General features: G+C 38.6%; 6 protein-coding genes and 1 long non-coding RNA gene across 14 annotated transcripts in view; 4 read left to right on the top strand and 3 right to left on the bottom strand.

Moving 5' to 3' along the window:
- Nucleotides 1-7001, top strand: part of LOC126724565 (uncharacterized) — a 13266-nt gene extending 6265 nt beyond the window's left edge. Inside the window, exon 4 of the mRNA XM_050429050.1 lies at nucleotides 6887-7001. Coding sequence (XP_050285007.1) covers nucleotides 6887-7001 — 115 coding nt within the window. The remainder of the gene's footprint in view (nucleotides 1-6886) is intronic.
- Nucleotides 7002-17111: 10110 nt separating this feature from the next.
- LOC126724576 (uncharacterized) lies at nucleotides 17112-17852 on the bottom strand. The gene is made up of 2 exons (XM_050429057.1): nucleotides 17582-17852; nucleotides 17112-17470 (listed from the first exon to the last, which is right to left on the bottom strand). Exons 1-2 carry the CDS (start codon nucleotides 17850-17852, stop codon nucleotides 17112-17114), a joined length of 630 nt encoding a protein of 209 aa, XP_050285014.1.
- Nucleotides 17853-22519: 4667 nt separating this feature from the next.
- Nucleotides 22520-60701, top strand: LOC126720285 (vesicle-fusing ATPase-like). 3 transcript variants are annotated; one of them, XM_050422608.1, is made up of 24 exons: nucleotides 22520-22916; nucleotides 32023-32057; nucleotides 49736-49903; nucleotides 55732-55825; nucleotides 55908-55980; nucleotides 56083-56133; nucleotides 56298-56426; nucleotides 56504-56661; nucleotides 56743-56851; nucleotides 56921-57020; nucleotides 57108-57163; nucleotides 57247-57309; nucleotides 57454-57536; nucleotides 57598-57731; nucleotides 58018-58195; nucleotides 58481-58618; nucleotides 58703-58763; nucleotides 58862-58921; nucleotides 59100-59158; nucleotides 59254-59338; nucleotides 59425-59547; nucleotides 59687-59746; nucleotides 59843-59931; nucleotides 60053-60701. In XM_050422608.1, the coding sequence occupies exons 4-24, from the start codon at nucleotides 55815-55817 to the stop codon at nucleotides 60279-60281; spliced, it is 2049 nt and encodes a 682-aa protein (XP_050278565.1). In that variant the 5' UTR covers nucleotides 22520-22916; nucleotides 32023-32057; nucleotides 49736-49903; nucleotides 55732-55814; the 3' UTR covers nucleotides 60282-60701. The 3 variants fall into 3 exon arrangements, with proteins under 3 accessions (XP_050278565.1, XP_050278564.1, XP_050278566.1); XM_050422607.1 differs by having other exon boundaries at nucleotides 22522-22916; nucleotides 57988-58195; XM_050422609.1 differs by lacking the exons at nucleotides 56298-56426; nucleotides 56504-56661; nucleotides 56743-56851 and having other exon boundaries at nucleotides 22523-22916; nucleotides 57988-58195.
- Nucleotides 60702-69665: 8964 nt separating this feature from the next.
- Nucleotides 69666-71649, top strand: LOC126720286 (peroxidase 7-like). The gene is made up of 2 exons (XM_050422610.1): nucleotides 69666-69977; nucleotides 70728-71649. Exons 1-2 carry the CDS (start codon nucleotides 69717-69719, stop codon nucleotides 71472-71474), a joined length of 1008 nt encoding a protein of 335 aa, XP_050278567.1. The 5' UTR covers nucleotides 69666-69716; the 3' UTR covers nucleotides 71475-71649.
- A 2658-nt stretch (nucleotides 71650-74307) lies between these two features.
- On the top strand, nucleotides 74308-89297 carry LOC126720288 (metacaspase-5). 5 transcript variants are annotated; one of them, XM_050422614.1, is made up of 3 exons: nucleotides 74308-74543; nucleotides 87298-87582; nucleotides 88237-89297. In XM_050422614.1, the coding sequence occupies exons 1-3, from the start codon at nucleotides 74483-74485 to the stop codon at nucleotides 89148-89150; spliced, it is 1260 nt and encodes a 419-aa protein (XP_050278571.1). In that variant the 5' UTR covers nucleotides 74308-74482; the 3' UTR covers nucleotides 89151-89297. The 5 variants fall into 5 exon arrangements, with proteins under 5 accessions (XP_050278571.1, XP_050278575.1, XP_050278574.1 ...); XM_050422618.1 differs by lacking the exon at nucleotides 87298-87582 and adding an exon at nucleotides 75495-75801 and having other exon boundaries at nucleotides 74337-74828; nucleotides 88553-89297; XM_050422617.1 differs by lacking the exon at nucleotides 87298-87582 and adding an exon at nucleotides 75495-75977 and having other exon boundaries at nucleotides 74342-74828; nucleotides 88729-89297.
- Nucleotides 76666-115919, bottom strand: LOC126720287 (protein FORGETTER 1). 2 transcript variants are annotated; one of them, XM_050422613.1, is made up of 32 exons: nucleotides 115129-115919; nucleotides 111044-111109; nucleotides 110737-110910; nucleotides 110529-110659; nucleotides 110258-110334; nucleotides 109460-109641; nucleotides 109252-109329; nucleotides 109030-109162; nucleotides 102553-102613; nucleotides 102250-102331; nucleotides 101371-101496; nucleotides 101102-101245; nucleotides 100894-100993; nucleotides 100680-100811; nucleotides 100370-100440; nucleotides 100123-100295; nucleotides 99914-100007; nucleotides 98462-98559; nucleotides 98241-98376; nucleotides 97929-98035; nucleotides 96665-96760; nucleotides 96469-96556; nucleotides 96228-96348; nucleotides 95988-96099; nucleotides 95780-95903; nucleotides 95633-95710; nucleotides 95426-95544; nucleotides 93672-93725; nucleotides 93424-93526; nucleotides 92138-92266; nucleotides 89903-90014; nucleotides 76666-76843 (listed from the first exon to the last, which is right to left on the bottom strand). In XM_050422613.1, exons 1-32 carry the CDS (start codon nucleotides 115663-115665, stop codon nucleotides 76812-76814), a joined length of 3870 nt encoding a protein of 1289 aa, XP_050278570.1. In that variant the 5' UTR covers nucleotides 115666-115919; the 3' UTR covers nucleotides 76666-76811. The 2 variants fall into 2 exon arrangements, with proteins under 2 accessions (XP_050278570.1, XP_050278569.1); XM_050422612.1 differs by lacking the exon at nucleotides 76666-76843 and adding an exon at nucleotides 89273-89701.
- Nucleotides 115920-120758: 4839 nt separating this feature from the next.
- LOC126724334 (uncharacterized) lies at nucleotides 120759-121467 on the bottom strand. Its single transcript, XR_007654931.1, has 2 exons — nucleotides 121204-121467; nucleotides 120759-121126 (listed from the first exon to the last, which is right to left on the bottom strand). It is a non-coding gene; the product is annotated as an uncharacterized LOC126724334 (long non-coding RNA).
- Nucleotides 121468-129680: the final 8213 nt, after the last annotated feature.

The following is a 129680-nucleotide window of genomic DNA, read 5'->3' on the forward strand; positions in this document are numbered from 1 at the left end:
TTAGAGAACATGCATGAGATGAAGTATATATGTATGTTCTCTCCTCATTTTCCTCTCGTCCTAAACACTCATTTTTTGTTAAGCACCACTATAGATCCATTCGCTCTTTGTTTTTTTGAGGTAAGTATTCCACCAACCTCATTAAAATTTGATAACTCATGTATTTCCTAATGTATTGACTTTAGTATTTCTTAATTCCTATTATGTTTGAGTCAAAATTCTTAACCTCTAAAGTTTGGCATGAAAGCTGAATAGGAAAATAAAGAGCAATTTTTTTTTTTGGGTCACATTTGTACATATTATCTGGTGCGAAATAAAAGAGTGGTCTGACTACCAATTATACTTTAGTCATGTTCCAATCTTGCTGAGGATTTGCAGAAGCATGCAAGGCCTATATATGTAAAGCAAGGATATTCAACATGGATAATCACGAGGATTGTGTTGGCTTCTTCTTCAACCACCCCTTCAAATATTGCATTCTTCAAATGCACCGAATCACAACTCTCTAGATCGGATTATTTTACATCATCAAAACTTATTTTATCTATTTTACCTTCTTCCTTTTCAATTCACACACGTCTTAGTTTTTATTTTTATATTCAACCTCATAAGATAATATAAGCTACAAAACAAATAATATAAAAATTTATTAATTTCTCTCTCATCTATTCATCTTTGTCTCTCCTCAACATCCAAACTCACACCAGCACCACCGAACCAACCATCCAAAAATACCAAACAACCAAACACCACCCCCACCACCACCACCACCACTACCACCTCTAAAACACCAAACCAAACCCCCAAACTCACCATTGTAACACCAAACTGAAATCCCAAATCCAAACCCAGCCAAATCCCAACCCATAGAACAAATCACAGCCAAATACCCATCACCTACAACTACCAATAGCAACCCACAACCACCGAAATTTATACCCACCACCAAAACAACACCACACACCATCAAAACTTTGAAACCAACCCAAGAACCACAACCTATTCAGACCCACAACCCATTCAAACCCAAGCCTCAAACACCAATTCAACCTACGGCAGCAAATTCTGGCAATCAAAAGCAACAAACCATGGCTAGCAAGCAAAAACCACGACCCACGGCAACAAACCCAGGCGAGTAAAACGTCGCCTTTAAACTTTGTTATCATTGCTGTCGCCTCTAAGATCTACCATCGCTGCCATCACATTCAAGCTGTGCCATTGCTGCTGTCATCTTTAAGCTTTATTGTTGCCTTCAAGCTTCGCCACCAAGTGAGACAGCTGAGATGGGAGAGAGAGGCGAGATGACCATCTTTGGTCTGGTGAGAGAGAAACAGGGTGAAGAGTGAAGAGAAAAGAAAGGTAGAGGGGTAGAGACTGATTGAGCAACTTGGGAGAGAGAGGGAGAAAAGTGATTGAGGGGTGTTTGATAGAGTAGTTTGAGGATTATTGTTTGGAATTTTTTGAAATACGTGTGGGTGAAAAAGTATATGGAAATATGTGTAATATTGTTTAAAATGTGAAAATGTGAGTTTAAACTCAGTCACCAAACATGCCCTGAATGAGTGAGATGAGGAGTGCTATAATGTAAATGAGGAGAGAGAACATCAGATATTTTCAATTAAAATAATATTATTTATTTTACATCCAAGTGAGGTTCTATATATAAGAACCAATTGTCTACAGGTTGTAAAATATTATGGAAACCCAAACTTGAATGGAGCATGCCTTTTGAGGTTTTGGTTGTAAAATAGCCATTGAGGGACTAGTGCTCTAAATAAGAGTATGCAACGATTCGGTCTAGTGTTCAAGTATACTAAATGAGATACAAGATCAACATGTGGTCATTAGAAGATATGTATCGTGTTTATGTCACATCTAGTGCACTAGAGGATTGGATGCAAGCAAAATAGACTCCTAAGAGCACTAGCATTGGGGGTGTAAACACCCCCATTTGCTATTTTACAACCAAAATCACTAAAAACATGATCCATCCGAGTTGGCATATGTAAAAAATTATACAACCCGTGAACAGTAAGTTTCTACATTTACAAGCCATTGTTCACAGGTTGTAAACTTAAAATTTAGGTGAAACTACAATATTGGTTCCTTAAGTTTACCTTGTGTGCGCAATTTATCCCTTAAATTTGAAGCAGGCACAATTAGTCTCTTAAGTTTTAAAACTGAGTTGTATTAGTCCTTTTACTAACTGCTGTTAATGGTATTACTTACATGGCTAACGGAACAATGACTTAGCATTTTTTTAATGACGTGGCATGTATTTAACTAAAAAATTACAAACTAAATTTACATGTGGGAAAAAAATTCATCGGTACCAAATTAAAAAAAGGCGAAAAGCACATTTTAGTCTCTACATTTTCAGGCGATTCCCATTTTAGTCCCTACATTTTATTTTTATTGCTTTTAGTCCCTATCCTGAAAAACGCTTCCCATTTTAGTTCCTGCCGTTACATCAGAAACGGATATTGCAGACGTGGCAAATGGCAAAGTTAAATAATAATAAACTAATGTCCACGTGGCCTAAATTAATAATAAAAAATGTTTTTTAATGCCACGTCAGTATCTAAATTAAAAAAAAAATTAATTTATTAACTTTAACTAAATAAAAAAAATTAAAAACAGAATTAAAAACTAAAAATCTTATGAATTGAGATCTAAGTGTGCCTTGAACAATAACAACAAGAACACAAACCCGGATCCAAGAACACAAACCCAAAAATTATTAAAAAAAAAAAAAAGAACTAATCAAAGCCAGAAATTCCAATCTCAAAGCCAACCCACAACCACCAAAATAAAACCCTCAACAACCCAGGCCAAGAAAATCAACCCATAGCCACAAACCCACTAATCACTATTTCCAAACCCAGCTATAGTAAACCAAAATCTCATCACCCAAAAAGTAATTCTTTTAGACAAAAAAAAGAAAAAAGTGGAACAACAATGAAAACAACAACAACAACAACAATAATAATATCTGCACTATGACACTGTAAAATCAGATCGAAAATTATGACAAGCAAATACGAATTAAGAATTACTTCGACATATGCCAACATTTTTTTTTTTCCCGTGCTAAGATTTTTGGAAAGTGATCTTTCAGCAGAAACGATGCCAATTTCACATGTTCGCGAAATGTGAAGAAATTTTACAAAGAAAAATAGTATTTAAAATTTAAAAAAAGAAAAAGGAAAAACCTTGGGTCCGTACAGTGCTTCAAGGAAGAGGGTCCGTACAGTGCTTCAAGGAAGGGATGTTGAGATCGGCGCTGGGCAGGCAAGATCGACGAGGTGGGTAGGCGAGATCGGCGAGGTGGGCACTCGACTCCATAGCCTCCGATCCCATACCTCGCCGATCTCGCCTGCCCAGCGCCGATCTCTCTTCTCCCTTTCATTTTTTTCTTTCTTCCTCCACTCCTCACCGATCTCGCCTGAGTTTTTTCTTTCTTTTGCCGATCTCGCCTGAGTTTTTCTTTTGTGGCTGTGGGGTGATTTTCTTGGCCTGGGTTGTTGTGGGTTTTATTTTGGTGGTTGTGGGTTGGCTTTGAGATCGGAATTCCTGGCTTTGATTAGTTTTTATTTATTTATTTATTTATTAATTTCTGGGTTTGTGTTCTTGGATCTGGGTTTGTGTTCTTGTTGTTCTTGTTCAAGACACACTTAGATCTCAATTCATAAGATTTTTAGTTTTTAATTCTGTTTTTAATTTTTTTTATTTAGTTAAAATTAATAAATTAATTTTTTTTTAATTTAGATCATGACGTGGCATTAAAAAACATTTTTTATTATTAATTTAGGCCACGTGGACATTAGTTTATTATTATTTAACTTTGCCGTTTGCCACGTCTGCAATATCCGTTTCTGATGTAACGACAGGGACAAAAATGGAAAGCGTTTTTCAGGATAGGGACTAAAAGCGGTAAAAATAAAATGTAGGGACTAAAATGGGAATCGCCTAAAAATGTAAGGACTAAAATGTGTTTTTCGCCTTAAAAAAATTCACTTGTACCAAATTAAAAATTCACTGATTCCCTCTGCTACTTTAGCAGGTTCATCAGTTTTTTCAGAATTTTCAAATGCTTGGGCACCACCAAGTCCACCCTACAAATATGCAGAATGTAGTTATGCTAAACAATTTTTTATCGCCAATTAGAAGCTAAATTCCCCAACTTATTGGCAAGACTATTAGATTATATGAAAGATTATCTGCCACTAGTTTTACGTTATGAGAAGCAAGAATTTCTAGTTTATCCTCAACAGAGGCCACCACAACATTTGCTTTCGCTCGTCAAAGAATATCAATGATCATTACAACTTCCATTTCCTCAGTGCCATTAGCAATGGGTATAAGAATTTGAAAAAAAAGCAAATGCAGATGCTCGAAATTTGTCAAAAACATTTTTCCTAAACACGATTTTAAAAAGAAAGATGCAAGCAATAAATAGAAGCGCTCCTAAGCATTGAACACCCACCCAACATGACAACACACCGGTGAAGACAAAAAACAGCAATGCCTAAGAGGGTTTTCAATAAGGGGAGGAGGAGCGGCGAGGGCGAGGTATCGGTGGCTGTTCTAACATGAAGACACAAAAGTGGCCGAGAAGGAAGCGTTGCTAGAAGGCAAGAGGCCATTATCGCCAGCAGAGGGAGGCGGCAGCGATTCAGTGGTTATGCGAGTCAATATGATTTCAATTTCATCTAAGGTGGAAACTATTTTGTTAATTTTTTAATTAAAAATATGCCATATCATTAAAAAAAATGCCAAATCATTATTCCGTTAGCCACGTAAGCAACAATTTTAAAACTTAAGGGATTAATTATGCTCACTTCAAACTTAAAGGACCAATTGTACACACAAGACAAACTTTAAGGACCAATAGTATAGTTTCCCCTAAAATTTAATTTTTTATTCTCTCTCTCCCTTTTTTCTCTCTTCTCTGACTTTCCCCCACTCTTCTCTATCTTCCCTTCTCTCTCTTTTCTCTTCCTCACTTTTAGGCTCTCTTTTCCCTTTTCTCTTCTTTCTTTCTCATTATCTCGTTTTCCTTTCTCTTCTCTACGGATTGGCATTGGATTTGTGTAGTGGGTTTGTGTGGTGGTGGGTTTATGTGTTTTGTGGTGATGGTGGTGGTATGGGCTATAGATGGGTTTTGCGTGGGGGTTGTGGCTATGGCTGGGGTTGGTGTGGTGAAGGCTTAAAGGCGATAGCGGCCATGGGTCAAGAATCGTGGGTTATGGGTTTCAATTCCTGGGTTGTTTTAGTGGATCGTAGGTTTCAATTCTTGGGTCGTGGGTTGTTTTAGTGGATCGTGGGTTTCAATTCCTGAATTATGGGTCGTGGTTAGGTTGTTTCAGTGGCGATGAACAGAGGTGGTTTTGCTTTGATGGTGGTTGTTGGAATTTTATTTCCAAATAACATTAAATATTAAAAAATTTAGTTAGTTGACCTGTTTCAAAACAATGTTGAAAACTAGCATCTCGAGCGTTTAAAACTCGAGTTCCAAGATGAAAATCGAGTTTATAAGTCTCGATTTGTGGAAATCGAGTTTTCAACACTCGAGTTTCACTTCTTCTTCCTCAGTGTCAAATCGTTCTTCTTCTTCGTTCTTCTTCTTTGTTCTTCGACGGCAGATCTTCGTTCTTCCTCTTCAGATCAGATAGCCTCTTCAAATCACCTCTTCAGATCAGATCGTTCTTCCTTCGACGGTAGATCTTCGTTCTTCAGATCAGATCGTGTTTCCTCTTCAGATCGTGCCGCTTCAAATCGTTCTTTGTTCTTCAGATTAGATCATTCGTTCTTCGTTCTTCAAATCAGATCGATCGTTCGTTCTTCGTTCTTCAAATCAGATCGAGCTTCCTCTTCAGATCGTTCTTCCTCTAATTTGGTGCAAATCTCCAAGTATTTGAAACTCGAGTCTTTAAAACTCGAGATCTATAGTTTGATATAGACTCTGTAAAACTCGAGATGCTAGTTTCCAACTTACTTTTCGAAGCATCTTAACTTACGATATACTCCCTCCTCACTGTGCTATTCTGCACATTCCCTCGTGGTTGTTGGCTTGTTTCTTTCGGAGGTGGGTGTTAGGTACTTGGGTCGGGTTATGGGTGTTGGTTTAGTGGTGGGTTTGTGGTTTAGCGGTGACTGGTGTATCAATGGTGGCATTGGGTGGTTCAGTGGTGGTCGGTTGCATTTTGCATTTTGATTTGTTTGGGTGGTTGCATTTTGCTATGTTTTAGTTGTTGGCTTGTTGCGTTTTGCATTTTGTGTTTTGAATTTATGATTTGAGTTTTAACAAATAAACACAAGTGCTCCTAGAGTAATCATCTACAATAATCAAGAAATATCTATAGCCATTAACAGTAGCAATAGAAAAGGGACCCCCACAAATTACAATGCACAAGATCAAAAGGAAACTCAGAATCATGATTGCTGGAATTGAAAGATAATCTTTTCTGTTTTGCAATTGGAAATACATCACAATGTGCATAATTATTGCAATTGACAGAAAGATGAATTTTATTCAAATGAACAAGTTTATCACTTGAAGGGTGACCTAATCGAAAATGCCAAAGATTAGGTACATTATTGCTAATAGACCGACAAACAGATGCAGAAATAGAAGGCTTGAACTTGTTGTCTAGTAGATATAGGCCATTCTACTCTCTACCCAGACCAATCGTGCTCTAGTGAGCTAGGTCCTGAATAAAGAAAAATATGCCAAGAAAAATGAGACAAGTTACAGATTTGTTGAGATGACTGACAAAAATCAAGTTGAAAGTAAAAAAAGGAACAACCAAAACTTCAGTAAGAATAAGAGTTTCAGTGAGCTTAACAGTTCCAATGTGACTAACTAAGGCCTTTTCCCCATTAGGCAAATAGACATAAGAATTGGAAATACAGGTAATGGAAATGAGAATGGCTACAAAATGAACTATGTGATTAGTAGCACCTGTGTCTATGATCCAATTAGAGGAATTGAAAGCTGACCTATCTGCTATGTCAACAGAAAAAAATGGAATGTTTAAGGGATAAAATAGAAGAGCAAAAGGAATTACCTAAGTTGTTCATGAAATTAGTTGGAGAAGCATTCAGTGCTATAGACTGAGAGGTACTAGCCCCAGAAGCAGTCACAGAAGCTGCTTGATGGCTTGATGAAAACTAATTGCCATGGACAGGTTCACTTATGGAATGAGAACTCAAAAAGGCTAGCAGCTACTCATATTGTGCCTTAGAAATTGGACACTATGGAGTTGAACAAGCCAAATCTTCACCAGCAGATTGAATAAGGGCTGAATTTCCAAAATTCATGGCTTGATTTCCAGAAACATGATTTGCTACAGACTTCCCTTTGAACTTAAATCCAGGAGGAAAGCCATGAAGTCTATAGCACTTGTCTGCTACATGTCTAATTTTCCCACAGTGATTGTAAACAGGACCATCTTTCATGGAATTTCCCTTGCCACTATGATTCATCTTAGCATTAGAATTAGCATTGGAGTAAAGAGTTGTTGTCTCAATTGGATGTGCCATAACAGAGTTCATTGCACCTCCATTCTTTAAACTCCTTTGCTTTTCTTTTTGCAATACCAAAGAAAGAACTTTGTTGATGTTTGGCAAAGGCTCATAAAGCAAGATCTGACCCCTAACAGCAAATAAGAGTCATTCAATCCCATCAAAAACTTCATGACTTAAATCTTAATCTTGAATATCTGAAGAATTCCTTTGAGATCCACAAACACAAGAACAGTTGTAATCTGGAACAGATTGATAATTGGCTAGCTCATCAATCAAAGCCTTAAACTTTGTATAGTAAGTCTCAACAGAAAATTGGCCTTGTGTGAGAGAATTGAAGCAGTCTCTTTCTGCAGCTCAAAGATCCTTGGACCACTGCCTTGAGAGAACCTTTCATGCATGTTCAGCCAAATATCTCTTGCATTATCAGTGTACATCACACTTGATGCAATTTCTGGAGAAATTGTATTGATTACCCAGCCAAGAACAGTCATGTTGCATCTAATCCAAAGAACAAATATTTGAGATGAACACGAATCTGGAGCTGAAATTGTGCCATTGATAAACCCGATCTTGTTCTTGGCAGTCAATGAAATGATCATTGATCTGGACAAGGTTGAGTAATTCTGTGCTCCAATTAGTCGATGAGAGACCAATTGAACTCCAAGATTATCACCACTGCCAAGAAAGAAGGGATTAACAGAATCTTCAATCATTGGCGGAGAAGATGAATCATTTGAAGCATCATTAGCAAAAGGAGACACTGTTTCGGTGGACGCCATTGTTGAACTTTGAAGGAGAACAAAGAAAAAGAAAGGAAACTTTTGGAAGAAAAGGAAAAGAAATGGAAACGGAAGCGCTAAGAGCTTGAGAGCTCTGATACGATGATACCATGATAAAATCTTGAAGCAAAATATCTAAAAGTAGAGAAAGTTTTAGGCTGAATGGTTAGCTTCTGTATTGCTTAACCAAGAAAAATGAAAAGTTAAGTATAACCAATACATAACTCTGCTATAAATATACAGAGGAGCAGAGGTAGGAAAAGAAGCAAAAAAAAAAAAAAGAAGGAAAAACCGTTACAATTCCTAACAAACTAACAAAAAATTATTCTACAAATAACATTATTACACGTGTCCCTTGATTCCCTCATTCAGTTACAGCATCAGTATGATTAGCACATGCGTCACTTGACCTACTAAACATCGTCTAAGCATCATTCTCTTCTTTCTTCTTCACAACCCTAAACCTTTTTTTTTGGGTTGAAATTGGAGGTGTTTTATTCAAATGAATATTGAAAAAAAAGAAGAAGATAAATTTTAGGAAAAAAAAGATGAACGGAAAGAAAAAGAAGCTCAAATTTTAGGAATTCTTTTTTTAAATTAAAATTGATTAAGAGAAATAATTGTTTATTAATGACGGAATTTTTCAATCACATAAAAGTTTAGTTTAAGATTTGGAATTTTTTGAAGAATGATGTGACATTATTGATCCTAATTCTAAAACATTTATACGAGATCAGTCATTGCTTATTGGAAGAGATATTTTTTACCTTAAAAAAGTCTAGATCAAATATAAGAATCCTGTTATAAATAGAAATAGAAAATAAAAAAAAAAAAAAAAAAAAAAAAAAAAAAAAAAAAGAAGAAGAAGAAGAAGAAGAAGACTTTCCGGATGGAAAGTCTTCTTTGCTTCACGACAAACTGGGGGCCTTTTAGTCATGAAGGACCACAATATATATATATATATATATATATATATATATATATATATATATATATATATATATTGCCATAAAATAGAAATGAAGAAGAATAAAGAAGTTCGATACATTCTTTTGTAGCTAATAGTGTTGATGACTTTTATTCCCACTGATTAGACAAATTGATGAGATGCAATTATATTTATTCAAGTCTTCATTTTTTGTGACTAATGGTCCTTGTAATTATTGCATAGAGGTCTGACTTATTTTAGGAGTATTTTTAATAAAAAATTATGAAAATTCTTGATATTAGTACTTGGTATGAAATGTTTGGATTGAATTGTCCAAAAAACGAATTTATAGATACTTTTAGGATGTATTTCTCATCCTTTAGATCCTTTTGGGTTTGAGGCATGACACTTAAACCTTTAAATCCTAAACCCAAAAACTCTAAACCCTAAAACCTTAAACCCTTAACCCTAAACTTTTTATTTTTTATTTTTTATGTGAAAGGACTGTGAAAGTGGAAAAAAAAAAAAAAAAAGGAAAGTGGATTTTTTTTTTTTTGAAACTGGAGGTATTTTATTCGAATGAAAAAAGAAAAGAAAAGAAAAAAAAAGGAAGCTAAGTTGTAGGAAAAAAAATGAAGAAAAAGATGATTAAATTTTAGAAGTTCTCTTTTTGAATTAAAATTGATTAAGGCCTCGTTTTGGAAGAGGAAATTGAATGGAATGGAAAAGAATGAAAAAAATCATTTTAGAATATTCTTCTATTCCCTTGTTTGGGAGTTTTAATAGGGGGAATGGAAAACCCATTCCCTTGTTTGGGAGTTTAAGTGAGAGGGAATGGAATGGGTATTAGGGAATACTCATTCCTCTCTATTCCCTTAAAATCTCAAATTTTCATTCCCCTCAAAATTTGGAGGAATGGGAGGGAATGAAATTAGATTTAATGATTTTTTTACTAAAACTCCCAAAATACCCTTATATATTCAATTCTTTATTTTAAAATAGGGGTCTAATAGTAATATTGTCATAAAATGATTTCATTCCATTCCCTCCATGTTGCTCCTAAACAAGATTACTTACATTCCATTAATTTTCATTCCTTTATTTTAAAACATCCAATCAAGGTTACTTAATTTCATTTCATTTATTTCCATTACTTAAATACATTCTATTCCATTTCATTACTTAAATACATTCCATTTCATTCCCTTATGATCTTCCAAACGGAGCCTAAGAAAAATTATTATTTATTAATGACGGTATTTTTTAATCACATAAAGGTGTAGTGGGCCTTTTTGTGGTTAAAGTGGGCTGGGCTGCCTCTTACGGTATTGGGCCCGAGTGTTCAGAGTAAGGAAGTTGAGACCGGTCCAACTGCAACTCAACTTGGTCTGGCTTACGCACAAACTATGCCTCGTCTGTTAGGAGCACGCTTACGGTGGGTGGAACGTTTCAAATGGGTTGCGATAAGCAGATATGATAATAATAATAATATCAAAGACTTTGAAATCTTTATTTAGGTGAACAGATAAACCTTACTTAAGAAAAAGATAATCACAGTTTTAATCAACTCTTATTTTATAAGAGAAGTAAAGGGAACAAGTGAGTAGTATGTGAGCTGATTGAGAGAGTAAATAAATTAGATCAATTCTGATCCGCAGGACTGAAACCAGAGAGGGAAGAACACCCCTTCTCAAAGTGAATAATCTCTCAAGGAGATCCTGCCGTAGAAATTAATCACTTTGAGGGAAGTGGACCTGAATGGTTGGTATCCAAGAACACCTTTCATTTCCGGCAGAGAGCAGGATTTTGAGAGGGAGAGAGGGAATCAACCTATTGGTGCATGTCTGTCGTTCTCACTCTCTATCTTTTTTCTCTCCTTCTTTTCTAATATTCCCCTTTTTTCTTATCTTTTTTTCTTTTCTTAATCTTTGTTTCTATTTCTTGATTTTTAAGTTTTCAATACCGTAGTGCATACTGTTCTTGTCGTCATTGGTCCTGTACACGGCAAGGACCTCTTTATAATGCCTGTCGTGATAAGATTTTATTATTCTAGCCCTTAACCACCTTTGTCTGGTCTGGGTGTACCTGTCGTGGCACCGTTTCCTGCTACGGTGTGGGTGCCTTCTCTCTCCCTATTCCTCATGGCATGCACCTAGTGGTTCCAGCTCAGCTTTGCCTGTTTGGGTGGTATGTCATCCCAACAGGACACTTCCCCTAAAAGAGCTCTAGTAGGAACCTTAAAATAGGTTTTCCCTTCTCCCCACCACCAAACCATGCCCTCTTACCTCTGACCCATGACCTCACCATGTCCTGTATTGGCTGGGTACAGGCTGGTGAGGTCTGGACCTTGCGCGTGCCTCTTTTCCATGTATGTCCAAAATCTGCCTGCTGCTCATGCGTCTGCTGTGGTTGGTCTACACAGTCTGCCGTCCGTTCTTGACCATTTTCTGGTTTCCCTTTCCTTTATAGCTTGCCCTATTCGTGGTTGGGCCTTGCTTGATGGCGGGCTTTGCTTTTTCCTCAGCCCACCCTTCTTCCTACTACTATCTCTTGCCATACTACTTTATCATTCCTACTGCGAAATTGTTTTGTTTCAATCTGGCTGGGCCCGTTTGGGACTGCCGTTTATTCTTCCCTTAATGGCCCAGCAAGACCATTGGTTCTTGTGTTACATTACTAGCGGGGCTCTTGTGTCCCATTTGTTTTCCCTTGGGCATCCCGGGCCCGTTTGCTTTCCTTGGGCTTCCTCAGCCCTTTTCCTAATTTCGCATTACCATGGGCTTTTATTGAATTCTTTAGGCTTCCCCGGCCTAATTACATTATTTCTCATCCGTGGGGTTCATGGCCTTGCCATCAACCCCTTACTTTCTTTACTTTCATTACTTTGGGCTTGTCGCGACCCATTCTCACTTTTCCACATCATATACTGCCCATGATTTGTTTTTTTTTTTTTTCTTTCCGGGCTCCTTTAAGCCCATTTACCTCTTCAAGACCCATTTATTTATCTCATGGGCCTGTGATCCATTATTCCTATCGCTTGGACTTAATGGGTTTTCTATCCATTTGCCAACTCCTTTTTGTCCATATTGCTCGGTTTCTCCCTTCCACTTGGGCTTCCAAAATGGCCATCAACATTTGGCCTCCTGAATATATGAAGCGTTCCTGCGGTTCTTATGTGAATAAAAACTCCTCTACCTCTCCTGTCTTTCCATCTTCTTTTCTTTCGTGGGCTTTTTGAACGGTGGTCCCTACCTTATACATACACACACACACACACACACACACACACACACACACACACACACACATATATATATATATATATATATATTCCTACGGCGAACAGTTTTGTCTCTTCGGATTTCCTAACTTGGTAGTTATTTTGAAACAAAGTCGTTTTGTCATTAATTTCACCCTCTTTTTGATGGCTGACCTGTCGCCTCCTTTCGTGCCTGCATAAATGACCTGGGTATATAAGAAGGAGTCCCTCTGTAATCCAAACACACACTCCTTCCTTCTTTCCAGAACTTTCTTTTTGTTTTCTCTTTCTTCTCCGTTTTCTCTTCCTTAAACACCTCATTCATCTTCTTCGACCAAATTCCTTCATAATGACACCGGCGAAGAGCCAAAGCTCCTCCCACTATAAAGGAAAGGAAGTTATCTTCGATCCTCTTGCCGCACGTGGTGTAGATGAAGAGACGGTATACTCCGAGTCGGACCACTCCGACGAGGAAGAAACGGAGTGTGACCCAGACAGCAAGTGTGCTTCACTCATCGATCCCTGGTACGACGTTCATCCCCATTTCCCAAAGATTCCCAGCGATTATGTGTCACCACCTTAGAGCTGTGTGTGGCTCTCTCTTTGCCGGCAAAGTACGGACATTTCCTGGGCTCCGTTGGCCTTTTCGATCCACGATCTAATCATTCGCCAGGGTACTTCGCTCCCTATGCCCATCCATTTTGAGTTCGAATTTGGTACCGCCTTCGGTTGGAGAGAATGGGTGGATAGTGAGTTATCTGACACTGGCTTCATGGGGTTACTGCAACGAGTTGGTGTTTTGAAAGCTATAGTTTCATCTCGCTGCTTGTCTAACTTCCGGGACCTTTTTAACTTTCGTCACTTGGTCCGCCGGTGGTGTACCACCACCCATACCTTTTTCTTTTCCTGTGGTAAGGCCACCGTTACCCTAGAAGATGTGGCCAACTAGTTACTCCTACCTATCCTTGGAGACGTTGAACCTGCCACCTTAGAGCTTTCCCCAGAAAAAGAGGCTGTGGAAGTTGAGTTGAAGAGAAAGATGAGCGGGAACGCCAAGCTGTCTTACTGGGTTAGTTCTTTTTCTAAATTTTCTGAGTTTGCTCGCCGTGCGGCTTTTGTTGCATTTTGGCTTTGCAAGTTTGTTTTTGGGTCCCACCTTCATTACGCTGTGAAACCTTTATATTTCCGCTTGGCCATTAAGATTTTTGCTGGGGTTAGTCTGCCGTTGGCCCCTATGTTCATGGGGAATTTGTATGTTCAGCTGGACATCCTGCGGAGTGATGAGAGCCAGGCAGGCTCCTGTTATATAGTCACCTCCTCTGTTCATAGTACTATTTTGCAACACCTGCTATACAAGTGTTGTGCTAAGCATTTTTCAAAGTGTAGACCCTCTCGTTTTGCCAGAGACAAGTACCAGTCGTGTCCGTAGGCCATTACTGACTTTTGTGGCAGATTTGCGTCACACTTTCCATTAGCCTTTCGTTAGGTTGGCTTGAAATCGATTGGCCATTCTGCTGTTGAATCTTTTGATCAAGATGTAGGATTTTCTTGGAGAGCTTATAGGAAATTGGGTGCCGGTTATGCAAGTGTAGATTCTGCCATGGGTTTGTTTGTTCATACCGTTGGGACTACCACTCCCTTGACCGGTTTTGATGAGACTGGAATCACTTACTTGGCGACCACCAATGCTAGGTGGCTGCCTTATTTGGTCGACAAAGGGATTAGATTTGTTCATTATCCTGCCAACCGAGTGAGAAGGCAATTCGGATTAGATCAAGACATCCCTGATGACCTTTCTTTTCTTATGGAGTCCCCTACCTCTGTTCGACCCTTTCTGCGGTCCACTGCCTTTGAATTTTGGAGTCAGCGTTTTACTGCAGTCACCGTTCTGGGCTCACTGAGGGAAGGTCTTTGTACCCCTGCTATGCATGGATATTGGCAGGCCGTGATGACTTCGTTTGAAAAAGAGTTGATAGGTAGTCGTGGCTTCTCTCTTGTTCTTCTTGATGGGCTTAGCGCAATTATTTTGGTAAATTCTCGGTTGCTTTTGCTTTCCAAATCTGTATTAGCGTATGCTAGGAAGCAAAACCGGTTTGGTATCTTTGAGTGGGATGAGGAGAAAAGAGGGTGGTATTGGTACACCGATGATTATCCTCCGGGCTGGGAGAAGAAAGTTAAAGTGATAAATATTCCTGTGCTGAGTAAGAAAGCTCCTGCCAAGCCTAAGTTTAAGAGCAAGCCCAAACCTGCCGCTCCACGGCCATCTACAAATGCTCCCCCTTCTAGCAGAACATGAGGCAGCAAGAGAAAGACAGCCTCTCACCCTGCTTCTACTGTTGAGCGGAGAGTAAGTTACTTCTAATTCTGCCTTTTTTTTTATATTTTTTTTATACATTTAACTTTCCTGCCGTTACACATGTGCTGACTTTTCTTTTTAACTTTATCTTTTGTTTTCTTTCCCCTTTGCAGTCTAAGCATAAGGAGGATGCATCAGCCACCCGACCCATTTTACTTGATGAACTTGAGTTTGAGGTACATCTCCTTTTCTTTTCTTCTTCTCCCTCCCTTTTTTTGCACAAATTTCATCTGCCACATGCTCTTGTTTGACTCATCTGCTTAAAAGTTCCTTTGATCTTCTCATCTCTTTCCTTTCGTCTTCTAGGATGAGCCCGAGCCTCTTTCTATATACCACCCTACAGCGGAGGAACTTTCTGGCTCTATGGGTGCACCCATGGAAGGCTTTTTTTATGGGGCTGATATAGTATTTGCAACACCTGTCCCTTCTGCTGTTGTACCCAGAGTTCCTGCTGAGGCTTCTAGCCTTCCCACTGAGTCAGTACCCATAAACGAGGGTACTCATACTGGGAAGGTTAGTGAGGCCACTCCCGTTCTTGCCGAGACACACTCTTCCCAAGAGGTGGTCACTCCTCTTGCTACTATTCAAACAGAGGCTTCCTCTCTTGCCACACCCCTGGTCATCTCCACTAGTGACCCCTTTGCAGTTCTATCCCAGGCTGTGAAGGATGGTTCTTCATTGGTTGTTACTCCTTCTTCCATTCTCAGCTCTGCCACACATGGTCCTGATGTGGACTTGTCCTTTGAGGGGTCTGAGGATGTCTTTGAGGATCTGGACGATGAACCTGTTTTGAAGAAGAGGATTTCTGACTTTGATGACGAGGAGGATGCTCCCGCTGAGACTGAATTCATGAGTATGTTCCTTTTTCCCTTCTTTTTGATTTTTGACTAAGTCCATTCCTCCTTCTTTTTTGTCATCTCTTCCTTAGGCATAGGTATTTGCATCTCCTCTTTGCTGCACTTTCCTTTAGTATATATGTCTTTTTCCGTATCTTACAAAGACTTTTGAGGGGCCAGGGGTCGTAGTAGACGTTGATATGCCTCCAGCCACTGATCCTGCCACACCCATAGCACCTGTTTCTGCCACTCTCACAATGCCTGTTTCTATCGTACCTTCTGTACCTATTTCTGTCGTACCCATAACTTCCATTTTCATGGGTCCTGGTGAGTTTCTCGGCTCCTTCCTTATTTTCTTTCTTGCAAGTTTATTGCTCCTAACTTATGATTTCTCATCTCATACTCTTTGTTAGGTTCGTTGCCAACTGTCCCTTCTCAGTTTGAGGTGGGCAGTAGTTCTGCCATGGTTCCAAACCCCGTGGGTGAGGTCGTAGCCTTTTTTGTACATTTTGATCAGCTCGAGATTAACGACCTTGATCTTGCAAACTTCTGGACTTCCGGTTCTCCTTACATGGACTTCCATGGCTTCAAGGTTCCTTAGGACTGCGTTTCTCACTTAGAGGCAGTTTTTAGTAGCCGGGGAGATTTTATGCAGCGATTTCGTCTTGGTCGTTCTACCAAGGAGCATTTCTTGAAATTGCTGGGAAGCGTAATGAATGATATTGAATATAACTTTGTTGATACTGTCTCTTCAGAGAAGATCCTGCAGTGGAGGATTGTGGTTCAGGAGCTGATGAGTGTGGGTTTTGCTGTGGAGTTCATTCTAGATCATCTCCATGAGATTGCCCGATCCTTTTTCATGAGAAAGGTTCAGCCTGTTATAGACGCTATTGACACACGGATTGAGACTTTGAAGAAGGAGGTGGCAGATTTTGAAGGTTGTCACGAGCGTCTTCTTGCTAGCATTGGTGGGTCCAGTCGCTTTGAAGACCGACCTCTTATCTCTGGACTTCGTTGATGTAGTTTCCCCCTTCTTTTTTTTTGTTCTTTTCCTTCTTTTACTACCCCACCTTAGTACACTTTATCTACATACTTCCCTTTTACAACACTTATTTAGCTAACTTGGTATAGTTGCTACATTTTGGGTTTGTAACTCTTAAAATGCTGCACTTGTTTGCTATTTATGCTATTACTTTATGACATGGAATAACTTTTTATAATACTTCATGTCCTTTTCATTGTGTACTCATAAAAGTTTGTTACAAAACTTGTCTGTGACATGGTCACTTGAAGGAAAAAAAAAGAACAAAAGGTAAACCTTGAACTCATTGAATGAAAGGGACAACTACATAACCTTAACTTAGGCATAATAATGCTTCAGCCATTTCCCATTGATGAGATCCATTAAGTCCTTGTCATTCATCTAGGTTAGGCGATAATATCCACTCGGGTGTGTCTCTCTTATAACGAGGGGTCCCTCCCATTTGGGTGCAAACTTAGATGGTCTTGTCATACCTCGCCTAACATAGTCTGCCACTTTCAGCACAAGTTGTCCTTCCGCGAACACCCTCTCTTTAGTCATCCTGCCATAGGCGTTTGTCATATTTTGTCTGTATTTGTGGCTACGCTCTTGGACTTCCTCCCTTCTTTCATCAAGTCCTTCTAGATCTTCACACCTTTTTGCCGTAAAGGCTTCTCCCTCTTTTTCCTTCCCTTGCATCTGCATTACTCTCAAAGATGGAGTCATCACTTCTACGGGGTTTACTACCTCTGTCTCGTATACTAAGGAAAATGGTGAAAATCTTGTGGCAGACTTTGGTGATTTTTTGTAAGCCCAAAAGGCGTCTGGCAGGTGTGTTGCCCATCATCCTGTGTACTCTTGGTTTATTTTACTGATGATCTTTATGAGAACCTTGTTTGTTGCCTCTACTTGCCCATTTCCTTGAGGGTAATAAAGCGATGAACGATGGTATTTGACTTGGTAGAATTTCATCATTTTCCTTACATCACTGTTGACAAACGGTGTACCATTATCGCTAATAATCCTATGAGGCACTCCAAACCTCACAATTATGTTCTCCTTGATGAAGTTTGCCACTACTCCTCCTGTGGCCTTTTGGAATGACACTGTCTCTGCCCACTTAGTGAAGTACTCCGTAGCCATTAGTATCTATATGTATTTACGCGATGGTGGGTTAACTGGTCCTATCAAATCAAGCCCCCAAGTGTGGAAGGGTCATGGGGTGACCACACTATGTAAGTTATGGGGGTAAGTGTGAATCAAGTTGGCTTGCACTTGGCAACTGTGGCATTTCTTCACAAATTCTATCATATCCTTCTTCATAGTAGCCCAGTAGTAGCCCATCTGTATTGTTTTTTCTTCCCCTAGTGCTTCCCACACTCTCCCGAATGCACTTTTTTTATCGTTTCTCTTGCTTCTTTAGGACCTAAACATCTTAAAGGGTCACCATCATATCCTTTCTTGAAAAGGACCGAGTTATGCAAAAAGTAGCACATTGCCAGCCTTCTAAGCTTGTATCTTTCACCGTGCTTTTGTGGCAAGATACCTTCTGCCAAGTACTATACGAATGGGCTTCTCCAGTCTTTACTGATAAACACAGCGTAACTTTCTTCTTTGTCTGTTGCGAGCTGGCAGGTCCCATACTGAGTTTGGACTCGGTCTGCATCTTTACCCATGCTTGGCCAGTAGAAGCTTGCCCTTTGAAGTCTGCGGTAAAGGCTGCCCTTTGTCTAGTAGCACATCTAATTCTTTTGGAGTGCATGGTATTGGTGATGGAGTATCGTATTCCTTTCCGCCAGTCTTCCTTCCCCGCTCGCCAGTGGATACTGCCATAGCTTGCGGAGCGTTTCTTTTGTCCAAACTTGGTTTTACGGACTGAGTATTCTTTCTGGCCTTTTGCAACAACTGCGCAAACTAGGAGATTTCTAAGTTTTCCAAGACTGCCCTTTACTCCCTGAGCATGTTCGTCATACACATTTCCACCAATGTTCTTTCTTCACAATGATCATAGTAATTAAGTGCTATGTCCCTGAATCTTTTGATGTATTCCATTAAATTTTCGCCATTCCTTTACTTGATTGCTTGCAGGGTTGCAAGTGTTACTGTTTCTTCTCCGTGGAAGTACTTAGTGCAAAATACATCCACCATGTCATCCCAAGTTGGGATCGATCCTTGTTTTAGGCCGATGTATCAGGTGTACGCCCGGTCACATTGCGACTTGAAAAATTCTCAAAGACATAAGTCTTCGTTTGCAACATAAGGGCCAAGGGTATCAATAAACTTACTCACGTGCTCAACTGCACTTCCCTTCCTGCTATCGTATTGTGCAAAGGCCCTTGACTCATATCTCTCGGGGTATGGTTTGCTGAGTACCCTTAGTGGGTAAGGAGGCCTTCATGCGTAGAACCTCTCCTTAGGTGCTCTGGCTCTCTCTTATTTTAGGAGAGCCGCTACTTTGACTATAGTAATGAAACATTGTTTCACATTCTATGGGACACCTCCTGCTGGTGTCTCTTCTTTGTCTGCCGCATGTTCTGGGTCATGCTAGCTTCCTTTCTCCTTTGTTTTGTTTGTTTTCAGCTGATGGATTTCTTCCATCATTTATTGCTGTGAGTGTTGCAAGGACTGCAAAACTTCAATGAAGATGTTGGTATTGTCAGTAGGGATTCTTGGCTGTGGCTGAGGTCTAGCCCCCACTCCGTTGTCACCTTCTGCTTGCTGCTATTGGTGAGGCATCGTTGGCTTGGACTCTGTTTGTGAGGGCACAACACTCATATTTCGTGTTGTTCTGGACTTTGGAGGCATTTTTTTTCGAGGGGTTCTGTCCTTATCTGCTTCTCAACTCCCCAGTGAAGTTGCCAATTTAATGTAGTGGGCCTTTTTGTGGTTAAAGTGGGCCAAGCTGCCTCTTGTGGTATTGGGCTTGAGTGTTCTGAGTAAGGGAGTTGAAACCGGTCCAACTACAACTTAACTTGGTCTGGCTTATGCACAAACTATACCTCGTTTACCAGGAGTACGCTTATGGTGGGTGGAACTGTTTCAAATGGGTTGCGATAGGCAGATATGATAATAATAATAATATCAAAGATTTTGAGATCTTTATTAAGGTGAACAGATAAACCTTAGTTTTAATTAACAATTATTTTATAAGAGAAGTAAAGGGAACAAGTGGGTAGTATGTGAGCTGATTGAGAGAGTAAATAAATTAGATAAAGTCTGATCCGCAGGACCGAAACCAGAGAGGAAAGAACACCCTTTCTCAAAGTGAATAATCTCTCAGGGAGATTCTGCCATAGAAATTAATTATTTTGAGGGAAGTAGACCTGAATAGTTAGTACCCAAGAACACCTTTCGTTTCCGGCAGAGAGTAGGATTTTGAGAGGGAGAGAGGGAATCAACCTATTGGTGCATACCTGCTGTGGGGGTAAAATCCGTCAGCCAATGTTGGGCCATAGTACATGTATCAAGCCCAATCACGGCAAGAAGAAAAGGCATGGGCATAGGATATCCCATCCCAACCATGTTGGGTCGGGCCTGCTGAGGGGCGTCCGAGGAGGAGTACCTCCTCGGACTCGCCAAGTGGGTGTCCGATTCACACTCCATACATGGCGAAAAGTCACCCAATACGAAGGAATAGTGCATGACGTTCAGGAAGGGGGGCAACCACAACTGCCGCATTAAATGCCAAGAAACTACTTTTCCAGCCGCATTAATGTGGAAAGGACAGGAACGCAGAATTATCTTGGCCAGTGCAACTCACAGAAAAGAGGGAGGATGACCTATGGGACAGGCACTCAAGTAGAGGGCCAGATGGCTGACAAGTGTAGGGTCGTGATCTTAAGAAGGATGCTATATAAGAGAAGGAAATCCCCATGGCCAGGGGATCGCAAGCTGGAAGAAGAAAAAGAGAGAAAAAGAGAAAGGAGTTAGAGACAAGAAGTAGAAGATACAGCCCCAGGGACTATTATTCCAAAAGCTTGGAGGAATATCCTTACGTCCAACTGGTTGCATGGCTTGTTCATAACTACGTTTCCTCTGTCAAAGACCTAGTTCTTTAACCTACTCTCTACAAATTCATTGTTGAGGGACTTTTGGGCCAGAACCACCCGCCTGTTGGGCCTGAGCCTCAAAACCGCCCCCTTACACCTGCCATTCTCACTCTCTATCTTTTTTCTCTCCTTCTTTTCCAATATTCCCCTTTTTTCTTATTTTTTTTTCTTTTCTTAATCTTTGTTTCTATTTCTTGGTTTTCAAGTTTTCAATACCATAGTGTATTGTTCTTGTTGTTGTTGGTCCTGTACAGGCAAGGGCCTCTTTATAGTGTCTGCCGTGATCGAATTTTACTATTCTAGCCCTTAATTATCTTTGTCTAGTCTGGGTGTACCTACCGACCACCACTGGTCTGACTATGAGCCACTCCCCATCACCAAACAAAAGAAAACTATTTTGTTTGTTTGTCTGCCGTAACACCCTTTCCTGTTACGGTGTGGGTGCTTTCTCTTTCCCTATTTCTCATGGCATGCACCTAGTGGTTCCAGCTCAGTTTTGTCCGTTTGGATGGTATGTCATCCCAGTAGGACACTTCCCCCAAAAAAGCCCTAGTAGGAATCTCAAAATAGGTTTTCCCTTCTCTCCACTACCAAACCATGCCCTCTTACCTTTGACCTATGACCTCACCGTGTCCTGTATTGGTTGGGTATAGGCTGGTGAGGTCTAGGCCTTGTGCGTGCCTCTCTTCCATGTATGTCCAAAATCTACCTACTGCTTATGCGTCTGCCGTAGTTAGTCTGCACAATCTGCCGTCCGTTATTGACCATTTTCTGGTTTCCCTTTCCTTTATGGCTTGCCTTATTCATGGCTGGGCCTTGCTTGATGGTGGGCTTTGCTTTTTCCTTAGCCCACCCTTCTTCTTGCTACTATCTCTTGCCATACTACTTTATCATTCTTGCTGCGAAGTTGTTTTGTTTCGATCTGGCTGGGCCCCTTTGGGCCTGCCGTTTATTCTTCCCCTAATGGCCCAACAAGACCATTGGTTCTTGTGTTACATTACTAGCGAGGCTCCTGTGTCCCATTTGTTTTTCCTTGGACGTCTCGAGCCCGTTTGCTTTCCTTGAGTTTCCTTGGTCCTTTTTTCTAATTTTGCATTACCATGGACTTTTATTGAATTCTTTGGGTTTCTCCGACCCAATTACGTTATTTCTCATCCTTGGGGTTTATGAGCTTGCCATCAACCCCTTACTTTCTTTGCTTTCATTACTTTGGGCTTGCCGCGGCCCATTCTCACTTTTCCACATCATATACTGCCCTTGGTTTGTTTTTTCTTTCTTTTCGGGCTCCTTTAAGCCCATTTATCTCTTCAAGACCAATTTATTTATCTCATGGGCCTGTGATCCATTATTCCTGCCGCTTGGGCTTAATGGGTTTTCTATCCGTTTGCCAACTCCTTTCTGTCCGTGTTGCTGGACTTTTCCCTTCTACTTGGGCTTCCGAAATGGCCATCAACAAAAAATTTAGTTCAAGATTTGAATTTTTTGAGGAATGGTGTGACATTATTAACTCAAATTCTAATACATTTGTAGGAGATCAGTCATTGGTTATTGGAAGAGATATTTTTGACCTTCAAAAAGTATAGACCGACAATAAGAATCATGTTATCGGTAGAGATAGAAATAGAAATAAAGAACATTATCAAAAAAAGAAAAAGAAAAAAAAAACAAAGACTTTCGGATGGAGAGTCCTCTTTACTTCACGACAAAAGAACATTAAAAAAATAAAAATAAATAAAAAAAGACTTCCATTAAAATAGAAATAAAGAAAGACTTCCCAGATAGAGAGTCTTCTTTGTGATAAAGTACCACAGTTTCTCATTTGCAAATTTATTCTTTTTCTGTCTGTACAGTACAGTTCCAGAATGCGGTAATCGAAGCTTTGAACCATAGGATCGAGGACGCAGCGGTATTTGGATCTGTTTGGTGGTTCTCTGTGACTGTGACTTTGTTAGTGGAAGTGATTTCAGAGTTTCCGGGAAATCTAAAATTAGAATTCCAAGAAAATCAAAAATGGTGATACACGAAGAAATACCAATCCCAGTGCCCTCGTTGCTGGAGCCTGCGTACGGCGAGGGGTCTCAGTACGAAGAACCTCGATTCCACGATTTCCAGCCCATGCGAAATTTTCGCACTGATCCCACTTTCGATGGCTCCTCAGGTCCTTTCTCTCTCTTTCTTTGTGCGTTCATCAGTGTTAACCTGTTTGATTGTAATACCTATACAATTTTGGGAACGAAAAATAAATATTTACAGATGAACGAAGCACTTTGGTAAATAGCTGATGGCCACAATAATGAATTTTGGATCCAATTCGGATTAAAACGTAGCAACTTGTGGCCATCCTTAAAAAGAATAACATAAATTTTTTTTTTTAAATCTATGTTTTTGGTGTTTTTTTTTTTTTTTTTTGAAAGGTATGTTTTTGGTGTTTTATGCAACTGAAACCCTTTTGTAAATTCTTCTTAAAAAAATAATCGAAAAATAATAGAAAAAAAAAACCTTTTGTGAACAAAAACGAAATCATAATGGAGTAGAAAATTAAAGGCAAATCGATAAATTCCTTTATTTTTATTCTATAATTTCTATATGGCAATTTCTTATTTTTATAATTTCTATATGGCAATTTCTTATTTTTTATTATTATATATAAATATATAACTTATATGTTTTTGGAGCTTTTAGCCTTTATGTAGTTAAAATCCTTTTGAGAAAAAGGAAAAAAAAAATAGGACCTTTCTTAACGAGCTGGACCTCACCACAGGTCCACAACCCTTTTCGACCACAAACTTCAATTTTTTCTATTTATATTAATAAATAATTATTATGACGTCACCTTCCTCAATCTGATCTTGGTTAGACCAGAGAATCAGAAACTAATACTCTTTTTGGTTCCTCCACGGCTCCACTAAACTATTTTCGCTAAACCAACATACACAAACTCAACTACAATTGTATAGAATTGAAATAACAATAACAGATAAGAAATCCTTATATTAAAAATAAAAGACTCTTTTAACAACTTGAATAAAAACTCCTACCAAAATTCAAATTGGACAACATTCCCCACATTCGAACCTAGTACATGTTCCATACAGATGCACGTATCAGATTGCTGGATCTACGAAAAGTTTTTTTTTTTTTTTTTTTTTTTTTTTTTTTTTTTTGAGTACGAAAAGTTGATTATAAGGGAGTAAATGAATTGAGTGCATTTTCTATACTAATTGGATGTAAATTTAGGGATTTTACACCATCCAATCTTAGGGCGCCACATCATATTATAACAAACAAAGCAATAGAATTTGCCACAAATATTCATGTCTCAGCAATACCCGCCCCCCTCCCCCCCTCTCTCTCTGTGACTAAACCAGCCTCCATGGCCAACCACAATGGTTGACGCTAGCCATCACCATCATCCGCTGTGGCTCACCCCAAAAGCCCTTTTACATTTCATCTATATCGCTGCATTTATACGCTAGCAAACACACATATGCACAACTCACACACTAATTCATGCACAAAAACACAAAAAGCTCATGACACCCTTCAATCTATTCTCAACCTTGACCAAACTCAAGAAGCCACCACAAATTCCATATAACCTCCACAAGTGACCACCATTAAAGTTCAAACCACCCAAATCTTGTCGTGTATCCATCCTCACAGACCCAAATCTCTCAAGCTACCCAAACCCTTCACAGATAATAATAATAACCACCAAAGAAAACTTAAAAAAAAAAAAAAAAAAATCCAAAAGAAGGGTTACCCTAAAACTCATATACCCAATATGCACACAAGGACAATAGTAGTAGTATGGGTTGGAAAAGTAGGATGATCTAGAGAGAGTGTGATAAAAAGAAAGATAGGATTAAATTTGGGGATCGCCAGTGATGTTTGGGGCGAACGCTAGCTATTGGTTGGCCATGGAGGTTTTGTTGTTTCGATAAGAGGGCATTTGATACAGAGAGAAGGAGAAACTTAGGGTACGTTTGGTACATTGAATGTGGATTACAGCAGGAATGGTAATCTTTATTACCGGGAATAAAATGTGTTGTAATAGAATAACTAAACCTATTCATTAGTTTGATTGTGAGTTGTAACATTAGAATAAAACATATGATCTATTTTAGGAAATATCTCATTCATACAATTATATTTCTTAGAAAATAATATATTTTAAATTTTAGAGAGATGAGTTTTTTTTTTATGATTTTTTATTTCCATAATTGTTAGGTGGATATAGAAAGTTTATTTATTTGAAAATATATTAATGTTAGAAATTATTACATCTACTAAGGTATAACTATTACAACCCTTTTAAAGAGGAATGGTTATTCCTTATTTTAAAGAATAGCTATTCATAAGGAATGACTATTCCCTATAATAAAAACATAACCAAACTATTGAATAGCTAAATCATAGGAATAGCTGTTACATTACAGCATCTATTATAGTCTATCAAACATGAAAAAAGGGTTTGGCTTAACTCTAGTACTTTTCTAATTGTTAGTGTATAGCTTAGACTAGTTTAGCTCATTGGGCTTAGCTCAGTATACTGTACTTGTAGTTTACTCCTATTACTTGTACTGCACACATACCTAGCCTATATAAGACTCTCTATTGTACATTATTACATACACATCAATATACAGACTATTCAGTCTTTTTCGTTTACTTTATATTGTTAACATGGTATCAGAGTCATTCCTCTGACTTTCTGGTTCCTGTGGATATCTCCGGCGTTCTTCCGCTGCCCTCGCTTTCATCCAGTAGTCATTGTCAGAAGCGAGTCACTACCGTCATGCCCACAGTCCCTGCAACTCTCGGATCTCATCGTTCTGCTCATCCAACTGCCAAAGCAAAGGCATAAAGTGACAGAACAGCCAATCCTGAGAAAAACCCAACCAAGAACGGCCAGAAACCGTCTCACACGCGCCACCACGCGTCGTCTAAAGTTTCTGCCTCACGAGCACGCGCTCCACGCGCCACCACGAGCCCACTAGGTGCTCACACGTGCCTCACGCGCCAGTATCATCGCCGTCACGTGCCTCATGCGCGCCCACGCGCCTGCCCCGTATCGCGTCCTGCCACGTCAACCCTAGAGTGACTTCAGCACCCTGAGCTGTTGACTTTGACCAAACCGTTGACTTTGACCAAAGTCAAATTTTTTCAACAGGACCTGTCTTGCTCAGTTTTTCGCGTAGATTCTGATTTTGAGCTCCATTTCTGCATTTGAGGTCTCTAAATCTCACTTTTTGGTCATTTTCTTCATTATGACTCAACAAACTGAACGAGATATCATACGTTCTATCATTATTATGTTGAATGGTCCTATTAGCTATCATGCGTGGTCTCAGAATATGACTGTCTTTCTCAGGGGTCGTAAACTGTGGAGATATGTGACTGATTCAATTCCTAAGCCAGTACCAAACCCTAAGTCCAAAGCCACAGCTGCTAAAGATGCATCCAAGACTGCCGTTATAGTGGATGATTATGAAGAACGCCTAGAGAAATGGGAGAGTATTCAGAGTAAGATCTTGTCTTGGTTTATCAATACCTCTATTCCTTCCATTCATAATCTTCTTCCTCGTCTTGAGACTGCTGAGGCTGCTTGGAAATTTTTGGCCGATCGCTATAATTGCACTAATAATTCGAACTTGGAGTTCCACATTGAATCAAAACTTTATCAAATGTGCCAAGAGACAGGTCAGTATATTTTTGATTTTTATTCTTAGACTTATACTATGTGGGAACAACTCTCTGCTGCAGATCCTCCACTGGTGTGTTCTAAGGACATTGAGCTCTTTGTCAAATATCGGGATCGTCGTAAATTTATGCACTTCATGATGGGTTTATGTGAAGATTTTGAGCCTACTAGGGTTTCTCTGCTTAGCCAGTCTCCTATTCCTTCTCTTGATGCTGCAGTCAAGGAGCTCATTTCTGAGGAGAATCGTCGGCCTATTCATCACATGTCATCATCTGATCATGTATTGGCTACACCCTCTCCACAGCCTCTCATTGCTGCATTTACTGCTCCTCCACAAATAAACTCTGGGCGTTCCAACTCTCAGTCTTCCAAAGGTACTTGATGCGAGTTTTGCCGTGCCAAAGGCCATGACATCTCTGTTTGTCGCAAACTGCAGAAATTTGTGCAAGAGCAAAATAAGCTTCTATTCTTCGGGCAGCTACTGTATGTCCTTCTGATCCATCGGTTCCTACAGGTTCATTTTTGGCTTTCTCACTTACTACGGCTGATACTGAGGTAGTTGTTCAACAGGTTTTATCCCGCACTTCCACTGCCCTTTCTGTCACCTCAGGTAACCAACCTTGGTTTTTTAATACTGCATGTTGTAACCATATAACTCCTGATGAATCCTAATTTTCTGATAAGGCACCCTTAGAACATCCAATCACCATTTACACTGCTGATGGAACTCCTATGCCTGTTAGTCATAAAGGAACAATCTCTTCTCCTTATTTATCCCTTAGTGACACTTTTCATATTCCAAAGTTATCCCTCAATTTGCTTTCTATTGGTCAACTTTGTGAATTAGGCGTAGATCTTCTATTTACTAATCATGATGTGGATGTGCAGGATCCCCGGACGGGTTAAGTGCTTGGGACAAGCCGTAAGGTTGGTTGCATGTTTGAGGTTCATGACTTGAAGATTCCTTCACAAGTTGTTTTTGCAGCTGCTACCACTGCCACCTCCTCACCTGATCTATGGCATGCTCGTCTTGGTCATCCATCCTTATCTCGTCTTCAGTTGTTAGCTTCTCAAGGTCATTTAGGTTCAGTTTAGTTTCAAAAATTTAATTGTACTTCCTGTCATTTTGGCAAACAAACAAAATTGCCCTTTAATAAAAGTGACTCCTTTTCTTTTGCCCCTTTTTATTTTATCCATTCTGATATTTGGGGTCCTGCACCTGTTCCCACTGAGGGGGGATCTAAATATTTTGTCATATTTGTGGATGATTTTTCTTGATATACTTAGATTTATCTGCTTCACCATAGGTCTAAACTTTTGTCTATTTACCAAACATTTCATAAAATGATTGAAACACAATTCAATCGCATCGTTAAAGTCTTTCGATCAGATAATGCTTAAGAATATAATGATAAATCTTTCCTATCCTTTTTAAACAGTAATGGTACCCTTCCTCAGCGGTCTTGTCCTTACACCTCCTAACAAAATGGTCGTGCAGAACGAAAACATCGTCACATTCTTGATGTTGTCCGCACCCTTCTCATTTCTGTCTCTCTTCTTGAGCGCTTTTGGGTTGAGGCCGCACTCACTGCTGTGTACACTATTAATCGTATTCCTTCACCAACTACACACAACAAATCACCATTTGAACTTCTCTATGGTCAAACTCCTGACTACTCCTCTCTTCAGGTTTTTGGTTGTGCTTGTTTTGTCTCTCTTCCTCCTCATGAACGAACAAAACTCCAGCCTTGTACTCGTCTCTGTTGTTTCCTTGGTTATGGTGTATCTCAAAAGGGGTTTCCCTGCTATGATCCCATTTCTCATTGTCTTCGTGTCTCTCGTCATGTTGAGTTTTGGGAACATTGTCATTTCACGAGTCTTCAACAGTTTCTTGCATCCTCTTCCTCAGAGTCTCCCATTTTTACTGATCTTTTCCTCTCTCTCTATCCTGAACTTGTGGAGGATTCTTCAACATCGACTGCCTCTCCAGACGACTCATCTCCGGTTCCATCCCCGGCATATGACCCACCTGTCTTGGATCCTGTGGCACCACCCTCTCCTGAGTCTCATGTTGGTCCTGAATTTCGTCGTTCCATTCGGGTACGCATTCCTACCCCTTATCTCACTAATTATCACTGCTCTTTTGTTCTTGCCACCCTCTATGAACCTCACACCTATCGTGAGGCCCATACTGACACTCTTTGGCAGCAAGCTATGAACGAAGAACTAGATGCCCTTCATAAGAATCACACTTGGGATATGGTGGATTTGCCTTCTAGTCAGTTTGTAGTAGGTTGTAGGTGGGTTTACAAGATCAAGACCAAGGCTGATGGATCTATTGAACGATACAAGGCTCGCCTAGTTGCCAAGGGCTTTACTCAGGAGTATGGTATTGACTATGAGGAAACATTTGCTCCTGTTGCTCGCCTTACATCTGTCAGATGTCTCATTGCTGTGGCTGCTGTTCGCCGTTGGCCTCTTTATCAAATGGATGTGAAAAATGCTTTCCTTAATGGAGACTTCCATGAAGAAGTGTACATGCAACCACCCCCTGGTTATTCACACTCAGGCAGTCAAGTTTGCCGCCTTAGCCGTGCTCTTTATGGCCTCAAGCAAGCTCCTCGAGCTTGGTTTGAAAAGTTTAGCTCAGTTGTTGCTCAGCAGGGTTTCACTTCGAGTCCTCATGACATTGCTCTTTTTGTTCGAAGATCCTCTGCTGGTATCACTCTTATTCTTCTTTATGTTGATTATATGATTATTACTAGAGATGATTCTGCAGGTATCCGCTCTCTTCAGCACTTCCTTAGTCAGCATTTTGAGATGAAAGATCTGGGCACTCTCAGCTATTTTCTTGGGCTTGAGGGTACCTCATCCTCTGATGGATACTATTTTTCCCAGACTAAATATGCTTCTAATCTTCTCTTCAAAGCTGTTATCACCAACAACAAGACTGTTTCCACTCCTTTAGAATACAATGCAAAGCTCACACCCTTGGATGGTGAACCTATATCCAATGTTACTCGCTATCGTCAATTGGTTGGCAGTTTGATCTATCTCACTGTTACTCGTCCGGATATTTCACATGCCGTGGGTATGGTTAGTAAGTTCATGGATGCCCTTCGTTTTGTCCATTATACTGCTGTTCTTCGGATTCTCCGATATGTCAAAGGCACACTTTATCATGGTCTACATTACTCCTCTTGATCTTCTCTCGAGCTTCATGCTTTTTCAGATGCTGACTGGGCAGGTGATCCGACTGATCGATGCTCTATCACAGGTTTCTGTTTCCTGTTAGGTACTTCTCTTGTCTCGTGGCGTAGTAAGAAGCAGGATGTGGTTTCCCATTCCAGTACTGAGGTTGAGTATTGTGCCCTTGTCAACACCACTTGCGAGCTTGTCTGGCTTCGCTGGCTCTTGGCTGACCTGGATGCTCCACAGTCCACTGCCACTCCTCTTTATTGTGACAATCGTAGTGCTATCTACATTGCTCATAATGATGTCTTCCATGAACGCATCAAGCACATTGAGATGGACTGCCACATCACTCGCCAGCATCTCAAGAAAGGAAATCTCAAGTTGTTCTCCATCTCCTCTACTGACCAGCCTGCTGATATCTTCACCAAAACTCACCCGCCTGGTCGTCTTCGAGATCTTATATCCAAACTCCAGTTGGCTTCCTCCTTGCCACCTCGAGTTTGAGGGGGGATGTTAGTGTATAGTTTAGACTAGTTTAGCCCAGTATACTGTACTTGTAGTTTACTCCTATTACTTGTATTGCACACATACTTAGCGTATATAAGGCTCTCTATTGTATATTATTACACACACATTAATATACAGACTATTCAGTCTTTTTCGCTTACTTTATATTGTTAACACTAATTACATATCTCTTGTTATTTTAAATATACAATGGCAAATGGTAGTGAGTTTTAATCTCTACTTTTTATTTAGTTAGTGAGTAATGTGACAGTTTCTCATTAAAAAAAAAAAGAGATTCCTGTTAAAAAAGTACTGGAAGTAAGCCAAACTCGAGAAAAAAAAAAAGGGTGTTGACAATAAATGATTGTATGTAGCACTCTCTATTCAATCATTTGTGAAATGCTAATATGACATGCTTGGATTGGAGGGTGTAAAATATGGGTATTATACCAGATCCTTATTAAATTTAAATCTGTTTAGTTAGCAAGAGAATATAGGAAACTGGAAATATTTTTGAAAAAGAAAGAAAAAAAAAAAACACTTTCCCTCCTTTTACCTATGCGCTAGCTAGTTCACAATTTCTTCCTAAACTATAAAATTGAGCAATGTTCTCCCTTAACTAATGAAAATGAGCAAATACCCCTACTCTATTAACAGATGACAAAATCATCTAATTATTGGAATATTAAATATTTCATGACTAAATTACTAAAATGCCACTAAAGAGAAATTGCAACTGATGCAATAGTTAGAGGGGGAATTACAAATGAATATTAATATTCGTAATTCAAAATTTAAAATTTCACAATTTTAAACTAAAAACTTTTTTATTAAAAATGACTTTTAACTTTCCTAATGTAGTCGGGGAAAACAAAATCTGAACATGATATGTTATAACTTCAACTTCAACATCCTACCCAATTCTTTTAAAATATTATATACTTTTTAAGGTCATTGACAATCAACTAACCCTTTGATAGTTTGACATGAAATCTAAGATTAAAAAGAATAATACTAATAACAAACATTAATATTTTTAGTTAATTTGAAATAAAAACGTACAACATCTTAGAAATATCAAGGCATTTATAAAATATTTAAAAACTTGCGAGTATATGATCATATTCTTAGTACTTTTAAGTTAATTTAAATTTAAAATTTTCTTTTAAGTATTCAATAGCCTTTTTGGAATATCTTATAATTTGATTAATCTTTAACTTCATATATTAATGACTAATTTATTTATTTCCCTATTTATTATTTTAATTTATTGTTTTAACTTATTTGAAACATATATGTATGCTCAACTTAATTTATAAGGAACCTTAGATGTAACAATGATTATACTAACTCTACTAAGGGCTTCAAAATTAAATTAAAACTAATTAAGCACCAGAAAAACAAAAAACAAAAACAAATTATAACTTACATTTACATTATATATTTTTTACGTTAATCAAATATTTTGTAAATAAATTAAGTAAATTTTTTCTTCTATTAATAAAAATGTTTGAATTAATTTTGTCATTTGCACTTTCTCTCTCAAATGTATTTTAGTAATTTTGTTGTGAAATGTTACAGGAATAAATTTGTCTTGTCATGTGTTAATAGAGTAGGAGATATTTGTTCATTTTTTATAGTTAAGGAGGGACATTACTCTATTTTATAGTTTAAATGAGAATTATGAACTACCCTATAGATAAAAGGGAGAAAGTGCTTCTTAGTTCTTTCCCTTTAAAATAATTAAAGAGTTGGAAATAGCCCTAAATAACGGGACCAAGAAGGTTTTTTTTTTCCTTCTTTGTAATTATACTAGCTTATATTCAATTTGACCATGATTCTTTTCGTTTTTTGACAGGTGCACCAATTGATTCATCGGCGATATCTGTAAAGGTAAGATTTTTTTTTTTCATGATAGTATAATAAGTTAGAGAAGAGGGAGGGTAGGGAAGGTTTCCAATAGGTTGAGAAAAGTTTAATACAGTAAGCAAGCAGTAATATTTAGCTTTTAGTGACAAATATAAATATTTATAGGATAATTACACTCCCTTCACTTGAGGTTTGGGGGAATGACACTCCACCTCAAATCTTAAGAAAAAAAAACACTTTCCTTCCTTAAGGTTTGAAGAAATTAACACTCTCCCCCTTTTTGTTTATACTAGATAATTTCCTACGCAATGTGCGGACACTTTGCAAATTCATTTAAAATAATTTTTATATTTTTAAGACCTATTTATAATACTCATTTTGCTGTATAATATTTATGTTTCATCAAAATATTGTTGAATGGTTCGAAACTCAATTTTCTTTATTCATATTTTATAAATATAAAAAAAATATCATAGAATTAGTTTCCAAATATTGAGTGGAATTGCTCTACTAATCTAAATTTTTGAGGTTGGAACAATCAAGTTTTTTGACATTTGTAGAAGACTAACATATTATATTATTTGTAGACTTTATTTTTTAAATTGGTTAAATGATTTTGAAATTTGGTATTTATAAATTTAAATTCAAAGCATAAAATACTTTCATATCCTAAAATTAAAAAATTCAAGAAACGTCCAAAACACTTTCTCAACTACTCAATTTTCACAACCAAACACTGAGCCCCAAATCTCAAACACTCATTTCATTATTTCAACAAAAGGAAATTATTTGTAAGTATTGGCATATATATAGAGAATGTGATCAAATAAAGAAAAAATGGTTAAAAACAATTCCATTTATCAGGATTTAATGCCTTTAGGAAGACTTCCACATTAAAAAAAAATTTAATTAAAAAAAAAATATAGCACAAAACACTCTAAAATCGTCATTGACTTTTACTTTTATTATCATGGCTTATATCGATATTGCACTAAATAGCAGTAAAAACTACAAAGGAACTTATACAATTATAAGTTTTAAAACATAATAAAAAAAAACAACTAATATCATCATAATCAATTAGAAGGTTTTTTTTTTTTTTTTAATTATTTTTCTTTTATAAAAAAATAATACAGTTATGGCTTTCTCACACTAAACACCCAAAGACCCAAAACAATCATAGTTTTTACAGAATCCCATGCTCTCTTACATGAGGTTTTCTCTTATATATATATATATATATATATGTGGGGCCCAGCCCAAAAATGATGGGCTATTCCAAGCTCAGGCCCGTCCGAGGAGCGTCCTGTCCAACGAAAAGCCTCATATGAAGCGCTATTCAACCCCAATAGCGTCAAGGAAACCTGTCCGAGGAGTAACTCCTCCTCGGACATCACGAAGCCCAGACGAGAAACTCTGCTCAGCCATTTCAGCTCACCTTCCCCAACATATAAAACGAATTAAATTCAAAATATCTCACGGAAGGCTACCACCACATTAATTGCGCCCCAACCACCCTCTTGGCCGCATTAATGAGGAAAAGACTCCTGAACAGTACCGCCTTGGCCTCTGCAACTCACAAAGGGTCTGATGAGGGCGTCTGATGGGACAGGTGCTCGAGTGGATGCTGGGATGACTAACAGGTGTAAGGCTGGGATGAAAAGGAGAGAAATATATAATGTAGTGAAATCCCTCAAAGAAGGGACGGGAGAATTGTAAGGGGAACAAGAGAAATAAAATCAGACTTGAGGAATCCTTCTTTACGTTCTTATTTACTTCTGCAAATAGCACATTACATGCATTAGACTTGTTAGTTTCACTGAGGCCAAGTTCTTTAACCCATTCTCTACAAGTATTTATTGTGGGTTGTGCTTTGCGCCAAGGCCTGATCAACAGCCGTTGGGCCAGGAAAATCGTGCAACCACAATTGGCGCCGTCTGTGGGAAGAGCTAGGGCATCAGCTAGTGCAACAGTCGAGCATGGAAGAACTAGATCCACACCAGGAGGATCCTCACCAAGCTAACTCCCACCGGACACAACCCGCCGAGTCCCAGAGGCAAAATAACCCAACCCACCAGACCGGCAGGGGGAATCGTGAGGGGAGTGCACATACCACCCGGACGAGTGAGAGTCACACTCAGACAGGAAGTCATGTGTCACAGAGGCGGAATAGTCACTAGGCCATGCAGCGAGAAATAGATGACTTAAAGAGGAAGTTGCGACGTGTACAGCGAAGACGATCTCCCTCTGACTCAGGCGAGTCTTCTAAGGCGGAGGACATGAGTTACAGGCGAAGGTCAAGGACCCCCCCAAGCGAGACCTTCTCTTACGTAAAGGAACCACGTCCAGTACGGAAGTATGAGAGCCCATCCAACAAAGGTTTGGGGAGCGACGCCATGAAGAAGGCGTTGGATCAGGTCTCAAGGTCACCCTTCACGAGCAAAATCGAAGGGGCTAAGCTGCCAAGACGCTTCAACCAACCGGTGTTCGTCATCTATACCGGCAGAACAGACCCGGTAGAGCACGTGAGTCAGTTCAACCAGAAAATGGCGATCTATTCGCAAAATGAAGCCCTAATGTGCAAGATCTTCCCATCCAGCTTGGGATCGACGGCAATGAGGTGGTTCAATAGCCTGAGGACAAACTCCGTAGGCTCCTACAAGCAGCTCACTCAAGCTTTTTGCTCCCGTTTTATTACAAATACCAGAGTCCCTCGACCGCTCAGTTCGCTGCTGTCCCTGTCCATGCATGAAGGTGAAACTCTGAAAGCATACTCGGATAGGTATTGGGAAGTGTATAACGATTTAGACGACGACCATGATAATGTTGCTATCAGCACGTTCAAAAGCGGCCTCCCTACCTGGCACGGCTTGAGGAAGTCCCTCACCGAAAAACCAGTTACTGACGTCCAACAGTTAATGGATAGGATCGACAAGTACAAAAGGGTGGAGGAGGATCAGCTGCAAGGGAAGGGGAAGGAGAAGGTTGTCCCCTTTAAAGCAAATGATTTCAGGATGGAACGTCACAATCCTGGTCAGCCGAGGAGAGATTTTCCGCGACAAGCTGGGCAGAGCAACCCGCAAACAGTGAATGCCGTATTCAGAGAGCCAGTGCAACAAGTACTGGAGAAAGTAAGGGATGAACCCTATTTCAGATGGCCGGGAAAGATGACTGGAAACCCTGCCAACCGTAATCAGAACCTGTACTGCCAATATCATCAGGACCACGGGCATACTACTGAGGACTGCAGGAGTCTGTGGAATCATCTAGATCAATTGGTCCGAGAAGGAAAGTTACGTCACCTGCTGCACCCATCAAGCGGCCATCCCGGTCAAGCAGCACAAGAGCCTCGAAGGGACGTGTCTTTAAGACCCCCCACCGGGACGATACATGTCATCCTCGCTGCACCAGGAAGAACTGGGCCGCCCATCCCCAGGGTATTAGCCGTGGATCATTTCCCCTACATGGGCAGGCAAGGAGAGCCCAAGAGGTTAAAAAAGGGAAGCTCTTTGATACTGGGATTCTCGGATGAGGATAAAGAAGGAACGATTCAACCTCACGATGATGCTTTGGTGGTCACCTTGCGGATTGGGGGTTTTGATGTTAAAAGGGTGTTAGTAGATTCGGGAAGTGCGGTGGAGATAATGTACCCCGACCTATACAAGGGGCTAAACTTGACGCCAGAAGATTTAACAGCTTATGATTCCCCCCTCCTCAGCTTTGAGGGGAAGCTTGTCACGCCGAAGGGGCTAATCCGACTGCCCGTACAGACTGGGGCGGAGGTGGTGGAGGTGAATTTCATCGTGGTCGACGCTTATTCACCCTACACCGCGATAGTCGCAAGGCCATGGATCCACAGCCTAGAGGCCGTGACCTCCACACTTCACCAGAAAGTGAAATACCCATCCCAAGGACGAGTAGAGGAGATCCGAGGAGATCAGGCCGTGGCCAGGAAGTGTGTGGTGGCCGCCATTTTACATCGGCCCATGGTCGGGGCCTCGGCCCCAAAGAGCTCATAGCAACCAGCCTCCTCGGCAAAGCAGGACGAAGGGCTGGCCGAGGAGATAAGGTGTGAAGGGTTAGATAAGGTTATTGTCAGCAATGACCCGGAGAAGTTCTTTCAGGTCGGCTCTGAATTGCCCTCTCAGGAAAAGGAGGAACTGGTCAGATTTCTCAGAGAAAATGTCGACGTATTCGCTTGGGACGCCTACGATGCCCCTGGAGTTGATCCCAGCCTCATCTGCCACCACCTGAACGTCAACCCCTCTTCCACTCCGAGGAAGCAGCCACCCCGACGCCCTTCAAAGGAGCACGCTAGTGCCGTGAGAGACGAGGTGGCAAAATTAAAAAAGGCAGGGGCTATCAAAGAGGTCTTTTATCCCGAGTGGTTGGCAAACACAGTGGTGGTAAGGAAGAAGACGGGGAAGTGGAGGGTCTGCGTAGACTTCACGGACCTGAACAAGGCGTGCCCCAAGGACCCATTCCCCCTACCCAAAATTGACCGATTGGTGGACGCGACCGTGGGGCACCCTCGAATGAGTTTCCTGGACGCCTTCCAGGGCTATCATCAGATACCCCTTGCGCCAGAAGACCAAGAGAAAACAGCTTTCATGACGCCCATCGGAAACTATTACTATAAGGTGATGCCGTTCGGACTAAAGAACGCGGGTTCGACATACCAGAGGATGATGACTCGGATGTTCGAGCCACAACTGGGCAAAATCATTGAGGTGTATATAGACGATATGGTCGTGAAGAGCAAAAGGGTGTCCGAGCACGTGCAAGACCTTGGAACAGTCTTCGCTATCCTAAGGGAGCACCGGTTGCGGCTGAATGCCTCCAAATGTTCATTCGGGGTCGGGTCTGGGAAATTCCTAGGGTACATGGTCACCCATAGAGGAATAGAAGTAAGTCCTGACCAAATCAAAGCCATTAACAGTCTGCAGACCCCTCGGAACCCGAAGGAAGTGCAGAAACTCACTGGCATGATTGCGGCATTAAGCCGGTTCATATCACGATCGGCGGATCGATGTCGACCTTTTTACCTCCTGATAAACAAGTGGAAAGAGTTTAAATGGTCGGAGGATTGCGCTCAGGCTTTCCAGCAGCTTAAGGACTACCTGTCCCGACCACCCATCATGTCCAGTCCGGAGGCAGACGAGGTGCTGTTTGCCTACATCGCCGTGGCACCCCACGCCGTAAGCCTGGTGTTAATACGGGATGATAATGGGGTGCAGCGACTGGTGTACTATGTGAGCAAGTCACTACATGAAGCCGAGGTGCGATACCTACCCTTAGAGAAGGCAATTTTGGCGATAGTGCATGCAACCCGGAAGCTTCCTCATTATTTTCAGGCGCACACGGTCATCGTCCTGACTCAGCTTCCACTTCGAGCCGTGCTTCGAAGTGCTGACTACACAGGAAGGATCGCCATATGGAGTGCTCTTCTGGGGGCTTTTGATATTAAATATATGCCTAGACCCTCCATCAAAGGACAGGTCCTCGCGGACTCGGTAGCAGAATTCGCTGAGCCCTCTATAGAAACGGTGACCGAGAAGAAAGATGTGTGCGGAAAACCGGTCGGCGCGATTTCGGCCGGGGAAACCATGCATTGGAAGGTCTACGTGGATGGTGCGGCCAACCAGAGAGGATCAGGAGTTGGGATAGTTTTAATATCGCCAGACGGCGCTGTCATTGAAAAGTCATTAAGACTCGGATTCTCGGCCACGAACAATGAAGCCGAATACGAGGCCTTACTTCAAGGAATGGCAATGGTTCAAAGGTTGGGTGGAAGAGTAATAGAAGCCTTCTCGGACTCCAGATTGGTGGTCGGACAAGTGATGGGAGAGTTGGAAGCTCGAGATACTAGGATGCAAGAGTATCTGGGACAAGTCAAACGGCTACAGGAGAGCTTTGAATCCTTCAGTTTAACGCACATCTCCAGGAGCGTAAACACCCATGCAGACTCGCTGGCCACTCTTGCCACGTCCTCGGCACGTAATTTGCCACGAGTGATCCTGGTCGAAGATCTAGTTAAGGCCAGTCCCATCAGTGGAAATCCGACCCAAGTCCATCAGATAAGACAGAGCCCCAGTTGGATGGACCCCCTAAGGAATTTCCTCCAAGATGAGATCCTACCGGGAGAAAGGCTAGAAGCCGAGAAGATACGTAGAAAGGCCCCTCGTTTTTGGTTATCAGAGGACCGCAAACTTTATCGGCGCTCCTACTCTGGACCGTACCTGCTCTGCGTACATCCAGAGGAGTCCGAGTCTCTTCTTGAAGAGTTGCATGAAGGAATTTGTGGAAGTCACACCGGAGGAAGATCGCTGGCGCACAGGGCACTCACCCAAGGATACTGGTGGCCGAACATGCAGAGACAAGCCCAGGAATACGCTAAGAAGTGCGATCAATGCCAAAGATTCGCCCCAAATATCCACCAACCCGGAGGGGTTCTCAACCCACTCTCCAGTCCATGGCCGTTCGCGCAATGGGGTCTTGATATTGTCGGACCTTTCCCCAAAGCTGCGGGGAACAGGCGATACATAATAGTCGGAACCGATTACTTTACTAAATGGGTGGAGGCTGAGCCTTTGGCCAACATCAGGGACGTGGACGCCCAGAAATTCATCTGGAAGAACATTATCACCCGCTTCGGAATTCCGAGAACACTCATCTCCGACAATGGTCTTCAGTTTGACAGCAAGAATTTTAGGGAGTATTGCCGTGAGTTTGGGATCATTAATCGATATTCCACTCCTGCATACCCCCAAGGGAATGGGCAAGTCGAGGCCGTAAACAAGGTCATAGTGAACGGATTGAAGAAAAGACTGGATGAGTCAAAGGGGAGATGGGTAGAAGAGCTACCGCACGTCTTATGGACCTATCGGACGACGCCGCGGCGTTCAACCGGTGAAACTCCCTTCTCAATGACTTACGGGGCAGAGGCTGTGCTTCCAATCGAGAACAACTTCCCCACGTTGAGATCTAGTTCGTTTACCCCAGGTGATAACGATGAGTTGTTAGGAAGAAGTCTGGACCTAGCCGAGGAAAGAAGGGAGAAGGCCACGATTCACATGGCCTATTATCACCAGAAGCTAAGACAAGGGTATGATGCTAACGTCAAACTGCGGCCTCTAGGTCCAGGTGATCTCGTGATGAGGAAGATTCTTGGCAGCGCAAAGAACCCCTCTTGGGGCAAGTTGGGGCCCAATTGGGAGGGACCATACCGTGTCACATCCGTGGCCGGAATAGGCGCCTACTACCTAGAAGATTTGGATGAAAAAGCTGTATCTCGACCATGGAATGTAAATAACCTCAGGAGGTATTATTATTAATAAGAATGGCTTAGCATACGTTCTCTTTCATGACTATTTTCCGCTTGCCAGTCTACATTACGGTTATTTATAAGTTTTAAACAGAACCCAAGTCCTGCATGGCTCCTCGGACCACAGACTTGGGGGAAATTGTTACTTAAGCCAACTATTTATAAGTTTTAAACAAAACCAAAGTCCTGCATGGCTCCTCGGACCACAGACTTTTGGGGAAGTTATTACTCATGACAGCTCATAGTTTTAAACAGAACCTAAGTCCTGCATGGCTCCTCGGACCACAGACTCTAGGGGAAATTATTACTCATGACAAGTCATAGTTTTAAGCAGAACCTAAGTCCTGCCTGGCTCCTCGGACTGTAGACTTTTGGGGAGATTATTACTTGTGATAGATTGGAAGATCATTATTTAAAGTAAATCACTTTTAATACATGCGCACAGTCTAGCATCATCGCGACCCTCAAATGAGCAACCCAAAAACCCATTTTCATTTTTACCGTTTGCCTGTATCTATCTCGTTACAAAGGTTTAAACGCTATTGACATACATTTTTAACAAACAAAACGAACATTTCGTATTAACATTCCGAGTACATTAAAAAGAGAGGTCCTTACAAAAGAATGAAAAAACAAGACAACTCTCATCAAAAAAAAAAAAAAAAAAAAAACTATTCGCTAAGGTTGAAAACCTATAAGGCTAAGCTTCAGCGGGAGGATCTTCTTTCTGCTCGGGCTGAGGAGGAGGAACCTCAACGGTAGAGTCTGTGGCAGGATCCTTAGCCACATCAGGCACAAGGGCGGCATCAGGCACCGCCAGGTCTTGCTCCGAAGCGACTTGGGCTTCATCAGGGCTAACTCGGATCTCCGGAGGATAGAAGATGCTCTCGGGCAATCTTAACGCCGAATCCGCAGGAATTCCTGCAGCGTCGAGAGCATGAGCCCATGAAATGTCTCCCTGCACACCTCAGGGATCTCCTCGGACAGCCTGGCCTCAGTCTCTTCGGCCCCAAGCTGGCGAGCAGCATTCTTCTCAGCCTCTGTGGCCTCTCGGATCAGCTGAACCTCCTCCCTTGCCAGCCTCAGTTCGTCCTCCACCTTTTGCAGGGCAGTTCTCAGGTCCTGCACTGCCTGCCTCTCGGTGTTAAGGTTAAGCTGAGCCGTGTACAGTTGTTTGCGTTGGTCCTCTGCCTGATCCTCGGCAGTCTTTAGGCCAGCCTCTGCACTTTTACGTCAGTTCTCCGAATCCTTGTACTCAGCCGTGAGTTTAGTGTGATCGTGCCTGAGGGACCCCAAGGCTTTCTCCACCTCTGTCCGAGCCTGGGTCTCAGCCTCAGCCAGATTGCGGCTATTACGGCAAAACTCCTCGGCCACGAAGACCTGCTGAGTAATCTGCAGACAAAACAAGAGTGTCCTTAAAAGAAAAGTATATAATCTAACAGGAGCAAGTAAATGGACAAAGCAGTAAAAGGATTACTTACCAGCGCAAGATCCCTTTTAAGGGATAGGAAGAGCTCGGACTGAGTGCACCGCCTGTAGGCCTCCATGTCCCGAGGAAGAAGTAGGGACTGCTCTAAGGCCTCCGCCACGTACCCTGCCCGGCCACGATTATACTCTCGGACCGAAGCAGTGTAAGGAATGGCGAGCCCATCCAGCTCCAACTTTGGGTCCCATGAACGAGGGGCAGTGCGCACTTCAGCAAGGTTCCCCTCATCCCTACTGTCCGAGGAGGTGCCCCTTCTGCTCCTTGGCGCCCGTGTGGTTTTCTGCTGTTTGGCCGGCTGGACAGCCACCTCGCCTTCCTCAGGCGTGTCTACCGGCCTCTTCTTCTTCAGGTCAGGATTAACCTTAAGGCCAGGATCCGAGACACCCTGGGGGACCACCGGGGGAAGGGTCTTGGCTTGAGATGGAGTTGGCCCCTTCGAAGATTGACCCTTTGGTGACTGACCTTTCCCCCTGGAGGACATCAACTCCTTCAAGGACTTCCCTTTTCCTGCCATGGGCTCGGCCTCTTCGTCTGAGGTATCGTCCGAGCAGATAACGATTGAGGGAACACCAACTGCAGAATGTCGGTCCTGCTCGGCTTCAGGATTGGAAGACTCCCCTAAAGGATTTTGCTGAATTTCCTCCTCGAAGTAAAACTCGTCTATTTCTGCCTCAAGAGAAAGACGGGAAGATTCAGTTTCTTCTTCAATCCGAGCAGCCGCGCCAGGCTCATTTACCGGAGGAGGCTGCTCCGCTAAGTAAGGATTCCTGACCCCAAGCAGCACTACTGGTGGCAGATCATGTGGAGCTAGGAACCCGTTTCGGGACACGTCAATCCTAGCCAACCTCGGACTGCCCGCCCTTATAGCGTGACCAATTGCCTGGAAAGCCCTGCTCAGAGGTTGATAGCCCAAAACCAGATGAGCCGCACGCAACTGTCTGTCCTCGGTAACGTAAATCTCCGACCTGAGAAGATAATTCAGCGCTGGCACATTCGTAAGGTCTATCCGAGGAGCGACGTGAATTTTGTCTGCAAACAACCAAGAAAAGTGAGGTCAGATCATGAAATTTTCCAATTACAAAGAAAGCCAGAAAAACAATCCTTCAACACTAAATCCTCTCCCCAAAAAGGATCAATCCTAAAAGCGCCGCACCTGGGTTTCCCGCCCGAGTTGGACAGTGGATACCTTCGAACCACTCCCCAGAAGCAATGAGGAAGTCATCCTTCACGGTCTTATTGGAAACTGGAAGACAAGAGATCAACCTAACGACCTCGTTCCGGGATTTAAGATAATACCCATCATCCCCAAGGCGGTGGCATTCGTACAAATAAGCCACATCATGCCAAGTGAGGTCTAGATTCATCCGCTCGCTTAAGACATCTACACAGCCTAGTATCTTGAACATATTTGGGGCACACTGATACGGCGTCAACCTATGGTTGAACAGGTATTCCCTTGTGATCCTGCGCATGGGAAGCGTCATCCCTCCCTCTATGAAAGCAATCATGGGGATAACGACTTCTCCCTCAACTCTATCGGTCAATATTCCTTCAAGAGGACAGTGCCGCAGCCCAACCCTCGGGGGAATGTGGTATTTAGCCCTAAAGGCTTCCATAGCGGCAGGAGTTTTTACTAATTTTTCGAATCTACCCATCTGAACTGAACTGAGGAAATGAAAGTAAAAACTGGAAAGAAAAGTAGAGTCCGAGGAAGAAATTGAAACGGAGAGAAAGGCGAAATGTACTGGTACCTTCACAAGACGCTCAAGGGGACGCCCGGGAATCTCTCTTGGACGAAGCGTTTCACAAGAACAGCTACGGCGGTGTAACGGACGCAAGTGTTCGTATATCTCTGGAGTTCTCTAGAGCCTTCTGGGGTTTGTGAAATGCAGATGAAAAAAGAAACTGAGCCCCGCTGACGTCTTATATAGCAGGGAGGAGAGAGAAAAGATCATCCCTGCCTAAAAATACGAGAAAGAAACGATGGCCGTTCGATTCACGCCAAGCCGTTGGATGAAGGGAACATAACGCCTCCAGAAGTTAATGACCACGTCTCGTAAATTGTGACGCGTCAAAAGTAACGGTCCGCACGCGCACCCCACGATCTCCTTATTTCCCTCCACTCACAAATATCAAAACCCCGCTTTTCTCCTCGAAGGGAGGTTAAAACCGCAGTTTTGAGGGGCTATTGTGGGGCCCAGCCCAAAAATGATGGGCTATTCCAAGCTCAGGCCCGTCCGAGGAGCGTCCTGTCCAACGAAAAGCCTCATATGAAGCGCTATTCAACCCCAATAGCGTCAAGGAAACCTGTCCGAGGAGTAACTCCTCCTCGGACATCACGAAGCCCAGACGAGAAACTCTGCTCAGCCATTTCAGCTCACCTTCCCCAACATATAAAACGAATTAAATTCAAAATATCTCACGGAAGGCTACCACCACATTAATTGCGCCCCAACCACCCTCTTGGCCGCATTAATGAGGAAAAGACTCCTGAACAGTACCGCCTTGGCCTCTGCAACTCACAAAGGGTCTGATGAGGGCGTCTGATGGGACAGGTGCTCGAGTGGATGCTGGGATGACTAACAGGTGTAAGGCTGGGATGAAAAGGAGAGAAATATATAATGTAGTGAAATCCCTCAAAGAAGGGACGGGAGAATTGTAAGGGGAACAAGAGAAATAAAATCAGACTTGAGGAATCCTTCTTTACGTTCTTATTTGCTTCTGCAAATAGCACATTACATGCATTAGACTTGTTAGTTTCACTGAGGCCAAGTTCTTTAACCCATTCTCTACAAGTATTTATTGTGGGTTGTGCTTTGGGCCAAGGCCTGATCAACAGCCGTTGGGCCAGGAAAATCGTGCAACCACAATTGGCGCCGTCTGTGGGAAGAGCTAGGGCATCAGCTAGTGCAACAGTCGAGCATGGAAGAACTAGATCCACACCAGGAGGATCCTCACCAAGCTAACTCCCACCGGACACAACCCGCCGAGTCCCAGAGGCAAAATAACCCAACCCACCAGACCGGCAGGGGGAATCGTGAGGGGAGTGCACATACCACCCGGACGAGTGAGAGTCACACTCAGACAGGAAGTCATGTGTCACAGAGGCGGAATAGTCACCAGGCCATGCAGCGAGAAATAGATGACTTAAAGAGGAAGTTGCGACGTGTACAGCGAAGACGATCTCCCTCTGACTCAGGCGAGTCTTCTAAGGCGGAGGACATGAGTTACAGGCGAAGGTCAAGGACCCCCCCAAGCGAGACCTTCTCTTACGTAAAGGAACCACGTCCAGTACGGAAGTATGAGAGCCCATCCAACAAAGGTTTGGGGAGCGACGCCATGAAGAAGGCGTTGGATCAGGTCTCAAGGTCACCCTTCACGAGCAAAATCGAAGGGGCTAAGCTGCCAAGACGCTTCAACCAACCGGTGTTCGTCATCTATACCGGCAGAACAGACCCGGTAGAGCACGTGAGTCAGTTCAACCAGAAAATGGCGATCTATTCGCAAAATGAAGCCCTAATGTGCAAGATCTTCCCATCCAGCTTGGGATCGACGGCAATGAGGTGGTTCAATAGCCTGAGGACAAACTCCGTAGGCTCCTACAAGCAGCTCACTCAAGCTTTTTGCTCCCGTTTTATTACAAATACCAGAGTCCCTCGACCGCTCAGTTCGCTGCTGTCCCTGTCCATGCATGAAGGTGAAACTCTGAAAGCATACTCGGATAGGTATTGGGAAGTGTATAACGATTTAGACGACGACCATGATAATGTTGCTATCAGCACGTTCAAAAGCGGCCTCCCTACCTGGCACGGCTTGAGGAAGTCCCTCACCGAAAAACCAGTTACTGACGTCCAACAGTTAATGGATAGGATCGACAAGTACAAAAGGGTGGAGGAGGATCAGCTGCAAGGGAAGGGGAAGGAGAAGGTTGTCCCCTTTAAAGCAAATGATTTCAGGATGGAACGTCACAATCCTGGTCAGCCGAGGAGAGATTTTCCGCGACAAGCTGGGCAGAGCAACCCGCAAACAGTGAATGCCGTATTCAGAGAGCCAGTGCAACAAGTACTGGAGAAAGTAAGGGATGAACCCTATTTCAGATGGCCGGGAAAGATGACTGGAAACCCTGCCAACCGTAATCAGAACCTGTACTGCCAATATCATCAGGACCACGGGCATACTACTGAGGACTGCAGGAGTCTGTGGAATCATCTAGATCAATTGGTCCGAGAAGGAAAGTTACGTCACCTGCTGCACCCATCAAGCGGCCATCCCGGTCAAGCAGCACAAGAGCCTCGAAGGGACGTGTCTTTAAGACCCCCCACCGGGACGATACATGTCATCCTCGCTGCACCAGGAAGAACTGGGCCGCCCATCCCCAGGGTATTAGCCGTGGATCATTTCCCCTACATGGGCAGGCAAGGAGAGCCCAAGAGGTTAAAAAAGGGAAGCTCTTTGATACTGGGATTCTCGGATGAGGATAAAGAAGGAACGATTCAACCTCACGATGATGCTTTGGTGGTCACCTTGCGGATTGGGGGTTTTGATGTTAAAAGGGTGTTAGTAGATTCGGGAAGTGCGGTGGAGATAATGTACCCCGACCTATACAAGGGGCTAAACTTGACGCCAGAAGATTTAACAGCTTATGATTCCCCCCTCCTCAGCTTTGAGGGGAAGCTTGTCACGCCGAAGGGGCTAATCCGACTGCCCGTACAGACTGGGGCGGAGGTGGTGGAGGTGAATTTCATCGTGGTCGACGCTTATTCACCCTACACCGCGATAGTCGCAAGGCCATGGATCCACAGCCTAGAGGCCGTGACCTCCACACTTCACCAGAAAGTGAAATACCCATCCCAAGGACGAGTAGAGGAGATCCGAGGAGATCAGGCCGTGGCCAGGAAGTGTGTGGTGGCCGCCATTTTACATCGGCCCATGGTCGGGGCCTCGGCCCCAAAGAGCTCATAGCAACCAGCCTCCTCGGCAAAGCAGGACGAAGGGCTGGCCGAGGAGATAAGGTGTGAAGGGTTAGATAAGGTTATTGTCAGCAATGACCCGGAGAAGTTCTTTCAGGTCGGCTCTGAATTGCCCTCTCAGGAAAAGGAGGAACTGGTCAGATTTCTCAGAGAAAATGTCGACGTATTCGCTTGGGACGCCTACGATGCCCCTGGAGTTGATCCCAGCCTCATCTGCCACCACCTGAACGTCAACCCCTCTTCCACTCCGAGGAAGCAGCCACCCCGACGCCCTTCAAAGGAGCACGCTAGTGCCGTGAGAGACGAGGTGGCAAAATTAAAAAAGGCAGGGGCTATCAAAGAGGTCTTTTATCCCGAGTGGTTGGCAAACACAGTGGTGGTAAGGAAGAAGACGGGGAAGTGGAGGGTCTGCGTAGACTTCACGGACCTGAACAAGGCGTGCCCCAAGGACCCATTCCCCCTACCCAAAATTGACCGATTGGTGGACGCGACCGTGGGGCACAAGAGAAATAAAATCAGACTTGAGGAATCCTTCTTTACGTTCTTATTTACTTCTGCAAATAGCACATTACATGCATTAGACTTGTTAGTTTCACTGAGGCCAAGTTCTTTAACCCATTCTCTACAAGTATTTATTGTGGGTTGTGCTTTGGGCCAAGGCCTGATCAACAGCCGTTGGGCCAGGAAAATCGTGCAACCACAATATATATTGATGATTGATTAATAATGAAATATTCTAAATTTTTGTAAGAATTTCTTTACAAAAGTTTAACCATGGTTAGTAAAATAAAATTGATAAATTTAGAATAAAAATGCAAAATTTATCACGTACCAAAATACTTGCAACAACAAATTGCTCCATAACCCATTGAAAAAAGAAAAAAAATTATAAGCAAAATTCACACTTTTTTAAAATACACTTTAATTAAAATTTTAAAACAATCAATTTTAATAATGAAATAAGATATTTTTGAAAACTTGCTCATAATATTAATTTAACAAAGTTTGGTCAATCAGATGTCAAGGGGTGAAAATATTTTCCTTCTTCAAGTTTAGGGTGGAGTGTTATTTTCTCAAATCTCAAGGGAATAGAGTGTAATTATCCCAATATTTATTAAAAAAATCAATTTGATCATAAGATTCTTTGCAGTGATTTTGTTGGACATGATGCTACTTAGTTTACACCATTCAAAAAATTAGGTATGAAAGTTATACTCGCTGTAAAGAATTAGTCAAGTATCCGTTTGACACCAACTTATTTTTGGTAGCTTATTGCATGGTGTTTATCAAAATATTTTGTTTTTGGTAACTTTTATATTAAATATGTGGTATATACATTAAATGTGTGACAAAAATATAAAAGGTAGCTTATTTCTTTTAAAAAAAGTTATATTATTTACAAAAAAAAAAAAAAAAAAAACTGAGATAAAAATAAAAATCTTTTAGCAAATAAGCAAAAGCTAAACACACTCTTGATGCTTGATCAATTTATTTTTTTGGGTAGATTATTTCATATATTGCAACTACGTCATTGAAGATTGAGTGGGAATGAGAGAATAGGGGAAGAGGAATGATTACCCTTTCCTAGTGTTTGAATGTTTTAAAAATTAAGTGGGAGAAAGAAAATAGATAATCCTTCCCTTTATTTGGATATTTTAAAATTAAGTATAGAGATGGAAAGGTATGGGAATAGACATATAAATTGATAAATATGATAATTTTTCTAGCTTTAAAACAATAAATATAAATTAACATCATAAGGGAAAATCGATACTATAATTTCTTCTAAAATAAGTGGAATACCTCCCATCCCCTTCCAAATTCCCCAAACTTGGAAAATTATGTGTCCTTAGAAAAAGAAAAAAGGGGTGAGGGATTTAGGGAGTAAGATACTCATCCAAATCCCCTCCAACCTCCTTTTCCCCTTTAAGAAAAGGGTAAAATGCAAAACTGACCCTCTAAGTTTTTTCAGATTTCATTTCAGTTCTCTAACTTTGCTTTTGTTCATTTCAGTCCTCTAATTTTCAAGTTTATTCAATTAAGGTTTTTCCATCAACTTTTGTTATATGTTGAGGTTAATTTTTCAATTTTATAAATTTTTCTTCAATTTTTTTTAATTAAAAAAATTCAATTAATGATTGAAAAATATTTTCCATATTTAAAAAAAAAAAAAATTTAACAAAAAAGTTAACGGAAAGGCCTTAATTGAATAAATCTGAAACTTAGAGGACTGAAATGAACGAAAACAAAGTTAGATAACTGAAATGAAATCTGAAGAAAGTTAGAGGGTCAATTTTGCATTTTAGCCTTAAGAAAACAATCAAATATGGTTCATTAAAGTCTCCTCATCTCCTTTCCTCTACTCCCCTTTCCTTCTCCTACATCTAAAAACATTCTAAGAACTAACTAATGTTTGGGGGTAGCCTGGTTAATCATCAAGAAGTTTATAAGAAGTTAAGAACACTAATTCAAATTTTCATAATTCCATATATTTTTTGTGTGTATATTCTTCAATTTCACTTTTACATATCATGATTCTAAAAATAAAAAATAAACTTCTTACATATCACAGCTTTACACCTCATTATTATTATATTTATTTATTTTTTGCATTTATTTAAGAGAAATTACACTTACCCCATAAATTATGAGAATGTACACTTTACCCCTTAAACTATACAATTTCTACACTTAACCCTAAATTATGAGAATACACACTTATTTCCATAAACTATTATCCATGTGATGGGATCCAAAGTATTACATGGACAATAGTTAAGGGGTAAGTGTGCACTCTTAGAGTTTAGGGTGGGCAAATGTTACGCGGTTAATAATTTAAAGGGGGTAAGTGTGCATTCTCATAATTAGGGAAATAAATGTAAAATGGAGTATAATTTAGGTGATTAAGTGTAATTTCCCCTTGTTCAATTTAACTTTAGTCTCAATTCTGTTTTCTAAAAACTAGATAAGCTAGCCTATCTCCTTGATGCGTTGTGTAGCCCTGGAGAAGAGTAGCTTCTTTGACCTCAGCCACCCTCTCCTCAAAGCTTTGTTAAAGCCGTTGAGGCTATTCAGAGTGTGACAAGCGAGGCTTATTTCACAGCCATTGAATGTGCAAGAAGAGAACCAAATAAAAATCTCTCAAAGCCATGATGAAAAATATAGGGAAAAAGGCAACAACACCTTTTGACACCCAAGTCAATGCTCAATTTCCAACAAACCAAGATCCCCCAGATTCTCTACCAAAACTATAGCAACCCAATTGTCAAATTGTGCTAAACTTATTGGAACCGAATCAAACTTTTGCGCATATTATCCAAACCAATCTCCTACAATTGCACTCTATGCTCTTTCATTGGAAAAAAATTAAACGATCATACATTAGACTAGATGCACCTAACAAAGCACTGTGTTCGAGAAAAATCAATGGGGTATTGCCCCATTGTTAAACACCCCATTATTTTATATAGTTGTGCAACTTCATTTCGTTGCCATAAGGGTTGGGTTGGACTACCATAAGTACTATGAGAGTGGGTTCATTAACTTGTATTGTAAAGTGGGAGAGTTTAGAAATGCTCATGAGGTGTTTGAGAAAAATTGTGAGAGTTTCTTGGAAGCAATCGTAGGTGATCTTTGCAAAGGTGTCGCAAAGGTGGCATGCTAAGGAAGCGATAGACGTGTTTTTGGAGCTAAGGAAATGAGGGATTTTGCCAAATGATGACTAGTTCCATCAGTGCTTTTGCATACACCCCATACCAAAACCCTTGTGCAGTGCACAAACCTCTCAACTTTTCTCTTGATTTTTCAAGAATATTTGATCTTCTCTTTTACGTTAACCTCTCACTTGTCATTTCAAGCATACATTTCTTGAATCAAGAGCCTAAAGGAAAGTTTTATGTCAACTCCAACTTTGATGTTACAGGTCTCTGGTATTACTTCAAATGATACAAAATTTACAAATTTGGCTTACATGAAGGTGGAACAAATTGAGAAAATCATGATCAACAAGCAACTCCAAAGCAGATGGTCTAAAACGTTCAAGAAAAACTATCATGTTGTGGTGAATGACAAGTTGGTTGTACAGATTCGATATCCTATACTTCAATTAATCAATTACCTTTTTAAAATCATTCTTTTGCATTCTAATGCTATTAACTAGGAGTTTGTATTTGCTCATGAGATTGCTCAAGAAAAGTTGCTGAAATAGGTTACTCAAAACTTGTCAATCTATCGAGACTTAATAAAAACTTGATCCTAGCTCGATACCTCTCAATCTATTGAGCTATGAGATTTCATAATAGAAACGATTGTTCTAGCCCATGATGACTTGGACTGTCTTAGGATTTTTGCACCAGGGTTCCAGGGCATATAAAAGCTAATCTTTTCAGCTGTCATCATAAACGACAAAGAGGAGCATGTAGTTATGAAGCTATTGTGACCTGTGCACCTAGGGTTTTGTACACCAAGTTGCTACTGGTTCATCAAAGCGTATTGCTGTGAAGGACTTTGGACCAATCTGCATCAATCATTGATTGCTGTGAGAATTAGACACAAATAGGAGATTCGTGAAAAGAAGAAATATTCTTCTAGAAGTAGTCCAATTAGATTGAATCTGAGATGTTATATAGATCAGTAGGTTCTACTGTAGGTAGATACTTTGGGATAGGGTAAGATTCCTTGTAATTGTAACCTCAATTCTTGTTAGTGGATTCTTTAGGAGTGTTGATCTAAATAATCATCCGTGCGAAAAAAATTTCCCATCATGATCATATCGCCTATTTCAAATTTAATTTCCATTGCACTTAACTCTTGATTTGTGATTTGGTTGTGCCTTAATTGAATCTTGCATGTAATTGGACTAATTAATCAACTTGGGAATTGGTTATTATAGTAGACACACTCTGATTAGGTTTTAATCTCTTCAATGTGACCATTGACCCTTGTTTGTCATGGATTATGGTCAATTACTTGGTATTCCACCATACTTTGATGGTACTAATTATGCTTTAAAATATTTGGATGAAAATGTTTAGTTTTATGTAGAAATAGGATGGAAGAAGCCTGATGGTGAACCATCTACATGGGATGATAAGACAAACAAGGTAGCAAACTACAACAGTAGAGCCTTGAATATGATTTTTAGTGGTGTTTCCCTAGAGGAATTTAAGAAAACATCTACTGCTCAACTGTGGCCAAGGAAGCTTGGACCATCTTAGAGACCAGTTACGAGGGAACCAAGGCCGTGAAAGCCTCTAAACTACAAATGCTCACTTCTAGTTTTGAGGAAATTAGGATGGGAGAGGATGAGACTTTTGATGAGTTCTATGTTAAAATCAAGGGTATAGTGAATTTTGTCTATAGATTAAAAGGAACAATAATAGAAGAACCTAAGATTGTTAGGAAAATTCTTAGGTCTCCCCTTGAGCGATTCCATGATAAGACCAATGCTATTGAGGAAGCTAAGGACATGAGAAGCTATATAGGTTAACCCTAAAGAAGCTTAGTGAAGTTGATCTGGAGAAAGAGAATTTGTCTACCAAGATTGATGTGGTAAATCACACCATAGGAACTCTTAGATTTAAGAATAAGAGTTTAGTAGACAAGGTTGAAACCCTAGAAGCTGAACTTAGTCATGCTCGGTCCCAATCAGAGAGAATTTCTAGCTCTAAGTTTGATGAAATGTTAAGTGTTCAGAAGTCCAATTCTGCTAAAGTTAGATTAGGGTATAATAGTTCTAATTCCTCTACTCCCATCGCTTATAAGCCTAATGGTCCTCGTGGAGATTTGTTCAACAATCTGAGAAGACCAAAACCGAAGGTGAAATACCTAAGGTTGGTAAGGGCAGATCTGTTCTTGGAAGTCCTCCCAAGACTAATCCTCATCCTCTTCCCAAGAAGAACTCTTAGCCTAAGAGATCTCATTTATGCTACCACTGTGTTGCAACTAGACACGCCCGTCCCAATTACTTCAAATGGATTGCTGGCCAAAAGAAGAATGGTGTGCCAAACAATGGATTTCAGACTAAGGCACAAGACTCGATGCCTTTGGTTGGTGAGCTGATTAAGGCCTTGAGCCTTCTATCTCAGTTCCAAGGGAACATGAATCCCCCCAAACCTTTTCAACGCTAATCTTGAAAGAAGAAGACCTCTTCCACCACACAGCTTGCCATTAAGATTGTGTGGGTGGCGAAGGGTATTGTTGCTTAAGGCTTTCATTCTACATTCGTGTTACAATTCTCTCTGTCTCTTTTCTGACCTTATCCTTGCATGTCTTCATATTGTGTGTTCTCGTGCATTCATTTTATGAAAGCCGTGTGTATTATTTTGTTTGGTGTTTGCTACTTTTGTTTTTGTTTTGTTTTTTTGTTTTTTTTTCTTGTTTGTGTCAGTCTAGCTTATTTTAGTAGTGTTTAGTTCTTTTCTTTTTCAGTTTTTGCATTTTTTTCTTTATTTTCTGAAATTCAAAAAGAAAAAAAAAATTTAGTTAAAAATTAAAAAATACAAAAATCTTTGTGTGTGCTGGTACATGTGTACATTTGGTTGCCCAATGAACATTGATTCATGTTTGTGTACCTTTTGCAACTTAGATGAATATCTTTATGCATAATTAAGCATCATGAGCCATATATTGGTTCTTTATGTGACTGTAGACTATGAGATTATCATGAATACTCTAAATCTATGTCACTTGTTTTGATGGGAATGATTAAAAAATCCTAAGAGAAAGGCGTAATAACCACCTCACTACTAAAATCCGTCAATCTAAAGAAACACCTCCATGCAAATGATAAAAGCCATGCTAAATAAAAGGTGAAGCACTACATATCAAGAAAAATGATGTATAATAAAAATTAATAAAGGGCTTATTCTTTTCTTTCTTATTTATGCTCATATATTCAAATATGAATGTTCTTTGAGCTAAATAGCATCAAATTCTATATACACTTTGGTCAAAGTTTGCATATGGTTTAGCTGATGTGGAAATTATAGGATGTACTTCAAAGGTGATAATTTGTTTCAAACCGTTATGACTAAGATGTGAGTGTGTATGTCTCTCTCACTAGTTTACATTACATCTTGTTTCACATATGCTTACTTGCAAATGTTTTCACACACTAAATGCATACTCCTTAATACTCTTATTACCTAACTAGTAGTTGTGTGGTTCGCTATCTTAAGTGATACATGTACTAGTTAAGCATGCTAAACTGTATGGACTTAATTTCAAAATAAACTTGGATAGATGGTTTAGCTGTGTATGCTTGATTTGTGTTCGAGATAAATTGCATGGATTCTATCTTGTTTTTAACTCATTTTGATGAGGGTTATGTTTGTGTATTACATGTGCTTCATATTGAATGCTGCATTACATTGCTTTTTCAAGACATCTCGATACCTCCTTAGTACCTTCTCGACCTAACGAGCCTTCCTTCATCAATCCATCAAGTAGATTTAGGCCCCTTTCTGTCTCTTTGGTAGCTACTCAATACCCCATTCTATCTATCGAGACTTCTCAACTCTACCATGATCCCTGTCTGATCCATTAAGCCACTTTAACCCCCATTATCATGTCTCTGATTCCTTCCTGACACCTAGTCGATCTATTGAGACTGCCTCTCAATACCTTTTTGATAGTTCCTGGATCTATCTAATCGTGGGTATTATAAATACCTAGGGTAGTTGGCAGTTTATTTCAAATTTTCTCTATTTGGACTCTTTATAACTCCTCTCGATCCAAAGCACCAAATTAAGCCCCCTTCTCTCATTTTGGTCCTCTCTCACTCCCAAATCTTTGGTAAGTCACTCTAATTCATTTATAATCATGCATTTGTGTCATGCATTGCATTTTAGACCTAGGGTTTCATTTTTGGTGTTTTTATTTTGTGTTGATTTTGTACAAATTTCATTGGGAGTTTTCATAAATTTTCATTGTATATCATGCATTGTGACATTTGGGGTATATTGATTTCAATTTCTAGGCTTTGTGTGTTGAAATTGCATTGAGTGTTGTAGTGTTGGATGGATGTTTGTTTATGGGGTTTGGGAACATGTAGAATCACATGCTAACAAATTGTTTGTGGATTTCACTTTAATTGTGATCCCTATTGTGTTGTTTCTTGGTTCCTGTGTTTCTAAAGAGAATCCTATTTTCCATGGGTCCCAAGGAAGCCATTCCTTGTCATAACCTCATTTCTCTCTCCTCCACTACCTCTTCCTCTATACCTTTACGGACTGTTTGGATTGAGGGAGAGGGAGGGGGAGAAGAGTAGAGTAGAGTAAATTTAGCACAAAATTAGCAACTCTACTCTACTCCTCCACTCTCCCTCCTTCCCCCTTCCATCCAAACAGACCATTAAAGTTTAGGTTTCCTAACTAGTGATACCTTGAGATCTTTATTGAAAATTTTTAGAAATGTCAGCCTCGCTGAGCATCAAATTCTTTTGGGTGATCTCACTCCTACTACCATTCCTACAACCTTCCATTCCAGTGGTTGAGAATCTCTTTGCCTTGGTTTTGTAACGTGCCTCACCATCCTTGTTTGGGTTTTACTCTAACATTGGTGCCTTTGAAACTTGTGTCCCCATGTTTGAGACACGTGTTAGAGGCATTAGGATCTATGTAACTTCAAATTTCCTCCATGAGTTGCTTCACATTCCTAGGGTTAAGAACCCAGATTACCCTTCTTCCCCCATCATCATCGGTCCTTCTCGTGATGCTCTTGAGCTTTAAAGCTTCTTGGTTGATTTGTTGAACATTGTCACTTATGACTTTGCAAGGGATGCACTTCTCCTCAACATGAATATAGGGTCCTTAGGCCCTGAGGTTTATTATCTACCCGTCTGTTGGGCCTGTGGCCCAAGCCGAGGTCAAGGACTCGCCCGAGGAGAAGAGGCCTTCGTCAGACAAGACTGTTGAAAAATAGAAAGGTAGGATTTGGTCGTAATAGCTCCAGAGAGTGTGCCGAAGATGAAAACGTCCTCGACCAGACTAAGCCGAGGTCCTGGAAGATGGTTTGACAGCAGACAAGCATTGCGGAGATATCAGATAAGGAGGAGCCCTAAAATATCTAGAGAGAAAGCTGTTACCTCCACATTAAATGCACTGCAACTAACTCGCTGGCCGCATTAATGAAGAAGTGATACCTGAACAGTGTATTTCAGCCTTACAGCTACTACATGAAGACTTATCGGGAGTACTGATGGGACAAGTATCCACACCGACCATCTGGCAAGCACATGGAGGGTGGGTATGAAAAAGAAAGGTAGTATAAAAGAGGAAGGAGGCAGTAAGATAGGGGGGATCGGAAAATTCAAGAAAGAAACATTGTATCAATCTGCAATCAAACTTGTAAGATTACCTAGGAGCTATAAATAAGAACCAGGGTCCTTGGACTTCGCCGAAGACGTTTTTTCTTCATATTACAGTTGTCTATTTTCATCTTTTTGTCATCAAACCCATCTAACTCGTTGTTCGATCAACTCAAGCCTAGTTTTCTAATCCATTCTCTACAAATTCTTTGTTTTGGGCTTATTGGGCCTAAGTCCATCCACGTGTTGGGCTAGGAACCCAAATTTGGTCCTTACAATGATCATGACCTACGTTCTCACTCCGATGTCTCACTATAACACCACCATTGAGCTTTGTGCTCGTTTCCATTTTTCTCTTCTGAAAGGTCACTCTATTGACTTTCTGTCTCACATGATCCATCTCATTTATTAAGAACTATCATGATCCAGCTCGTCATGATCAGCTGATCTTTTCCTCTGCCATTGCTCGTATTCGCCTACAACATCCTGTTACCTTCCCTTCCGAGCCTCATTTCATTACCTTTGGTGCCCTAGAAAAAAACAAAAAAATTGGATGGGTATCATATTAAGAACATATGGAGTATAAGTTCATTCCTTAATTAGATAATACTGAGGACAATACTCTGAAAGAGGGGATAATAGCCTTGGATGAAATGAACGCAAGTTTGCCAATATATCAGTGGGAGAGTTCGTGATGGTCAAATTGTGAGTATCATTTTCTCTTCCACGTGTAAATATATCAATTTTAATTCTTCATCTTACCTTCTGATGAATGTTTCCTTTCTAGATTTGAGCCCAAAAATGAACTAGACATGGAAGAACTGGAGGTGGTAGTTTATAAATTGAACAAGAGTGTTAAGGTATTAGATTTTTTTTTTTTTTTTTTTTAAAGAAAAAAATATTATATTATATTATATTTATATGTCCATATATAGTGCTAACAAGATTTTTATAATTTGTAGCTTGAATACACTGCATTGCAGCTTGAACTGAGCAAGAGGTTTAAGAAACAAGTATGTGTGTCTCTACCTAAAATGTTGCATGCATGATGCTAATGTGAGACTTATCTTATGTTTGTTATTTGTTTGTTTTTATTTTTTATTTTTTCATTTAAATCCCGATCTCATATGGCACATATTATACGCTCATTGTCACTCATTGTTATTTTCTCTCTTAGATAATGAATAATGGCCAGAATGTGTCATTTCAAATCGACGCTTATTTTAAAATTACTCGCATAAGATTGCTGGGACAGGCTAATCAATGCTATAATGAACTGGGCAGAATAACTAGCAAAACAAATATTGTAAGTATAATAACTTGGATCTTTTTTATAATCTCTTATAAGTAGTAATTACAAATAAAAATCTCTCCATCTTTTAGGTTATCAGGTCTCCTAAAGTGTTTGACAAAGAAATTCAGATGGAAAATATTGAGAAGATGTTAGTGTCACTGGGCATTGGTGGCATAGGACCGACATTTCGGTCCATAATTCAAAAAGCTTTTGCCAGTAGATTTCTTGACCCAGTACTTTGCAAAAGGTAACATACTAGTAGCTTTTATGCCTTGAGTGAACTTTCCAGTAGCTATCTAATGAATCTAAATGGGATTTTCATTCTCAGCTTAAACATCAGCCATGTAAAAGGAATGGTATTACACGGTCCACCTGGGACGGGAAAGACCCTACTTATGAGAAAACTTGTTGACCTATTGGGTGCAGTGAAACTAAAGGTCTCTCTTACCCTGTCCCACATACAAACATAGGTTAAAATATAGCCACTATAATGTGACGTGTTGCAGGTTGTAAAAGGTCCTGAGCTATTAGTCAGGTGGGTGGGTGAGAGCGAGCAAAATGTGAGAAGACTTTTCTCTGAAGCAATAAGAGACCACGGGCTTTATGGTAAAGAATATATAATACATTCGAGTTAAGTTCACATTACATTATGTCAGAATATTAACTATCATCTCTTTTCCCTTTCTTTTTCAGGAGATGAAAGTCCTCTCCATATAATCGTCATTGATGAATTTGATTCAATAGCAAGGGTAAAAGAATTAAGAATTTAACCATTCATTTGTTGGTTTGACATAACTTGATTTAATGTTAGGAATTGCATTGTTTTATGTAGAGAAGAGGTCAATCCACCCACTCAGAAGTGCAGGATGGCATTGTGAGTCAATTACTGACAATGGTGAGTGAATACTATTCATTATATCTAGAAACATATCATATGAAATTGATTGAACCAATAGAAGAATTTTGAGGATTTTCTTATTTATTTATTTATTTATTTTTAAATGTCTGTCCAATATGGAACTCATAAGTTGTGTTTCAGATTGATGGTTTTTCTAGTATGAACAACATCTTCATTATTGGAACAACAAATCGGTTGGACCTTATAGATAGAGCTCTCTTGAGGTATTTCCTCTCTTCCTCTCTCTTTCTTTGTTGCACCCGCTTACCCGTGTTCCAATTATAGACCGGGCCGATTGGAGCTTCTTCTTGAGGTAGGCGTTCCTGATGAAAGAGGGCGTCTTGAGATACTGAAGATTCACACCCAAAGTTTAGTAGAAACCTCTTTACTTGAGCCAGCCATTAACCTTGAAGAGATAGGTAAATTGTCTATCTCGCTTCATTCTTTATAATATTGTAAATGGCTAACAGTTTGTATATATTTGCATATGTGTTAATAGTTTTAATTATTGTGGTTTTCAAATCCAATATGCTAATTGAAATTAATTGCGTATATGTTTATGTCTTGCTTTCTTTATGGCATTGAAGATACTTGCTAGAATCTGTGACTTGTTTTGCAATGTTTTTCTTTTTGTGGCTGCGATTATATGTGTTGATGTAATCTGCACAAGAGCAGCTCGTTTGACTCCAAATTGGACTGGAGCAGACCTTGCTGGTCTCGCAAGATTTGCGTTGTCAAATGCTATTTATCGAACCATGGAAAGCACTCTTGGGCCAATTGATAAAGAAAGGATCAAAGTAAGTCTAAATGATTTCAAGGATGGAATTGAAGAACGACATGCAACCAAAAACTCAGCAATTGTTGACAAACTAGACAATCACAGGTGGATCACTTTTGTTAATATTATTATTTATACATGTTCGAATTAGGATATAGCCAAGGATATTTTACAATTGCGACATGCAACCTCTGTCAAGTATTAATTCCTGGGAAATGTAGTTGCTTCCTCTTTTTTGCATTTCTTTTATGATACAATTTGATTATTAAGATTTGTTCTTTGTAAAGTAGAATAAACTGGCAAGAGTTTGCTTTAGTCCTTTAAATTTGAGTACTCGTAATGAGGACAAAAATCTGATGGTTCTTTTTCTTACTTGAACAAATGTTGCAGGGTAAATGCCCTCTTGGACATCTCCCATGTTGATCCTGTTTTCACAGCTTTCAAAAGAGTTGATCAAATTGCAAATCAACTTTTGTGTTGTAAATCCCATCACTTTTTTACCTGCCTTTTGGCAGGACCAAACGGGTGGTAATTATCTTTGTAATAAATAATAAGTAAATTTTTTATTTACAAGTATATTCCTAATTTTATGTGTTTTATCATTTTCAACAGTGGAAAAACAACTTTGGCTGCACACATTGTCCAAAAACAATATTTTAAACATGTGGATATGGTATGTCTATTGATATATGCGGAACCATGAACATAATATTTCATTAATGTAACCACAATGTTATAATTTCATTCATCTCGATTTATTTGCAAATGCAGGTTCAACCAGAATCAATGATTGATTTCTCTGAAAAAGAAAAATCCCAGAAACTTGTGGAGGTCTGTTACTAACAATATCTAGTCAAAGATAATCATATGTTTTTTGTGTTTTATTTTCTTTTTATACCATTTCTACAATTCGATAGAATAAATTTTGATTAGGAAGATTTATTGATCTAGATTAACAAACATTTAGTTGCCTCCTCTAACAAATCTTGTTGTTTGCGAGTGCTAAAAGATTTTTGAGGATTCTTTGAAATTCGATTCAAGCCTTATCATCCTTGATGATATTGAGAGGTGATTTTATATATTTGAAACTTTCTGATACTTCGCTATCAATTTCTTACCCCTACTACCATCGTTTGCTTACCTAAGTCAATTGTTAATGTTAGATTGGTTGGATATACCGAGGTTGGACAATATCTAAAAGAATTTTCCGAAACCTTAAAGGGTCTACTTAGAAAGCATGATACAAAGGTATCACCTCTTATTAGCTAGAAATATATTTTGTATTTGAATAGGAAGTTTAACTTAATTTTAATCTTTCTCTATTTCATATTTAGGGGATAAAAGTTCTTGTGTTAGGAACCACAAGTGAAAAGGATATATTGGAGCAAATCGGAATCTCTGAGCTTTTTGTCTTCCAAGTAGAAATTCCACCATTGAAAGGTGATGATTTTATAAAGGTAGGTTTTTACAATCACCATCATGTGAGTTCACACGATGTCAAGAAACAACTATGTTATACATAATTATTTAAAATTTGATTTCAATATTCTCATTATTGTATAATTTATCGTTAGCTTCTACATGTCATTTTTTCAGATCCTACAACGCTCAAATATTTGCAATAAGGAAGTAATTAAAGCAGCAGTGTCGAAGAAAGTTAGTAGCTTATAATGAATTATCTTCTAGTGTACTACATTAGTTAACTTACCACTACTTGATAATGTTCCATTATTCTTTAATCTTTTATTACAGATTTCCCTCAAAGAATTGCATTTGTTGATTGATCTTACGCGCAATGGGATCGCTGGGGGGGACCTTTTGGAGTATTTGCGTTGCATCAAGTAAGTAAACACATTGGAATTTCTCTTTTTAAAATATCAACACTAACAGAATTTAGCAAGTTGATACCATACAATCTTGCATGATATCATATAACTAGTATATACAACCAATTATTTCTAGTATGAGCGATGGAAAGTTAGCTCAAGCACAAGCCGAATTAGCCAGAGTACAGACTGAGTTGACCCAGGCACAGGCTCGAGTGACAGAGAGAGAAACTTATTGGCAGTCTGAGCTTGATTCCAGGATTTCTCAACTTTCTCACCTTCATGATCAGCAGACAAGGGAGCTCCATTCTCAGATTTTTAACCTCCAGTTCCAGATTGAATTACCTACTAGGGACGTTAATTAGGAGTTCTTATCAAGGGATCCCTCCTGAGGCTGCTACCACTCATGTCCAGCCACCTATGCTTCCGAGTCAGCCCTCTTCTTCACATTACGAGGGGCGCCCCGGAGGTGCCTACATTTTTAGATGTGGATGCAAAGGTCCAGTTCAGAGAGGAGATTGAACAGGGATCCCTGGGTTGCCTAATATTCCCTAGAAGTGATCTTCCTCTTGGCAGTTCGTTTTCTTTGCAGTATATTTTCAGTACTTCCAGACATGTATTATTATTTCTGGGCATGTATTTCCATTTTGGGTGTGTATCAATATTTTGTCATGTATTTTGACATGTTTATCTTTTCTCATCACGTACTGCTTATCATCTTGTAGATGCGTGTTTCTTATACTGCTTGTTTGCACGCTCTTGGTGTTATTATGCATTGAAGGATACTCTGATGTTTTTATATTTATAATTCTCACGCACTTTATGGATTATAAACTCTACAAAAAATTGAACCCCCACCCCCCGGTTGTATTTTACCACTTATTTTTTGTGGACTGGCATTGTCATTTTATGTGAATGTAGGCTACTATTTTTTATATTTGTTTTTTGACCTATAATAGGATGGACCAATATTTTAAACACAAGAGGAAGCCCCCACTTTCACGATATATATATATATTTTTTTGTTGCATTTAACATTATTTTTGAAATATTTTAATTAGTTGTCATGTTTGCAAAACTATGTAGCAAACTAGCATCTCGAGACTCTAAAACTCGAGTTTCTAAAACTTGAATTGCATGTGATGGAAATCTGATGTTGAAAAAAATCCACGTGGAAATCGAGTATTTAAAATTCGAGTTCTCATTCTCCACATTCCATGAACAAATCTCTTTCTTCTTCTTCCTTCCAAATCTGATTCTTCTTTTTCCTGCCTAATCTGGTCCTCTGTTCTTCTTCCTCTCCTCTTCTTCTTCTTCTTCTTCTTCTTCTTCCTTCCTAATGTGTTCCTCTGTTCTAATCTGATTTGATTTGTTCCACTATAGAACTCAAAGTCCTATGGACTCGGATTTACTTTTTACAAACTCAAGTCTATAAGACTTGAGATCTATGTGACAAAAAAATCTCAGATCAGCAAGTGGAACTCAAGTCTCTAAGACTTGATATTTAGATGGAAATCAAGCCTTTAAAACTCGAGATGCTAGTTTGTAGTATTGTTCTAACGCATGTCAACTTATTATATTCTTTCCCTCACTAATGCTAGCTTGCAAATCACCTCCTACTTTCACCCTCTATAAATAGCAATTGGCCCATTAATTTGCTATCTACAATCACTCTCTTCACCGGGTGTTTATGGTAGGGGGTAGCTTTTCCTCCTACTAGACATGCGCATCTATCTTTTTGCAATCACCACTGTTGGACAAATCAAGCTTCCTTACCAAGATTTCCATGAGAACTCATCATCAAACTCATGGAGGTATGTGTCTTCTTCACAATAACATCCTAACATGCTATGATTTCAAAAAGTATATTTGTGTAAATTTTTAACAATTGGTATCAGAGATTGAACTTCTCTAACTGTTTGGGTTGATTTTTGATGAATTATTCTTGAGAAATTTGTTGTAAATGGGACTGTTGGTGGCAAGCCAAAAATTTCCCTTTTTATGATTTCAAAAGCGTATTTGTGTAAATTTCTAACAATTTTTTTCTATTCCTAGCTATTAGGGTTATTGTTTTTTGATTAATTATTCTTGAGACATGTTAAAGGGGCTGTTGGTGGCAAGCCAAAATTGCCCCATTTCCCCCTATCCCTTCGTGCTTCTTAGAGCACTGTTATAGTTGAAGTACAAGAAATGAGTGTACTATAAGTGCAGTATATTAGGCCTAAGCTAGTGGACTAAACTAATGTATATACTAACATTTCCCCTCAAACAACTCAAGGTGACAAGGAGGAAGCCAATTGGAGTTTGGATATAAGATCTTCAAAATGACCAGGTGGGTGAGTCTTCATTAAGATATTAGCGATAGGTCAATGGAGGAACTGGAGTACAACTGGAGATTGCCTTTCTTGATATGCTGATGAGTGATGTGGCAGTTGATTTCAATGTGCTTGGTGTGTTTATAGAAGACATCATTACAAGCAATGTGAATAGCATTGCAATTATCACAATAAAAAGGAGTTCCAATGGGCTATGGAGCATCCATGTTAGCCAAGAGTTAGATAAGCTCGGTTAGGAATGGCAACGGGTCGGATTCGGGCTGGGTTTCTTTATACCCGGGCCCGACCCGCAGGTTAGGACCCGCGACCCAGACCCGGCATGATTATTAATCGGATTTTTTTTCGGGACCCAGACCCGCCCCGCCAGGCCCCGTTGGGCCATGCCACTTTAGGGCCTATTCCGTTGCCCAATCAAAAAAAAAAATTTGTTTGCCTGATACTGATTTTCTCAGCAACCAAACAGTAGGGGAAACTCAAGAAAATCCAGATCTGTATAGATCTGAAACCCTTTGTCCAATCAAGAAAATCCCTAGGTCTGAACAGATCCCTTTGTCCAATCAAGAAAATCAAAAAATCCAGATTTGAACAGATCCATTGCCCAATCAAAAAAAAAAAAATTTATTGTTTACCTGATATTGATTTTCTCAACAACCAAACAGTAGGGGAAACTGATTTTCATTACAAATTTTTCCCACATCAAAAGTAAAAACAAGAATTAACATATAATCCCTAGGTCCTAACAAGAAGACCCTACAAAATCAAATCAAACAAGCCAATCCTATTCAACAAAAATAGCACTTAAACTAGAAAGTACAAATTTGATTCTTTGAACAAAAAAAAACGATTTTCAGTGCAGCAACTTGAGTTCACAACGATGTGAGAAAGATGAGGGTCCGGCGAGGTGAAGAGAGGTGCTTGATCGCTTGATGTGCTTGTCGGCGAGGTCGCTTGAGGGAGAGCGGTGACAGAGCTTGGACCAGCGGTGACATCTTGGGCCAGTGGTGAGATTGAGAGTAAGAGTGAGTGAGAGTGGGAGAGGAGAGAGGCGGCTGGTGAGTTGTTGTGAAATGAGAGAGGATTAGATTAGGGTTTATAAGCATATATATAGGAGGGTTTTTTTTGTAATTGTATTATCTTGTAACCGGGTCGGGTCGGGTCCGAGTCCGGGCCGGGTTGTATCAAAAACCCGGACCCGCTTCGAGTTTTTTTTTCAAAACCCAAACCCGACCCTATTCTTTATCTAACCAGGTAAAATCCGACCCATTAGGGTCAGGCCGGGCCAGGTATCCATGGGTTGGGCTATAATTGCCATCCCTAAGCTCGGTAGTAGTGTCAGCAAGGGCACAATACTCAGCCTCAGTACTGTTGATACAGTATTTTTTTCGATCTTAGTAAGCGTGTTGAAATACTGGTTCAAGCCCTTGAAAGCAAGAATTGTGTTTTCAAAACTAAAAACAAATAGGGAAATACATGAAAAAATTATGTTTATCTTGATCATGCATCAAAAGAAACCATCCAATATTTCAAAATCCCAAACTTACCATTTTAGGAAAAATTTGACCAACGCTAACCAAACCTTAACAGGGAGTGGTCAAATTATAGACCTTTGATCCAACCATCTAATCAAGGTAAATTTTAAACCATCTTAAAGATTATAAAATTCCCTTTGAAACGACAGTTTTTGGGGCATTTTTGTGCAATAAAATGTATCGATCCAGCCACAGCTAGTGCAATCTGCCTAGACCATATTAAAGTATGATGAATTAGCTACCTTCCATAAAAAGTGACCAACGATATCTTCTTTGGATTGGGAGAAATGATTTTTTTTTTTTTAAGTGTTATTAAATTTCCTACACTTCATCACCTCCGTTTCATATACGATGTCTTGAAAACCGTAGCTCCAAATCATATGAGGTTAGAGCCTATGGAAACTAGACATCCAGAGATTTCCAAGGACACCAATTTTGAAGAAATCAGAGCTCTTGAAGACTTCCAAAAAGCAGCCCAAAAACAGGATCAAAAAGAGGAAAAAGCCGAGAACCGAATTTGAGTGGGCAAGAAGGCAAAATTGATGAGATGTTTCGGAGACATCTCACCCCAATCACCATTTGCAATGGGAGGCTGGGGTGAGATGTTCCCAAAACGTCTCCCAATCCCTATAAATATACCCCCACTCCCTCTTGGACAATCACTAACAAGAATGCACAAAAATCCTAAAAAGTCTTCTCTCTCTCTCTCTCTCTCTCTCTCTCTCTCTCTCTCTCTCTTTAGGAATTTTTCCAGATCTACTTTCTCTTTCTTTATCCCTTAGAAAACCCCTCCCAAACAGAAACTCCAGCCCCTTTTTCCTCCATTTTCACACCTCCAAGAACCCTTAGGTGAGCTTCTAAAGCCCTTTTGTAAAGGTGAGATGGTGTAGCTTCTTCCATAGCTACACCATCCTCCATTTTTTGTGTTGTAAACACTATTTATATATATATATATATAATGTTTTTTTATTTGTGTTCTTTTATTTCTTTATTGTTTCTATATCTTGTTTTATTTCTCCATACTTGTTTTGTGTACGCTCTTTACCCTTTAAAGCACTATATACTTGTTAACAAATGTTTTCTACCATTTTTTCTTTGTTGTCTTCTCTCTTTAAATCTCTTGAATTTGAACAGAGAAAAAACCTCAACATCTTTGATAAATATTCATCTTCCCAACGATAAGGCCTGTGGAGGAATAGCCTTGAACACGGCCAACCTTAGTGGGAAAATAAAGATTTACCATAGATGGATTTTTCTTAAATAAACCTAATTTTTTTTTTTAAATACAACTCTTTTACAGTATGCTCTTATAAATTGCTTTAAATTCAAGTCTTTGAATTATGGTCTTATAAATTGCTTTACATTCAAGTCTTTAAATATTTCTGTTATAAATTGTTTTACATTCAAGTCTTTAAATTATGTCTTTGCTTTTAAATTCCTTTACATTTAAGTCTTTTAAATTATGTTCTTGCTTGCTTTTAATTTATGCCTTTTACCTAAGTCCTTTTTATCTTTCCTTATTTTCATTCTCAAGGGAATAAGGGTTCAAGGGTGCTAACTCTTTAGTTAGCACTATGAACCCTAGATTACCATATAATGAGAAGCTTGGGTAAACAGACCTCTAAAAGTGTGTTTTCCAAAAGATTAAAAAAAAAAATGGTTCCAATGACCATCTACTTTTTCCTAAAATTGGACTTTTCAAGGAATAAAAAGCAACTTTATTTTGAATTTCTTTTTAGCAAAAGGCCTTCCAATAGGACACCTTTTCAAAAAAACCTCTACCAATACCACTTTCAAAACCCTTTTTAAACAAGAGGTCAAGTTTGGTTCCTCTTTTTTACACAAAAATGAATAAAAACCATATTAATGGTATCTCTAGAATCTTGCTGATTCTCATTATGAGGACTAGAACATTAGGCTAATATGAATTTGAATTACCATTACCATGTAATTTTTTATTTTTGTAGTAGATAAGTTGAACAAATTGAGAACTAGAAAACTAATCTTTGGTGAACAGAAATCCTTATCAAGAGGCCATAGTAATGGTATCTCTAGAATGTTGCTGATTCTTATTATGAGGACTAGAGCATTAGGCTAATATTAATTTGAATTACTATAAGCAGCCAAGTGAAATTTGGTCTTCCCCAGCAAAATCTGTAGGGGCAGAGAAAAGTTTAGCTATGGTTTATGGAGGCAATAAGCAATTTTACAAAATGAACAATATGGCGGAAACCAAAGGCAAGGTTTTGATTAAAGATATTAAAGGAATTGCTATTACCAGTTAAATTTTTATTTTCTTGAGGAAAGGGGAAGAGTGGTAGGTATTCAATGATATTGGATTGGATGACTGCGATAGGTTAAGAATGTATTGACCTCTTTAGTAAATTAATCAATTAATTATCCAAGTGAATTAATTAAATTCAATTACATGCAATAAGCATGGTAGCACAAACAAATCACCAACTAAGTTAAATGCAGCAGAAAATAAATTTGACACAGGTGATTTGTTTACGAATGGAGAAAACCATCGAGGCAAAACTCCACCAAATGAATTTAAGGTCACCACTCCCGAGAATATATTATTAGCAAAACAAACGGTTACAAATAAAAGGAATCCTAGTACCTAATACCAACCTACAGTTGAATCCTTACCTCAATACCCAATTGGACTTGTGATGTAGCAGCAATCTTTTCATTCAATGCACGAATCCCAGTACTTAACTAACCAATGATGCACGGATCCCAATACATAACTAACATACCAACTTGAGGAAGATGTTGGTTGCAAAATTCTTTAGTTTATCCAACAATGAAGATTAGGAAGCTCCTTGGTCACAAAACCCTTGGCGCAAAAACGCAGTAGCTTCTAGAGAGAATATGATGAACTAAGGCAAATTCTGACTCCAGTCACAATTTGACTCTGGTCACAATTTGCATGCACAATGACTTTGCATCAAGTTGCATCACCTATGACGGCCCTTAAAATAATGCTGATATATGTCTAAGGTTATGAGAAAAGAAACCCTATACAAATACACATGGATATGCATGAAATCAGATCTGGAAATTCTAATTTCATAATTCTCGACAGATATAGCTTTTGTCGAGCTTTGACATTAAACCTCGATAGATAGGCTTCTATCGAGATATTTGTTGAGCTTTAAGTAAGAGCACTTCTTCACTTATTTCTTGGACAAACTTGCATGACTTCAATATTAAACTTGAACACTTGTTTCTTGAAGTACTAAATACATCCTAAATCTACCAAATTACAAATAAATTGCGTTTTGTTAGAGGATTGGCCAATTTACATAACATACGTCTCTAACAATTTTCACATATGTCCTAACAGACTGTAAATATGCTTTTGTATATTTAGTTTTTGTGTATCAGACGTCAACATCAACAATGTATGGGAGCATGACAAGAACAAAGGCAGTTAAGATTTGAGATTGATGCTTATAGATAAACAAGAGAAATGTTTATGCTTTTTGCGCTTTAGCTTGGTGAAAATTTTGCAATGCCTTATGCCAACAGTGTTTTCAAATTTCTATATCATTATATATATTTTTTAAAAGTGAAGTGTAGAACATGGGAAGATGATGAACTTGAAACAAGGTCAATTTTACTTAAATTGCTTGACATTAGAGTAGAAATCTTTAAACCTTATGTGCTACCGATAAGTTGTAATGCTAATTTAAATTCTTGTGAATTTAAGCAAAAAGGTACTTTTAACTTTTCAAATTTCACATGGTATATGGATTGAATAAATAATACACTATTCCTGCTTCGTTTGGTTATAGAAATAACTTATCACAACTTTTAAAAGTTAATCTATTAATTTTTTTTAGTGTTGTGATTTATCTTCTTTGGACAGTTGTATAAGATAAGAGTTGCATGTTATAAACATGGTTGCTTTAATTCCAGGGAAGTATGGGTTCCTCTTGTAGTGAAGAGGTCTTCTATTTGTTGTTTTGCAACTTTGAGTGCATGTTAAAAGTCTCACTAATGACATGTTGACAGGAACTGGAATTTTCTTTTGGCAACTTGGCTGCACAAGTAGTGGACTTTTATTTGGCGATATACTCTCTCTCTCTCTCTCCTTGTTTTGGTTATTTTCTACTACAATCCTAACTTCATAAGGACAATTTTTCCTTATTTTATTTCTTTCCCTTACTTGCGCTTTGTTTGCTCTTCAAAGGCTTCATTTCCTTGAGAATTATGAATACCAGTTTCTCTTAGTGTGGGTTTGAAACTTCCATTTCAATTCTTTTCCCTTCGTCATGTTATTTTGTTTAACTTTTAGTCATTGGTGTGGGGAAGTTAAATTAACATGGATTATGATCTAAATATGGTTGCCAAGAGAAGAAGTAATCCATTTTACACATTTTGAGCAAAAAAACACCTACATCAATGGATGTAAAATTGTGCATAAATATACAAGTGCTACAGTAACCATGCATATATGCACGGTTACTGTAGCTCGTGCATTTAATATTTTAGTATTTTTTGGTAGTGTTGTATATGTGAGAGAAAAGGGTAGTGAGTGAGGAAATAATAAAAAAATTGTAAAAGAATGAATATTTTATTGAATAGATGTATAGAATAGATAGACTGATGCGGGTGTTTTATAAAAATTGGTGTGTAAAATAGAAAATTTAGTTTTTTGTGCAAAATAGACGAAAAGTTTGCATGAGCTGATGCGGTTGCTCTAAGTTGAACAAAATTACACACACACACATATATATAGAGAGAAAGAGAGTTGCAAATTATTTATTTCGCCTATAATATTAAGCTATGTGTCACTTATTTTATTCTTTGCGAAGTTACCACATGGCATCATTTTAGGGGCAAACAATGATAAATAATGAACAAAGACTGAAAATTTGTGTATAAAGAGTTGTAGATGATAAGTTTGCAATTACAAAATTAATGGGAAATATTAATTTAATATTGTTGATCACTTGACAGTTGGTCGAGATAGCGGGCTTCAGCCTCTTGTGGGTAGGGATGGCAATGGGACAGGGCGAGGTCGAAGGATGGGATCTTCGTCCCCGCCCTGCATGGTTTTGTCTCACTTCATCCCCGCCCTGTCCCGCATGACGGGGAAAACTTTCTCACCCTATCCCCGCCCCTTGGGACCTTGCGAAACCCCGCCCCACTCCGTAAAACTCTACTTTTGTTAATTTGCCCTACAATTAGTATAATTTTTTTAATGAAACATATTTCATTAATAAAAATATACTTGAAATTACAACTAAATTTATCTCATCAAATCAAATCAATTTTTAGAAAAAAAAAAATTTTGAATAATATATCCAAGTGTTTAACAGGACAATCACCCAAAAAAAAAAAAAAACCTCATAGTATAACACATAACAAAATAAAGGTAGAGAACCACATTTAGTAGAATAAAATAAGCTAATATTGATATGTTATTTAAATAATAGGGTTTTAGGATATGAAAAATTTACAATTATAACCCTTAGCAACGGGGGCGGGGCGGGGCAGGGTGGGTTTAAAAATTCTAAACCCATCCCTGCCCCGCCCCGTGGTGCAGGGCTAAAATCTTGCCCCATCACCTTTGCGGGGCGAGAAAAACCCGCACGAGGTGAAGCGGGGCAAAATTGCTATCCCCACTTGTGGGTTCTTCACCACTAAAATAAAACTCAAAATTCTCTATTAGGTGAGAGATACCTCAAACACAAAGAAATTAAAAATGGTATTATTCTTTGACTTGAGAATTATTTTCCAAAATCTACATGTTTGCATGTCAACCTTTTGTGTGGAGAGTGGTGCTTCTCACGTTTTTATACACAAACTCAAAAGCCTCAATTATATAATGAAGAGCTATAAAATGAGAGAAAGACGTGAAGCACAAACTCGCACATCTTTCTTACAAGTCTTGGGCTAGTGATAGAAACTCAAAGAAAACATGATGAAGAAGTGTTGCTATTTGGCTATCTTTGTCCTCCTTTTTCATTTGGAGTTTTTGGCCATTCAACCTGTAAATGCGACAGCTAAAAGGGTGGTCGTTCCTCAAAATCCTGCAAATTATCTGTCTTTGACTTACTACCTTAACAAATGTCCAGATGCTGAGGGCATCATTCAGCAAAAAGTGGGAGCTTGGATTCAGAGGGATTTCACCTTGGCTGCTAGTCTCATTCGTTTACACTTCCACGATTGTGCTGTTCGGGTAAGTGTGTATATATATATATGGAGTTATGGCATGTTCATTGATTGGCCTTTTGTTATAGTCTTATTTATTTGTTGAAATTTGATTGAAAAATACCATTGTACCTAGCTAGAAAATGTATGGTTTTATAGAAAACTACTGTAATAATTTTCTCACATAATTTATTTTCATCTACTTTTCAAGTTTTAAATGTAGACATCATCATTATATATTTTAAAATGTGTATATCAATAATTTAGCACATGCACTTGTAGATATTGTATAAAAGAATATGTAAAATGAGTATGAGAAAATATTACCGATTAGAAATAATATATAATTAATTAAGTTGCAAACTTAAACCCACATAGTTTATAGATAAAATTTCTATAGATTACATCAATGAACTCATTTTTCATTGGTAAAACTTTTCCTTAGACATTCCTTTTGGAGGTTATAAGTTGAAAATCAACCTAATTACATGCAATCCAAAACAATAATCTCCAATATTATTAATTCATTAACTTATAATATTATAATGCGTGTCACATCTATGAATCTATGACATCATGCTTGTTTGGCTTAAACTTAATTTACATATTTTTGTGAACACAGCAAATTAAGTTTCTTAGCAAGGTATAATAATTTTGCAAATATATGATATTAATTTACTGCAAAGCTAATCTTCTAATCAAACTAGTCATATATCTTTATAATAAGTTCATTATGTGGTACAAGTAATTCTTATTAAAGAAAGGGTGGGAATTGCAGGGATGTGATGCATCCATATTGCTGAACTACAAAGGGAGCGAGAGGTCATCTTATGTGAGCAGCACTTTGAGAGGTTTCCAAGTGATTGATGACATTAAGGCAGAACTTGAGAAGAGATGTCCCAGAACTGTCTCTTGCGCTGACATTCTCACTGCTGCGGCTAGAGACGCCACTGTTTTCGCCGGAGGACCATTCTGGGAAGTCCCATTTGGACGTAAAGATGGTAGAATTTCTTTAGCCAAAGAAGCAGAAGTTGTCCCTCAAGGCCATGAAAACGTTACCGCTTTGATTGAGTTCTTCCAAACCAAAGGTTTGAATATACTCGACTTAGTCACTCTCTCTGGCGCACATACCATTGGTAGATGTACCTGTGGTGCAATTCTAAATAGGCTTTATAACTTCAATGGAACCAAAAATCCTGATCCCTCACTCAATACCAGCTACTTGAACTTGTTGAAGAAAAGATGTAAGCGTTCAACAGATTTGGTTTACCTTGATGTCATAACTCCAAGGACTTTTGACACTGTTTTCTACACAAATCTTCAGAGGAAAGTAGGGTTGTTAACAACAGATCAAGAACTCTATTCAGATCAAAGAACCTTACCCTTTGTAGAAGCAATGGCATCTCAGCCATTTCTATTTCAGAACCAGTTTATAGTGTCTATGACAAACCTTGGAAACGTGCAAGTTCTTACTGGGAACGAAGGTGAAATTAGAGCGAATTGCAACTATGTTAATCGTCGTTGAAGGGTGTGGTGGAGCATTTTATGTTCCCAGTTTTGCGTTCAAATAAATTGAAGGATTGAAGTCTTGAAGCAATTGGCTTGTTTGTCCCAAAATGTTAGAGAATCTGATTGGTTCCCTATTAAAGAGAGATTTCATATAGTTTTATGAAAGTTATCAATGCTACTCTTTACTTTTTTCTTTTTCTTTCTTATAAGAATGCTACTCTTACTAAGAATCATTAAAGAGTGATTTTCATTATTATTTGAGCATATAATCTCATGAGAATTATTAATCACTTCCTTAGTGAGATATTTTTACAGTATTCTATGTAGCAAAGGAGAAGGGAAAAAAGTACAATAATTTTTATTTCTTCTTCACTTCTAGAGGATGCCAATGCTCAAGAAGTTTTAAACTGTAACCTATATATAAAATATTAGATCAAGATCCTCTTTATTTGCTTTGAGATGGAAATGATTCAATTCATATAGTAAAAAATAAATGGGTAAATTACACTGTACCTAAATGGAGGTTTGGAAAAATATTATGTGTATTAGTGAATAGGTTGGTAGGAAGCCCCTTTGAATTGCATGGATTAAAAGATAGGATTACCCTAAGCCCATTGATGGGCTCTATTAACATCTTTATTAGGCATCTATTTCAACTTTTGACATTCTTCTTGCCATGTTAATAATAAATTGCTTTAAAAAATATTATTATGTTGTGGTACCGGGTAATCTAGGAATTGTTAATGGACAATAGATTCTGTTTTTCTAATGGCTCTAATTTCATGGACATGAATTATCTACCTTTGTTGGACCTTAGTGTTTTAATCATGATTTTGAAACTCAAACCATTAAAAGAACCAAAAAAAGAAGATATTCAAGAATTTTGAGATTGAATCAAGGTCAAATTGTAATGTGTCATTTTAGTTTTTTTAATGAAAGGAAATGCTAACAAATGCCCTTAGAGCATTAATTAATAATTCATTTAAAGAAAGTTTTTATAGGAAAAAAAAAGAAAAAAAGCAATTAATGTTTTGACAGCTTTTTTCATTTCTCATAAAAGTGGTGTCAAAACTTTTTTTTTAATAAATTGTTAACCAATACTCTAAAGGCACTCGTTAGCATGACCCTTTAACGAATATGATACTTCAATTGTATTTATGTATATTAATTTTTCATTCTTTACCAAGAGAATACATGTGGCCCAATGAAATATAATCCAGACTATCATTTTAGTGCCTTCTCTTGTGTTATTGGTAGCACATGGGCTTGTTTATAGGCCTCTTGATTTACAAGTAGGTCCATAGGTAACCAAAAATAGGCCCACTCCTTACCCTCCATAACATACTCATTCAATTTTTCCTTACAAAATACATCAGCCCATGTACAAGATAAAATAATACAAATAAACCCAATGAGGTAGGGCCTTGTGGGCTTTTAAAGTCTTTAGAAAAAAATATTAGCCAAAAAACAAAGTCTTTAGAAAAAATGAGCATTAGCAAATGTCATATCAAACCACATTTAGAAGAGAGAGAAAGAATACATACATACATATACATATACATATGCATATACATATATATATATATATATATATATATATATAAAGGTATGAAAAATTAGGTCACATCCAAATTTAGGTTTTAAAATGAATATTTAGTCGGTGGGTGATTTGAAGGAGATGAAATCACAGCAAAGTTGTCTAGTGAGGCCGAATGAGTATAACTTTAATCAAGGGAAGACTTTTAGCGTGAATAGGCTAATCAGTGGGGATGCAATTAGGGGTGTACTCAGTGTGGTTTGGTGTGGTTTTGGATCATATTTAGCATTGCACCATGCGGTGCAGTTTAAGGGCAAGTGTTTGTTAGTGGATTCCACCAAGTAGAATGAGGAAGACTCTTATGCCTCCACCCATGGTTGAGTAAAGAGTTCTACCAGGTACCTAATAGTGACAACTATAGTTGTGCAAGGTAGACTACAATGTTCGCCCTAACCATTGTTGAGTAAAGGGCATACTATTGGTGATGGTGATGTATGACACTTGGATTGTTAAGAAAAAGCTTATGTTCAAGGGAGAGATTAAAATTGAAGTACCACAAGTGATTTAGTAGCTAGAAAACTCACACATGAAGGGGGGAATTTGTTGTGATATTCACATGTGAATAGTGTAATTAACTAAGGAGTGAAGTCTCACATTGAACACTAATAAAAAGAGTGAGAGGTTAATTGAATACAGTTGGGCTCATACCAATAGGCTTAAGCCTTTTGAGTAAAGTGGTACTTTAACATGTTATATTAACTATTCAATTAGAATTTCTCAAATGTGTTAACTTCACAACACAAGGAGATACGGAAAATGATATTAATTATAAATTGCTATTTTTTTTTTTCATTTAAACTTTCATTATTTTATAAGGAAATGAAAAAAAAGGAATTATGGAAAGCTATGATTAATAAAATATAAATTATAAAGTGAACACTCAATTTTAATTTTTGATATAGAATTGGTTGTTGTTCTAGTCTTCTAGAATTTTTCCCTTTAATAAAAGTCAATCCAAAACTTGACATTTTTTATGGGAAAATTTTACTCTTCTTTTTCTTTTTTCTTTTTTGTGTAAAAGATAAAAAGTAATAAAGCCATTTTGCTCTCAAATGGTATTTTTTTGCTTAAAACTCTGTGGCCAACACACTGCCCACGAATAGCAAAGTAGTAAAGAATGACTCCCACCACTCAAAGAAAAGACAAGGTATATAAAGAACTTTTTAATTTATTTATAACTATCAATAATTCCATTAAAAACTTTGAATAGTGGTTGGAAACCCCTTTTTTTTTCTTTTCCACCAAAATAAAATAAGTCAGAAAGACAGAGAAAAAAAAATATTTTAAGATCCCAAGAGAATATAAATATACATAAAGACCCATTGAGACCCTTTTGAGATAGCTTTTGTTTCCATCATCTTGTGACTTGTCTTTCACTTTATACATCATCAGCAAAACAGAGAGAAAAAAAACAGTGAGTGATCATCATGACAAAGAGGGCGGTGCTGATAGGGTGCAACTACCCAGATACGAAGGCAGAGCTGAGAGGTTGTATCAACGATGTGAAGAGGATGCACCAGTGTTTGATGGACAAGTATGGATACTCAGAGGAAGACATCAATGTTTTGATCGACACAGATGAGTCTTACACTCAGCCAACAGGGAAAAACATCCGCAGGGCTTTGAAAGATCTGGTGCGATCGGCTGAGCCTGGAGATTCGTTGTTTGTGCACTACAGTGGCCACGGGACTCGTCTGCCAGCGGAGACTGGTGAAGATGATGATACTGGATATGATGAGTGCATTGTTCCCTGTGATATGAATCTCATCACTGGTTAATATCTCTTTCTTTCTCATCTTTTTTAATCTTCTTTTTTGTTTGTGTTATGGTTCCTTTTTTATTGTTTACTTTATGGGGTTTCTTTTTTCTTTTTTCTTTTTTCTCTTTTCTTTTTCATAATTCTGATGACTTTGATTTCAGATCTCTTTGTCTGATTGTGGAATTCTTGAACATGATCTAGAAATGGTCCTGAGTGATGCGTAGGTTTTCATTAGAAAAAAAAATAAAACAAGAAATCTTTCTTGAATTTCTCGAATTTAAGGAATGAGATGTGGATCATGATCCGTGACCCCTGGTTTTTTGTCATTTGATTCTCAATCTATATTTGAATTACAAGTAAAACATCATGATAAAAAACACTAAGAGAAATTTATGGAAGAGGCAATATGATCTGTTTTTCCAATGCTTGAAGGCAATGTCTCTTGGGTGAAATTTTTCCTCAAAAAAGTTTTATTTTTTATTTTTTTATATTGGGAGTGTTTTATTTAGTAACGTGCGTTGGAATTTGGAACCTTGGAAGAATTCAATTCATCATAATTATTATTAGCACCTTGACAGCTCAAAAGGATCATGGCTTTTGAATGGTTGAATCTCATCTTTCCTGATCAGAAAAAAGGGATGCTAGATGCTAACGCTTAATGGGGCTGTGTGTGTAAACAGATGATGATTTCAGGGATTTGGTAGACCAGATTCCAGAAGGTTGCCGGTTGACCATTGTCTCTGATTCATGCCACAGCGGTGGCCTCATTGATGAGGCTAAGGAGCAGATTGGGGAGAGTACAAAGCGTGAGGGAAATGGCTCAGGCTCAGGCTCTGGATTTGGATTTAAAACTTTTCTGAAACAGAGTGTGGAAGGTGCATTCGAGTCCCGTGGAATCCGCATCCCACATCGTCGTCATCATGAGGAGGAGGAAGAAGATGTTGACAGAGATATTGCTTATGGGGAGCACGGCTATGTGAAGAGTAGGTCTCTGCCACTCTCCACTCTCATCGAAATACTCAAGCAGAAAACCGGTAAAGATGACATTGATGTTGGGAAGCTGCGGCCAGCACTTTACAACATCTTTGGGGATGATGCAACCCCAAAGGTGAAGAAGTTCATGAAGGTAATCTTTGACAAACTTCAGCATAGGCAAGATGAAGGTGAAAGTGGAGAGGGCGGTGGGTTGTTGGGAATGGTTGGAAGTCTGGCTCAAGATTTCCTCAAACAAAGCCTGGAGGAGAACAATGAGGGGTATTCAAAGCCAGCCCTGGAGACACAAGTAGGTAGCAAGAAAGAGGCTTATGCTGGATCAATGCAGCGAGCACTTCCCGACAGTGGAATTCTGATTAGTGGCTGCCAGACTGACCAAACCTCAGCTGATGCTACTCCTGGAGGCAATGCTGCTGCAGCTTATGGAGCTCTTAGCAATGCAATTCAGACCATCATCGAGGAGACGGGTGGTGAAATCACCAATCAGGAGCTTGTTTTGAGGGCTAGACAGCTGCTAAAGAGCCAGGGTTTTAGCCAGCGACCCGGCCTCTATTGCAGTGACCATCATGTTGATGCTCCTTTTGTGTGCTGATCCACAAGTTTTTTTGATGTATTCATAGTGGGAATAAATTACAACGTGTTTTTGCATTTTGGTTGAGGTGTGTCTGTCTGATGTAATTGTATTGCTTTGCTTTGGATTTGGTAAATTAATCTATTCAAAAAGGATTTTCTATTTCATCTAATATTTAAATTAAAACAGTATGGTTTTTGATACAAAATTAGTTCAAGCAGAACTATGATCAATACAGCCTAGTAACCTATCGTCTTTTCACCTTTCGTGACAATGTTGACAACATACAAAATTGGAGCCAGATTCCAGAATCAAAAAAATCACAATGAATGGGACTGCACAGTGCCTTTGGATGGTGCAGAGTATGCCTTTAGTGCCTTTGGAGTGATAACGGATACAAACCGCTATAGCTTTGAGCAAAAAGCTGTTCATATCAATCGTCGATATCTTGTACCCATGCTAAATCTGCAATGTGCGCAAATAAAAATTATATTGATTTCCCCCATGTTTGAATTCCACAGAAGAAATAAATTCGATCAGGATACAAAAGATATGTAGTTGGAGGCTCATTCATAAGCTCTCTAAAGATGTATTTTTGGATCTTTCCCCCTGATATCAATAATATAGTGTTGTGGAGAGAGAGAGAGAGAGAGAGAGCAACCTTGAAGCACTAATTCAACCACTGTATTGGGGGAAAATTATTAAGTACTCTCAGAGTATCATAAATGTGTATTCTTCCCTCTCACATGAATGGTGGGTCCCACCATGAATTTAATTAGTGAGATCTACCGTTCATGTAAGAGAAGAGAGTACGCATTTATGATACTCAGGGAGTACACAATTATTTCCCTGCATTGGGAACAAGAAGCCCAACTATTCGGCGATTGTCTGCAGTGGTTTCTATATGCACCACATGCAGCTACTTGTGGCTTTGGGGGGCCTACATAACATTTCAGTACTCATTGATAAGTAATTATTTAAGTAGACAAAATATACATTAGTGCTCACAATTGAATTGAAAAAGAATCATTCATGGGGAAAACATGATCTCTTTTTTCTCTCCCCTGTAGGAGTTCCTTCTCTCTCAACATGGAGCGAGCCTTTTCTCCCTTAAGCTTTAGAGCCTAAGGGTGCTTCCTTCTCACTTTTCTAGTTTTCTTTTCTTACTACCTCACCTCTACTTTACCACATGACATGGAGAAAACCATCGTTGACAGCCTAAAAAACCTACAGCTTACTAAAGAAGAGGAGGAAGATATTTTCATATCATCCAATAGCACACCAGACTTGCTGGAAGAATGTGCACTGAATTTGTTTGGGAGATTGCTGGTAGATCGCCATCAAAATCAGCGAGCCCTTAAGAATACTTTGAGATCGGCATGGAAGATGGGTTCTAACCTTAGAATAGTTGAGATTGGAAATAATATCTTGCAATTCAAATTAAGTTCAATGTATCAGCTAGAGTGGGTGGGGAGAAGTGGGCCTTGGAATTTCGAAAATAATCTCCTACTCTTATGCCGATGGAGAAGGGGTTTATCATCAGCCAATTTGGTCTTCACTCATGCACCATTTTGGGTCCAAGTTTGGGGCTTACCATTCGAGCATATGACAGAAGAAGCTGGACGTGTATTGGTGGCAAGATAGGAAGAGTCATTAAGGTAGACAAACAGTCATGGCAAGCAGACCAAGCTAAGTTTATGCGAGTATGCGAGTAAGGGTAGACTTACCCATTGAGAAACCACTAAGAAGGGGTGGATATGTTACAAATATGGATGGAGAAAGATGTTGGGTATCTTTTAAATATGAGAGATTGTCCACATTCTGTTTCACCTACAGAAAGATTGGACATGATGAAAAGCATTGTGGTATGGTGATTGAGAAGCAACCATTGGAGCGACAATATGGAGAATGGATGAGGGTAGGGGGAACATCAAAAGGAACAAATGAAGGATCCAGAGCCTCGAGAAGTAGAAGTCACAAACCAAAGAGTGGAGGTGAGCCAGGAACAAAGTCCCAAACCACGGTGGGGGACCTAGTTGTTTCCATTCAAAGTGGAAATGAAGGGAGCGGTAGCCTAGATGGAAAAGACAACCTCGAAGAAAGGAAAAATTTTGAAAAAGAGAGACATGATGGAAGGTCAGATTGGTGTGTAGCAAGCAACCAGAGTGGATGGGACAACTTCGAATCTGAGAAGCAGGAATTAAGCAAGGAAAAGGGGCCACGTATTGCACAAAAGGTAACTAAAAGTTTTCTAGTCAAGGAGTTGTTCAAAACTAACGAGGAAGAGTTATCAATAGTGGGCCAGTCCATGAAGCCCAATAAGGATGAGCAAGAAGTAACAAGTCCACTTAAGCCCATGACAAGCAAGGAAAACAATGAAAGTGGAGATGTGCTAGTCGGCCCAAGTAGAGGAAAATGTGGGGCGGGTAAAGGGAATTTAAAAAAGATTGCAATGGAGGTTGGCCTATGAAGCTAGCATGAAGACCTAGGAGGTATTAGTGGGTATGAAGAGGCGTGAGAATACAAAGGAGCTAGCAGAAAGTGAAGCCCGGTTCCAAAAGAAAAGCTGTGATGGTGAAGGTAAGAAAAAAGAGAAAATTTGTGAGGAAACGCCGGTGGCTACTAGGCAGTACCACTGAGAGTAATGATTTCCTTAGGATGGAACTGCTGAGAGCTTGGGAACCTCCAGACAGTTAGAGTGTTAGGCGAATTAGTCCAACAGTGGGATCCCAAAATTGTTTTCCTTTCGGAAACAAAAATAAAGAAGAAAGCAATGGAAAAAGTAATGGAAAAAATCAATTTTGTTAATGGGCTTATTGTGCCTAGAAAGGGTAGGGGAGGAGGTTTAGCAATGCTGTGGAAAAGAGAAGTTGATTTGGAAATCATGGGATATTCCAAAAGCTTTATTGATGCGATTATCACAGAACAAGGTTCAGGTTTCAGGTGGAGAATTACAGGTTTTTATGGGAACCCAGAGGCATACAGAAGGAAGGAGTCATGGGAAGAACTTGCTGCTTTGAACAGAAAATTTCAACTCCCTTGGTTGTGCTATGGTGACTTCAATGAGATTCTATCTGGGGAGGAAAAGATTTGGGAGGTGGGGGGGGGGGGGAGGGGGCCTCCAAGATCCCAAAAGCAAATGGATGGCTTTAGGGAGGTGGTTAATGCCTGTGGTTTTAAATATTTGGGGTATAGCGGTCTTGATTTCACGTGGTGTAACATGCAAGAAAGGGAAAACCACATATATCTGAGGTTAGATCGAGCTCTCACCACCAACGAGTGGATTAACTATTTCAATGGAATAAGAACCCTCCATTTGGTAGATTCGACCTCTGACCATTGTGCTTTGTTGATTGTTGACTCCATTGCTGTGTAGCCCTCACGAAAGCATAGGTTCCATTTCAAGGAAATGTGGACAAAAAAAAAGGATTGTAAGGAAATCATAAAAAATGCTTAGGAGGGGTGCTTGCACCAAGGCACACCTGAAGGCATAGCTACATGTCTTCAAAACTTTTCAGCAGATTTGGTGAGATGGAATAAGTTGGTTTTTGGTTATGTGCCTAAGCATATCTAGAGCAAAAGGAAAGCTCTCAATGAGTTGACTCTCCAAGATAGAAACGGAATCATGGGGAAGGAGATAAACAGTTTACGAAGGGAGATTAATGATCTTCTTGATTGCGAGGAGATATTATGACATCAGAGGTCAAAAGTTCTTTGGTATGGTCAAGGGGATCGCAACACAAAGTTTTTTCTTTCGAAGGCTTCTCAGAGGAGAAAGAAAAATACAATTAGTGGCATCTGGGATGAGCATGGAAACTGGTGTAATACAAATGAGAGCATTGCAGCAACGGCTATTTCTTACTTTGAGACGCTGTTTACTACCTCTCACCCTAGCAGAATTTCAGAAGTCACTGATACAATCCCTACCAGAGTAATTGATGAGATGAATCAGAGATTGATTTCAACATATACAAGGGAAAAAGTGGAAGCAGCTCTGAAACAAATGTACCCCACAAAAGCCCCAGGACCTGATGGTATGTCTGCTATCTTTTTTCAAAAATATTGGATGTGGTAGGGAATGATGTTACGTGTATGGTTCTGAATGTGTTAAATTCTAATATGTCAATTGTTGATATAAATAGAACCAACATTACCTTGATCCCAAAAATCAATAGTCCATCCAAAATGTCTGATTTTCGGCCAATAAGCTTAAGCAATGTAGTATATAAGCTGGTATCTAAAGTAATTGCAAACCGCCTAAAAAACATCATCCCTCAGATTATATCTAAAAACCAAAGTGTTTTTCTTTTAGAGATGCTCATTACTGACAATGTTTTAGTCGCCCTTGAATTAATGCACTATCTAGAACATAAAAAGGAGGGGAAAGAAAATTTTATGGCGGTTAAGCTCGACATGAGTAAGGCCTATGATCGCGTGGAGTGGGGTTTTATTGAGAAAGTAATGGAAAAAATGGGCTTCCATGAAAAATGGATTCAACTAATTATGCAATGCATTACTATTGTTTCCTATTCTGTGATTATCAATGGAGCAGTCCATGGATGTATTTTCCCTACAAGAGGTCTCCAACAAGGAGACCCTTTATCTCCTTACTTGTTTCTGTTATGTGCAGATGGTTTCTCATCATTAATTAAGGATGCAGCAAGGAATCATATGTTGAGTGGAATCTCTATTTGCAGGGGATGCCCTATGGTTACTCATTTATTTTTTGTGGACGACAGCTTACTGTTTTGCAAAGCTACTGATCAAGAATGCCATAAACTCATTGAGATCATTGAGCTTTACAAAGCTGCCTCTGGTTAGAAAGTAAATGCTGAGAAGTCTTTTGTTTTCTTCAATCACAACACTCCTCATGAAAAAAGGTGTGAGGTGTTAAACATCCTTGGCCCAATGCAAGACACTAGGCATGGTAAATATCTGGGGCTTCTGTCCATTATTGGAAGATCTAAAACCGAAGTGTTTGCGAAAGTGAAGGAAAAGTTTGGGAGGAAATTGGCAAGGTGGAAGGGAAAATTATTGTCCATTAGAGGAAAGGAGATCCTGATAAAGGCCATAGCGCAAGTGGTACCCACTTATACTATGAGCTGCTTCTTAATCCCGAAAGCGTTATGTGAGGAGATTGAAGGAATGATAAGAAAATTCTGGTGGGGGCAAAGACAAGAAGAGTCAAAAATTGCGTGGGTGAGTTGGGAGAAAATGTGTAAAGCGAAGTCAAATGGTGGAATGGGTTTCATAACTTCCAAGCCTTTAACCTAGCAATGCTTGCTAAGTAAGGATGGAGACTTGTCAAATTCGGACTCTCTTTGTGCCAAAGTCTATAAAGCTAGGTACTACCCAAATGGGGATGTTTTAAATTCAAAGCTGGGTTGCAGTCCTTCTTATACATGGAGGAGTATTTTTAAAGTCCTGGAAGTGATCCGGAAGGGTACTCGATGGAGAGTAGGCAATGGAAGGATAATTCATATTTGGGAGGACAAGTGGCTCCCCACCCCAACAACCTTTAAGGTAATCTCTCCCCCTCGGCTTTTTGATGATTTCCCTATGGTTTTTGCCTTAATTGATGAAGATACTAGAAGATGGAAGGTTGATACATTGAAGACTTTATTCCTCCCTTTTGAGGTAGAAACAATCCTCAATATTCCACTGAGCTATAATCTTCCAGATGACAAAATAATTTGGGTGGGAAACAAAAGGGGGTAATTTTCAATGAAAAGTGCATATTACATTGCCCTCACTGTGATAAACTCATCAGGAAGTGGAGAGTGCTCTCATGGTGATCCTAGAACACCCATTTGGAAGCGGATTTGGCAATTAAAAATCCCCCCAAAAATAAGAATTTTCACATGGAAAGTTTGTGTTAATGCCTTGCCAACGATGTTAAATTTAAGAAGGAGAAGGGTGAACAAGGATGGAATGTGCTCCGTGTGTGGACTGGAAGTTGAATCTATTCTCCACGCTTTCTTCAAATGTGGTGTTGTGAAGGAAATATGGTATCAGTGGAAGGAGTGTCCAATTGTTATTGGGGTTGAAAATCTAGATTTCTCTGATTTGGCTTTAAAACTTTTATAGACAAGAACTCCTAGAGACCTGGAGCTTTTGGTCGTGGTAGCTTGGGCAATTTGGCATAATAGAAACTTAAGAGCGTTTGAGGCAATCAATCAGGGGGCTGATCAGGTCTAGAATTATGCAGTAAGTATGCTCTTTGATTATAAACAAGCTGCGATGTTTTTTTTTTGTTGGGTCCTTCTTCCTGTGAGGTTTGTTGGAAAAAGCCTCCAGCTGGGGTATACAAGATAAATGCTGATGGGGCAATTGCAGATGATGGAAGGCGTTTAAGTATAGGAATGGTTATAAGGGACTTTAGAGGAGAGGTTGTTGCTGCACTTTGTAGAGTACTTCCAGGCAATTTTTCTGTAGGGGAGACTGAAGCTTTAGCAGTCAAGGCAAGGATCCTGCTTGCAAAGGAAATGGACCTTTACCAAATTATTGTTGAATCTAATTCACTCTCAGTAGTTCAAAGCATTTCTTCCAAGGATTTCAGAGGAGAAATCGACTATATTTTCCATGGTATTCTTAGTTTCCTTGAAGGGTTTAGCAGCTGGCAGGTCCGGCACCTGAAAAGGGATTATAATAGGGTAGCGCATGAGCTTGCCCGTTTTGCTAGATGTAATGATATTAACTAGGTGTGGAGAGGTGTCTCCTCCAGTAGTGAGAAACCTGATCCACATGGATCGCTTGGAACTAGGCTGCTCTCTGTGCTTTGTTGTATTTCAATTTCAGGTCTAATGAAAGTCTTCTTATCAAAAAAAAAAAAAAAGTCCTCACAATTGAAGGACCAAAGCCAAAATGTATTACTCTCTAGCAAGCCAAAATACAGTCTTAATACCTCTACATTTTAACATGATGAACTAAAATATTAGGGTCAGAAAGAAGTATGCTTATTACTAGACAAGACATGTAAACACAGAATTCCCAGCCCGCCCCATCTTCGTTGATGGGTGTGGTTAGCTGAAGCATTTTATGTTCACAGTTTTGCATTCAAATAAATTGAAGGATTGAAGTCTTGAAGCAATAGGCTTGTTTGTCTCAAAATGTTAGAGAATTTGATTGGTTCCTATTAAAGAGAGATTTTATATAGTTCTATGAAAGTTATTAATGCTACACTTAGTTTTTTCTTTTTCTTTTTTATAAGAGTGCTACACTTACAAACAATCATTAAAGAGTGATTTTCATTATTACTTGAGCATATAATCTCATGAGAATTATTAATCACTTCCTTAGTGAGATATTTTTACAGTATTCTATGTAGCAAGGGAGAAGGGAAGAAAGTACAATGATTTTTTCTTCTTCTTCACTTCTAGAGGAATCCCAATGCTCAAGAAGTTTTAAACTGCAACCTATATATAAAATATTAGATCAAGATCCTCTTTATTTGCTGTGAGATGGAAATGATTCATTTCTTATAGTAAAAAATAAATGGGTAAATTACATTGTACCTAAATGGAGGTTTGGAAAAATATTATGTGTATTTGTGTATAGGTTGGTAGGATGCTCCTTTGAATTGCATGGATTAAAAGACAGGATTGTCCTAATCCCATTTTTTTGATACCAAATAAAGAACATTCATTCGTTAAAAAGCAGTCTACAGGTCAAACTAAAAAGTTAAGTCAGGCCTAAGCCTACAAAAGTGGACTGGGAATACAGTTGTGATATGGGCCATATACAATGGGCCCTAAGCCCATTGATGGGCTCGATTAACATCTTTATGAGGCATTTATTTCAACTTTTGACATTCTTCTTGCCATGTTAAGAATAAATTTCTTTAAAAAATATTATTATGTTGTGGTAACGGGTAACCTAATGGACAATAGATTCCATTTTTTTAACGGCTCTAATTTCATGGACATGAATTATCTACTTTTGTTGAACCTTAGTGTTTTAATCATGATTTTGAAACTCAGATTGTTAAAAGAACCAGAAAATGGAGAGGTTCAAGATTTTTGAGGTTGAACCAAGGTCAAACTATGATGTGTCATTTAATTTTTAATGAATACGATATTTCAACTGTATTTATGCATATTAATTTTTCATTCTTTACCAAGAGAATACATGTGGCCCAATGAAGTATAATCCAACCTATCATTTTAGTGCCTTCTCTTGTGTTATTGGCCAACACATGGGCTTCCTTATGGGCCTCTTGACTTACAAATAGGTCCATAAGTAGCCAAAAATAAGCCCACTCCTTATCCTCCATATCATACTCATTCAATTTTTCCTTATAAAATACATAGGCTTAGCCCATGTACAAGATAAAATAATACAAATAAACCCAAAGAGGACCTTGTGGGCTTTTAAAGTCTTTAGAAAAAATTAGCATTAACAAATGTCATATCACACCACATCTAGAAGAGAGAGGAAGGAATATATATATATATATATATATATATATATAATGGTAAGAAAGATTAGCTCACATTCAAATTTAGGTTTTAAAGTGAATATTTAGTAGGTGGGTGATTTGAAGGAGATGGAATCACAACAAAGTTGTCTAGTGAGACCGAACAAGTATAGCTCTAGTCAAGGGTGTAGTTATCTATCAAGAAAAGGGAAAACCTTTAGTGTGAATAGGCTAATTAGTGGGGATGCAATTAGGGGTGTACTTAGTGTGGTTTGGTGCGGTTTTGGGTCATATTTAGCATTGCACCATGCAGTGCAGTTTGGGGGCAAGTGTTTGTTAGTGAATTCCACCAAGTAGAATGAGGAAGACTCCCATGCCTGCACTCATGGTTGAGTAAAGAGTTCTACTAGGTACCTATTAATGACTCCTATAGTTGTGCAAGGTAGACTACAATGTTCGCCCTAACCATGGTCGAGTAAAGGGCATACTATTGGTGATGGTGATGTATGACACTTGGATTGTTAAGAAAAAGCTTCTATTCAAGAGAGAGATTAAAATTGAAGTACCCCTAGTGACTCCGTAGCTAGAAGACTCACACATGAAGAGGGAAATTTGTTGTGATATTCACGTGTGAATAGTGTGGTTGGCTAAGGAGTGAAGTTCCACATTGAATACTAATAAGAAAAGTAAGTGGTTAATTGAATACAGTTAAGCTCATACCCATAGGGTTAAGCCTTTTGGGTCAAGTGGTATCCATATGTTATATTAAGGGTTTGGCTTATCTCCAGTACTTTTTTACTGGAATCTCTTTTTGTTTTAATAAGGGACTACCACGTCACCCACTAACTAAATAAAATGTGGAAATTAAACCCACCACCACTTGCCATTATATATTTAAAACAAAATGATACGTCCAATTAAAAAAGTACTAGAGATAAGTCAAACTCTTATATTAAGTACTCAATTGGAGTCTCTCGAAGGTGTTAACTTCACAACACAAGGAAATAGGGAAAACGATATAAATTATAAATTACTATTTTTTTCATTATTTTATAAGGAAGAGAAAAAAGTGAAGAAAAGAAATATATGGTAAGTTATGATTGATAGAATATAAATTATAAAGTGAACACTCAATTTTAATTTTTGATTTAATATTTGTGTAAAAGGCACAAAAAAACATTAAATTAAATAATTAGGATATAAATTATAAACTGTAGCCACATCATAAAGTTGTGAAAATAGATATAGAATTAATTGTGGTTCTAGAATTTTTCCTTTTAATAAAAGTCAATTCAAAACTTTACATTTTTTATGGGAAAAATTTACTTTTTTAGGGGAAAATTTTACTCTTTTTTGTGCAAAAGATAAAAAGTAATAAAGCCATTATGCTCTTATATGGTATTTTTTGCTTAAAACTCTCTGGGCAACACACTGCCCATGAATAGCAAGTAGTAAAGAATGACTCCCACCACTCACAGAATAGAAAAGTTAAATAAAGAATTTTTTAATTTATTTATTACTATCAATAATTCCATTAAAAACTTTGAATAGTGGTTGGAAACCCCTTTTTTTTCTTTTCCACCAAAATAAAATAAATTAGAAAGACAAAGAAAAAAATTTATTTTAAGATCCCAAGAGAATATAGATATACATATAGACCCATCGAGACCCTTTACAGATAGCTTTTGTTTCCATCAATTGTGACTTGTCTTTTGAGGTAATTTGCAGGATAGCATTAGTGAGGGAAAGAATATGATAAGTTGACATGCGTTAGAAACAATATTGGAAACTAGCATCTCAAGTTTTAAAGGCTCGATTTCAATCTAAATATTGAGTCTTAAATACTCGAGTTCCACTTGCTAATCTAGGGTTTTTTTGCCATATAGATCTTGAGTCTTATGGACTCAAGTTTGTAAAAAGTAAATCCAAGTTCACAAGACTCGATTTCTATAGTGAAATAGATCAAAACAAATCAAATCGGGCAAGAACAGAGAAACAGAGAACAGAGGAACAGAAGAACAGAGAATGGAGGAAAAGATCAGGAAGGAAGAAGAAGGAGAAGGAGAAGAAGAAGAAGAAGAAGAGGAGGAGGAGGAGGGGAGGAAGAAGAACAGAGGACCAAATCGAGCAGGAAGAAGAAGACTCAGATTCGGAAGGAAGAAGAAAAGAACTGAGGAAGAACAAGAAACAAACTTGTTTATGGAATGGAAAGAATGGGAACTTGAGTTTTAAATCCTCGATTTCCACGTGGATTTTTTTCCGTATCAAACTACCATCACATGCAATTCGAGTCTTACAAACCCGAGTTGAACCTCTTAATTCGAGTTTAGAGTCTAGAGATGCTAGTTTGCTATATAGTTTTGCAAACATGATAACTAACTAAAATATTTCAAAAATAATGTTAAAAGAAAAAAAAATTCGAGCAAACAGTGAGTGATCATCATGACAAAGAGGGCAGTGCTGATAGGGTGCAACTACCCAGATACGAAGGCAGGGCTGAGAGGGTGTATCAACGATGTGAAGAGGATGTACCAGTGCTTGGTGGACAAGTATGGATACTCAGGGGAAGACATCACTGTTTTGATCGACACAGATGAGTCTTACACTCAGCCAACAGGGAAAAACATCCGCAGGGCTTTGCAGGATCTGGTGCGATCGGCTGAGCCTGGAGATTTGTTGTTTGTGCACTACAGTGGCCACGGGACTCGTCTGCCAGCGGAGACTGGTGAAAATGATGATACTGGATATGATGAGTGCATTGTTCCTTGTGATATGAATCTCATCACTGGTTAATATCTCTTTCTTTCTCATCTTTTTAAATCTTTTTTGTTTGTGTTGTTATAGTTCCTTTTTGATTGTTTACTTTATTGGGTTTCTTTTTTCTTTTTCATAATTGTGATGACTATGATTTCAGATCTCTTTGTCTGATTGTGGAATTCTTGAACATGATCTAGAAATGGTCCCAGGGTATATTCCTAAATGATGCTTAGATTTTCATTGGAAAAAAGACAACAAAAAATCTTTCTTGAATTTCTCGAATTTAAGGACTGATGTGGATCGTGATCCGTGACCCGTGGTTTTTTGTTATTTGATTCTCAATCTATATGTGCCTTACAAATAAAACATCATGATTAAAAACATTTAGAGAAATTTATGGAAGAGGCTATATGATCTGTTTTTCCAATGCTTGATGGCAGTGTCTCTTGGGTGAAATTTTTCCTCAAAAAAGTATTCTTTTTTAATTTTTTATATTGGGAGTGTTTTATTTAGTAACGTGCGTTGGAATTTGGAACCTTGGAAGAATTCAATTTCATCATAATTATTATTAGCTCCTTGACAGCTCAAAAGGATCATGGCATTTGAATGGTTGAATCTCATCTTTCCTGGTCAGAAAAAAGGGATGCTAGATGCTAACGCTTAGTGGGGCTGTGTGTGTAAACAGATGATGATTTCAGGGATTTGGTAGACCAGATCCCAGAAGGTTGCCGGTTGACCATTGTCTCTGATTCATGCCACAGCGGTGGCCTCATTGATGAGGCTAAGGAGCAGATTGGGGAGAGTACGAAGCGTGAAGGAAATGGCTCAGGCTCAGGCTCAGGCTCAGGCCCTGGATTTGGATTTAGAAATTTCCTGAAACAGAGTGTGGAAGATGCATTTGAGTCCCGTGGAATCCGCATCCCACATCGTCGTCATCATGAGAAGGAAGAAGATGTTGACAGAGATATTGCTTATGGGAAGCACGGCTATGTGAATAGTAGGTCTCTGCCGCTCTCGACTCTCATCGAAATACTCAAGCAGAAAACCGGTAAAGATGACATTGATGTTGGGAAGCTACGGCCAGCACTTTACAACATCTTTGGGGAAGATGCAACCCCAAAGGTGAAGAAGTTCATGAAGGTAATCTTTAACAAACTTCAGCATAGGCTCGATGAAGGTGAAAGTGGAGAGGGGGGTGGGTTGTTGGGAATGGTTGGAAGTCTGGCTCAAGATTTCCTCAAACAAAGCCTGGAGGAGAACAATGAGGGGTATTCAAAGCCAGCCCTGGAGACACAAGTAGGTAGCAAGAAAGAGGCTTATGCTGGATCAATGAAGCAATCACTTCCCGACAATGGAATTCTGATTAGTGGCTGCCAGACTGACCAAACCTCAGCTGATGCTACTCCTGGAGGCAATGCTGCTGCAGCTTATGGAGCTTTTAGCAATGCAATTCAGACCATCATCGAGGAGACAGGTGGTGAAATCACCAATCAGGAGCTTGTTTTGAGGGCTAGACAGCTGCTACAGAGCCAGGGTTTTAGCCAGCGACCCGGCCTCTATTGCAGTGACCATCATGTTGATGCTCCTTTTGTGTGCTGATCTACAAGTTTATTTGATGAATTCATAGTGGGAATAAATTACAAAGTGTTTTGGCCCTTTTGGGTGAGGTGTGTCTGTCTGATGTAATTGTACTGCTTTGCTTTGGATTTGGCAAATTAATCTATTCAAAAAGGATTTTCTATTTCATCTAATATTTAAATTAAAACAGAAAGGTTATTGATACAAAATTAGTTCAAGCAGAACTATGATCAATACAGCCTAGTAACCTATCGTCTTTCACCTTTCGTGATAGTGTTGACAATATACAAAATTATATCACAAAAAAATTGGAGCCAGATTCCAGAATCAAAAAAATCACAATGAATGGGACTGCACAGTGCCTTTGGATGGTGCAGAGTATGCCTTTTTCTTTTTCTTTCCCGTCTTTCCTCTTCTTCAGTGATAACCTTGCATGGGCTCCTTCAAACATTTTATGTTCCCTGCTTCAAAAATGTTGCATCTTGGCAGGAGTGATAACGGATACAAACAGCTATCACTTTGAGCAAAAAGCTGTTCATATCAATCGTCGATATCTTGTACCCATGTTAAACCTGCAATGTGCGCAAATAAAAATTATATTGATTTCCCCCATGTTTGAATTCCACAGAAGAAATAAATTTGATCAGGATACAATAGATATGTAGTTGGAGGCTTCATTCATGAGCTCTCTAAAGATGTATTTTTGGACCTTTCCCCCTGATATTAATAATATAGTGTTGTGGAGAGAGAGAGAGAGAGAGAGAGAGAGAAACCTTGAAGCACTGATTCAACCGCTGCATTGGGGACAAGAAGCCCAACTATTCGGCGATTGTCTGCAGTAGTTTCTATACGCACCACACGCAGCCGCTTGTGGCTTTGGCGGGCCTACATAACATTTCAGTACTCATTGATAAGTAATTATTTAAGTAGAGCAAAATATACATTAGTCCTCACAATTGGAGGACCAAAGCCAAAATTTATTACTCTCTAGCAAGCCAAAATACAATCTTAATACCTCTACATTTTAACATGATGAACTAAAATATTAGGGTCAGAAAGAAGTATGCTTATTACTAGACAAGACATGTAAACACAGAATTCCCAATCCGCCCCATCTGAGAAGGCCATGCAAAGACTAATATATAGTCACATTTGTCTCTCCTCATACTAGCATCCAAATCTTACCTTTGAAAATTTTGCTATTTCTCACCTTCCAAAGACACCAGAGATACAGACATTTATCCGAATGGGTTGTCAATAGGGATTCAATTTATTATTGTTGACCATAACACGCACACACACACACACAAAATAAGCAGCAAAGCAAGACTCTAAAAAAAATTTTTTTTTTTTTTTTTTGGGGGGGGGGGGGCCTTGAAACCCTAAACTACTAAAGTTTTGCAATCAACACTCTTATTTGAGATTAAGTTTACCCTAAAACCTAAACTACTATGTTTAATTTATTTGAAATTAAACATAAATTTGGACACTGGGGTAGACATTGCAAAATAATCACAAATAAAGGTGTTTATTGCAAAATGTTGTAATTTAGGATGCACACTGCAAATGCCCCAAAAAGATTAGTATAGATAGCTGTGATTAACTATTTGATGCAGGAGACACAAGAAGATTTTTATTTAGTATTATTTACGTTTGCAAGTCAATTGCATTTTTATATTTTAGGTCCTAGTAGTTTATTAGACTATTAGCATTACAATTTGGAAGCAGGGCTATTTTTGTAATAAGGAAATTAAGGTTTCCTACGCCAATTAAAACTAGGGTTTAACAATCCTTTATGAGTAACCTATTGTACTCCTTGAGGAGATGGTTGATATTTTGATAAATGAAAAAACAAATGGGTGTTTGGTCTCTTTGGTCTGGTATTGACACCAATTCCACCCTTGGTGCTGACTCCTAGTGGTTTTCCCACTTGGGGCTGACTCCAAGCTAGGACTCATTGGTCATATTCCTTTATTTTCCTATCTTTCAATTTTATTGTTAAATTGTTCTGGTTGCCCTGTGTCACTCTTATTCCAAATCAGGACGAAGTACCCAAAAGTAATCTTTGATGGAGCTCAAGCTCCCAAATTCCCTTTTCCAGGAATAAGAACACCTATCAAGCATTCAAAATTACAATACACAGAATCGGAGAAATAAGCATCCAATATCAATATCTTATTTATCCAAGAATCTACTCCTGGACCCCTTGACTGGTGCCTTCTCAATGGCAAGAATCGACTTGAACTGAGAATTGAACATTAATAATTTTCTGTATCAAACATTATCCTAAAAATTATACTTTGTCCTTTACACCATCACAAACTCGATCACCTTTCGAAATTTGGATAATGACTAAGCAATTAGGCTAAGGGATAAACTACCCCTTTTGATAGGATCAGTTGGACGACATAGCTTTGGGGCAAGGAGGAAACAAACTAAAAGAAAACTTGGTAAAATAAAAGTAGCTTGCTTTTGCTGTATTGTATTTTCTGCAACTTCACTCAAAACCTGAGCAGTGATGTGGAGAAAAGGGAGGTTCAAGGAAGTAGTTCCAATGGGTTAATCTTGGAAAGAACATGTACAAGAGCGTTCAAAACCTCTATTAAGAAGGAAGAAAGAAAGATAGACAAGGCAATTGAAGTAGAGGACAACCTAGAATCATGGAGATAGTTTGACATTCTAGTGTCTGCATAACACAACTTGTCACATTATTATTATTTTTTTAATTTTTAATTTTTGGATTAGTACAAACTTGTTTCACAATTAATATCCAACTCTAAATTTTGTTCGCCTTCAGATGCAATGAACTCTGAACTTTAACCTGAACATAAAAATGTTTACCTTCTATTTTCTTGGTAAATAAATGCAGAACTGAGTAGGACTCTTTTGAATCTTGAACACAGTTAATACCAAGTTCGAAAACAGGCTTCCTTTTAAAAACTATTTGCTTTGAAAATTACAAAACCAGCACAGATATATTAATTGAGAAGCAAGTGAAGCAAGGTTACCTGCTTAGAAAGGGCCTTCTCAATAATGTCCCAAACAGGAAGAATGATCCCACCCAATACATTTACTTCCTGTATTCTTCTGCCAGTTTGACAGTAGTCACCAAGCTTACAATTGGGGCCATGCATGCACTACAAATAAAGATAAATAAGCTACAAGAAAAAATGAAAATGAAAAAAAAAAAAAAAAAAAAAAAAAAAACAGAATTGACAGGCGTGTACACCAACCATTAATTTAGGGTATAGGTTTAGAAATTAAAAATCTACAGTACAGATTCTTGCACTAGTACAGGATAGATGACAGTTTAATTAATTCTAAAGACTCATAAATTTTTTAGAGAGAAATTCAAGTAGTTAAGGAGGTAATACAAGGAATCCTTTGCACTTACTACTCCAAGGTTCTTATTTATTTATATAGACTAAAATTTAAGCTACACCTAATGTAATTATGTTAGCTCCACACCACTTAATAAGTTTTTATTGGATGAGTTTTTGAACAGTCCAACATTGCATTATAGTATCTCCTTACACCCTCCACATAATTTAAAAAATATCAAGATGATTAAAAATCAATAACTACTAAATCTAAAAAATTTGTTAAGATTTCAAGTTTTTCGTATTTTAGAATTGCACATAAAACATAGTTTTTTTTTTTTTTTCCTTTACAAGTAATAGTGCTTCATTGAAAATAAGAATAAACAAAAAGGAGAACCCCAAGTACACAGGCAGTGTACTTTGGATACTACATATAAAATATGTTTAGGGATCGAATAGTAAATAACATCCAATTGGCATGCAATTTGGCATTCGTATTGCAAACATATAATCTAACATTGGGATTCTTTTAGTCTTGTACAACACTTTTTTGTTAAAAATTTCAATACTGCTAAAATAAAACATTTGTACCATGTAGTGTGTAAACTAGATAATGCTGAAAAAATAATGAGTTTGCAGTATCAAACATTTATGAGTCACCACCTGTTTAGTTGGAACAACTATATGTTAATCTTCATAGTCCAGCAAGACTTTTTAGGAAATATTAGGTGGAAAGAAATTATGAGCCACATTGTTTCAGCATATACATCTAGTTGAAGGTGGCTTGAACAGCATTGTTACAGAATAGTGAGTAAGCAATTCATGCCTTTAATCACAAATATAATAGCAATTTTCAATATCAAGTCATGTACACCTAATTAGCCAATTATTCATATGAAACTGATCATTAATGTTGTTCTATGCAGACATCACTCAACTATATATACAAAAATAATTTCATCAACAGTCTCTACCTGTTTAGATGATACTTCATATTCATCTTCCCAACCACTACGAGCTTTCTCCAAAGATGATAATTTTCTGTACTTGTTTTTAAGCTCTGACAGGGTCATTTCCCTGGAGAACATAAAAATAAGGTGGTTAGAAATTAGAGGTTAAAGTGCAATGCTTAATAAAGTCAGGTAACTACCAAGAAAAAAACAATATAGTTATGATCTTTTATCATATAAATCTATTAATTATGAAAATAAAATATCTATACCTTATTGACTCCCCAACAGCAGGACGGACTATCTTATACAATCCAGAAGCAGAACTGAAACACAAATCAGAGCAAAACAATGAAAAGAGCAAGTCAAGCAGGTGGCTTTACTGATTTGAATTATATATATGCTATTGTGTACGTTCGTGTGCATTAGTAATGCAGGTGCACATAAATATGACAATTGAGGTTTTTATTTGTAAGATTTAGTAAAGAATAAACTATATGGGATGGTTTCAAAATAAAAAGGAAATAAGTTCCAATAGTAAAGTGAAAAAATCACACTAGGTAACTTAACCCCAAAAAAATATAGTCAACAGATATAGACCTTGGGATGGTTTAATGTAAAAAGTAAAATCAAGCCCGCAATTTCAACATGTCAAAGAGAAACAATAGGTTTTGATATAAGAACATCAAATTACATTATATTGTTCAACTAACTCAAGGTAACTTCCCTTAATGCGAGAAGCATGTCTGGACTTTGGAGTTTCTAGCCACTCATATTCTAGCAATTAGTAACCAAAGTAGATATTTACTTAATGGTACTGTGCAAGATGAATAACAAGCAATTTGAAGGGGGAAAAAATGATAACATTAGCTAATCCCATATAATATCAATATACAGTCCAGTCTAGTTAAAATGTAATACATCCTCTGTCCCCTTTTTTTTGTCCACTTTTAATATGCACACACACATATATAGAAACACACACTTAAATAAAATAAACGGCAGGGTATTGGAAAAAAAGTAATTAATGACAGTTGACTTTTAAAACTGAAGTATTTTAGGACAACCAAGAATAGAATACTGGACAAAAAAAATAGGATAGGTAGAAATATTTACCTAAATTAAGGACTAAATAATACACATAAGGAACAATTTTATTCAACATCAGCTCATCTCATCCGAACGCTGCCAAAGATCTAGTACCTCTAATCTAAAATTCAATATGTATGACTTTGGCTGACTTTGAAACTGCCACCCATAATATGAGCATAGTGGTGCAACATTCCTTGTGTTTTTAAGCACAAGATATCCAAATTCTTATCGTATCAATTTAGGGCCAGTTTGGTAGAAGGTTTTTAATACATTATTTTGCTTTTGAAACCTGAGAATGCTGGGTCCCACTTATAAATCTAGTGTTTGGTAGGTGTTTTGAGGATACAGTTTTAATAAAATAGTTTCCAAAATACAGTGTTCAAAACATGTATCCTGAAAAAAGCCCTTGGGGGGTTTTCAGTACTCTGAAAATTGCTTTCAATGGCATTATTGTAAATATCTTGGCCCCAAACAAAATATTTTTTGTTTTCAGTTCTTTAAAAAAAATTCTCAAAAAATGCAGCCAAACACACATAATGCAAAAATTTGTTCCCTGGAAACTGATTTCTAACCCAATTTTTTGAAAAACATATTCACATTGTTTTGAAAACAAAAACAAGAATCCTCACACTAAACAGGCCCTTAGCATTTTAGAGATAGTATCATTCTTATGAAGACAAGCCAACAAGTCAGAAAGTTGAAACTCCCAAAAAAATAATATATATAAAGAAGACATGAAAACAATAAGTTGTTCTAGATTCCTTCTTTGATTTATTTATGTAAATGTATATTTTTTATAAGTAATAAAATTTTTATTAAAAATCAAAAAGTAGACCATGTACACAGGAAATTTATATTTATATAAGTGCATGATTGCATGGATGTAAGATTCAACAAGAAAAAGCATGGATATAAGAAAATCCAAATATAATACCTTTCAAATGCCAAAATGAAGTGACGTCTCCCCAACCACTCCCTTCTAGATTCATAGAACCCATCATTTGCTGAACTAAGCCCATCTTTTTGCTTCTCGTCAAGCATGGTACTTGCAGACTGACACAGGAAAATTGAATTAGACATGTTTAGTTACTTTCCAAAATCAACAACCCACTCAACTTAACATTTGGAATGGAAAAGGCACCTCCCACGTGACTCCACGATCAAGAGTGAAAGTAAACAGCACTGTTGATGCCCCAGACATTTGATCCTCATGAACAGTCTGCACAAAAAACGAAATTAGTAAGACAAAATTTGAAAACCTGGTGAGAGATTCAGAAGAAGAATTAACCTTGGGAGTTCCTTGCAATTCAATGACATTAGCTTTGATATCAACAATCCCTGAGTCAAGATTCCCTTCAATGCGTGCATTCTGAATAAGGAGATCCAAGATGCTGATGAATAACTCAAACAGCCTGTGTTTCGATGGATTTGTTAAGATAACAAGCACAATTCTAACTGCAGTGACCATATCACTTTACAATCAACAACCCACAGACCTGTTTTGAATATCAGGGGGCAAGCCTAAAATCCGATTAAGGAAACGTCCAACATCATGCATGTCTGAGTCAACAATACGGCCAGACAACTTTCCAGAATCTTTTCCATTAGCTGTGCCAAATTTTAAAACTCGATCATATATATAAAACCAAGTAAAAGTGATAGTTACAAGAATGTGAACAAGTAGATGGTTTCATTCCACTCAGTTGTAAGTAGATGGTTTTAGTATTAAAAATTACCAAGAACTGTGTCCCTAACTATTCCAACAGACACAAGAGCAGCTTTTGCCTTCACAATGAAATCTTGGATTGTCTCTAGTTTTTCCGATGAACATCCAGGAGGTACAACTGGCAGAGAATCCTGAAAAGTATGAGTTTGTTAGTTCCCACAGTATACCGCTTATTTTTTCCACTGGTTTTAGCACAAAGAGAGCAAGAGAGATATTATTGTCAGGAAAATGCTATAAAATAAAATAAGAACCTGCTCCATTATTCCTTTATACATCACCACAAGGGCCCTCTTTCCATAAGCACTATCATAATTATAAGCATTCAAATGTGGCCCTGCCCTGCAATGTATTCAACCACATATAATGCACAGGATTCAGTGGGTTCATGAATAAGTTGAATTCACATAGTGCTTTCATAACCAAAATATCAGAACAAATCCAACTTGCCTGCGGTCTCCCTGTGTTAAAGCACCAAGAGATGCTAATCTCTTGGCAACAATTGATGCAAATCTGCGCTCTCCGCCTAGATTAGTGAAGAGTAGCCTGCAAAGCATAGGAGTAAAAATTAATTTGTCAAACAAATTCAAAAACTCCATAAATCATCAAAGACATCTTCTTTGAATGTGGCAACCATTTGCAACTGTCTCAACTAAGTGGAGATTTCACAAGTGAGTTTTCTATCACAATACGATTGCATCAAGAATTCCTTGTGTTGATTATGAATGAACTTACTACACTTTCAAGTTGAAGTCCTTTAGTGTATGCTTTTTTGAGGACAGTAAAGTTTTAGTGGATGAAATTAGTAGCGTAGTCAACACCAAGTAAGAAATATAGAGGGGTACTTTAAAATCTAAAGGACTGAGCCTAAGTCTAAAATAGAGTACATAGAGAGCAAGTTTAGTAAAAAGAGAAACAAGCATGAAAGTTGTAAAACGTAATGGTCAAGAGACAAATGGATGGCATAACCATAACATGGTTAGAGAAATACTTATAAAAAAAATAACATGGTTAGAGAAAGAATATCCTCTTTGGAAACCTAAGGTTAAGGCAAAATCCAAGAAAAGTGTCCACAGCGGTTAACTAGGGTTTATATTTTATTTTATGTTGTATTTGTTCATTCTAGAGTCAAGGGTATTTTTGTAATTCTACAATTGTTGGGTATGGGCCATGGTTTAATTCAATTAGGATTTGGTTTACTACTTGAAGCAGAAGTCCTCATTCTACCAAAAGAAGTTAGAATTAGGGTCTATGAGTTTTGTACTCAATAAGTTACAGTTGATCAATAAAATATTGAGTGTTTTGAGTATTGAGACACATTAGCCTTATTGATCTTTTTCCCTTCCTTTTCTCTTCAATTTCTTTTCCCTTGCAATACTATTCAGGGAACTGTTAACAGGTTGTGAAAAAAAATCGACTTATGTTTTTTTTTTTTTGTTCTTTTCAACCCTAAATCAAATCTTCTCTATTCTACTACAACCATACTCAATCTTGAACCCTAACCTTTCATCAACAATTCTACACCCTAGAACCACCCTAAACCCTAAAACATCCACAACCACACACATTTGACGTAGGTCAAAGAGAGGTCGCCTTTTCTTTTTCATTTCTGGGGCAAAGTTAAAAGAGTACAAGCTATTGTAGCCTTTTCTCTTTTTCTTTTTGCTAGGCCAAGCTATTGCAGCTATCATTTAAATATATGGCGTTTATTAACCTGTACTCAGGCGCTGAGGCTTGATTTGACCGATGAGTTCTTCCAAACTGTTGAATTGCTCGGTCAGCACTCCATGGAAGTTCTAGTGTCAAATGCACCCTTCTTTTCTGTCATCAAATAGTAAAATAAAAAAATAAAAAATAAAATGAGAAAAGGGAACAGCTTGAAAAGAAAATGGAGAATAACAGTTTGGCACCCTCTAGGGATGTTATATTCAGTTCTTACTAAGAAGAAAATTGCAGTAAGCATGCAGATGAGGTAGTCGAAAAACCATGCCCTGCATATGAGAAAAGTTTCACAAAATAAACATGCCTGATTTGTAGCTCTTCTATCTGCCTGCAAAGAAACACCAGCTGACCCCGCTTCAGAAATGATGGCAACCAATTTTTTACCATCCATGAAGAGCTGCTTCTCATGCATGTTGACCATCTCCATTGTGACTTCTTTTCTAAAGCAATATACAAAATAGCAACTTTTAGCCACCATGAAAAAAAAAAACAAAGAACCGTGAGGAAAAGGATACCCAAACTCACGTGTTCCGTGCCTGGTAAGTTACACCTTTTCCACTAGCAGCCCTTACAAGCATGCCTCGCCTCCCTGTAATTTCTGACACTTTTTCAGGCCCTCCAAGCTGCATAAAAGTTACATGCATGGTCAACAAGGATAATAGCATTAGATGCAGCAGAACTGCCCCTGATTCCACTGTTAACTAAACAGATCCAATGTCCAAGTATAAAAAGCAGTTAAGTTTGACAGTGCACAGAAGAACAAAGACTAACATGTGAGGCAACAAATTACAATAATAAATTATCACACCAACCCCCACCCCCCCCCTCCTCTTTTACTCTCCCTCCCCCTCTTATCCACATGAAAAGAATGTAGTCACCTCCCCCACAGATAGGCTTTGTTAACGAAAAAGTAGCTGTTGAGCTTTTAAAGGACTCAGGAAGTTACAACAGTATCACAACTCAACTAATGGCTTCAATCTGGAAAAACAGACATAAAGTTCACAGTTCTTAGTCTTTCAGGACTGAAAAACAGAACCTAGCAAATTGAGATAAGGTTCTTTCACTAAACATGCATGCCCTCATTTACTCAAAGTCACCGTATCCTCAGTTCTGTCCTACTCAGCTTTAACTTCCACTACTACAAAAGAACTCCTTAGAAATGGAATCAAGGGAAAATGGTGAGCATTTCTAGCTAGTTGTTATGACCCAACTGGTACGATGGTGAATATTATGCACTTGTTACTGTATTGTTATGATGCTGAGGTTGTAGGGATGTACATAAGCTCCCAAGTTGATGGTGAAAATCTATATCAAATCATACACTCAATATATTTTATTATTTGTATTGAATCTTAACATGGGTTAGTTACACGACAATGTCACCTAGGAAAGCCACATCCCATCTGCCAGCTATTAGATACAGTGCTACAACATTTCCAGGTACAGGACTTCAACTTTTAACTCTGAACTAAATATAATACTCAAGGGCAGAATATTGGAAAATGTTCACCCAAATGTTGCTGCATTCACTTGGCCAATATTGCTTTGTTTGCCAATTCAAACCCCACTTCACAGGTCAATGACACCATACCCTGGTTAGGAAAGTCTTGTTTGATTTCAGAACTGCAGCTCATTTTGCATATTCAGTAACTTCAGCTGACTGCAGTTCTTGGGTTAGTAATGGAAGTTGAATAATTAAGTCAGATACAATCATACAAAGAAGCATCTCATCAATCTTCGCAGGTTCCCAAACCACAAGCATAGAGGTTGACTGCAGATGCTATATGCAAAACAGTCTCTATATTAAGCCCATAACTAGTCATAGCCATGTTTCAACTCAATGCCAAAAAATCATGAAGCTATCCTTCTTCAGCAGAATTTTGGAAAACTTTTGAAGGAATGCATACAAAACTACAAATATTCATACTAATACAATGTAAACAATTCATGAAAATGATAACAACATGTGGACACCACCTGATCAATAATGTCATCTAAAGGATTGTTTGGAAGACCCAAAGAACGAATAATCTCCAAAATTTTGGTCTTACGCTCCATAGCTGCTTCATACCTATGACCAAGGTTTATACACATGCATTACTGCCTTAAGCAATTTGTAACTTAAAAAATTACCACCCCCAGACCCATAAACCCTCCAAAGATGTACAACTCTTGAAGTAGGAAACCTCTTTAAAAGTTCGGTTAGATAGGCATGTCTTGCTTGAAGATATTCTTCTGTTTTTTCCTTGCATGAATGACATGACCAATCTCCGATTACTATTTCCGTGACAGGTGGGACTAAACAAGCAGGATGGAACAGTTGGGAACAACAAGAACATTGAAGCAATTTCTTCCTATCCTGCAGGGAAGGATGTAATCATTAGTAACATATTGCAGACTCTCAAACCAGCTTGTTATGTCAAAAGAAATTACCTCTTCAAGATTGCAAATATCGCAAATCTGAAACTCATCATCAGATTCAGTAGATTCATGAGCAGAATCAGCTGCATTGATTAAACAGAAACTTGGTGACAAGAATTCAAAGGAAAAAAAAAAAAAAAAAAAGCCCTTAGTGACAAGAAAGCAAGTACTTCAACAAGTTCACAACTTTTGTCTCAGCAGATAATATGGAATCACACCAAATACAAATAAATAAAATCTGATTTGCAAAAGCTTTATGGTACAAAAGAGAAGGTAGTTGATAGATAAATGCAACAGATCCAACAGTGTCTAGTAAACTCACTATCAGATTCTTCATCACTTTCACCATCACTTGCAGGTTTCCATTTTGCAACTTTCCTAACCCTCCCTTTTATTGAGACACCGGGAGTCGCTGAGTGTCTTTTCCGTTGAAGCTCCTTTACACTTTCCTCTCCTATAATATAATAAGAAAGCAACGCTCAGTTAAGAAGACTTATGAAAGATACAAAAAAAGCTCTAGATAACCAACTACATGCCTGGGAGAGGTTCAGGCTTTTCTGGCAAAGGATAATTTTCCTCCACAAATTTTAGCAATAGTTCTCGAGGTCCCGAAATAAAATCATCCAGTTCAAGACCCTAGTTCAAGGCAAGGAATTAAAAAGCATTCAAATATGAATATCAAATAATCCCAAAAACATACATTTAGTAGTAAACGCATAGAACTAACACAAAACCAAAACGCACATATTTTGTCACAGCTTCCTCAGTCCGTGCCTCTCCGGTACTCTGAAGGCCAATCACCACACACTTATCTTCATTCAATGCTTGCTTAGCTAGTCTTACAGTAGCAGGCACCTTAGCTGACATACACATATGTCTAAAGAAACGCTACAACAGCACATGGAGAAACATAGCAACTATGTGAATGGAGTAAGAACTTGAAAAAGAAATAAAAATTCAAATGCAATGCCAAAAATATTAAAGCCATACCAACGACCCCGCAGGTCATATACCTGATGGCTTGCCCAATATAATCGCCACAACTGACTATTAGGTTTCTCATTTGAAAGAACAGCACTTGCTGACAGCAATTCCACGCGTAACTCTGCCCAAAACTCTGCAGCCTTTTTATACATTTCCTAAGAAAAGCAAAGTAGGATGATAAAACTCTAGAGATCTACAGAAATTTCAAGAAACAAGAAAATTACAAATTGAATATAATATTGAAAATAAATAAGGACAATGCTTTATAGTGTTTAAAATGCATTCATACGAGATATTGAATTTAGTTGTTCACAATGATCATTAAAAAAAATACACCTCAGCAAAAAAGAAGCAAAGCCTACAGAAAGTCACAAAAAAAAATTTAGAAAACACATGCACATTCCATCCCTTAAGCTCAAAGCAGACAACTAGTATAATTTCCACTACACTGGTCACAATCATAATATTGCAAAGATTTTCTCTTTTTCACCCACAGCAACAGAATTCAGACAAACATGCATGTCTGCACATGTGTGTATTTAAAGTTGCATCTCCACGAAAGTGCCTCCTCCATTCCTTTGGCTGGCCTACTCGAGGTGGGCCCGATAGAACTTGAACACAAGGTCTAACCAATTAACAATTTTTCCCCCGCGGCGGTGGAGAACAACATCAAGGACAGCAACCCAAATAAGCTCACCCAAGAGCAACCAAACAATGTGAGCAATTTTATGGATTACGGCCAAGTACCAACATTAATTTTCATTAAGCCAAGGCAAAAAACTGAGATTATGAAGCATGTACACACCAAACTACAACTGTTGCTTGCATTGGAAACATATACATATCAACTAATAACAACAAAAAGTGATTTTATTTAAGTGTCAATAAAGCAAATTAGTGCCTTATACCATCATTTCATCTTCTAATGGTGCTTCAACAACTTCAAACTCTGCTCCTTTGTAGCTAAGTGTACGACATACGTACATCCCCCTGACATGTGGAGAACATATTTTTGATAAGTAACAAAAAATTTATTGATAAAAAAAACACCCATGTGCACCGTGTACTTGGGGAGTACAATCAGTCCCTTAGATTTCAATGCTCAAGTAAATCTAGCAAAGAAGAATAGGGAAGAGATTTAAAAGCAACATTCCATCATTAGCAAAACAAAATATTTTCTTTAATTTTACAAAAATAAAAAATAAAAAAACCTTGCTTTCATGTCCATGGCAACAAGTTCCAATGCTCCAACACCACCCTTTTCAAGAGCATCTGCAAATAAATTTCTTTTAGAAAATTATCTGTGTAATTTTAACTAGTTTAAGTAGGACATTAACAAAGTGACATAAAAAAAATTTTAAAAAAAAAAAAAAAAAAAAAAAAAAAAAAACGAAAGTGATTTGGGGAAGAGTGTAAACAAATTGTATGAACAGTAACCATTAACCAAAAATGAAATATGTATGAACAGTAACCAATAACCAAAAATGAAATATTATTTACCTTCATTAAATAAAAGTAAATGAATTGATGCATTTTGTGCTAGTGTGTGGTGTGCATGGATGATGGATGCATGCATATATCTTTATACAATGAACTGCTTCAACTAAAGCCATGTATTTCAACATGACACTGCAATTGAGATTGTCACTTGAGCAATTAATTGTCTGGCAAATTTAATAATGAATTATAGATAGGGAAAGGAATGACACAGAGTAGATAAGAGAAGCTAGCATGATTAAGTTATTGTATACAGCAACTACAGGTATTCTAACATTTAAAACACGCAGACATTCCAGTTATAGTTTAATAATCCAAATATGATCATATCAATATCATATTCTACCCATACACTATATCCATATTCACACTTCATGGGTTGGCATCATTTAAGTTGCCTTGCTGAGACACCATAACGTGCTAAACCTGGGCTTCAAGCTTAAAGCACGCCTGGTGCATCAGGGATTCTGTTAAGCTTATAACATGCACACATTTCGGACTATAATCAAGTGACACACAAGCATTCTATTAGTCATGTCAGCAATTTCGACAATAAGATGACAGAAAGGATAGTAACAAGACACAGTACAAGAGGCATATTTAAGTTGAGGACCAAAAGCATATTTAAGCCAAAATTATATAAAGTGGCAAAAAAAGAAGCAAAGAAGGCTATCCAAGAGGAAAAATTTAGGAGTTACTATGAATTATATAGCAAGTTAGGGACAAAGGATGGAGAAAAAAAAATATATAAATTTGCTAAGACAAACAGAAATGAAAACAAACTTATCATAGACATTAGAAATGAAAACAAGAGACTTGAATTGTGCCAAGTGCATTAAAGATGAAGATCAAATAGTGTTAGTAAAGGAAGAAATTAAAGAGAGATGAAAAGACTATTATGAGAAACTTTATAATTGAAGAGATACATGAGATTGGCGACTAGATTGGAATGTATTCAGAGGAATTTTTTATGGGGTTCTTCAGTTGAGTGTTTCAAATATCCTTTGGTGGCTTGGGAAAAGGTATGCCTTCCGCGCGAGTTGGGTGGTCTGGGAATTCGGAATTTGGTGTATTTTAATCAGGCTCTATTAGGGAAATGGCTTTGGAGGTATGGCCATGAAATCACTCATCTATGGCGGAGGGTCATAGCCATGAAATATGGGGAGGGGAAAGGGGGTTGGTGTTCTAGAGTTTGCAGAAGGGCTCATGGTTGTGGTTTATGGCGGAGTATTAGTGAAGGGTGGGAAAGTTTTGCTAAGCATTTGTCTTTTGTAGTGGGGGATGGTTCCCGTGTTCTTTTTTGGCATGACAAATGGACTGGAGATGTCCCTCTTAAAATTCTCTATCCCCAGTTATATTTGTGTTCTGCTAATAAAGAAGCTTATGTTTCTGAAGTGTTAAGCCCTTTAGTGGGTGATAACGACAGAGTGTGGAGTTTAAGCTTTTTTAGGGATTTCAATGATTAGGAGTTAGCGGCTTCTTAGTCCCTTCTTCATTTCATCCAAACCCGGATCCCTAGGGGTAATGGGGTGATAGGCTGCGTTGGGGTCTTAATGGAAATGGGAAGTTTGACACTCGGTCTTTCTATCATAAGATTCGAAATGCAACTCCTTCCATTTTCCCTTGGAAGGGCATTTGGAAAGTCAAGGTTCCTAAAAGGGTGGCTTTTTTTATGTGGACAACAGCTCATGGTCAGATCCTTACCTTGGACAACCTTATGCTTCGTGGCCGCCCTTTGGTGAATCGTTGTTGTATGTGCTGTTGTAATGAGGAATCTGTGAATCACCTATTACTTTTCTGTCCGATAGCTCATTCTTTGTGGACTCATATGCTTCGGTTGTTTGGGATCGAGTGGGTCATGCCAGGTTCAGTAGCGGACTTATTATTTTGTTGGTACCATTGGCTTGGGAAACATAGCTCCGATATTTGGAATCTAGTTCTAGGCTGTTTAATGTGGAATTTTTGGACTGAACGAAATCGGCGTTCTTTTGAGAATAAGGGGAAAACTGTGGTTCAGTTAGTAGATTTGTGCCAACGGACCCTCTTTGATTAGTCTCGGTGTTGGGGTTATTCAGATTGTTTTACCCTTATGGAATTCCTTTCGTCTATTAGCTTTTCTTAGTTTTTCTTAGTGGTTGTTTGTGTCTTTTTGTTCTCTACCGTGAACCCTTTGTATTTTAATGCTTTTCCCTTATTATTAATATTTTCTTCTTACTTATCAAAAAAAAAAGAGATTGGAGCAATTTGAGTAAGCCAATAGAGGATAGAAACCTTAGAAGTACTTGGGTGAAAAATGAAAATGAGAAAAGCTGAGTTTAAAGACACATTGAGGAGGACGAAAATGTTGGGAAAAGCCATGGAACCTAATGATATTCCCATTTAAGTTTAGAAGCGCTTGGGTCATGTGTGTATATGCTAGTTAGCAAACATATTCAATAAGATCTTAAGTGCTAACAAAATGCCTACCTGAACGGAGGAGAAGCACTCAACTATATTTATAAGAACAAGATATTCAACACTGTACAACTTTGTGCAACTATGATGCTAATAATAAAGAGTTCAATGAAAAACAACATTAAGTACCAAAGGATTCAATATTTGTGGTCTGGTTTAGATGTGGGGATTTCATGGCACCTTTCATAGGCTACTTAGTTATTATTTAGTCTTAGTATTAAGTTTCTTGTTAGAAAGTTGTTGGTTCAGTTTTACTAAATTAGGGGCAGTTTGGTAGGTTCCCAGTATGTAAGAAAGGCCTTTCCCTAGTTGTACCAAAGGCCCATGATTTACTTTGTGTTTTGAGTACTTTCCCTATTTGGTTTACAAGTTCTTAAGTACTTTTCTTTATTTTTAGTAATCCTAGTTGTTATAATATTAATTAAATTATTGAATTCACCATTTCCTAACAACTTAAACTTCTGGGGCAATCAGTAACTAAACAAAGTATCAAAGCAAGAGGTCTTGAGTTCAATCTTTATCTCCACTCTACCTCCCACTTAAAATGTTAAAAATCTCACATGTTGAACCTCACTTATCAAATGGGAGTTTGGGCCCACACGAGGAAAAGAGTTAGAATTATCATTAAATGGTAAAATTTAGGGGAAATCATACTTTATCTTCCTAAACTATACCTCTTTTTTTTATATAAGTAATAAGAGAATATTATTTAAAAAAAGAGGAAAACAAGAGAAACACAAAGAGTTCATAGTAGTGAACAATGGAAAAAAATAAACAACAAGACAAAAACAGCCCCTATTCTATTCTAATAGAAGAAATAAAATCCGTAAGGGTAGAACAATCCGAGAAACCCCAACATCAAGACCAATCAAAGAGGGTTCTCTGGCACAACTCTAATAACTGAACCACAGTTTTCCCCTCATCCTCAAAAACCCGCCGATTCTATTCAGACCAAATAGTCCACATCAAACAGCCTGGGACCAAATCCCAAATGTCAGAACTATGCTTCCCAAGCCAATGAAACCAACAGAATAGTATGTCTTCAACTGAACCTGGCATGACCCAATCGATCCCTAAACTATACCCTCATTTACACTTACCACCCTAAACTATAACTTATATTTCACTTTGCAGACTGTTAACTTGAACGAAAAAGCATGTCACGTGCGACTCATGTAACCTTTGCAAATGTGCAACAACATGAAAAGACCAAATTTTCCTTCTCCAATCCCTTAAAACAAAATCGTTTAACAAATTTAACTCTAGTAGTACCACGTAACCATTGTTTTTTTTTTAAGGGATTGAAGAGAGGCGATTCGGTCTTTTCATGTAGTGCCACGTATGTAGAAGTTGCGTAGTCACGTAAGTAGCATGTGACATGCTTTTTCGTTCAAGTTAACAGCCCAATTGACTGTAAGGTGTAAAGTGAAACACGGGTTATAGTTTAGGGTGGTAATTGTGCATTCTGAAAATCCGGGGGGGTAAGTGTAATTGGGATATAGTTTAGGCCATTTAGGGTGGTAGAGTGTAATTACCCCTTAAATTTACAACTTCCTAACAACTTGAAGTTTTGAGACAATCGATAATTTATTAAGTTAGAATTATGATTGAATGATTAAATTTACAATTTCCTAAAAATTTAAGCTTTTAAAACAATCGGCAATTTATTATGGTATCAGATCAGGAGATCCTAAGTTCGATCTTTGTCTCCACTCTATTTCCCATTTGAAATATTAAATCCCACATGTTGGGCCCACTAATTAAGGTAGAGTTTGGGCCTACACGTGACGGGAGAGGGTTAGAATATTAATTAAATGATTAAGTTTTACATTTCCTACAATCAGTAACTAAACACTTTCTTTCTAGGAATAGGTTAGTTAGGAATCCTAGTCCTTCTAAGAAAGGATTTAACAATAGCCGATATAAAGCAGTGTTGGTAAAAGTGCACTTAAGTGCAAAGCCTCAAGGCCCTGGTGCTTTTTGCCTCTAAAGCGAGGAGCATTCAAAAGAAGCAGCTTTTTTGCGCTTTTCAAAAAGCCCAAAGCGTGATTTTCACCCTTTTTTATATTTTTCAAAAATCAACCAAAACTGAATTAAAACTATGGGATCTTGACATTATTAATATAATCCATTGATTTGGCATAATTTTAGTGTAACTGACTTATTACGAAAAAATATTTTGAATATAACTTCTCTTGAAACCCACAACCCCTAGTTCTTCTCTTTTTTTTTATTTTTTCTTGGTTTTTTCTCCCCAAAGCAGTAACCCACCCAGCTTCTTCTTCTTCTATTTTTTTTCCCTTTTAAATATCTGCTCAATACAAATTACCAGACTGTTATTTCCTAATATTCTTAGCTCATTCATGAAAAAAAAAAAAAAAAAAGAGTATGATATAATAAATTTGTGATAATTTTTTAGTTACTTTAATAGTTGATGTTGAACATAGCAGACTAATTCTTATAATCTTATAGTCATTAAGTGATTATATTATTAACTATTATTAGTAATTAGTCATAGGGAATTATGGCTATTGGAGATTTAAGAAAGATTTCATGGAAATATTCATATCTAGCTGATCCAAAAAATTAAAATGACTTGACTCTCAATTTTTGTGTTAAAAACACAAACATTGCAAAAGTAGGGCTTATATAAATGTTATATAAATTATATAAAATGTTTTATTTCAATTTATATGATAATTTGATCATTTGATTGTTGTCTTTCTCACTAATAATTATTTTTAAATTTATTAAATTATTTTTTTAAAACATGCGCTTCACTTCAATAAAGTGCGCGCTTGCGCTTTGTGCCTAGGCCTTGGAGCTTAAGTGTGCCCTGCACTTTTACCAACACTGATACAAAGGCTTTATTGTAGTCACTAAAATTCATATTGAGATTGATTTTAATAAAATTCTAGCAACCCATTTAAGTTGAGGATATGATTTCCAAGTGTTCTTGCTTTATTTCATGTTTAAGTCATTCTTTAATACCAAAAAGTCATCAATAAATCCCGTATTCTCATTAACAAAACCCTTAAACATCAACCCATGATAAAGAACCTTTCAAGACCTCAACAAGAAATATAATTTAGTGCTAAGTTTCTAAAGATACTACATCAAAATTGGTAGCAGAGCCCATTCAAGCTTCCGTCTTGAGTTAGATTTGACATAGTGCTTTGACATCATGGGAGATCCTATACAAGTGGATTGACTTAACAAGATGGTAAGGTGCTTCTTGGAGAAAAATTCTTCAATGCCACCTTCAAGATTCTCTGCTTGATTGGTTGTACACTCTTGAGCAAGGTGAGTGCAAGTGATTGATTATGCAAAGCTATAGAAGAAATTATTTATTATGTTTGAAGTTGTAGAAGGTGAACCTATGACTACTGCTCGATTCAGGAGTGGGCTGAGGTATGAAATTAAAAAGGAGATGTCTCATGTGTTTTTTTTTTTTTTTTTTTTTTTTTTAGAAACTGTCTCGTGTACTTAAAAGATCTTGAAGATGCTATAGAAACTGCCCTTTTGCAACTTTGTACTCCAATGCCTAGGAGCTTGGAACTTGTTGAAAATTCAATTTGGTTAAAACCCTAAAAAAGGTGCGTAAGGGGGAAAAAGGAGAGAGTAAAGTTTTTGTTTTTTTTTGGATAAGTAAGAAAGCTGTATATTCAATAAATATAAAATAAAAATAAAAATAGCACAATTATGCATAGCATGACTTAAGAGAAAAGAATACACACTCAGAAAATCACGGAAATTATTGAAACTTGTTCCAGCTCCCCAAAGACCAAGGCGGACCATATAACCCATATTGCGTGGTTCAGATGCACCAGTTGCTGAGCAATAAACAACACGAGCTTCGGGAAGTCGAGCCTGTGATATTCAAATTTTGAACATTTTAAGAGTTAGTGGACACCCAGTTTTACCATTATCTGCCTGCATCTAGGTTTTTTAGGACAAACCTGCAGATCAAGAACTGCTTCACCCGTACGTGTCGGCTGACTTCCAGCTTCCGGTACCAAATTTTTGGCTTTGTGGCACTACAATGAAGCCATTGACCCTTAGCAATGAAAGGTAAAAAAAAATATATATATTGAAACCTTGGAGCACTTAATTGCATCAGTTACACAACTTAAAAAATAATATTTCCAAAGAACAAAAATCTAGTACCTCATCAAATATGACAAGACCATCAAATCCTGATGCACACCACTGTGCAAGCTGCTGCAGACGAGACCGACCTTTCTCAGAAGATGCTATGAGGCTGCTGTATGTCAAAAATACAACTCCCTCCTTGACCCCAACGGACTTTGAATCAAGCTTAGAATAAGGCAGCTTGTTCAAAGCATGCACTACAAACATAAAATATATTATAGCAATCAGGCAAGGAATAACAGCAATAATCCTATAAACATTTCAAAAATCCTCAAAATAAGCAACCCAAATCTATACTTAGTAGTTGAGACAATAGTGCCCTACAAGTAATATTCTTCTTTAAATTATTTTAACAAATTGATCACTTACACGTGAAGAATTAAACCAAGCAAAATCAAACAACAAAATGAGGCAACCATATAGAGAGCAAACAAGCAAAAAAATTCAAAATCCCCAAATACACTGAGAAACCATGCAAAAAAATATACTTGAAATGCAATTTAATATAAAGAATTTTACTTAAATATAATTGCTACAATTACTCCCCAATGCTCCACAATTAAAATTGTGTGGAAATTGTAAACAATGAGGATCTCTTCATTTTTCTCTACAAGTGAATAAGTCATGAAACTCACATCACATCTAACTTTCAATCGCCACCCCATCCTCAAATTTATTAAGTGTAATGCCAATCTTGATAAAGCCTTTACATTTGCAGAATTACAACACTCTTATGAGAATATTTTATATACTAAAACAACCAAATTATTGTCATATAAATTACTTCTGGAGATAACTACAATTTTTTTTTACCTTCAATACAATTTGCTCCCACATCATCCAAGTCTCTTCTAGCATCAAACTTCAAGTCTGAACCAACAGAAATCCACCTGTGTAAGATCATTGAATATAGGAAAAAATAATTACAAAACACGAATTGAAATATATTTCAAGTACTGCCCAGCAGCATATGCAGTTATCTTTCCTCCCAAGGGGAAGGGAAGGTTTCAAAAAATAAAAAAATAAATATAAATATGTGATAAGAAACTAAGCATGCACACAGAGATTGCAACTGAAAACGTACAATGATTTCCTCCTCCCATGGTGCCAGTTTTCCCATATTAAACCTGCAATTGTTCGGCCTTTACCCACACCAGCTCCATCTCCGACAAAGAATCCCGCCCTAGTAACAGTGGGAAGGTGCTGGAGGTGTCTCTGTCATGGAAACTCACATTATCTTACAAGTAAAGGAGCATTCAAAGAATTATAACCGTGCATTTTATAAAAGCTACCTGACAAGCATAGACCAATGTCTCAATTTGCAAACATGACAAAGCTTTGGAGCTTTCCAAGTCATCTCTGATTGTTAGATCATAAGTCGGCTCAGGTGGCTGAACTGCAGATAAGGATGATGTCTCCACAATAGGATCTGGATGGGGAGGGCCAATAGATAGTTTCGGAGGGCGCTGCAAAAAGATTCATGCAAGAATCATCAAAAATACTGGTTTGAAAGTTTCAACTGAAATGTCAAGTCACTATAAGAAAAGAGAGAAAATGCCCAAATAGTGGTTCTTATGTCTTGAAAAACAAATCACTCACATAGTCTGTGAATGTCTCTCCCACCAAGCCACCTTCATCTTCTTCTCGCTCTACTTCAATGGCTACCTGACAAAGTACAATGTAAATGGGAGAACAGAAGTACTTATCAAAAAAAAAAGGGAGAACAGAAGTGTAGGTGGAAGGAAACTAAAATGACTTTAGAATAAAATACAATCGGAAGAAAAAGTCTTCCTAAACAATTAATGATGATGGCTTATACAAATTTCACAAATTAAAAGCAGATATTAGCATGAGGATCACTGAAAATAGGAACCTTTAAGGACTCCTTGCTGCCAGCAACATTGAAGCAAAGATATCAAGTCACAAGGTTAAGACTAGGGTGTGAAGACCAACAAGATCTGAGGATCTGGTGCCATACAAAGTAAGCTGCATGTGGTGACAATTGGTAGTAGGGGCAGACCAACTTGCCTGAAGTGATTGGTGGAAAATTATATGGTTTTCATTCGCATTTCCGAGGCATGCCTTTGTTCTTTGGCTTGCTATAAGGAACAGGCTTACCACAAGGGGCAAATTAGCTCAGTGGAGAATCGAGGTGAAATGAGGTGTGTCTACTGCAGAAGTAATATGGAAGATAGAGAGCATCTATTCTTCCAATGCAGCTTAACTGGCAGGATATGGAGAGAAGCTATGAGATGCTGTTTAATTGAGAATCCTGAACTGGATGGAGTACATTGTTGGATTGGGGTCTAGTTAGCTTGAAGGCTATAACTGATAACATGCAAAATTGGGTGCAGCAGTCTACCATATCTGGTCCCTGAGGATGCAAAAACACATGGAGGCCAAGTCCAAAAGTAAAGAGCTGATGATGCAAACAATTAAGAGGAAAGTTAAAGTCAGAATTTATGATAAGGAAACATCAATAAATCGGAGATTAGTGAAGCTTTACGTAGAAAATGAGAGATTCCTGGCTGTATTCTTGGCAGGAAGGCCTCCCCTCAGTGTAATCAATAGCTTTATCTTGGTTGGAACCTGGCTGTGGGTGTAGTTCTGAATGAGTGATGAAAAGTTGTAATGATTTGTATGGTACAAGGGATAAGACTCCACTGCCTTGATAATTAATTACTTAAATTGGTAATTCCTAATTTTCCTAAAGAAAGCATATAAACCTGGAGTTGTAAAGATTGATGGCAATTTTTCTTTTAAAGAGAAAACTGAATCAATGAAAATGTAAGGGAAGGTTTGAAATTGCTAAACAAAGAAGAGGATCACCTATTCAGGGGCTTGTATAACTGCTAATAGCTTTCGGTTTTGGGGGAGGATTTCTTGCATTTCTGTTAAGGGTATCCAGCACGTTTATTAAACTAAGATGAGGTGCTTTAGCCATTGACCAAATACAGAAAATGAAACCCTATCCTCTAACATAAATATATAGTGCAATCCAATTTGCGATGGCATACAATTTCACAAATTGGGAAAACTCTTAACACTAACGTGCCTTCTTTTATTGAATGAAGACTGCATGTACAAAATTTGACACAAGGGTGTCTGAAGAAGTTCAAGAAGAAAATTATGTACACAAGAGCAGTGACTCAATTAAATCTGGTACGGAATTACTATTAGTAAAACCCCATGCAAGGGACTACTCATAGAAAGATCTACGGAACAATGCTATCAAAAGAGTCACCGGAGTTTCCATATCCTCCAACGTACAATGGTTTCATTCCATCCATAATGTCCACACCATATATAACAGCACTAAGTTCAAAGTATCTGAGGAAAGTTTATTGACCCAATTCCTCCAGCCACACAAGAGATCAAGGACTTTTTCAATAACATCCATTGCATTTAAGACGAAACTCCACAAATCAAATGCAACAATGCAGTGTAACAATAAATGATGCACCATCTCCCTTCTACACTGACACATACAACATCAAACTACTAACATATATCCTCACAAAATGAGGTTGTCACGTGAGGATCCCCCCCCCCAAGTCATCATCCATAAGAATGAGATCCTCTTTTGGGTCTTAACACACCAAATACTCTTCCATGGAAAAGGCACTACATGTGGACCCCTTAAGGCATTATAAAAAGAACTTACATAAAAATCTCCACTCCCTTTCAACCTCCAACTCAATATATCACCGCCTTCTCCTCAAGGGATATTTGAATAAAGAAGAATAAGGAAAGAAGCTACCACCCCAAAATCCCAATCATTAAAATCAAATAGAACGATTACATCCCAACTCCTCATTTCCCCTACGGTTTGTCTAACCAGCATAGAAGCAACCAATGCCTCTCTAGCAATGGAGCATTCAAACAAAACTAGAAAGAACTCCTTCATAGAATGATCCCCACACCATCTGTCATGCCGAAAACAAATACAAGAACCATCTCCTACATTAAAGTGTAAACATTGTAAAAGTATGTCCTAAACTCCTACCCCATCCTAATGCTTTTCCATAAGCCACACCCATATGCTCTTCAAACAGGTTTCTAACTCGAACCACCCAATTCCTCACCATGCTTCATAGGTACTAAACACCTCAACAAATGTGTTTTTCTTCTGTTTTAAATCGCCATAGCCATTTTCCCATTAGGGCTTGGTTAAAAGTTCCTATCATCCTAACCCTCATGCAACCATTAGTAATAGGAATGCAAACCATACCCACCCCACCAAATGGTACTTGAACTCATCACCTATCATTGAGAGACAATCTAATAGACCTTATACATCTATTCAAAAGATAAAAATAATCATAAGTGCATAAAGTGATTTTGGGTCACCTTTTGCTGTATTTGATTGGTTGCCCGATTTTTCTTCATAAGAGTTAGTAACGCATGTTCTTTATGTCTACACAATGATCTTTTTCTTCTGTTGGACATCAAATTAGATGAAAATGTAGATGAATGGCAAACATGATAATGAATCCATTCATATGCAAAGTCAAAATTGGATTGGCGCCTTCTGTTGTTTAATTCAAAAAAAAATATGTATCTGCACTCATGTTTTCTAGGTGGTGATTGTAGGTATATAAATTTCAAACTGCAGAAATGTTTATCTTTATTGGTAAGTTACACATGTACCTAGTGAATTTTGAACCCATTACCGCACCCTCAACCCACACTTGTGAGAGAGAAAACGTCATTTGATCCAGGACTCATTGGCAACAAGGCCCAAGCTATGCCCAAGTCTTACTAGTTCTCACATTATTATTAAAGAGTATGACTTTGTATAGAATTGAGCAGCGAAAAAATAAAACTCATGACAGACCCTGATTAGTCCCATGAATATACATAGTCAACCCCAAAATTTTCAGACTAAGACTTGGCTTTGTTGTTGTTGTATTATAAATAGAACTTCTATAAACATAACAGCATTATATGTTATGCTATATGTGTCAATGCTAAACCATGTGCCATTCAATAGAAAATTCATTTCTTGTAGTATAGGGTTTCTTTCCATTTCTGGCGCAACTATGCCAGAGTGTGCGTTGAGGTGGATGCTTAGAGAATCTGGTCGAGGATTTTGATCTACTAGGTGATAATGGCCAGTGGCTAAGGGTGTATGCAGTGTATGATTCCTCTCAAGAGACCCACTCTGCCAATGTCGCAGGTATCTTCCCACCTAGTCAAGTAAGAACCTCCCTTATGACAACTTCTCTTATCTTTCAAACGATATCAGTAACGTTTCAATTAAAAAGAAATGAATCCTAAATTCATATCCGTATCGATCAAACAATGTACATCCTCCCACAGAAAACACAACTCATCCTCGTCAATAACTCTAACATTATAACCATATATGTAACCAATTCAATCCTTCAAGAAAAACCTCTATACTTGCCTTTGTTGATGTTGTTGTGGTATTATAAATAGAAACAATATAAACATAAAAGCAATACATGTTAATCTGCATCAATCAAACAATGTACATCATCTCGCGCCAAATACAACTCATCCTCGTCAATAACTCGTATAACATTAACCATACATGTAATCAATTCAATCATTTAAGCAATTCCACCAATAGTAACACTAGCACTAGCACTAGTAGCAGACAAGACAGTCACAAAACCTAATCAATTGAATGAAATTCACGGTGAGAAAAGAAGCAAAACCTCGTTGATTTCCTCGGGAGGCGGAGGCGGAGGCGGAGTCTGGCGAGGTTGATAGAACTGCTTGAGCTTGGACAAATCGACAGCGAGGTCAACGTTGCACTGAGGGCAAGTGAACCTGGCCAAGCCATGAGGGACATTGAGAATGGCCTTGCAGTGAGCGCACGGCACCTGGATCTTCGTCGGATCGATGCCGTGCGCCGGCACGTGTTGCTGCGGCTGCGACGAAGGAGGCGCGGGGAGAATCAGAGGCGGAGGCAGAGACGGAGAGTAAGAGGGAGGAACCGCAGGAGGAGGAGAAGGCAGCTGCGGTGGAGGCGGCGTCGTCGTGGTGGCGGCGGCGGCGGCGGTCTTGAATTGGACTTTCATGAGCTCCGGAGGAAGCATCTGGGGCAATTGACAAGTCGGACACACGAATTCCGTCACGCCAGGCGCCACCGTCAAGATCAGTTTACAACCGGCGCATCGAACCTGGACTCCGCCTCCTCCGACGGTAGACGGCGGCGGCGCCGGAGCGATTGGCGGAGGAGGCTGACTCATAATTGAGTGATTCCGGAACGATCACTCTCTCTCTCTCACTCAGAAATGCAATGATGTATAGAGTGTAGAGAGAGAGAGAGAGTGTGTGTGTGTGTGTGTGAGTGTTGTGTATAGGAATAGATAGCAGGTTAGGGCGCGAAGAGGGTTTGGGGATTTTTTTTTGCTTTCTTTCTTCTTCGTTGGCGTTGGCGTTGGCGCTTCGTGTTTTGTCTCTCTTTCTTTTGTAGTATTGTATTGTATTTAGGCTCTAACCAAAAATGAGACCTGTGACGTTTGAAATGGATCATTCTCTCGCCTTTAACTGCTAACAGTATACGCTCTCTATGCTCACGTGACATTTCCACGTGATCATTATCCCTTTCATGTCCTTTCCTTTTCTTTTCTTTTTTTTTTCTTTTTTTTTTTTTTATAAGAGAGTTCAACTTATAACATTCACTCCTGCCGATAATTTTTTAACATTAAACTAAAATATCAATCAGTTTTTGGTATAGATAAGAATTAAATTTCAAATCTCTTATTCAACCATCAAAGATTTCACCGATTGAGCTAACTAGAACTCACATTTTCTTTCCTTTTTAATCTTTATAAAACCGGGAAAACAAATATTAGGGCAAATTACTAGTGCTGAAAATAAGTTAAACCATTTAAACAACTCAATAAAAAGTTCGTTCATGTTTGTTTTTTATAAACGAACCAAATTTGAGCCTTAATTTTAAGCTTGTTTAATAAACAAGCCAAGCTCAAAAAAAAAAAAAAAAAAAAAATTGTACATGAACATGCTGGTGAACAATAGGGATCTCAATAAACATTGTTGATGCCTACTTTTGACAAAAGGCCCAGTAGCAGAAGAAACCCAACAATATGAAAAAAAAAATGGGAAGAGAAAATAGTAAAGCAAGCTCAACAGGCTAGAATTGCAGGAATAATGGTCAGTAAGCCCACAAGAATGATAAAAGGTAAAGAAGAAGTAAATAGGCCGAGAAAACTCAAAAAATGAAGTAGTAAACCCATGGGAACAATAAGAGATAAAGAGGAGGTAAATGCGTCTAGGAAGCCCAAGAAATGAGTTAGTAAATTCATTGGGTTGGCTTAAAAGCCAATAAGCCCGAAAAGTAATAAGAGGTAAAGATGTGGTAATTGGGCTGAGAAAACCCAAAGGATTTAGCAAAACCCATGGAAGTAAAAGGGGTAAATAAAAAGTAAATGAGCCGAGGAAACCCGAGGAATGAGATGGGCTGGCACAACAAGAATGTTGGCTCATAAGGGCCAAAAGAAGTAAGGATATGGAAAATGGACTAGCACAACAGAAATGTTGGCCAATAAAGCCCAAAAAAGGTAAGGATGTGGAAAGTGGACTGGCACGGCAGAAACATCAACCCGTTAGCCCATAGGTAACAAGGAAATAAAAGAGAGGTAATGATATAGCAGGAGCAATGCAATGGCGTGGCAGGACCCCCAGCCAATAAGCCTATGAACACAAGAAAGAAGATGGGCTAAGCAAAAAGGAGAGGACTTGCACCCAAGCAATGCCCAGTCCAAAGAAGAGATGGAAAGTAGAGAATGTGAGCCCAAAGGCCCATATGTCTTTCACGCCGCAAGAGTTAAACACCTAGCAGAACGTACAGCAAAATCAGACAAATATGAAGGTAATAGCAAAGGTGTGAAGGCCATAAAAGTAATGGATTCAAACGGAAGTGGAGCATACACACAGAGCCTAAGCACCACCTACTTGTACCCAGCTAAATACATGAGAGGTGAGCCATGGGTCAAGGGTATGAGAAAGTGTGGCCTGGTGGTGGGGAGAAACAGAGAGTCTATTTTGGGGTTCCCGCTTAAACTTCTTTGGGGAGAAATGCCCTGCTGGGATGATATCTCACCTAAAAGAAGTAAGTATGAACTAGAACCATTAGATGCATGCCATAAAAATAGGTGAGAGAGGGATTTAACCCTTATTTAGATGAGAGTAGTGAAAACAAAGAGAGGTAAGAGACAAGACAAGCCATTTTTATCTGCGAATGAGGCGTGGTGCAACCAATATAATGTAATGGTAGTGGTTGGGTAGCTGGCAGGCCAGTGGGCAATCTTGGAAGAACACTCACAACAAGCCAAAAGCGGTTGAGGGGTAAAAATGGTAAATCTTACCATGACAAATAGTATGAAAGGCGATAGTTGTGAATAATGAAAAAAGGAAAGGGAACAACCACGGCAAGAAATAGAGATAGGGCAGGGAAGAAAAAGAGAGAAAAGAAAAACACAAAAATCAGAGAAAAACATGAGTGATAGGAATAAAGGCATGCATTAGTAAGTTACCCATTTCTCTCCCTCTCGACAGACCCACTCTTTGAGAAGTTAAGAATTAGGGTTTAAGCCATTTAGGTCATTTTTCCAAAGTGTGTAATCTCTATGGTATGAGTCATCTCTGAGGTTACCCACATTAGAGATCGGCTCCCTTTTTGGACTTGCGTTTGCTGAAAAGCTAAAGCCTTTTTTCTTTGGCAAACAAGTTTTACTCTTTGGTTGATGAATGATTTCACTTGTTTTCTTATTACTATTTGCTATAATCATGTTATTCATGATTTATTATTCTACCACGACCTTTTTATATTCCTTTGTTGTGTTATTTAGGCGTTAGTGTTATTCGTAAAATGTTTTAGTTACTTTGTTGTATTGTGTTTCCTGCTGTAATATCTATAACAGTTATTCATGTCATGAGCACGCTGTACATTCAAGACTCTTGCCAAGGTGCGTTTATAATGGGATGGCCCAACTTGTGCACAAGCTGGCCTAAAGTGTGTTTCACTTAGGCCAGTTCCAACTCTCCTATCTTAGAATCACGGGCCGTTGTGTAGCAAGAGAAATCAAAGCATAGCAACACAAAAGGCCCACCACAAACAACAAGCCAAGTTTTGGCTGGTTTATATGGCTTAGTAATACAACTTGACATGAGCATGAAAAATGAATTAATATCTTACTAAACCTTTACTTGATTTGAAGTTAAGATCACATGTCTAAACCAAATGAGCTTAATAATCAATAATGTACTTGTATTGGATCTCAAGCTCAAAAGCTTGATATTGAGCTCAAGCTCTGCTTGACTAATGAATTAAGCCAAGTTGAGCTCAAGTTTTTGGGCTATCTAACAAGCTCAAGCTGAAGTCAAGTTTGAATATTTTATATTTATTGTCAAATACCAAGCTTAAACTTTTTTTTTTATATACAAGATAGAAATTCTACTCTAACTTAATCTAAGTGTATATGTGTGTGAAGTTCCCTTTTGAAAACTTGAACCTCAGCTCTTGCCCCTTACACCTCACAAACACTTATACTTGTGGAGTGACCATCGCACTAAGGGTATGTAATGATAAGTTTGAACTTTCAATACTTGATAAAACTCGACTCGTTTACAATTCTACGAATTACATATAAAACACCCATAATTTATACTATCATCATTGTCACAAACACTATGTGTGTAATCAAAGGTTTTTTTTTTTTAATGTCAAAATTTTTCATTCGTCTTACTTTCTTCTTCTTCTTCTTTTTTTTTTTTTTTTTTTGGTGATGGAGAAAAGCATCACCCCAATTTGGGATTAATAAATTTTTTTGAAAAGAAATCTATATGCATGCGATTAGGCTAGCCTTCTTTTAAAGGGTAGTAAAAGCACCAATTTATTTTTCCTCTTCTTCCAAAGGTTATAATCTTCAACTTAAGATAGTATTTACCAAGATTGTTATGTTTTATATCCCCTTGATTTGGTTTAGTTAAAGTTCAGAAGAATACATATATGGCTATATGGCTTGCTTATGTTATTTGCCTAAATTTTATTTAAGAGTTGGATAATCAAATAATGATAGGATTGATGATTAGGTAGTCTTTAAATAAATCATGTCTACTTGTAGTAGATAAAGATAAATTTCTTTTAAATTTAAATGTTAGCTTAATCTTGTAAGTTATCTACTTATATGACCTGATGTTGGATAATAAACTAGACTAAAAAGAATTACTACAATTATTGAGTGAAATTTTACTTTAAAGATCCAGACTCCTTTAAAGAAGTCCATTTTATCAAATTAAGAGGTCTTGGTTCCATCAAAGCAAAGAGTAAAGAAATTAGATAAGAAGTCCATTTTATCATATTAACGGGTCTTGATTCCCTAAGCAACCAATAAATAAATTAGATCCTCAAGTTCAATATTTGAGCCTCTATGGGGACAGATATTGCTTGTGTAGTTACTATAACTACCGGTTGATCAGGTACTTCCACCGTGAATAGAGCATAGTAGAATTTCATGCATATATTGGGAAATTGCCTTTGCACGTTTCTTTCTTTCTATTAATCTTTTTCTTCAGTTTTTTTTTTTAATGCCTCCTTTGACTGTTCAATTTAGTATGATTGTGTGTACACAAAAGAAATAAAAGTCGTACATTCACTAACAATGTTGTAGTACTCCATCATGTAATGTTTCTAATAAATTATGGTTAAGTCTTCCAAGCACTAGGGAACATTAATTGCTTTTGCCTATCCATACTCGAGTATGGATTGCACTCTGTTAATATATAAACAACTGAACATGTTTAAACAACACCAAGATTCACATCCCCCTGACAAATAAAACAAAGCTCAATTAATCACTCACTAACCTCTAGGAGTTAAGGAGAAAACCAAGATAAAAAAATGTTTATTATTAATGAGCCCAATTCAAGGATTTTTGGATATAACGAAATTAACCTAGTTAAATTTCAATATCACCTTTCATTGTTATCAAAAAAAAAAAAATTATATATATCCCCTTTCATAGAAGATTTATTACCACTTTTCCAGGGTTTTTCACGAGTTTGTCGCACAAATTGATGATCTTAAAGGGCCTGAAAATCGGATAGGCCACTCACTTATCTAGCATGCGCACTTGTGCATGAATTATGCGTATGCACTTTCTCAAAAGAAAGTCTCTATTTACCCTCTCTCTCTCTCTCTCTCTCTCTTTTCATTTCATCTGCCTCATTTTTACAAAATCAGTTCTAAACAAAGCAATGAAACTCCAACGTGGTTCAAAAATACATACATTTAGATCATAAAGTTCAAACATTGACATTCGTTAAAACTTTAATTTTACATTCAAATGTATGAACTAGCCCTGGACCAAAAAATGATCTTTTTTTTTTTTTTTTTTTTTTTTTTGTTTCCAACAAAATGCTGGAAATGTTAACAAACACATGCACATACACATAACAAAGACAGAGAAAAAACATAAAATAACAAGTTTATGAATAGATCTAGTAGCTAGGTCTTCTCATTCTCTTCGAGACTCGTTGAGCAGTGATGCTCCCTGAAGAATTGGCATCTCTTGTGTCATCCACAGACTGATCACTCCCCTTATACAGAAGGCGAGAATATCGAGTAACCTCTAGCTTTAGGTTCCCGACCATCCATATAAGGTCCTGCACCTCAGCATTTGTGATCTGCAATCAAGTCAAAATGTTAGAAACATAGGAATATTGCAAAAGAGACGAACACTTAAAAGTGAAAGACCAATTACCTGGCGAGTCCCAAGGGCCAGTGGATAGTGGATACCCCATCACATTTTTCTTCCGGGGTATTGGTACCTCTTTGATGGCACCATCCTTTGTGAAGACGGGGTACGGTCCAAGAAGGCAAGACTGGCTCTTTCCCCTGGAATCGAGAAGGAGGTGGAGCCTCATCTGAATGATCACCTGAAGAGCAATCCTAAAAGAATCGAAACGAATGGTTAAAAGTGAGGAATATAAACTTTATAGAAGATGCAGAGATTGAAGGTCTCTAGTCGAGCTGATCATGACCAAGCAATCGCAAGGATTATAGAGATTATAGTTTTGACCCTGTCTACAAAATTGATCATAACTTGTTAAATAAAAAACCAAATTAGAAATAGTTTTAACCTTAATTAGGACGCATATAAACTAGATCTTTAAACTCACATGACTATTACTATAATTTGATTTACATGTGAGCAATAAACCTCGAATAAACAAATTTCTAAAGTAGTAAGAAATTAATCTAGATTTTTTTTTTTGAGGAACAATTAGGTTGCGTTTGGATAGTTTATTTTTGCTACTATTCATGAGCCTTACTACACTTTTTGGTACTATTCATGGGTCTCACTATACTATTTCAGCTAACTTTTACCTTTATTTACAATACTTTCAGCATAAAGTTTTCAGTTTCAGCAAAATAAACGGATTCCAAACAGACACTTAGTATGTGTATGCGTTTGGCATGTTTAATTTTGTCAGCTTATTTTACTATTTAGCTTATTTTTGTTACTATTCATAGGTCCCATTGCACTTTTTTATACTATTTATGAATCTCACTATACTATTTCAACTAACTTTTACCATTATTTATAGTACTTTCAGCAAAAAATTTTCAATTTCAGTAAAATAAACATACCTCAAATAGATCCTTAATTTAGAATTTAATGAGTACAAAAATGGAGTGTCTTGGGTGGGCGGTGCTCTAATATTTCTAGATCTATCAATGTATGTAGTTAGCTTGTGCTAATGTAGTTAGCTTGTGGAGGCATATAAGAAATGGTAAGAGTAAATTATAGAATTTGTTTAGTTAAGTGTTAAGATAGGGTATGGGTCGAGAATCAATTTCATGTGGGACAACTTGTCTAAGGATGCTTATACTGGATTTTTCAACTTACAAGGGATAAAGATGCAAATGTGCTAGATTACTTAGAATGGAAGAATATAGGGGGTTATTATTGGATCTTTTATTTTTATTTTTTTATTTTCTGTTCTTTACAAGATTGGGGATTAGAGTCCATGACTACATTTTTAGAGATTTATCTATTGTTTAGATTAATGCCATATATGTAGCATGATTTTTCTTCCTTCAACAAGTAGGGATTCCAAGTTAAAAATTATTACAAAAGCTTTGAAATGGGGTGTGTGTGTGTGTGTTTTTTTTTTTTTTTTTTTTGGGTATGGACAAAAATGATGGGAAAAGTCCTTAAAATAGGAAGGATATTATGATCATGGATTGGTATTGTATGTGTAAGATGGATAGGATTTGGTGAATCATTTAGTTCTCCAGTGTAGTTTTGCTCGTGAGCTATGCAAGGAGGAGTTCATTTTGGTCATGGTACTAGTAAAAGGAATCTTATATCTCTTCAAAGTGTAAAGGTATTCATATTATAAATCTTATTAGAACAGCCTGGTTTTTATCAGAAGCTTGTGATTTAGTTTTTGATACAACAAATTAATAAGGGAAAGCAATTCTTAATTGTTGGTACAAAAAACAAAGCAGCGCAATTCAGTTCTGTTTAGTTGTGATTAATTAGGCGATACCATGTACATATGGTAGACGGTCTTTTTGAATGTTGGAAGCAAAGGTTTGATAATCACGAAGGAATTGACATTTGAAAGGCCATACTCATGTGCTTTATGTAGTGTATTCAGAGAGATGAATGAATAAACATTTGTGGGAAATGGGATACCAGTGGACAGATTGAACTATTGAAGAATGTTTTCTTAAAGACTCTACATAAATGGACCAATAAGGCCATGGATCAGACTCCCTCCTTTACCTTTATTGCCTTAGACTAGTTGAATTTTAGTACTTAATGTTTTATTGTCTTTTTATTTTTTATTTTTTTGGCATTAGAGTAATGTTTCTTGAGTTTATGAGAGATATATATATATATATATATATACACGAAAATATGTTCACTGCTAAGCAATAAAAAACCATTGTCTGAGTGCTATTGTAATCTTAAGAATTTGTGAAATCAAAACTACAATATTAACCTTTTATTACAGATTTAGAGCAACCCTAGAAATCTTATGACAATTTTATGATTTCTTATTTGTTTTCTGGTTTAGACTGGGTTCAAAAATCATATTCTTGCTAGTGAGTCCTTAACTACAAACCCTAATGCTTATTCTCGATTATTGCACTTATCATTGAGAGAAAACTCCATTCCTTAAAGTCTTCTTTTTCAGTTTTAATCAGCAAAGGTCTTGGTAAGTTGGTAATTCTAGTGGTGATGGTGGAAGCCATGGTTTTCGCGGATCGCAGTAGTTCTCGTGGTGGTCATGCAGGTTGTAAATTTTGTGGTAGTTCTAATGGTAATGGTTTCCATTCTATTGGAAATGGTGATAGGATGTGCTGTCACTATGGTATTTCCAATCATACCAAGTCTTATTATTGGGTGAAACATGATAAGCCAAATTATATGTATCAAGTCATTAATGGTAATTAAAACCCATAACCTGTTCTACTCCATCTGGGCATGCAACTCATGGTTTTGGTTCTCATGATGCACCCATTACTCAACTTAGTGAGCATGTTCAACAAGGACACACCACACTTTCCTCTTCTTCCACTGCTTCATTTGATGATTCAACTCATTCAAGTAATGTTGCATGTGTGGCCAATTAATTCCCTCTAATTAGGTCATTGATTCCAATTCTAACAAAACATCTATCTGGAAAATCATCTTCTTCTTTCGATTTGATTCCTATTAGGCACTATATCATTTTAGCTAATGGTTCTCCATGACATGTTCTTTATATATCTTTTCCCATCCCATTAGTCATAACATTTAGTCTCTTAAGTATTTTGACAAACAATTTTTACTACTGTGTAAGAATTAAACTAAAATAATGTATTTATTAATTTAATTTATTATGAAAACTGACTTCTTATTCGTGATTGCTATTTATAATTAATATGCACCAAATTTAGCTCCACATAAAAATTATTAATAATAGTTCCTCATATTGGCTTCTAGCCTTTTGAGAGCTTGGTACATCAAATGATGTTTTCATGAGTTAGAAGTCTTGCTAAACCAAAGGTAATTAAGGGGCTGTTTGGATTGGCAAATTCCGTAACTCAATTCTCAGTTTCCATAACTTATAACTCAAAAATGGTGAGATCCATAGCAAAAAAGTTATTTGGCAAACGATAACTCTGTTTCCATCACTCAATTCTCTGATTTTTGAGTTATGAGTTATGAAAACTGAAAACACATTTTGGCTGTTTTCAGTTTCCATGACTTATAACTCAATGGTAATATTGTAATTAAACACACATAGGAGACCCACAAACAGTACCAGCCGCACCTTTTGACCACTTTTTTTCCTTTCTTCTCCTGGGTTGGTTGTTCGGGTTTTTTTTTTTTTTTTTTTTTTTTTTAATTTTTAGTTTTGGTGAGTTTGGGTACTGAAAACAAAAACAAAAACAAAAAAAAGAAAAGAAAAAGCTGCACCAGCTGACAGGTATGGGCCCACAAATAGTGTGAAAAATATTGAGTGATAAAAATTGGGTGATGATACCAAACGGGTGTGAAAAATTGAGTGATGAATGATGAGTGATGGAAATTGAGTAACGGAAATTGAGTGATGAAATTTTCTTATCCAAACAGCCCCTAAGACTGATAAATAGTATTGGATTCTGTTACTTATGATTTAATTATAAAATGGTGTATTGGAACACTACTAGAAAAGTGTTTTATGAGCCTTAATTTTTTTTTTTTTTATAAAGAAATTGTTAGATTTATTTTATATGCATCCATGCATATGCATAGGTTACAAGCCTACTAACATATAATTTTTTAATTGTTTATAGTGAAATCTTATTAGCTAATTAATATTCTTGAGCGTATGAGATGCACCTTACAGAGTCAAGGCCACAATACCAATGTCATTGTACCACAATGAAAAGCTCACAGGTTCATTTCATTTTGTTAAGTTTATATAACATTTTTATTTTATGCAGTTGTTAATTATTATCTATTTGTTATTGGTTTTGTACGGCACCGAGATCCTAGGCCCACACAGGCCCTAGGCCCAGTCCCATACAGGCCCTGGGCCCAATCCCACACAAGCCCTGGGCTGAGTCCCATACCAGCCTTGGGCAAAGGTCCAGCAGAAAGGTCCAGTTGTCCTGCGCCCTTCTTGGAGCTTCCTTCATGTACGAACAAGCGTAGGGTATTGAATTCCGAGAGGTAATCGGACAAACGTTCCCGGTCAAATATACGAACTGTTCCCGGGAAATTGTGATATTCCCGAGGAACTGAGTTGCCGAACATAGTCGGTCAAAATGGAGCCAAGTTCCAAGATCATAAATGCTGCACTGCCCTTTCACCTAAACATCCACTTCAATCAGATAATATTGGACCTCCAGTAGCACTAACGGAGGCTGTAATCATAATCTCCCCACTAACCTTAGCTATAAATAGAAGGAAGCTGGGAGAAGAAGTGGTTCAGAAAAATTGAGAGAAAACAGTCAAGGAGAGAGTATCAATTGAGTGTTACTTTGAGTCTCTCTGCCGAGAACGACCCATTGTAGGAAATCCTTAAGCCCACTACAAATAAATTGTGAGCCCAAGTGATCTAAGGCCCAGAAGTCTTGTACTTGGTTCCTACAATTGGCGCCCACCGTGGGGCCCTCCTACAAAGCTGTGGTTCGAGTGAGACTCAAGCAAGGGAGATGTCTGAGGAGCGTTCAGGGGGGCATGTTCCGAGCAATTCCGCAGGATCTTCTCGGGGATCGACGTGGAGGGAGAGAAGGCAGAAACGGCTGGAGGATAGGGAGCATCCAAGAGGAGAGGAAAGGTCCGGATTGGGAGAAGGATCGGCCCAGACACACCGGACAATTTCAGGCGTCTCAACACATCGGCAATATGATGATAGAGACCGAGAGCTGGAGCGGTTACGCAGATTGGTAATGGACTTGGAGCTGGAAGCAAGGGGTCGGCTCCATGAAAGGAACCATAACCCCCAACCCAGGAGAAACCGTGGCGAGGAGGGTTCCAGCCGATCAGTTACGCAACAATACCGAGACCGATCACGCTCTCAAGAGTCACATCGGCACTCCCGGGAGACGCGTCGTAGACGGGACCGTTCCCGATCGCATGGATATGATAACCAAGGATCAGAGTCGCCAGAGGAGCGGCGGCACCACAACGCCGCAATGGACGCCATGAGCAGAGCCTTGCGGATGGCAGCCCGGTCTCCATTCTCCGATGAGATTGAACGGGCACCCATGCCGAGCAGATTCACGCGACCACCATTCAATTCCTATGAGGGGAGGACAGACCCCGTGGAGCATGTCAGTCATTACATCCACATGATGTCTTTGCATGCGCACAACGATGCATTGATGTGTAAAGTATTCCCCTCTAGTCTCGATTCTACCGCACTGAGATGGTTCAATGGGTTGCGGAAAGGTTCTATACACAGCTTCGCCGAGCTGATTCAGGAATTCGGCAGCAGGTTCGTAACATGCAGCCGAGTGCAACAGCCGGTCGACGCATTGCTTTCCATGAAAATGAGGGTCAGGGAAACCCTTCGGAGTTATGCCGGCCGATACTGGGAACTCTACAACGAGATTGGTGGAGGAAACGAGAAAATTGCAGCTAGCACCTTCAGGATGGGGCTCCCTGAAGATTCTGAATTGCGGGAGTCGTTGACAAGAAGACCCCGGAGGATATGAGGCAACTGATGAGATGCATAGAGGAGTACAAACGCCTGGAGGATGACCGGCTGCAAAGCAGGGGGAAAGCTCCTTTTACGGGGAGATCTCGGCAAAGCGTTTTGCCGCCGAAGCTGAAAAGGGACTTCAGAATGCAGGAACCAGAGGTGCAGATCGAAGGGGTTAATGTGGTGTTTAAAGAGCCCGTGCACAAAATCTTGGAACGGATAAGGAACGAGCCATTCTTCAGATGGCCGAACAAAATGGGGGGCGACCCATCTCGGAGGAACCAGAACCTATATTGCACCTATCACAGAGACAAGGGGCACACCACCAAGCAGTGTAGGGTGTTAAAAGATCATCTCGGACAGTTAGTGAAGGCAGGGCACCTGAAAGAGTTTGTAGCAGATTCCATTGACCGGGAGCCCGGGCAGGGCGCCCAACAGAAAAGGAACCCCCTTCCACCACCCCTGGGGGTAATCGACGTCGTCATTCATGCCGCACAGAGAAGAGCAGCAGCGGCAAAAAGGGTAATGACAGTGGCTTGCGCGGAGGGAGAATCATCCAAGAAGAAAAAGAAAGTTGGACAGCTGGCCATCTCGTTCGGAAAAGATGATTTGGAAGGGACGATCCAACCTCACGACGACGCTTTGGTGGTGACAGCCCGGATAGGCGGATTCTTGGTGAAGAGGGTGATGATTGATCAAGGTAGCGGGGCTGACGTCATGTACCCGGACCTCTTCGAAGGGCTCGGGTTAAAGACCCAGGATTTGGCGAAGTATGACACGCCATTGGTCTCGTTTGACGGGAGAGTTGTGATTCCCGAGGGGCAAATCTCTCTCCCAGTGGACATGGAAGGCAAGGAAGTTATAGTTACATTCATAGTGGTCCGATCATTCGCACCTTACACCGCAATTCTGGGGAGGCCGTGGATTCACGCCATGGGGGCTGTTCCGTCCACCCTTCACGTGAAAGTAAAATTTCCTACTGAGTTTGGAGTTGCAGAGGTAAGGGGGAATCAACAGGTGGCGAAGCAATGCCTTGTAGCCGCGGTCCGGTGGGAAAAGGAACAGCTTGGTCAAGCTGAGCACGCCGAGAAAGAGACTGCATAGCAATTACAGAAACCCCGGGAAACTGGGGCGGACGTTGCCGAGGAGGTTCTGAAGGTAAGAATTCTCCCAGATAGTGACAAATATTTCCAGATAGGTACAAGCATGAATGACCGGGAAAGGGTAGAGATGTTGTTGTTCCTGTTGCAGAACATAGATGTCTTCGCATGGAACCCGTATGAAGTGCATGGCGTAGACCCTGAGTTCATCGTTCACAAACTCAACGTGGACCCATCATTTCCCCCGAAGAAGCAGAAGCCGAGAAGAGCATCAAAGGAACACGTCGATGCAGTAAACCTGGAGGTCCAGCGACTGAAGGAAGCCGGGGTCATAAAAGAAATATTCTTCCCGAGATGGCTAGCAAACACTGTCGTAGTGAAGAAGAAGAGCGGTAAATGGAGAGTTTGTGTGGACTTCACAGATTTGAACAGAGCGTGTCCCAAGGACCCATTCCCGATGCCCAAGATTGATCAGCTAGTAGATGCCACGTACGGGCACCCGAGAATAAGCTTCCTGGACGCCTTCCAAGGCTACCACCAGATTGCCTTGGCGCCCGAGGACCGAGAAAAGACAGCATTTATATCCCCGAACGCAAACTATCACTACGAGGTCGTGCCGTTTGGATTGAAGAATGCCGGGGCCACCTACCAGCGTATGATGACAAGGATGTTCCGAGAAAAAATTGGATGCATGGTTGAAGTTTATATCGACGACATGGTGGTAAAAAGCAGAAAAGAGTCGCTACATACTGAAGACCTTCGGGGAGTATTCGAGATACTACGACGGCACAAGCTGCGCCTGAATGCCGAAAAGTGCACTTTTGGAGTGGGGGCTGGCAAGTTCCTGGGTTATCTGATCTCCACTCGGGGAATAGAGGCTAACCCCGACCAAATAGAGGCCGTCAATCGCCTCAAACCACCGAGCAATCCTAAGGAGGTGCAAGTGCTCACTGGAATGTTGGCCGCCCTGAACCGATTCATCTCCAAGTTTGCCGATCGCTGCCGGCCATTCTATCAACTTCTGAAGAAGTGGAAGGGGTTTCAATGGGACGAGAGCTACGATGAAGCTTTTTGAGAACTAAAGGAATATTTGGCGAAGGCGCCGAGGTTGACGGCCCCGGAGCCCGGGGAGGATCTGTTTATGTACCTTGCAGTCACCGATCATGCCGTAAGTGCTGTGTTACTAAGGGACCGGGGAGTGCAAATGCCGGTGTATTACGTGAGCAAAACCTTGGTCGATGCCGAGACAAGGTACCTGCCTCTTGAAAAGTTGGTTTTGGCCCTGGTGCACGCCACGAGGAAGTTACCACACTACTTCCAGGCACACACAGTGTTTGTCCTCACCGAGTATCCACTGCAATCACTGTTGAAGAGATCCGACTTCACAGGACGGATTGCTAAATGGGGGACTCGGTTGGGATCGTTTGACATAAGATACCGACCTA

The sequence above is a fragment of the Quercus robur genome, chromosome 4 (genome assembly GCF_932294415.1).
Source record: "Quercus robur chromosome 4, dhQueRobu3.1, whole genome shotgun sequence".
Lineage (NCBI taxonomy): Eukaryota > Viridiplantae > Streptophyta > Magnoliopsida > Fagales > Fagaceae > Quercus > Quercus robur.

What these genes read in the sequence shown, in the direction of transcription:
- LOC126720286 (XM_050422610.1), top strand. Translation starts at nt 69,717, where the DNA reads ATGATGAAGAAGTGTTGCTATTTGGCTATCTTTGTCCTCCTTTTTCAT. An exon ending in TCCACGATTGTGCTGTTCGG is followed by an intron (nt 69,978 to 70,727) that starts GTAAGTGTGTAT and finishes TGGGAATTGCAG; the next exon opens with GGATGTGATGCATCCATATT.
- LOC126720288 (XM_050422614.1), top strand. Translation starts at nt 74,483, where the DNA reads ATGACAAAGAGGGCGGTGCTGATAGGGTGCAACTACCCAGATACGAAG. An exon ending in TACGAAGGCAGAGCTGAGAG is followed by an intron (nt 74,544 to 87,297) that starts GTTGTATCAACG and finishes CAGGGCTGAGAG; the next exon opens with GGTGTATCAACGATGTGAAG. An exon ending in TGATATGAATCTCATCACTG is followed by an intron (nt 87,583 to 88,236) that starts GTTAATATCTCT and finishes GTGTGTAAACAG; the next exon opens with ATGATGATTTCAGGGATTTG.
- LOC126720285 (XM_050422607.1), top strand. An exon ending in TGGGTGCAGTGAAACTAAAG is followed by an intron (nt 56,852 to 56,920) that starts GTCTCTCTTACC and finishes GACGTGTTGCAG; the next exon opens with GTTGTAAAAGGTCCTGAGCT. An exon ending in TGAGTCAATTACTGACAATG is followed by an intron (nt 57,310 to 57,453) that starts GTGAGTGAATAC and finishes GTTGTGTTTCAG; the next exon opens with ATTGATGGTTTTTCTAGTAT.
- LOC126724576 (XM_050429057.1), bottom strand. Translation starts at nt 17,852, where the DNA reads ATGGCTACGGAGTACTTCACTAAGTGGGCAGAGACAGTGTCATTCCAA. An exon ending in GGTTCTCATAAAGATCATCA is followed by an intron (nt 17,471 to 17,581) that starts GTAAAATAAACC and finishes CATTTTCCTTAG; the next exon opens with TATACGAGACAGAGGTAGTA.
- LOC126720287 (XM_050422613.1), bottom strand. Translation starts at nt 115,665, where the DNA reads ATGAGTCAGCCTCCTCCGCCAATCGCTCCGGCGCCGCCGCCGTCTACC. An exon ending in AAGCAGTTCTTGATCTGCAG is followed by an intron (nt 109,163 to 109,251) that starts GTTTGTCCTAAA and finishes TGAATATCACAG; the next exon opens with GCTCGACTTCCCGAAGCTCG. An exon ending in ATCGTGGAGTCACGTGGGAG is followed by an intron (nt 95,545 to 95,632) that starts GTGCCTTTTCCA and finishes TTCCTGTGTCAG; the next exon opens with TCTGCAAGTACCATGCTTGA.